Source organism: Phyllobates terribilis, unplaced genomic scaffold (genome assembly GCF_046119375.1).
Source record: "Phyllobates terribilis strain yellow unplaced genomic scaffold, ASM4611937v1 Scaffold_5__5_contigs__length_657084704, whole genome shotgun sequence".
In the NCBI taxonomy this organism is placed as follows: domain Eukaryota; kingdom Metazoa; phylum Chordata; class Amphibia; order Anura; family Dendrobatidae; genus Phyllobates; species Phyllobates terribilis.
The window spans coordinates 127,251,360-127,395,538 of NW_027362765.1; the positions used below are offsets into that span (position 1 = coordinate 127,251,360).

General features: G+C 44.6%; 1 protein-coding gene across 5 annotated transcripts; it reads right to left on the reverse strand.

The window, feature by feature from the left end:
• Nucleotides 1-27,457: 27,457 nt before the first annotated feature.
• Nucleotides 27,458-95,854, reverse strand: SLCO4A1 (solute carrier organic anion transporter family member 4A1). Of its 5 annotated transcripts, XM_073682969.1 has the most exons (14): nt 95,457-95,854; nt 86,509-86,589; nt 83,216-83,356; nt 78,997-79,881; nt 71,039-71,129; nt 67,359-67,480; nt 66,404-66,509; nt 64,051-64,205; nt 56,529-56,724; nt 54,809-54,974; nt 54,086-54,258; nt 48,400-48,464; nt 44,003-44,151; nt 27,458-34,232 (listed from the first exon to the last, which is right to left on the reverse strand). In XM_073682969.1, the coding sequence occupies exons 4-14, from the start codon at nt 79,790-79,792 to the stop codon at nt 34,080-34,082; spliced, it is 2,172 nt and encodes a 723-aa protein (XP_073539070.1). In that variant the 5' UTR covers nt 79,793-79,881; nt 83,216-83,356; nt 86,509-86,589; nt 95,457-95,854; the 3' UTR covers nt 27,458-34,079. The 5 variants fall into 5 exon arrangements, with proteins under 5 accessions (XP_073539070.1, XP_073539071.1, XP_073539069.1 ...); XM_073682970.1 differs by lacking the exon at nt 86,509-86,589; XM_073682968.1 differs by lacking the exons at nt 83,216-83,356; nt 86,509-86,589.
• Between the last annotated feature and the right edge of the window lie 48,325 nt (nt 95,855-144,179).

Below are 144,179 nucleotides of genomic sequence, written 5' to 3' on the forward strand. Positions count from 1 at the left end.
AGCCGGCGACTATAACTGAAGACGAGACTAGTCCAGCACTGCCCCTGGCCGGCGTGGCTATAAGTGATAGGTCTTTACAATAATGAGAGACCTGTTAATCATCTGGAGCGGCGCTAGGAACAGCCAGATGGGTGCTGCGCTAGACTAGTTTTGTATCCAGCCTTGGTCCTCGGCCAGATCTTTAAAGTATGTCTTCTCTGAAATGCTGTGCATGATTGTAGCAAGGCTCTCATTCATGCTGCCTGTTGGGCAACTAGAATCAGGTCCCAGGTTCCCTTTCAATTCCAAACTGAAATTACAACACGGATGAAATATTAAAAGGGTAAGATCACCATCTAGTGGACAAATGAGGAAATGAGTTTCTAGTAGCAGAAATTATCATTCAGGATTTTGCTTAACTGCATCCCCAACCATCCAGGTATACAATGGAAGCTGGTTACAGGAGAAAAAAAAATAGTTTTTGAACTCATACTGTTTTATAGTTTCACTAGGTGGTGGCCCGATTCTAACATATCGGGTATTCTAGAATATGTATGCGGCCGACCGGGCGCAATCAGCAAAGCGGTGTTTAAATTTGGCGCCAAAATTGCTGATTGGTCGCCGGCCGGCGGCCACGACCAATCAGCGAATCTTATTAGTGAGGACCGGGGAGCGGCACTGCCTGTGCGGGTCCTTCCGCTGCGAGCAGCCGGGAGATGACTGGCTGCTCGCAGCAGAAGTATCCCGACCGGCGGCACCGCTTCCCGGTCCTCCCTTCACACTTGCAGTCGGGAGATCAGCGGCCCTAGGCGCTGATCCCCCGACAGTAGCCGCATGGAGGTCAGCGGCGCCGCCGGTCGGGATCCTTCTGCTACTAGCAGCCGGGAGATGACCGGCGCTAGCCGGTCATCTCCCGGCTGCATCGCCGCTGACCTCCGTGCGGCAGATGAGCCGCTAACGACCGCCATCTTTTTCTGAAATCCCGCGTCGCTGATTGGCCACGGCCGGACCAATCAGCGACGTGGGATTTCCTGGACAGACCGACAGACAGACAGACGGCATAAGACGATTGTATATATTAGATCATGTCTCCATTTAAGAGGAAACTCTGCATTTTCAGTTGTACTTATACCTTAGACTTCCTAAAGGGCTAATTGTTAGATGTGCTGTCTGTTCTAAAATGTATTAGGCTATGTGCCCACGATGCAGAAATGCTCCGGATTTTTCCTGCACGTTTCAGCATCTACCTGGCAGAAAAAAAACGCATGCAGATTGTACATGCGGATAGTACATGCGGATTGTACATGTATTTTTTCTGCCAGGGACAAGCGTTTGTTAAGCGTTTTTAGCATGCGATTTTAGCTTCACTTGGAAAAGTGCTTGAAAGTTGGTCACACTATATAAATCCATGCAACCGGCATGGATTTATATTGTGTGACCAACATAATGTTAAAAAAAAATAATTAGAACTTAAAAACTAAAAAATAACCTTATACTTACCTTGTGATAGCCCCCGCTCTGCTCCCGGCGTCACTGCTGGCTCTGTGGCAGGTACCGGTAATGTAAAAGGACCTTCCATGACGTCAGCGGTCATGTGACAGGTCACGCGACCGCCAACATCAGCGGTCGTGTGACCTGTCACATGACTGCTGACGTCATGGAAGGTCCTTTTACATTACCGGTACCTGCCACGGAGCCAGCAGCAATGCTGGGAATTGTAAAAATAAAATAATAGAATGAAAACCTAAATTCCCAATCCTGTTAAGAAGCACTAAGGATAAAGCATGTTGGGGTCAGGATTAGTGTTGAGCATTCCGATACTGAAATATCGGGTATCGGCCGATATTCGCGGTATCGGAATTCCGATACTTAATTCCGATACTTTTGCAATATCGTATACCGGAATCGGAAGTTCCCATAATGCAATGAGCCATTTTCATTTTATTCAGCCAATGAGGATCCTAAGAAGTGTGGGCACATCCTGTTAGGCATGTAGGCATCTTAACTAATGGCATGGCTGTGATTGGCTGCTGAAATGATGTCATGATGCACTATAAAAGCCGCCGCCGCCATTTTGAGCTCACTCTGCTGTGAATTCAGTTAGGGATAGGACGCTGTTGTTCTGAGGGACAGTTTTAGCTACCTATTTGGTCTATTCTGCTTTACCCAAGCTACTTTATAAATCGCTGTGCCTTGCAGTGCTAGTGCACAGTTCTCTGTGCTGTTCACCGCTTTCTGCAAGGTCTCTGTGTGTGAGTGCAGCTCACCCTGTAGTGTGTGCTTCAACCACGTCTGGTTGTAGTGCACTCAGTGTGTGTCACTGCCTCATACATTGTCCTTTATTGCCAATTCATAATTTTTCCTGATATCTCCTATTAGTGTGGTGGTTCCATCCGTATTCAGCTAAATTGGTTCCAAACACACTATATAGGAGTAGTTAGAGGAGCCTTTCTGCAGCATTGGGCCCTGCAGCCCCAGCCAGATTAGTATTAGCCTATTTTTTGCAGCCTCATCTATTGCATTGTAGGTTACCTTCCTACATTGTAATAGCTACAAAAAGTTTGTGATACTATCGTTATTACATCTTTAGGCACATCCAGTGTCTTTTTGTGACAAAAAAACCTAAATAAAGTTCACCAAACACTCCACTTTACAGTTGTGTAGGCCACATTAGCTCATATTAAAGTCTAGTCCACACTTCATAAAATTAGTGTTTCTTATACCTGTTTAGCAGCTGTTCAGGAATAAGCACACTAAGCCCTTAGTACTTTTCTGCCTATCTTTATCAGTCTACCAAGATCAAGAAGGCAGGGAGTAAGGCATGTGGTCGTGGGCGTGGGCGTGGAGTTTCTGCAGGGAGAGGACGTGAGGATTCTGTGCCTGCAGGGAGAGGACGTGGGGATTCTGTGCCTGCTGCGGGCACCAGTGACTCAGCATCCCCCAGTTTTACCAGGGAACAGTCCTTTATGCGCAGCTTTGTAGGAGCTAGCCGTACCCCACTGCTGCGCGAGGACCAAATTGAAGCCGTTGTCGGATGGATGGCAGCTAATGCATCGACTTCAATTAGTTCCAGATCCTCTCAGGTCCTGAGCACTGAAGAGCACCCATCTGTCTCTTCACCACCTGCCAAATTGCCCAGGCAGTCAGAGAGCCCTGGACAGGAGCCATCTCTACTTCTGTTCTCTGAATCTCTTGGCTTGGAAAGAGGGGGCCAGCCAAGCAGAATTCGAGAATTTGAAGAAGAGGTAGTATGCAGTGATGCGCAACCGTTTTGTCTCTCTGAATCTGAAGAGGCGGGTGGGCCAGTGCCTATGGTCAGCAGCACACCTCAGTACGCATCTGATGATGAGACTCAGGTGCCACTTTCTGGTGCGTACTGTGCTGTCGAGACTACCCAGGAGAAGCAGTTGTTTGAAGAGGGTGGTGTAGATGATGAGGACCTTGACCCATCATGGCGTGAGGGACAGGAAGGTGGTGGGAGCAGCTCTGAGGAAGAGATTCCCCGAACGGCCCAAAAAGGAGGGAGAGGGAGGGGGCAGACTTGGTTGCCTGTAGCCTCCACTTCGGCACCCATTAGGAGCATGGCTCTTCCAAAATCCAAAGCGGGCGCTCCCAAGACTTGCAGTGCCTGGTCCTTTTTTGACACAGTTGCAGATGACATTTGCTTTGTCAAATGCAAGCTGTGTAATCAGAAGGTGAAAAGAGGGAAAAGTGTCAGCAACCTCAATCCCACAAATATGTGGAAACATGTGCAGACCAAGCACGTGGTGGAGTTACAAAAACACACTGAAGACCTAGGCCAACCTACAGCGCCACCTACCACCTCTTCAGCTTGTGTTGTAGCCTCTTCCTCCAGCTCACACACAGCTGGTTCGGCTTCCTCACAGGATCGCCATGGAAGAATCTCTGGCACTGTTGTACAGAGACACAGTGTAATTCCACCCACAGCACCACTTTCCCAGTCATCCTCACACTCCCAGGCCAGTCTACAGCCATCGTTAGCACAGGCATGGGAGAAAAGGCGCCCATACTCGGCAAACCACCCCCGAGCACAGGCTCTGAATGCTGGCATTGCTAAACTACTGGCCCTTGAAATGCTCTCATTCAGGCTGGTGGAGACTGACACATTCCGTAACTTTATGGCATTGGCAGTCCCACAATACAACGTGCCCAGCCGCTTTTATTTCAGCAGGCAAGCCGTCCCTGCCCTGCAACATCATGTGGAGGGAAAAATTAAACATGCGCTACAAAACGCCGTTAGTAGCAAGGTCCACCTGACCACCGATGCGTGGACCAGTAAGCATGGACAGGGACGATACCTTTCCCTCACTGCCCATTGGGTAAATGTTGTGGAGCCGGGTACAAATCTTGAGAGTGGCGCTGTACGTGTTCTGCCAACTCCAAGGATTGCAGGAATCCAGTCTGTACACATTGACTCCTCCTCATACTCCAGTTCCTCTGAATCAGCGCTGCAGGAGCCGTCACGGTCTACCTCCACATCGACCCGTGAACGGTTACCTGTTATGATGACCGATATGAGCACAGCCGTGGCCAAACGTCAACAGGCCGTATTAAAATTAATTTCTTTGGGAAATCGAAGCCACACAGCGCAGGAGCTCTGGAATGCCATCAAGCAGCAGAGCGACGTGTGGTTTGTGCCAGCGAATCTCCAGCCAGGCATGGTAGTGTGTGACAATGGCCGAAATCTGGTGGCAGCTCTGGGCCTAGGCAACCTCACTCACATCCCATGTCTGGCACATGTGCTCAACTTGGTCGTGCAGAGTTTTTTGAGGGACTATCCGGATCTTGATGCACTGCTTCACAAGGTCCGCATAGAGTGCGCTCACTTGCGGCGTTCCAGCAATGCAAGATCACGCATTGCAGCTCTGCAGCGCCGATTACGTCTTCCGGAACATCGCATCATATGTGACCTACCCACCAGGTGGAATTCAACGTTACATATGTTGGAGAGGTTGTGTGAGCAGCAGGCAGCAGTAATGGAGTACCAGCTGCAGCAGGCGCAAACAAGTCGCAGTGCGCGCCGTTCACACTTCACCACCACTGAGTGGGCCTCTATGAAGGACATTTGCCACGTTTTGCGTGCCTTCGATTATTCCACGCGGATGGCGAGTGCAGATGATGCACTAGTCAGCATGACTATCCCTCTTATCTGCCTGCTTGAAAAAACACTGCAAGCACTAAGGGACGAGGTTTTGGAAGAGGTGGAGGATGAGGAGTCACAAATGCCATCTGCTTCTCTACAGTCTGCGCAACGTGGTTCCTCACAAAGGCCTAGGCAGGGGACACTTTGTGAGGAGGATGAGGAGGAGTCAATGGATGAGGAAGACATCTGTCCAGAGGAGGGAGGTACACAATGCTCTAGTAGTCAGTATCTAGAGCGAGGGTGGGGTGATGCAGAGCAGGCAGAGATCACGCCTCAAGCAGGGGACAGTGTTTCTTGGCCAGTTGGCAGTCTGCAGCACATGGTTGATTTCATGCTGCAGTGCCTGAGAAACGACCGCCGCATCGCCCACATTCTCAACACGGCTGATTATTGGGTGTCCACCCTCCTAGATCCTCGCTACCGGGACAACTTACAAAGCCTCATAACACCGTTGAACCGGGAGCGTAAAATGCGGGAGTACCAAGACGCACTGGTGCATTCCATCATGTTCTCCATTCCAACCGAGAGCAGTGCTGCTAGTGCTTTACAAAGCAGCTCAGTGCGTCGAGGCAGTGGAGGAAGCTCTGCACAAAGAGGGAGCAGAAGCAGCGCCTCAGCACAAGGCAAGACCAGTATGGCCGAAATGTGGCAAAGTTTTGTGTCCCCGCCGCCACAAATGTCTACACCATCACAGACGGCTCCAGTCAGCAGGAGGCAACGTTTCCGTCAGATGGTGACAGACTACATGTCTTGCCCTCTTAGTGTACTCCCAGACGGCTCTTCTCCCTTCAAGTTTTGGGTCTGTAAGCTGGATACATGGCCAGAGCTTAGTCAGTATGCATTGGAGGTGCTAGCTTGCCCTGCTGCTAGTGTATTATCGGAACGCGTCTTTAGTGCCGCAGGTGGTGTACTAACAGACCGTCTCATGCGACTATCCTCCGATAACGTTGACCGGCTTACTTTTCTCAAAATGAACAAGGCCTGGATCTCTCATGAATTTGCCAGTCCTCTTCCAGAATAAATAATTGGTTGGCAACAGTATCCAGGTCTCCTGTTCTGTTCATGTTTCTACCACCTGAACTGTAATCCCTGAGCTCCAACACCGCCAGTTGGCGCTCGGAAGTGCCGTCTGCACAGTCAACACTTGCTGCCGTGTTATTGGGGTTCAGTAACGTCAGCTGTTCCCCTGCTGTGCGGACGGCAATTTCTCCTGCTCTGTCCACATTCTCACTACTACAGATTTGAAAGTTTCTCCAATTACACCTCTGGCTCCTCTGTTTTCAGTATTATCCCTGAGCTCCAACACCGCCAGTTGGCGCTCGGAAGTGCCGTCTGCACAGTCAACACTTGATGCCGTGTTATTGGGGTTCAGTAACGTCAGCTGTTCCCCTGCTGTGCGGACGGCAATTTCTCCTGCTCTGTCCACATTCTCACTACTACAGATTTGAAAGTTTCTCCAATTACACCTCTGGCTCCTCTGTTTTCAGTATTATCCCTGAGCTCCAACACCGCCAGTTGGTGCTCGGAAGTGCCGTCTGCACAGTCAACACTTGCTGCCGTGTTATTGGGGTTCAGTAACGTCAGCCGTTCCCCTGCTGTGCGGACGGCAATTTCTCCTGCTCTGTCCACATCCACTGTACTACGGATTTAAAACCTCCTCCAAATACACCTCTGGAACCTCCGTTTTTAGTATTTACCCTGGGCTCCAATACCGCTAGTTGCTGTTCAGAAGTGCCGTCTGCACAGTCAACGCTTGCTCCAGTGTTATTGGGGTTCAGTAACGTCAGCTGATCCCCAGCTGTGTGTCCGGCAAATTCTCCTGCTTTGTCCACATCCACTGTACTACGGATTTAAAACCTCCTCCAAATACACCTCTGGCTCCTCCGTTTTTAGTATTTACCCTGGGCTCCAACACCGCCAGTTGGCGCTCGGAAGTGCCGTCTGCACAGTCAACGCTTGCTCCAGTGTTATTGGGGTTCAGTAACGTCAGCTGATCCCCAGCTGTGTGTCCGGCAAATTCTCCTGCTTTGTCCACATCCACTGTACTACGGATTTAAAACCTCCTCCAAATACACCTCTGGCTCCTCTGTTTTCAGTATTATCCCTGAGCTCCAACACCGCCAGTTGGCGCTCGGAAGTGCCGTCTGCACAGTCAACACTTGCTGCCGTGTTATTGGGGTTCAGTAACGTCAGCTGTTCCCCAGCTGTGCGGACGGCAATTTCTCCTGCTCTGTCCACATCCACTGTACCACGGATTTAAAACCTCCTCCAAATACACCTCTGGCTCCTTCGTTTTTAGTATTTACCCTGGGCTCCAATACCGCTAGTTGCTGCTCAGAAGTGCCGTCTGCACAGTCAACGCTTGCTCCAGTGTTATTGGGGTTCAGTAACGTCAGCTGATCCCCAGCTGTGTGTCCGGCAAATTCTCCTGCTTTGTCCACATCCACTGTACTACGGATTTAAAACTTGCTCCAATTACACCTCTGGCTCCACTCTGTTTTTAGTATTTACCCTGGGTTCCAGCACCGCCAGCTGGTTCTCGGCAGTTCCATCGGCTCTTGTACCTTCTGCTACCCATCCGGGTTCCAGTACCGTCAGCTGGTTCTCGGCAGTGACTTTGGCACGGGTACTCCCTCCTGCCCAGCCTGGTTCCAGCACGCCAGCTGTTTCCGGGTAGTGTCAACGTCACTTTGCCTCCAATGCGTTGACTGCAACACGATAGGACGGGTTAGCCGACTCTATGGTGCCTGCAGTTTAGGTGACTCCTATGTGGGCTGCGGGATCTGGCAATGAAGGCTGGTTCCATAGTGCCAATAGGACAAGCACCCCCTGTAGGACTGTGGGTTTTGGTAACTGCGGCCGGCTCGCGGCCTTGAACTTTTTTTTACATGGGTAACTTCTGCTACCCATCCGGGTTCCAGTACCGTCAGCTGGTTCTCGGCAGTGCCTTTGGATTAGGTGCCTCCTTCTCGGTATCCAAGTTCCACCAACGTCTGCTGGTCCTTGGTAGTGCTTTCTGGCACAGGTACCTCCTGCTTAGTAACAGAGTTCCAGTACCGTCAGCTGGTCTTCGGCAGTTCCATTGGCTCTTGTACCTTCTGCTACCCATCCGGGTTCCAGTACCGTCAGCTGGTCCTCGGTAGTTCCTCAGCTTTCTTGTACCTTCTGCTACATTTCCAAGTTCAAGCTTTTTGAAATGGTTCTTGGTAATCACTCTAGATCTCCCTGACGAGGACCCTGAAGACGAGGACCTTGAAGACCAACCCTAAGAAGACGAGGACCCCGAAGACGACGACCCTGAAGACGAGGACCCTGAAGACCACCCTGAAGAAGACGAGGACCCTGAAGACCACCCTGAAGAAGACGAGGACCCTGAAGACCACCCCGAAGACGAGGACCCCGAAGACGAGGACCCAGAAGACCAACCCGAAGAAGACGAGGACCCCGAAGACGAGGACCCCCGAAGACGACGACCCTGAAGACCACCCCGAAGAAGACCAAGAAGATGACCCTGAAGAAGTTGACCAAGAGGACAAAGAAGAGAAGACAAGCACCAAGATACAGAAGAACAAGAGACAGAAAACCAAGAAGCAGAAATACAAGAAGCTGCAGAACAAAAAGCGGAAGAACATTAAGCATAAGACTAAAAATCAGAGCAAAAGATAATATCTAAATTATAAGTAGAAGATGACTAAGCAGTGTATGGGGGTTAGTCCGTTCCTCCTCGTGGTGCCCCTGGAAAAGACCTGCTGCTGCAGGCCAAACTGAACGCGGACAAATCCTGTTGTAAATCTTTTGTGACGGGCAGAACGAAAGGTGTAATGTCCAACCTTTTATAGATAACAACTACAGGAATGCCTGCCACAAATAAGAATATGATGAAGAAGAAGAAGATGAAGAAGTAGAATATGAAGAATGTAAAAAAAAAGAATAATACGAAGAAGGTGAAGAAGAAGAAGATGAAGAAGGTGAAGAAGAAGAGGATGAAAAAGATGCTGAGGATGATGAAGGAGAAAGTGTGGGAGAAGTAAAAAAGAAGGTGAAGAGCATGGAAGTAGTGAAACATAAATATCTGACAAAATCTAAAAATACTTAACATAGTCAATATTTCCGTAACTCAGAACGTCTTAAAAAAAATATTAATTCCTGCTATTCCATTTGATTGGGCTAAACCTCTATGCCTTTATTGTCTCCCCCACCTCCCCCAATACATTCTACATTATTCTTAGTTGTTTTCCTTCATGTAGAATAAACCTACAAGGAAAGAAAGGGTTTATTTTCATTCCGATATTTCTGTCCCATTGACTTGCATTGGTTTCCGGTATCGGAATCGGCGATATCCGATACTTTTTCGGTATCGGTCCGATCCAATCCGATCCGATATTTCCCGATATCGGAAGGTATCGCTCAACACTAGTCAGGATGTGTCAGGCTTATCGCAGCGGAAATTTCTGCATGATGTACGGACACAGCACATGCAGATTTGCATTGCAGTAAATGGCAGACCTATTACAAGCGATTTTATTGCGTTTTCGCAGCGAAAATCTGTCGCAAAACCGCATTAAAATCGCTTCATGTGCACATAGCATTACACAGTATTGTAGTAATGGTTCATTTGCGACTGAGCTGACACATAGAGCCAGCTTTCCCTTCTGTGAGCGATGGGAGTCACCTAACGTTTCTGAATGGCTCTCACTGGGGGTAAAATGACGGTGTTCAGCTTTTCGGTGTTCAGAGAAAAATACTTCCCCCCAGTCCTCTACAGTCCAATCCCTGCACTTAATGCAAAGTTATTTTCTCTAATGAAGCCTCCTTCATACTGTTTGGGGCATCTGGAAGAACAATTTTCTGGAGAAGAAGCGATCGCTGCCGTAAGTCCTTTGTCTGTGTCTGAGACCATTCATGTGTGGGGGCTTCTCATCCATGGAGGAGGCTATCTCACAGTTTTGCCTAAGAACACGGCCATGAATAAAGAATTGGATCTAACATTCTCCAAGAGCAACTTCTCCCAACAATTCAGGAGTAATTTGGTGATGAACAATGCTTTTTCCAGGATGATAGAGACCATGTCACAAGAAAAAAAAAGTCATAATTAAGTGGCTCGGTGAACAAAACTTTGAGATTTTGGGTCGCAGTTCTTACTTCCTCCTGATGTATCATCTGGCCGCAGGAGGAGATATTGAAGCGGCTGCTGATTAGCTGCAGGGATCTGATAATGGTGGAACGTTGCCGAAGGTGAGTATAGGTGTTACTATGTTCCTCCCTTATAAAATAATAATTGAGAAGAGGTTGTCCGAGTAGTGGACAATCCCTTTAATTACAGCAGATTTCCAGATTCTGTATGCAAATTGCCTTTTCTTTCAGAGAGGAAGAGGACTTCGAACTCTATAGCGCCACCTGTTGGAAGAAGAAATCTGCAAATTGAGATTCTGATTTGGCTTTTATCCTAAGTCATATTGCAAGGCTTGTTAAAGGGTTCATTGTGACTCGTAGGATTGCTACTTCCAACAGGTGGCCCTATAGAGTTCAAGTCCTCTCTCTCTCTGAAGAGGCAATTTGCATATTAAATTTCCCATAGGAGCATTGCACGGCAAATAAGCCTCCTTACCTTGACATGCCAGAGCGGTTCTCTCCATGGAGAAATGTTACCCCTTAGGCCAAGGCCCCACAATCAGTATTCGGTCAGTATTTTTTCTCAGGAGTGGGAGCCAAAACCAGGTGAGGAACAATCAGAGAAAAGGTATAATAAATGCAGAATTGGTGACTTGTTTCTATCACCCACTCCTGGTTTTGGCTCCCACTCCTGAGAAAAAATACTGACCAAATCCAGATAGTGGGCCGTGGCCTTAGACCACATTCTGTATTTATATATATATTTTTTACAGCAATAATCCCAAGGCCGTACACAGGAGAGTAAAGATCACGGTCACAGAACAATGTTTGGAACAATCTCCCTGCCAAGTTCCTTCAAAAACTGTACAAGTACAAGAAGAACGGATGCTGTTTTTTGAAGACAAAAGGGTGGACACACTAAATTTTGATTTGATTAAGAAATCCTCTTTGGTTCATTCACTTTGCATTTAGCTAGTTGATAACAATAAATTATTAACACGTCTATTTTTGAAAACATTATTACTTTGCATTTTTTTACATTTGAAAAAAACTACAAGAAGCAAAATGAACATAAACCCTGCTGTAAATAAATAAAAAGCAAGTGCATTTAAATAAATAGGGTTCTTAGTAATACTGTTTTTGATCAAAAATAGTATATAACCCATCCCACCATCGACAAGGTTAACCCGCTCGGGACGGTCCTACACTGTCTAATGTTAAAAACCTTACCATGTGTCAGAGTTGACCTCAATGTGTGAATAAGGGCAGACAAAGGACCGGGTCCCAAATTGTGAACACCAGCCTAGGGAAGCTTTAGATGTATTATCCAACTCTAGGAAGGGAGGCCACACAATACAGTGCCTACAAGTAGTATTCAACCCCCTGCAGATTTAGCTGGTTGACACATGCGGAATTAACTTGGCATTGTGACATTTGTACTGTAGATCAGCCTGGAAGTGGGAAATGCACTGCAGCAAATTTTGTTTTTGTTTTTTTTTTTTGCTTTTTTTAAAACGTTAAAAGTTAATTCAGAGTGTCATTTATTATTCAACCCCTCAAACCACAAGAATTCTGTTTGGTCCCCCTAAAGTATTAAGAAGTAGTTCAGGCACCAAGAATAATGAGCTTCACATGTGTGGATTAAAGATCTCTTTTGCCAGCCTTTTCTGACTATTTAAGACCCTCCCCAAACTTGTGAACAGCACTCAGACATAGTCAACATGGGAAAGACAAAGGAGCATTCCAAGGCCATCAGAGACAAGATCGTGGAGGGTCACAAGGCTGGCAAGGGGTACAAAACCCTTTCCAAGGAGTTGGGCCTACCTGTCTCCACTGTTGGGAGCATCATCCGTAAGTGGAAGGCTTATGGAACTACTGTTAGCCTTCCACGGCCTGGACAGCCTTTGAAAGTGTCCTCCCGTGCCGAGGCCAGGCTTGTCCGAAGAGTCAAGGCTAACCCAAGGACAACAAGGAAGGAGCTCCGGGAAGATCTCATGGCAGTGGGGACATTGGTTTCAGTCAATACCATAAGTAACGTACTCCACCGCAATGGTCTCCGTTCCAGACGAGCCTGTATGGTACCTTTACTTTCAAAGCGTCATGTCAAGGCTCGTCTACAGTTTGCTCATGATCACTTGGAGGACTCTGAGACAGACTGGTTCAAGGTTCTATGGTCTGATGAGACCAAGATCGAGATCTTTGGTGCCAACCACACACGTGACGTTTGGAGACTGGATGGCACTGCATACGACCCCAAGAATACCATCCCTACAGTCAAGCATGGTGGTGGCAGCATCATGCTGTGGGGCTGTTTCTCAGCCAAGGGGCCTGGCCATCTGGTCCGCATCCATGGGAAGATGGATAGCACGGCCTACCTGGAGATTTTGGCCAAGAACCTCCGCTCCTCCATCAAGGATCTTAAGATGGGTCGTAATTTCATCTTCCAACAAGACAACGACCCAAAGCACACAGCCAAGAAAACCAAGGCCTGGTTCAAGAGGGAAAAAGTCAAGGTGTTGGAGTGGCCTAGTCAGTCTCCTGACCTTAACCCAATTGAAAACTTGTGGAAGGAGCTCAAGAATAAAGTCCACATGAGACACCCAAAGAACCTAGATAACTTGGAGAAGATCTGCATGGAGTAGTGGGCCAAGATAACTCCACAGACCTGTGCCGGCCTGATCAAGTCTTATAAAAGACGATTATTAGCTGTAATTGCAAACAAGGGTTATTCCACAAAATATTAAACATAGGGGTTGTATAATAATTGACCCACACTTTTATGTTTAAAATTTAATAAAATTCAACTGAGCAACATAACTTTTTGGTTTGTAAGATTTATGCTTCTGTTCATAAAACCTACTGTCGTTTGCAGTTTGAAGGCTCTAACTTATTTGCATCTTATCAAACCAGCTAAATCTGCAGGGGGTTGAATACTACTTGTATGCACTGTATATATATATATAATCACCCAAAACGTAAAGTGCTCACCAGGGTGTGAGAAAGAGACAGGGGGGGAAAACTACGGGTGCTGTCATGGGTTCAGGAAAAACCGGCTACCGGTAAGTAACCTTGGTGTTTTCCCCTCACCCATGACAGCACACCTTGAGAGAATTTTGGAGAATATGAGCACCCTAGGGAGCGACCACCACCTGAAGTACCCTTCTCCCAAAGGTGAGGTCAGAGGAGGATAGATCCAACCTATAGTGCTTGTAGAAGGTGGATGGTGCAGACCAAGTAGCAGCTTTACATATCTGGTCAATTGAGACATCTGCTCTCTCTGCCTAGGAGGTCGCAACAGCTCTGGTGGAATGAGCTTTAATGCCGTCCGATGCCGGAACATCTGTAGATATGCAAGCTAGACAAATGGCCTCCCTAAGCCACCTAGAAATAGTTCCCTTTGACACACCGTGACCTTTCCTACTCCCCTGAAAGGCCAGAAACAAGGAGTGGTCCTTCCTCCACTGACTAGTCATGTCTATGTACTATAGTAAAGCCCTTCTAACATCTAGATTGTGGAATCTAACCTCCCCGGGGTTTTTTGGGTTACTGCAGAATGAAGGAAGCACAATCTCTTGATTACAGTGGAATCTGGAAACTACTTTCGGAAGGTATGCTGGATGTGTACGTAGGATGACCTGGTCATCATGAATTTGGGTGTATGGGGGATCAACAGAAAGGGCCTGCAGGTCAGTCACCCTATGGGCTGATGTTAAGGCCACTAGGAGAATGGTTTTGAGGGTGAGGATCTTTGGAGAGATAACCTGCAGGGGTTCAAGTGGGTCGCCAGAGAGTGCGTTTAAAACCAAATTCAGGTCCCAGGGAGGAACTCTGAGAGCCCGAACTGGCTCAGCTCTGGATTTAATGAATCTAGAGACCCACATGTTCCCCGCCAGGTTGCAATTATAGAGCGCCCCTAGGGCAGACACCTGAACTTTAAGAGTTCCCGTAGCTAACCCCAGGTCATGGCCCTTCTGTAAAAACTCTAGGACATCTTTAATTGGAGGTTTATCCGACAACAGGGAGTCTATAAAATCTAGGAATTTTCCCCAGATTCTGCTATAAATCTTAGTTGTTTTGGGCTTCCTACTACCCAATAGGGTGGAAACTAGGCCTGGTGAAAACCCCCTATTGCTCAGTAACAACCTCTCAAATTCCAAGCCGCCAGATGGAAACCTTTGGCTTGTGCATGGAACATCGGCCCCTGGATGAAAAGGTCCAGCAGGACCCAGGGATCCGAGACCGACATTAGGTGAAGAAGGGAGAACCAGGGTCTTTTTGGCCAAAAGCGGGCTATCAGAATTATCCTTGCCCCCTCCTCCTGAATTTTCCTCACAACTGCCAGGATCATTACTAATCGGTGGAAAAGCGTAGGCCCTCCTGAACTTCCAGGGTATCTGGAGAGCGTCTACAGCATAGGGATTCTCTGTTGGATCTAGTGAACAGAATCTCTCCACCTTCCTGTTTGCCCTGGTGGCGAACAAATCTATGTCCGGTGACACCCATACTTGGATAATCTGTTGGAAGACTATCGGGTTTAGAGCCCACTCTCCTTGTCTTAAAGTGTGGCAACTGAGGAAATCTGCCTTTGAATTTTCTACACCCCCGGATGTGAAGAGCACTGAGGGATGGGAGATGCTGTTCTGCTAGTTGCAGGATTCTGTTTGCCACTATAATAAGGGAGCGTGATCTTGTTCCTCCCTGGTGATTTATATAAGCTACTGTCGTCCGATTGTCGGACCTGATCTGGACATGGCGACCCTGTATGTGGGGAAAGAAGCCTATCAGGGATTTCTCCACTGCCAAAAGCTCTTTTAGGTTTGATGATGTCCCTATTTCGTGACGTAGCCAGAGCCCCTGAACCGAGAGATCTGCTAGATGACCCCCCCAGCCAGAGCCACTTGCATCTGTTGTAATTGTATGGTTGACTGGTCTGGACCACTGCAAGCCTGAGGTGAGATTTTCCCTGTTTGTCCACCATGAGATGGAGTCTACCGTCTCCAAGGAAAGAGACAGTCTTTTTTCTAAATGTCCATTGAAGGATTTTTGCCCTGACAGGACCTCTCACTGAAGAAGCCTCATATGACCTTGGGCCCATTTGACTGCCGGGAGACAGGAAGTCATGGAGCCCAGTAGGGACATTGCTCCTCTCAGGGACATCACTGGAGACTTTATGGCCCCTGAGACCAAGCTGATTATTTTGCAAACCTTGTCTTCCGGGAGGAAGCAGGATTGGAGTTGGGAATTTAGGGTCAAGCCCAAAAAGATCTGAGTCCTTGAGGGGGATAGTTTTGATTTTTGAATATTTAATCAACCATCCTAGCTGATGTAAGTCTGTCCTGACCTCTAAAAGTTGAGAGGAACAGTGGTCCTACGATTTCCCTATTACCAGAAAGTCGTCCAAGTAGGGAACAATCAACACGTTTTTGATTCGGAAAAAAGCTGTCGCCTCCGCTATAACATTTGTAAACACACTCGGTGCTATCGGGAGTCCAAAAGGTAGGGCAGTAAATTGGAAATGCCTCAATTCCCCTTGGATGAATAGGGCTACCCTTAGGTACTTCTGGTAGCCTGGATGGATTGGGACGTGATAATAGGCATCTTTTAGGTCGATAACTGCCATGAAACAATTGTGGTGTAGGAGTTTTACTGCCAAGTCTGGTTCTCTATCAGCTGATTTAGACTTTTGAGGTTGATAATGGTTCTTAAGGACCCATTTGTTTTTTTTTATCACAAATAGGGGGGAATAAAATCCCCTTCCCCATTGTGAATTCGGAACTTCGTGAAGGACCTGCTTGTTGACTAAATTTAGCACCTCCGACTCTAGGGCCATCTGCTCCTCCCTGGACTTCCTCCTGGAGGTGATCATGAAGGTTCGGTGAGGGAGTTGACTGAAGCGAATCTTTAGGCCATTCTTTATGATACTCAACACCCAGGGATTTGAAGTAATGGCTTCCCAAGCTGGGATAAAATGGGAAAGCCTTCCCCCGACCTCTAGCCCTGCGTCATTGGGGAGATTTTTTGGTACTGGAGGATGGCCCACCAAACATGTAACCAGAGTTTTTTTTAGATCGGGGTTCCCATCTTTAACTTTCTCCTGGAGGAAGACCCTGGTTAAATCTTTTCCTCCGAAAGTAGGACCTTTTTGTGTCCCCCGTGAACCTTAGGAAACCTCTTCCTGTCGCCAGCCTTCTCCAAAAGCTCATCCAGTTTTTGGCCAAACAAGAGTTTACCATCACAAGGAAGGGAACATAGTTTATGTTTAGACTGCAGGTCTCCTGGGCAACCCTTGAGCCACAGGGCTCGTCTGGCAGTGTTAGATAAGTTAGCAGACCTGGCAGCGAGTTTAACCGAATCTGCTGAGGAGTCGGCAAGGAAAGCGGACGCTGCTTGTAGTAAAGGTAGATTGGAGAGGATTTTATCTCTGGATAACTTTTTATCCTTGAGCTGGTCTTCTAACTGTTGAAGCCACACCATGAGTGACCTAGCGACAAAAGTGCCTGCTACCGCTGGTTTCAGGCCCCCTGCCGCCGCTTCCCAGGTGTGACGCAGGAAGGAATCTGCCTTCTTATCTAGATCATCCTTTAGACTGCCCGAATCTTCCATGGGTAGGCACGATTTTTTGGAAATTTTATCCCAGGACCCAGAGACACTATCCTCGAAGGGGTACCTTCTTTTAGAGGGCAACACTCCCGATTTCTCAGGCTGTGTCTATAAGGGTCTGAATTGTAAGATTCACTGGAAAGGAGCGTCTATTTTTTTTTCCTCCAGGCCTGCGAACATAATGTCTTCCAGGGACCTGGCTGCCTTCTCCTCCCTCAACCCCATGGTAGATCTGACCGCTCTGACCAACTTGTCAGTACCCTCAATAGGGAAACAGGGCCTACCACTGTCTGATGAAGAGGAGGATGACGAATCACTGAGGCATGGATCCTCTGACTGGGAGGATGAATCATAGTCGGAGGAGATATCCTTATGGGATCTCTTTTTCCCCTTAACCGGTTCCCGACCGCCCACTGTAGATAAACGTCCGCGCTGCCCGGGCTCTGTGCAGCGCCGACGTTTAAAAACGGTGGGTGGTCTCGCAGCGCTCAGGACCCCCAGGGTCCTGCAAGCGCTGCGATTCCGGTGCAGAGCATTAGCTCTGACAGGGGACATCATCGGGACCTGATTGGATCAGGTCCCAGTGATGTTAACCCTTTGCTATGTTCTGTATGCCGCGATCTATAGTGATCGCGGCATATAGAAGATAGAAGGAGGAGAGGGGGTCGTCTTACTTACCTCTCAGACGACCCCTGATAGCTTCCAGGACCTGGGGTTGCTATGGCAGCTGGAGGTCACATGACTGCCTCCAGCTCTGCCATATATGGTGTTCTGCCTGGCTCAGCATGCAGCTGAAGCCAGGCAGGAGACTGACTGTGAAACAGTCAGGGAAGATCTCATGTAATGTAATACATGTCTATTACATTACATGAGATCAGTGATCAGAAAAATAAAAATTTATGTCCCATACAGGGACTAAGTAAAAATGTAAAAAAAAGTAAAAAAAAAGTTTTTAAACTGTTAAAAAAAAAAAATCACAAAATAAAGAAAAATAAATAAATAAAATATTAAACCAATAAATCCGTATATTTTTACAAAACCAAAAAGAGTACACATATTTGGTATCGCCGCGTCTGAAACAACCCGAGCTATAAAACTGTCACACTAATTAACTCCTTCTGTGCACACCATAATAAAAATAAATAAAAAACGGAGCAAAAAAATATGCTTTTTCCTCATATCACCAAACAAAAAGTGGAAAAAAATGTGATCAAAAAACAAAATAGAAATAAAAATGGTACCGCTGAAAACGTCATCTTGTTCCGCAAAAAAAAAAGCCGCCATACAGCTCCATCAGCCGAAAAATAAAAAAGTTATAGCGCTCAGAATAAAGCAATGCAAAAAAAATGTTTCTATAAAATTGTTTTATTGTGTAAAAGCGCCAAAACATAAAAAAAAAATACAGTAAGTGTAGTATCGCTGTAAACGTACTGACCCGAAGAATAACGCTGCCTGATCACTTTTACCACACGCAGAACGGCATAAAAAAACCCTCAAAAAACAATTCCTGAATTGTTTGTTTTTGTTAATTTTACCTCCCAAAAAACAGAATAGAAAGCGATCAAAAAATGTCACGTACCCAAAAATGGTACCAATAAAAATGTCAACTCGTCCCGCAAAAAAGAAGCCATCACATGAATCTGTCGGCCGAAATATGGAAAAATTATAGCTCTCAAAATATGGTGATGCAAAAACTAGATTTTGCAAAAAAAAGCGTCTTAGTGTGTGACAGCTGTCAGTCATAAAAACCCGATATAAATCTGGTATCTCTGTAATCGCACCGACCCGAAGAATAAAGTAATCTAATCAGTTATATCACACTAGGAACGGCGTAAAAAATAAATAAAACCAATTCTTCACCTGCTACTGATTTATTATGTCTCCCAAAGATCGCAGTAAGGCTCTGCTCACATTTATCCTGCGCTCTGCGCTGAGCACTTACACCAGAGTTTCCGTGTAAATCTCTGAAATACGTGATTCAGACGGAACCCATGACCCATGATTGGAAATTTAGATGGAAACCCCGATGTAAGTGCTCAGCCTAGAGCGCCGGATAAATGTTACGTAAAATGTTCCCAATAAAAGCTTCAACTCAGTCCTCAAAAAAAGCTAGTCCCCACTCAGGTCCGTCATCTGTTAAAAATATAAGGGACTTCCAAGTTACTGGTAGCAGAAAGGCTCTGGAAAAGCGAAATGGCCCTTGCCCCCCAAAAGAAATTCAGAAAATGTTGTGCTCCCAAATCCAAATGCCTATTCTACAATAATTTGTTCTCCAATTGTCAAATAGCACTCCGTCCCCCCCAGATCTCGCCGTATGGCTGAGTGGTACGATACAGCCACATATGGGGTATTGCCACGTTTAGAAGAAATTGTGTGACACATTTCGGCACCATTTTTACTCATTGCCCTGTGTGAAAATGTAAAATCTGAGGGTAAAACATTTTTTTGTGGTAAAAATATAATTATGCTTTTTTCACTGCCCAATGGTATACATTTAAAAATTAAAAAATACTCACTACTTCCCTAGATGAATTCCTTGAGAGGTGTAGTTTACAAAATGGGGTCACTTGTGGGGGTTTCTGCTGTTTCGGCATGTCAGCGACTCTTCAAATGTGACATGGTGTCTGCTGCCTATCCCAGCCAACATAGCGCTCCTTTCTCTTCCGAACCCTGCCGTACACCAAAGCAGTGGTTTTCCCCCACATATGGGGTATCGGCGTACTCAGGAGAAATTGCACAACAAATTTCATGGTGCAATTTATCCTGTTACCCTTATGATAATACAAAATTAGGGAATCAAAAACATTTTTTGTGGGAAAAATGTGAAAATTTTATTTTTACGGCTCAATATTATAAACTTCTGTGAAGCAGCTGGGGGTGCAAGGTGCTCACCACACATCTAGATAAGTTCCCTAAGGGGTCTAGTTTCCAAAATGGTGGCACTTGTGGGGGGTTTCCACTGTTTAGGCACATTAGGGGCTCCCCAAATGCGACATGGCGTCTGCTAATTATTCAGACAAATTTTACATTCAAAAAGTCTAATGGCGCTCCTTCTCTTCCGAACCCTGCAGTGCGCCCAAACAGTGGTTTTCCCTCACATATGGGGTATCAACACGCTCAAGAGAAATTGCACAAAAAAATTTGGGGTCCATTTTTTCCTGTTACCCCTGTGAAAATAAAAAAAATTGGGTCTAAAGTAACATTTTTGTGAAAAAACAGTTAAATGTTCATTTTTTTCTTTCACATTCCAAAAAATTCCTGTGAAGCACCTGAAGGGTTAATAAAGTTCTTGAATGTGGTTTTGAGCACCTTGAGGGGTGCAGTTTTTAGAATGGTGTCACTTTTGGGTATTTTCTGTCATAAAGACCCCTCAAATTGACTTCAAATGTGATGTGGTCCCTAAAAAAATGTTTTTGTAAATTTTGTTGGAAAAATGAGAAATCGCTGGTCAACTTTTAACCCTTATAGCTCCCTAACAAAAAAAAATTTTGGTTCCAAAATTGTGCTGATGTTAAGTAGACATGTGGGAAATGTTATTTATTAACTATTTTGTGTGACATATCTCTCTGATTTAAGGGCATGAAAATTCAAAGTTTGAAAATTACAAAATTTTCAAAATTTTCGCCAAATTTCCAATTTTTTCACAAATAAACGCAAGTTATATCGAAGAAATTTTACACTATCATGAAGTACAATATGTCATGAAAAAACAAATCTCAGAATCAGGGGAATACGATGAAGCGTTCCAGAGTAATTACTTCATAAAGTGACAGTGGTCAGAATTGAAAAAATTGGCCCGGTCATGAAGGCAAAAACAGGCTCTGGTGCGAAGTGGTTAAGTAAGCCTTTCAGGGAATCTTTGTACAGATTACGGACCTCAAATTAGAAGCAAAATCCGGGGTGCTGTCCCCTATGGTTTGGTTAATACAGCTAGCACAAAGCTGTTTCTGCCAATCTATGGAAAGGGGGACTTGCCATAAGGCGCAAACCCTGTGCTTCTGTTTGGCGCTACTCTTCTTAGGCTCCTAAGGAATGAAGCACATAACTTTCCATTACTATTAAATGATATTCACGAAGATCACTCACCCCTGAAGTCACAAAAGGGTACCGGATTTGGAGGCTGTGGCGGGACATAAGATGAATCCCTTCTGGATGTCCCTGAAGTGTCCGACACCTTACTTCTCCTGCTGCCGCTACGGTTGCTGGAGCGGCTGTTCGTGTGAAAGGCGTCCGACTGCCTCTTCCGCTGGCGTTGTTGAGATGGAGGGGTCAGCTGCTGCTGCTCCTGGCTGTCCTGGTCTGCCATAGCTGCTATACCACAAGCACGAGTATAGGCAGCTTTTAACCAGGACAACCCCCCCACCTTAAATAGGGCACATCAGGAACCTCCTCCGGTTCAGGTGTCCTCCCCCCTCCTGACGCACGCCGGCCGAGGTTTGAAAAGCCGGCCGGCAAGCCCTTACAGAGCGCCTCCATGATGGATACAGGTGCTGCCCCCCGACGTCATCGGGCACGCCTCTCCCAGAGTGCACCGCGCCTGACGGCGCGTCGCACCCGGAAGACGCCGCTCCCAGCGTGCGGCCAGCCAGGAGCCTGCGGCAGGGAGAGGACAGCGCAGCGGTCTGCGGGGAGCCGAAGCCCTCCTCACCGCCTGCGCACGCTCGGACACTGCTCCAGGGAACCGTGAACGGCGCTTCTGGAACCTATTTTATTTAAATGCACTTGATTTTTATTTATTTACAGCAGGGTTTATGTTTATTTTGCTTCTTGTAGGTAAATGTAAAAAAATACAAAATTAGAGCTTGGTTAAGGTGGTATACATGCAGCACATAAATGCATGTTTCACAATGGCCATGAATCAGAAAAACCTACAAGAAGCAAAATGAACATAAACCCTGCTGTAAATAAATAAAAAGCAAGTGCATTTAAATAAAATAGGGTTATTTTCTGATTCTTGGCCATTGTGAAACATGCATTTATGTGCTGCATGTATACCACCTTAACCAAGCTCTAATTTTGTATTTTTTTACATTTACAAAAAAAAAAAAATCTATCTAACTTTTTTGCACATTAATGTATATATTCTTTATACATAAGCAGAGAGATCGATTTACGTATGATGCTGTTGATCCAAATAAAGAACCAAGCGGATATACTGTCACCTTGTGGTTACTTTTTATATTACCTTTATGCACAGGGGATCTACATTATTTTAATTTGTACAGTTATTGCTAATTAAGCATATGATGGATAGTCTCTGGCTATTTAATTGACCAGTCTTCTGTATCATTTGGCATGTTATTCCCTTTTGGAATACAGCCTCTTATTGCCGTCCCTTTCAAATGATATTTGGCTTTTATTTCGAATTGTCTCCCAATAAAGATATATTTTTTGTTGATATACATTTGGGTATATTGGTCTTTCATTTTTTCGTTGGTGATGCTAAGAGCGTTGAACCCTGGTACTAATTTTGCATTGGAAAATCAAGTTGCAATATGAAGAACATAACAATAATACAAGATGACTACAGCAAAGATTTGGGGTTAGAAAGGCCCATACTTTTAATTTAAAAAAATCTTTTAGACAGAACAAGAAACACATATATACAAAAAGTACAGAAAGAGAAACAGTCTGTGAAATGGTAGAAACAGCACAGCAAAGTCAAGTCATACACCATTACTGATATAGCGTCAACATATTGTGAAGTGCTGTACACAAATTGTATGCATCACACAATTCTCATGAGGTCTCACAGATATACTATCTAGTGAATATCTGCCATTTAACACTTTTTAATTTTTATGTCCGATAATCTGTTTTGGTTAATTTAATTTTATATCTACGTAGCGGTTGGAGCGGTTTTTCTGACACAGATCTATAATTTCCCTGCATAGGCATAAAGTTACATGATATAATTTTGTCAGCCTGCAGTCACCACTAGGGGGAGCTTAAGAGCTTATGTACACTGCTTTGCTATTAAGTTCAGTGCATACAATGTATACATTATGCTCCCTCTAGTGATAACTGCAGCAATTTTATCATTTGTCTCTTCATTTATACAGGGGATTTGGAGCTTTGAGTCATAAACTGGAGCTCCCATTGATATAAAGATGCCAAAAGGGAGAACCAGGTGATGGCGCTGTCTTTGCCACCAATTGAGATCACGGTGCAGGAACTTCAGGTTGCTCGTAAGTAAAAAAACATGTTTTATTATTCACACTAATATAAAACCTATATACACTCCTTTAGGAAATCTATTATCGTTCACTGCTATAAAGATATAACATGAAATTAACCAGCATAGAATATTGGAGATATTTAGATATTACATTTTAGGGGGTCTTTACACTGTAATAATATACTAACCATTAGGTAGGCACACCATTTTAATGGTCTCCCAGTGTATTAATCCCAGGAATGGTTTATGGCATGTCCTAGAGGTGCCTTAAAGAAGCACACCCATCAAATTTTTATCCTCTTAATACAGTGGCATGTAAAAGTTTGGGCACCCCTGGTCAAAATTACTGTTATTGTGAAGTCAATTTTCACTGCAAAAGGCCCTGGCAGGGGAGGAGCAGAGCAGTTGGGTCAGGAGTTGAAGAGGGGAATGATTTCTGCAGAAAAAAGAGACTTAGGCTGAGTTCACACGATGCGTATTTAATGAATTTCCGCGGCGTTTTTGCAGTTGCGGAAACGCATTAAAAACGCATGGTAGAAGGGCAGCAATGTTCCCCAATTGAAATCCGCATGAGCTGTGCCCATGATGCGGATTTTTCCGCAGCGTAAACGCTGCGCTCAAAATTAAGCAGCATGTCATTTAATTTTGCGTAAACGCGGCGTTTTCGCCGCCATTGACTTGCATTAGAACGCTCCAATTCCGCAAGACTGCATTTGTACTTGCGCTATTGGCGCGTTCTAATGTGCGGATGGTACCCGAGTGTGGAGGAGAGGAGAGTCTCATCCACACCCAGGTACCATTAAAAAAGCTGTAAAACAAGAATAAAATAAAAAATATATATATACTTACCATCTGTCGGCTCGCGCAGCGCTCCTGCTTGGTTCCCAGCACTTGCAGTGAGTTGAAGGACCTGCGCTGACGTCAGAGTCATGTGACGGGTCACGTGACGCTGACGTCGGCAGGTCTTTCAATTCAAAGTTGCCGGCGAGGGAGAACGGATTGAGCAGGACAGCGCGGGCCATCGGAGGTAAGTATATACACTCTCGGGTCACACTATATAAATCCATGCTGTTTGCATGGATTTATATAGTGTGACCTAGTTGTCAAGCACTTTCCAGGTGATGCTAAAATCGCCTGGAAAGCGCTTGTCAATCCACATGCGGAAACGCATGTGAATCCGCATGTATTCCGCAGGAAAAACGCATGCACAATCTGCATGTGTTTTTTTCTGCCAGGGAGATGCAGAAGTGATGCAGAAATTTTCTGCTTCATTTCTGCATCGTGTGCACATACCCTTACACAAGAGCAGAGAAAAGAGAAGAATTTACTGGTTAGAAGGGCAAAATGAGCAATTGTAAGCACATTGTGCTATAAAATATCATGATTGCAACATACAGTGGCATGTAAAAGTTTGGGCACCACTGGAGATTTGTGTGCTCCTGAGTTGCAGTGACTCAAGAGTCATGCAGTGAAAATTGACCTCCTGTTTCTACATAGAGCTTAGAAGGATTCAGCTAGTCAGTTTTTAATCACGTGATGTCATAGACCTAATGGAAAAGAGAAGAATTAGCTGAGTAGAAAGGCAAAATGAGCAATTGTAAGTACATAGTGCTATATAATATGATGACTTCAATATATTAAGAGGATAAAAACTTTAATGGAAGTGCTTCTTTATACATACGAACCATCCCTAAACAATTCCAGTACTACAAAGGATTTCCTTCGTCCTGCTGCCGACCCCACTGCTGCATGTTAACTTGTGAATATAGTAAATATACAGTATACAAATCTTCTGCGATTTTCTTATAACCCTTTGGTATATTGTGCACTATTGGCCTCACTGCTCCTGTATATGGGAACCATCTTATATACATATAAACTCAGAATTTTTTTTTTATAAGAATGATATAAAATTTTACAAAATGATAATAAATGAGAAAATCAAAAAGTAAAAAAAAATTGTGACTTACCATTCATCACCAACCTGCACAATATATAAATAACATCTACACTATTTAATCGCACAATTGGGTAATGCCAGGAGTTCATCAGCAATATAATAAATAAGCCAGCTCATCTCTGTACAGTGGATGTACATATAGATATAATGTATGCAAAATGGTGAATCACATTGCAAAAACCTTACATTACTCTTGTACTGACTCCAAGTACTCTACTCCAGAGCTGCGCTCACTATTCTGCTGGTGGAGTCACTCTATACATACATTACGTTACTTATCCTGTATTGATCCTGATTTACATCCTGTATTATACTCCAGAGCTGCACTCACTATTCTGCTAGTGGAGTCACTATGTACATACATTATTACTAATTGTACTAATCCTCCTAACACATCCTGTATTACACTCCAGAGCTGCACTCACTATTCTGCTGGTGCAGTCACTGTGTACATACATTACTTATCCAGTACTGATCGAGAGACACATCTGAATTCACTATTTTGTTGAAAAGGTCACTGTGTACAGACAAAAAGTTTGGACACACCTTCTCATTTAAAGATTTTTCTGTATTTTCATGACTTTGAAAATTGTACATTCACACTGAAGGCATCAAAACTATGAATTAACACATGTGGAATTATATACTTAACAAAAAAGTGTGAAAACTGAAAATATGTCTTATATTCTAGGTTCTTCAAAGTAGCCACCTTTTGCTTTGATGACTGCTTTGCACACTCTTGGCATTCTCTTGATGAGCTTCAAGAGGTAGTCACCGGAAATGGTCTTCCAACAATCTTGAAGGAGTTCCCAGAGATGCTTAGCACTTGTTGGCCCTTTTGCCTTCACTCTGCGGTCCAGCTCACCCCAAACCATCTCGTTTGGGTTCAGGTCTGGTGACCGTGGAGTTCAGGTCATCTGGCGTAGCACCCCATCACTCTCCTTCTTGGTCAAATAGCTATTACACAGCCTGGAGGTATGTTTGGGGTCATTGTCCTGTTGAAAAATAAATGATGGTCCAACTAAACGCAAACCGGATGGAATAGCATGCCGCTGCAAGATGCTGTGGTAGCCATGCTGGTTCATTATGCCTTAAATTTTGAATAAATCCCCAACAGTGTCACAACAGTGTATATACTTACCTCCGATGGCCCGCGCTGTCCTGCTCAATCCGTTCTCCCTCGCCGGCAACTTTGAATTGAAAGACCTGCCGACGTCAGCGTCACGTGACCCGTCACATGACTCTGACGTCAGCGCAGGTCCTTCAACTCACTGCAAGTGCTGGGAACCAAGCAGGAGCGCTGCGCGAGCCGACAGATGGTAAGTATATATATATTTTTTATTTTATGGCCATCATTACTTTAAAAAATGAAGGTCAGTCAGTCCGAAAAATTGGGCAAACTTTGAATGGGTCCCCAAGTGCAGTTGCAAAAACCATCAAGCGCTACAAAGAAACTGGCTCACATGAGGACCGCCCCAGGAAAGGAAGACCAAGAGTCACCTCTGCTTCTGAGGATAAGTTTATCCGAGTCACCAGCCTCAGAAATCGCAGGTTAACAGCAGCTCAGATTAGAGACCACGTCAATGCCACACAGAGTTCTAGCAGCAGACACATCTCTACAACAACTGTTAAGAGGAGACTTTGTGCAGCAGGCCTTCATGGTAAAATAGCTGCTAGGAAACCACTGCTAAGGACAGGCAACAAGCAGAAGAGACTTGTTTGGGCTAAAGAACACAAGGAATGGACATTAGACCAGTGGAAATCTGTGCTTTGGTCTGATGAGTCCAAATTTAAGATCTTTGGTTCCAACCACCGTGTCTTTGTGCAATGCAGAAAAGGTGAACGGATGGACTCTACATGCCTGGTTCCCACCGTGAAGCATGGAGAAGGAGGTGTGATGGGGTGGGGGTGCTTTGCTGGTGACACTGTTGGGGATTTATTCAAAATTTAAGGCATAATGAACCAGCATGGCTACCACAGCATCTTGCAGCGGCATGCTATTCCATCCGGTTTGCGTTTAGTTGGACCATCATTTATTTTTCAACAGGACAATGACCCCAAACATACCTCCAGGCTGTGTAATAGCTATTTGACCAAGAAGGAGAGTGATGGGGTGCTACGCCAGATGACCTGAACTCCACGGTCACCAGACCTGAACCCAAACGAGATGGTTTGGGGTGAGCTGGACCGCAGAGTGAAGGCAAAAGGGCCAACAAGTGCTAAGCATCTCTGGGAACTCCTTCAAGATTGTTGGAAGACCATTTCCGGTGACTACCTCTTGAAGCTCATCAAGAGAATGCCAAGAGTGTGCAAAGCAGTCATCAAAGCAAAAGGTGGCTACTTTGAAGAACCTAGAATATAAGACATATTTTCAGTTGTTTCACATTTTTTTGTTAAGTATATAATTCCACATGTGTTAATTCATAGTTTTGATGCCTTCAGTGTGAATGTACAATTTTCAAAGTCATGAAAATACAGAAAAATCTTTAAATGAGAAGGTGTGTCCAAACTTTTGGTCTGTACGTACATTACATTACTTAACATATTCTTTACAGATTCTTAGTTTGTCTGTATTACACGCTAAAGCTGCATTCACTGTTCTAGTGTTGGGGGTTACTATTTTGCATGCAATATTCTGTAATGTATATACAGGTAGTCCTCGACTTACGACGTTGATCCGTTCTTGCGCGGCGTCGTAAACCGAATTTCGACGTAAGTCGGATCATAGGTTCATACAGTACTGTACCATAATAATAGTACAGTACTGCAAACACTTAGCCTATCGAAACACCTATTCTAACAGTACCCTACATAATTATCAACATAGGTACAGTAAAATATTGTGCAGTACAGTACGTTTAATAATGAAATACTGTAGTGCAGTAACAGTAATAAACATTGTACAGTACTATAATAAACAAAGATAACCATTCCAAAGAGAGAACAGGCTTACTTATTGGGAAGAAGCAGCAGAAGGTGCTGGAGATACTGGGGCAGCTGAGGTAGAGGGTACAGTATCTGTTGCAGGCCTTTCTACCTTCTTGAAGTACTGCTGCAGGTTAGTTTGGAAGGAGACCATCTTCTTCTCCTCCAAGATCTCCTTGTAACACCTAGGAATGAGCGTCGTATAAAGCGTCGTAACCACGAAACGACGTAACTCGAGACCGTCGTAACCCGAGGACTACCTGTAGTGCCAATTGTAGCTAAGAATTTGTAAAGTATATGGTAAGTAATGTAATGTATGTACACAGTGAACCATTCAGCAGAATAGTGAGTGCAGCTCTGGAGTATAATACAGGATGTAAATCAGGATCAGTACAGGATAAGTAATGTAATGTATGTGCACAGTGACTGCACCAGCAGAATAGTGAGTGCAGCTCTGAGGTGCAATACAGAATGTAACTCAGGGTCAGTATAAGACAAGTAATGTAAAAGCGATTACATTTTTTTTGTACATTAATTCCATATATACACATGTATATTAAAACATGCTTTAAGTTTATAAAGGTAACCCAGCAGCAATAACCACTATACATATAGAAACATAATATACATATATATTTTGTTATGCATACATACATATATATACATTTCTCAACATTGAAATTGCAACACCAAGGATGGAAAGTTGTTGAATTATGGTAATCACCGGATGGACCGTCATGTTAATGATATGGAAATAATGAGGAAATAGAATTTTGTTTTTTCAAAACATCGTATTTTATTCAGTATGGAGTATGAGCGTCACGTGCAGTTTGGTTAACATATGTCAATCCTTTGAGGCATGGTGTAACCAGACCTATGTATCAAGAATAACACTCCCTCTACTCCAAGAGATCACCCCCCCCCCAACCCACCTCATCCACAGCTTTGGGACCTGCTATATTTCCTTGACCCCAGCAGTCATAAAAGTTCAGAGATTTTATGGTACTTTGTACGAAATTATCCATGTGAATGTCAGACTTACATTCTAACATTACTTTTTCCCTTACAGATAGTACCACTGGTTCCAAGATGAATCCATTCTGCACTGCAAATGTAATTAGACATCACATACCAAGTCTAAGATGTCAAACAGTGTCCGCACAAACCATCAGAAGGCATTTGAACGACATTGGGCTACAAGCCAGACGTCCAGCTACAGGTGCTCCATGGACCTCACGCCATTGGTCTCAAAGGCTGTCATGGTGCAGAGTAATATGGGAATGGAACCTGGAATGGAGGTCTATTCTCTTCAGCGATGAGTCAAGCAAAGATATCAACAGATTGGTCTGGGGACCACGTTGAGAACGGAGGCCTTTACGAGGGAACATCACAACAGTCATACCCCAGAGGTTATGGTGACATGTGGCATAATATACAACAGGTGGACCTCTCAACTCGTCATTCCAGATACAGTAACAGCTCAGTGTTACATTGATTTGGCCGTGGAACCAGTGGTACGGCCATTTCTCCAAAGTGTCCCAGGAGCCATTTTTCAATATCACAACAAAAGGATGCATGTTGCTGGTGGTACTATGAACAGTCTGCGTGGCCTAAACGTGCTACTATGGCCTGTAGCGTCTCCGGACTAGTCTCCCATCAAGCAAATCTGGGACATCATTGGTCATAAAATGCAAAGGAAACAGTCAGCAGTGGATCTTGATGATTTGCCCAAGTGCATTCAGCGCGGCAGAACATTCCTCAGACAACCATTAATAACCTCATTGACAGCAGCCAAGGCTGTAAGGGTGGGGATTTCTGGACATGGCGCTCACACTCAATACTGAATAAGTGGAGATGTTTTGAAAACTCTGTTTCCATTTTGTCATCATTTGCATGTCATTAAAATGTCTACCCATCCTGTGATTTCCATAATTCCACGACTTTTCCTTCTTAGTGTTACCGTTCACTGTTGAAGAGTATATATACAGTACTGTGCAAAACTTTTAAGTAGGTGTGAAAAAAATACTGCAGAAAAAGAATGATTTAAAAAATTGAAGTGTTAAAAGTTTATTTATCAATTAATAAAATGTAACACCTTAGAGAACTTCAACTTCTGTGGATGTCGATTGTGCAAATCCTTTTGTCTCTTCATGTAATCCCAAACAGACTGGATGATGTTGAGATCAGGGCTCTGTGGGGCCGTATCATCACTTCCTGGACTCCTTGTTCTTAATTTAGTTTCCCAGCTGCAGAATAAGGTTAAAGCACCACTAAAAGTGAACATAGTCCACGGCAATGTAAAAAATGACATTGCTATGCACATGTTCAGTCTTTTCTTACATCTTTTAACAGCTTGAGAGTTTGGAAAAGTAGTGTAGGGATTCACACAGTGAGGTCACTAGAGTTCACACAGGCTCCAGATTCTTGTGTCAAAACAAGGCAAGGTTAATTTCTCCGCACTCCAAAGGAAAATACTTTCTCCGGCATAAGAAAATAAAACATAACAGTTTTTCTTCAACCCAAAACATATAATAAATCAAACAGTCCTATTGTCAGGTTAGGCACAGTACATTAACACAGTTTTACTCACACCACAGCAAGGGCATTAGTTGTCACAGGCACAGTCTGTAAATCAACACAGTCACTCACCAGCTCCAACACACAAACTGCTCAGCTTCCCCAGCTGACTGACTAAAGTGAACACATGGCCTGTTATTAGCCATAGCTAGCCAGGTGCACATAACCAGGACCTCTAGTGCTAGGTTTTAACCTTGTCCTACATGTCTTTGCTACAGCGGTTAAGTAGGTTGTCCATTCCTCGGGCGGCTTCCACTAGGAAGATGCTCACTAGTTATAGTTGAGGCTATAGAAGAAAAAAATGGAGCCACCACAAAGTTGACAGTAAAACCATCATCCAAACTGCTTCAGGAAAAAGACTGACTACTTTTTCCTAAAGCTGCATCGCCAAGAAAAATCTTAGCTGGATTTGAAGCCAATCAGAGAGACCTTGCTGATGCAGTATCTTATGTCTTGTTGCAGTGTTCAGTCTTGCCATAGTATATTAATTGTTCCAATAAAAGAAAAACAAGGAGTCCTGGAAGTGATGATATGGCCCCACAGAGCCCTGATCTCACATCATCCAGTCTGTCTGGTATTACATGAAGAGACAGAAGGATTTGCACAAATTACATTCACAGAAGATCTGTGGTTAGTTCTCCAAGATGTTTAGAATAACTTCCCTGCTGACTTCCTTAAACTGTGCACAAGTGTTTTGAAGAAAAAGTGATGGCGGTTGATGTGATTTAGATTTCTTTTTTTCCATTCACTTTGCTTATTTTTATAAATTAACTATTAACACCTCTAGGTTTTAAAGCATTTTTACTTTTCAGCATGTTTTCTACACCTGTCTAAAAGTTTAGCATAATACTGAATATGTATAACTTTATTTTTACCATACGTATATTACATATTCTGAAAATACGGGGAATATAAAATTCTGCATAGATACATTTTGTTGCTTTATAAATAGGAATGGAGATAAAACAGATCCCAGATACTGCATTGTGCTTGTGGATGCATAGATCTCTGTGCTTCTGACTTGCCCTATGGCAGTCTACAATTATGATTATTTTAAAATTGGTTCAAATATTGCATTTATAAACTTAAATAAAAAAGAGAAATTTCATTAAATGTTTAATCAAATTTTTGGAACAATATAATGTGGCAGTAAGGGGCAAAGGAAAGCCTGGTTTGTGTATAACCAAGCCGCCAGGCAATTTCAATACCCTCAATGCAGTGTCAGCACTGCCTTAAAGGGAATGTGTCAATAGAAAATGATTATATTATTAATTTTATTGTGTATTATATGTTATGTACTTTTTATCTTTTTTTTTTTTTCAATTTTCCATATAGCGATAAAAAAAAAAAAATCAATTGCAATTTTCACTTTGGTCACTAGGTTTTGTACTGGACTCATACTTCCTGTTCAGAACTGATTACTTTTCAGCAGCCGCATTATCATCACAGACAGGAGTAAAATGAAAGACAATACCTATACACAGCTGATACCATAGGATCCATCATTCCGCAGTTCTTCTGCTGCCCCACTCTTCTTGATAACCATTTGCCTTGATGAAAACATGCTCATTAAATGCTTCAATACAATTCAGTGCAGTCTGAGTCAGACTATTGCTGCTAATGTTCATGTACCCAATATGCAGTAGGAGTGTAATACTAGATCTAGTAGCCAGTGCGAAAATTGAAGGTTTCTTTTAAGTTTTTTTAACTGATAATGTAATCGGTGTTTTTTTTCAAATCATTATCAGTTTTATTAAATTATCTTTTTCTTTTTTTTTTTTTTAACATAAAAAACAGGAAATTTTCTCATGATACATTCCCTTTAAAAAAAAGTAAAGATCTAAGGAATTTGAGACAGACTGATTTACGACATAACAGGCTAACAAGCCTGTATTAAAAACTGTAGTGTAGTTATAATAGGCAGACTGTTAGCATGGCACCAATCTAACACTGAGTTCAACAGTTGTCAGTAGGGAAGGGAACAGGCAGGTTGTCGGCATCTGAGCCATAGTATTCTTTATGTCAGGCTGCTTTATTAATCAGATTTTTTATTTAAAAATATAAGGAAGAAAAGTTAATATTTTTTGTTTTCTGACCTGAACTAGACTTTTGAAGGTTTGCACATTGATTTGAGCAAATCAAACAATTTCAACCAATGAACATTGATTTTAATAGATTCTGTGTAATGCTGGGTAAGGCCATGTTCACACTTTCAGTATCTGGCCAGTATTTTGCATCGGTATTTGTAAGCCAAAACCGGGAATGGGCGATAAATATAGAAGGGGTGACGTGTTTCTATTAGACTTTTCCTCTGATTGTTCCACTCCTGGTTTTGGCTTATAAATACTGATGTAAAATACTGACCAAATACTGAACGTGTCCAAAGTTGTTGATTTCCGGAGACCCCGAAAGATTGACCCTATGTGATCAGCTGTACACTAGGCACCAGCTCACATAAGAGGGGCGGGATAGTGGTGTCACTAGAGCTTAATAAATATCACAGCTACAAGCCTAGGGTCAGATTTACTGCTGGACCCTGTAACCATGCCAGTTTTGGCACCAAGTTCAATGAAAGAACCCAATCTTGGCATGTATAACTTGTCGGGAAAAGGGTGGCACACCAAGTATTTCTCCTTAGGAATAAACCTTAGGGGTGTCCGAATCTAACCACGTAGTTCCATCACTGAAATATTAATCGTCAGCCAATGAATTCTAGCAGATATGCTATAACAATTTATTAAAAGGGTTTTCAGCATTTATCTACTGCTCTATCATTGTGCAGTAAAACTGTCTTCCTAATATAATTTGTATTTCAATTCCTCACCTTGGTCAATATCTGCTTGTTTCCAGTGAATGACAAAAGTCGTGTTTACAGCCATAAACTGAAAACCTGTACAGATCTAATACAGCTCAGAGTTGGGAGTTTGTTACAACTTTTTTTTTCCACCATTCTATTTTTCAATCCAATATTATACTATAATACATGTACAGGGAATGGTTTTCCTATCTTGATACATTTATTATAATTTATCTGGCCACGAGAGGGAGCTCCCTGCATATGGATTCATACAATGGGTACTGACCTCCCTCTAGTGGCAACTGCAGGTACAGTTTATCAGCAGGTTGTCAGGTTGTCAACCTCTACTTGCTTTAGTAAATTGAAGCATTCAAGCACAGACCACAAAAATGGTGATTTGAAGCACAAAGTAAACTAGAAAATTGTAGAAATTTTCATATTACACAAAATGGGGAAAAAAAGAATTATGAGCCACATTTTATAAATTATGATCTCAATAAAATGTAATAAAATCTTAGCATAAATAATGTTTTAGTGCTTGTCCACATATTATTACAATGACTGTGTTCTAAGTGCTCAGACAAAGAAACAGGAGATTTCTGATCTGTATCTGCTAAAACACGTACTGTCCCATGTCCTGTGATGTCATCGCAGTGCTTGGATAGCCCTTTCATGCGGTCGGTAGTAAAACGTCACCTGTGACAGCACAGTCTTGATGACCGGAGGAAAGCCATGTGATGCATGAAGGCAGTGGAGGAAGCGTGGAGGGATTTAAGACTAGGGGGACTCAGGAAGGATTGCCCGATGAGGGCACCAACGTTTCTCCTTGAGAGTCCGTCACTGAATGACCATTGGCTGCCTTGTCCACACTACTTGCTGGGGAAACTGGGGGAGGTTTATATAGTAATAGGGCAAGTAGGAAGAACACCAACCCTATCAGCTGGAAAAGAGAGAAGAGTGTTATTCCTATACTGAATGAAGCTCAAAAATATATTAAGGAATTGCTCAAGCAGCAATTACTTCTCATCATGTATTTACTGGAATCGCTCCCTTTCACAGCAATTTCTCTCCAGATCTGCCATCAGACTAAATATATCCTGTAGCCTACATCACATAAGGAGAGTAAATTATAGTTGCACTCTGTAACGCTATAGCATGTAAACATGAAATATTTGAAATTTGAATTGCATTACTGCTCTAGAAAATAGAAAAAAAACTAAGATACTTAGCGCATAAATTGGCCAATCCATGCATGCCTAGCAGCCATGACAAGGTGATCTTCTTTGCTGGGAACCCAACCTAACCTAACCTCTCTTGGGCTGATAGTGAAGTTCAGCATTCTGATATTTGTATACATAGTGTCATGCCAGGTGTGGGGAAGACTAGTGCAACACAGAGGAAAAAGGAAAAGGAAGCCCAGACACTACGGAAGAGAGGGGGGTTGGGGGAGGGGGGGGGGGGGGGGGGAGTGGAGACCTTCTAGTCTGGTCTAGCGTCACCCTGTCTCAACTATCGTCCCTATATATTGCCTCCTCAGCAACTGCCGCACGTGTGCCTCGCCGTACTCTCCCTGGCGCATGGCTATGGTTAAGGATGGAAGGAGATGAGCACTAGTCAACCTCCACTAAACTCTATAGACAACACGGGTGGACAAAACAGGGGAAATGGCTTAGCTTTAGATGAACTCCAAATAAGCACACGGCCTCAAGCTCCAGAGAGGACGAAGTACTGTCTGTTCCTGCTAAGCTTCACACGTAGAAATGGATATAGCCAGTGACTCCCTCTCAGACACACCAGGTATATATACACCCAGGTCAGAGAGCTAATTAGTAAGAGAGAGGTAGCCGCTCGGTCCTAAAGACAGCCTCTTATCTAAGAAACTGTCTGCAATGCCAAACGTAGTGATCTCCTGCAACCCACTGCAGGGCAACTGTTTGTCACCTCTGACAGACCAGTGACAGTACCCCCACCTCTAAGAGTGGCTTCCAGACACTCAGAACCAGGTTTCTCAGGAAAAGAGGTGTGGAATGAGCGAACCAATCTGGGAGCGTTCACCTCTGATGCTGAAACCCACATCCTCTCCTCTGGGCCATAGCCTTTCCAGTGCACTAAGTATTGTAGAAAATGACGTTTGAGACGAGAATCTACAATCCTCGAAATCTGGAACTCCAGATTACCATCAATCATTACTGGGGGCGGTGGTAGACGCGAGGGCTCAAGAGGTTCCACATACCTTTTGAGTAAGGACCTGTGGAACATTGTGGACCTTAAGGGTCTGAGGAAGTTCAAGACGAAACTCTGCTGGGTTAATGAAGGCGGTTATTTTATAGGGACCAATAAACCTAGGTCCCAGCTTCCAAGAAGGAACTTTCAGTCTTATATTCCTGGTAGACAACCACACAAAGTTATTCACATTCAGGTCCAGACCTGGCAAGCGTTTTCTGTCAGACATACGTTTATACCTGTCTCCCATGGTCTTTAAAATTACACAGAACACCCTGCCATACCGAGGAGAGCAACAAAGCAAACCGTTCCTCCTCAGGAACTCCTGAAGCTCCTCCCCCACTGAAGGTACCAAACTGTGGATGATAACCGTATGCACCAAAGAACGGTGACCTGCCAGTGGATTCTTGACGATGATTATTGATGGCAAATACTGCCAGCGGTAAGTAGGATGCCTAATCCTCCTGATTTTCGGAGACGAAACACCTGAGGTATGTCTCCAAGTTCTGATTGACACGTTCGATCTGACCATTCGACTGAGGGTGGAAGACAGAGGAAAAGGACAGCTGCACCCCCAGTCGAGAACAGAATGCCTTCAAGAACTTGGAAACAAACTGGGTCCCCCGATCAGACACCACATCGGAGGGAACCCTGTGAAGCGTCACAATCTCATTTATGAACCCCTGAGCAAGTGTCTTGGCATTGGGAAGTGCAGGTAATGCGACGAAGTGAACCATTTTACTGAACCTATCTACTGCGACCAAAACCACCTTTTTGCCTGCAAAAACAGGTAGGTCAGTAATAAAATCCATGGACAAGTGTGTCCATGGCCTACTAGGGATAGGTAGCGGAAGAAGAGTACCAGATGGACGGGTATGCGAAACCTTAGAACACGCGCAAATACTACAAGCAGCTACATGTTCAATTATATCCAGATGCAACCCCCTGCCACCAAAAACGACGAGAGAGGAGGTCCTCGGTAGTCTTACCACCTGGATGCCCAGCAAGCACAGAGTTAGGACGATCTTTGATTACTTTCCGGCGCAGATCAGATGGTACAAATAACTTTCCTGAAGGGCAGGAGGCAGGGATGTCCCCCTGAGCCTCCAACACCTCACCCTCCAGTTCAGGATAAAGCGCCAAAATGATTCCCACCTGGGAATAACAGAGACATTGTTAGATGAAAGCTATGACTGGGCAGTTAACTTACAGGGTTACAGTCTGTTTAGAAGGGATCGAAGAAATCGGAAAGGGGGTGGAGTCTGTCTATATGTAAAGACGTGTCTAAAGCCTACAATACGAGAGGATGTATGGGAGGGAAATGAGGAGGTCGAGTCCTTATGGGTGGAGATACATGGGGCAAAAAACAATAATAAAATTATCATAGGAGTCTGTTATAAACCACCAAATATAGCAGAAGCCACGGAAAGTCTATTAATGAGACAAATAGACGAAGTAGCAAAAAATAACAAGGTGATTATTATGGGGGACTTCAACTACCCCGATATAGACTGGGAAACCGAAAGCTGTAGATCTCAGAAAGGAAACAGGTTTCTGTCAATTATCAAAGACAATTATTTGTCACAACTTGTGCAGGAGCCAACTAGAGGGACGGCCCTTTTAGACTTAATATTAACTAACAGGCCAGACAGAATAACTGAGGTGCAGGTCGGGGGGCACCTGGGAAATAGTGACCACAACATTATACAATTCCACATGTGCTTCAGTAGGGTGCCCAGCAAGGGAGTCACAAAAACACTGAACTTCAGGAGGGCAAAGTTTGATCAGCTAAGAGATGCCCTTCACCTTATAGACTGGGATAGTATCTTTAGTAATAGGAGCACGGATAGAAAATGGAAAATTTTCAAAACAGTCCTACATAGTCACTGTAGAAGGTACATACCTTATGGGAATAAAAGGGCTAGGAATAGGAGGAAGCCAATGTGGCTAAATAAGGAAGTCAAGAGGGCAATGAAAAACAAAAAAAGGGCTTTCGGTAAACTTAAACAAGAAGGCAGCGAGGAAGCGCTAATATCTTATAGGGAAAAAAACAAAATCTGTAAGAAACAAATAAGAATAGCAAAAGAGGAGACAGAGAGACTAATTGCCAAGGAAAGTAAAACGAATCCCAAACTGTTCTTTAACTATATAAACAGTAAAAGGATTAAAACTGATGGAGTTGGCCCATTGAAAAATAACCTGGGTAAAATCAGAGGGCGATGAGGGTAAAGCAAACCTACTCAATAGCTTCTTCTCCACTGTTTTCACAAAAGAAAACAATTTATCGGAGGAAATGCAGAGTGATAAAGTAAACCCTCCGCTAAATATCACCCACCTAACCCAGGAGGAAGTTCAGAAACGCCTAAATAATATCAAAATAGACAAGTCACCAGGCCCAGATGGCATACACCCCCGGGTACTAAAAGAATTAAGTAATGTGATAGACAGACCGCTGTATCTTATATTCAAGCACTCTTTATGGACAGGGACTGTCCCACTAGACTGGCGCCAAGCAAATGTGGTACCAATATTCAAAAAGGGGTCTAAAAGTGACCCTGGGAACTATAGACCAGTCAGCTTAACGTCTGTTGTGGGTAAATTGTTTGAAGGATTTCTTAGAGATGCTATTGTAGAATATCTTAATGATAATAACTGTCTAACTCCATATCAACATGGATTCATGAGGGATCGCTCCTGCCAAACAAACCTGATCGCCTTCTACGAGGAGGTGAGCTCACAGCTGGACCGGGGCGAGTCAGTGGATGTTGTATACCTTGACTTCTCCAAAGCGTTTGATACTGTGCCACACAAAAGGTTGGTATATAAAATGAGAATGCTTGGTCTGGGGGATAATGTGTGCAAGTGGGTAAATAGCTGGCTGAGTGATAGAAAGCAGAGGGTGGTTATCAATGGAGTAAGTTCAGGGTGTGTCAGGGTTACTAGCGGGGTGCCTCAAGGGTCTGTCTTGGGCCCTATATTATTTAATATATTTATTAATGATCTAGTGGAAGCATTACATAGTAAAATAGCAATATTTGCAGATGATACTAAACTTTGTAAAGTAGTTAATACAGATGAGGATAGGGCACAGCTACAGGAAGATTTAGATAAATTGGGGAGTTGGGCCAAAAAATGGCAAATGGGGTTCAATGCCGATAAATGTAAGGTCATGCACATGGGTAAGAAAAACAGCAGTCACCCATACATATTAAATGGGAAACCGTTGGGCAAATCTGACATGGAGAAGGACCTGGGCGTCTTGGTTAATAGCAAATTAAATTGGAGTGCCCAGTGTCAGGCAGCAGCTGCGAAGGCAAATAGAGTCATGGCATGCATCAGAAGAGGAATAGGGGCATATGATGAGAACATTGTTCTTCCTCTGTATAAAGCGCTGGTAAGGCCGCACTTAAAATATTGTGCACAGTTCTGGGCTCCGGTGCTCAGGAAAGACATATTGGTGCTAGAGAGGGTACAAAGGACGGCGACTAAGGTAATAAAGGGAATGGAGGGACTAGAATACCCAGAGAGGTTGTCAAAATTAGGCCTATTTACGTTGGAAAAGAGAAGGCTTAGGGGAGACCTCATAAACATGTATAAATACATCAGGGGGCAGTACAGAGATCTCTCCCATGACCTGTTTATACCAAGGATGGTGACAAAGACGAGGGGGCACACTATGCGTCTGGAGGAAAGGAGGTTCCTGCACCAGCATAGAAGGGGATTCTTTACGGTCAGAGCCGTGAGAATCTGGAACTCTCTGGGAGAGGAAGTGGTGATGTCCAACTCACTTAATGAGTTCAAGAGAGGCCTGGACGCCTTTCTTGAGAACAATAAAATTACATCTTATACTTAGTGATAGTTAATTAATCCAGGAATTTAATCTGACTGCCAGATTGGTGTCGGGAAGTGAATTTTTCATCAGTGATGTAAATTGGCCTATACCGCATGCGTTTTTTTTGCCTTCCCCTGGATCAACGCTGCGGAATAGCTGCAGTGCACAAGAAATAGGCTGAACTGGATGGACGCTTGTCTTTTTTCGGCCTTATAAACTATGTAACCCCTTTCTGTAATATCGGGGAAGGGTTCTCATGTTCACCACCACCAGGGAAGCTCCGAGAAAGCATCAGCCTTGACATTTTTGACCCCTGGATGAAAAGTGACAGGTGTCAAAAACAGGGACCATCTAGCTTGCCTAGGGTTGAGACGTTTAGCTGACTGGAGATATGACAGGTTCTTATGGCCAGTAATAACAGTAATAGGATGGACAGCCCCCTCCAACCAATGTCGCCATTCCTCGAATGCCAATTTGATCACCAAAAGTTCCCTATTACCACGTTATAATTTCTCTCAGCCGAAGACAATTTTTTAGAAAAGAAGGCGCATGGACGCCATTTACAAGGGAACGAACTCTGAGACAACACAGCCCCAACCCCGACATCCGAAGCATCGACCTCCACAATAAAGGGTTGAGAAACATCGGGTTGACTGAGTATAGGTGCAGTGGCAAAGTGTTTCTTTAAGGAAAAAAAGTCTGGAGGGAAGCATCCGACCATTTGGAAAAATCAGACCCCTTCTAATTCATGTCAGTAAGGGGTTTCACTATAACAGAGTAATCTTGGATGAATTTCCTGTAAAAATTAGTAAAGCACAGAAAATGTTGTAGAGCCTTCAGGTTCTCAGGACGTTCCCAGTCAAGAACTGCACGGATCTTCTCCAGATCCATCCGAAAATCTGAAGAGGACAACAAGTACCCCAAAAACTGCACCTCCTGAACAGCGAAAACACATTTTTCTAGTTTGGCATAAAGTTTGTTATCCTTTAATATCTGGAGCATCTGCTTAACATGCCCCTGATGAGTCACACCAAAATATTGTCCAGATAGACCACCACAATCCTCCCCACCAAATGATGGGAAATATAATTTATGAAATGCTGGAATATCGCAGGTACATTGTTGAAACCAAAAGGCATAACCAGACTCTCGAAATGTCCTTCCGGGGTATTGAACGCTGTCTTCCATTCGTCCCCTTCTCTGATTCTAACCAGGTTGTAGGCTCCCCTTAAATCCAACTTGGAGAATACCTTAGCTCCCACAACCTTGCTGAACAAATCAGGAATCAGAGGAAGAGGGTATGGATCACGGATAGTAATTTGATTTCATTACCGGAAATCTAAACAGGGACGTAAACCGCCATCTTTTTTCTTCACAAAGAAGAACCCTGCCACCACGGGTGAAGATGAGGGTCTGATAGGTCTCTTCTCCAGACTTCATGGCTTGTCTCTCAAGGCCAGAAAGATTATACAGTCTGGACTTCAGTAGTTTAGCTCCGGGGGTCAGGTTAATAGGACAGTCATAAGCACGATGAGGAGGCAAATCCTGACACCCCTTCTCAGAAAAAACGTCCTCAAAACCAGACAGAAAAGTAGGTAATATTTCCGTAGAGACAGTAGCATTGGAAATATCTAGACAGTTCTCATGGCAGTAATCTCCCCGGTTTGCCAATCCACCAATGGATTAATGTTTAACAAGACAATGTATACCCGAGACAATCGGAGTAGGCAGATTGTCCAGAACATAGCAAGGGATGTTTTCACAATGAACTGACCCCACCCTCAGTTTTACATTATGTACAATCTGAGTAAATGCTTTCTGTGCAAGTGGCGCCGAGTCAATGGCAAAGATGGGAATAGGTTCAGCTAAAGCACAGCAAGCAAGACCAAGAGTTTTCACAAATTTAGCATCAAACATGCTGACTCCGGTCCAGCTCCACTGTCAACAAACAAAGAATTTTTTTTCGGTTTTGCTCTCTAGCACCATCTCTGCTGTTAGGACAGAGCAGGAACTGCAGTTTGGCCACAAATGCACCCCTTGTTTATCTAATTCCAGACTACTGAGAGTTAATTGAGTCTCCTTTTGTTTAGGAATTGCAGAACAGGTCCAAACAAAGTGTCCCTTTTTCCCACAAAAAAAAAAAAAAACGCCTTTTTTCTTGCGAATCTCCGGGGAGATGTATGATATAGACACCCCCTAACTGCATGGGTTCCTCCACCTCCCCTAGTACTGGTTCACCCCCAGACCGCTCCCCTGGCAGAGGTACACAACCCCGGCAAGAAGGCCCCGAAGAAGGTGGTCGCAACCGTCTATACCGAAGGCATCTATCAAGACGTATGGCCAAAGATATGGCAGCCTTCAAGGACTGAGGAGTTTCATATACAGCCAAGGCATCTTTCAACCTTTCAGTAAGCCCCTCACAAAATTGTAGTCATTCTATTTGGAATCCGTTGCCCATCTATGGAATTCCAAACTATGTTTCCACTGACCAATTCCCCTGCTGAAGGCGACGTAGCCTAGACTCAGCCAAGGCGACTCGGTCAGGGTCATCATAGATGAAGGCCAGAGCCCGAAAAACCCCTCCACAGATTGTAGACAAACTCAGTCCTGCGGTAACGAAAACACCCATGACTGAGGATCGCCCTGCAATAGAGAGATCACAATACCAACCCGTTGCTCCTCATTACTGGAGGAGTAGGGACGAAGTTTAAAATACAATTTGCATGCCTCCTTAAACACAAAAAACTTGTCCCTACCTCCTGAAAGCCTGTCCAGAAAGGGCAACCTTGGGTTCAGGCTGGACAGGCCTACCTGCAAAGACCTGTAACCGCTGATGCTGCTGCTGAACCTCACAGCGGAGGTCATTCACTTCCAGAGACAGACAGCGGAACTGCTCTGTGAGCACTGCAACTGAACCCATACCAAAAGGAGAAAAAAAATAAATAAAAAGGTGCACACCCAAAAAAAAACCCCGAAATGTCAGTTTCCTTTTTTTTTCCCCCTTTTCAAAACGTGCTCGGCCGGCTATGTCATGCCAGGTGTGGGGAAGACTAGCGCAACAGAGGGAAAAGGGTAAGGGATCCCAGACACTAGGGAAAAGGGGATATTGTCTCCTCAGCAATCGCCGCACACATGCCTCGCCCTACTCTCCCTGGTGTACGGCTAGGGATGAAAGGAGATGAGCACTAGTCAACCTCCACTAAACTCTATAGACAACAAGGGTGGACAAAACAGGGGAAATGGCTTAGCTTTAGATGAACTCCAAATAAGCACATGGCCTCAAGCTCCAGGGAGGACAAAGTACTGCTCCTGCTAAGCTTCACAAGTAGAAATGGATATAGCCGGCGACTCCCTCTCAGACACACCAGGTATATATACACCCAGGCCAGAGAGCTAATTAGTAAGAGAGAGGTAGCCGCTCGGTCCTAAAGACAGCCTCTTATCTAAGAAAATGTCTGCAATGCCAAACGTAGAGATCTCCTGCAACCCACTGCAGGGTGACTGTCTGTCACCTCTGACACACCCGTGACACATAGGCTCTCTCAACGAACACTCCACCCATCAGCCTATGTTGGTTTTAATCACAGCAGGATCCTACCTACCCATATAAATGTAGGTTATCAGCCCAAGAAAGGAATCATATTAGGTTAGGTTCCCAGCAAAGAAGATCACCTTGTCATGGCTCCTAGGCAAGCATGGATTGGCCAATTTATGTGCTAAGTATCTTCATTTTTTCCTATTTTCTAGAGCAGTGATGCAATTCTAATTTCTTGTTTACATGCTATAGCACGAGTGCAACTTTATTTGTTAGTTATATATGGAGATGGCTACTCTTCGTATGCACCTGTTCACACCTGTTCGGTTTGAAGGGACATTCACTCTTTTGATATTTATAAGCAGAGTAAAGGCTACCGTTAACAGCAGTTTGCAGTCTGTTGATGCATTTGCAGGGAAGCTGAATTGGAAATTCTTCAAAAGACTTGCAGGACATTACAGCGCACCCAGAGATAAGTGAATAGGGCTAATAGGTCAGAGAAATTACTTTCTTCATAGAAAAATGCTTCACCTTTTTTTTTTTTTTTTTTTTTTTTTTTAGGACTTCTCCTATGTTATTCCTCCTGGAATTTTCTGGATAAATTGACTGTGGGTATTTACATAGAACTGATTGGATAGGCTAAGGGCGCAGTCAGACGATTGTATAAATCGGGGAGATTGGAAAGCAGTGCACGGACTGGCTGGCGGCTCTCCCGACCCGAGCGTGACAGATTCATGCATTTCTATGCAGCTGTCACACTCAGGTCGGGAAACTCTTGGCCATTCTGTGCACTGAGTTCCAATCTCGTTCTTATTTATACGGCCGCCTGGCTGCGCCCTTAGACTGTATAGTCACAAATCTTAAAACTATTTATCCAGGCCTTTTCAGGAGAATTAACAGAGGAATTACATAACACAGTGTTCTAAGAAAATATACTTTAGAATTGTTATTTTATAGGGAGCACAAAAATGGTAAAGTCTTTACATAACTCTGAAATATGTTTCAGGCCAGGGTTTCACGACTTTTGTGATGGCTTGCAATGGGATTACCCGTGAGTACAATGCAATTTTACATGCAGTTTTAAATCTATATGTAAGGAGTTCACATAAACCGCGCTCACCTTGTAAACGAGACCCGCTATGAGCATATAGTTGCTCATGGCTGAATTTTGGTACATGTAGCATGACCCTCTCTCTCCACTTTGGTTTTGCCAGAGCAGGCACGAAATGTCAATCATGGAGCCAAAGGCGATGGGTCCAGGGATTCCACCTGGGGAAGAAACAGAAGGTGGAAATCAAGTAATGATCCTAGACTGAGCAAGACACATAATGAGGAAATATCAGCAACGGGAGTCGTTTGTGTGATCCTATGTGATAGGTCAAGTTTTACTGTATAAGTCGAATTTGTGCTTTGTTATGATAAGTGCTTTGATGTGGGACTGTAGAAAATATTTGTTTATGTGGGTCCTTAAACAATAGTGTCTATATCAGTAAATTAGCTTGGAAAGAAAATCCCATTGAGGTTTTTAGTCAGGGAAAATCCTCCCAGATTACAGAGCTCCCTACGTCTTAATCACTGTTAGTGTCTCTGCCTCTCGTACAACAAGAGGCTGCAAGTGGCTATAGGAGAGACAAATTATAATTGGCCAAAAAAAAAATATAGGAGCACCTCAATCACTCTGAGAGTGACTAGCTACATGTAATAGTTAGAAAGAAGACACAACAGGGTCCAGAGAAGCAAAAATGAGAGCATTAGTGAACTCTCAGCCCTTCAGTGAGTCTCAACATTTTCTGGGGACTGAATCTGACCTTGCCTGCAGAAAAACCTATAAAGGGTTCTTGATGTATAGAGGAACAGCTCTGACTTAAAGCTCTGCTGCCTTATGACCTTTATACTTTCCATATAGACCAGCCAGCGAATGCCACAATCAAAGCTAAATCTGATTGTAGCAATTCACATCCCTGAAAAAAAGGTCATACTAACCAGAACCTGGTTACAACACCAATATACATCATAGAAATTTAAACGGTTAAAATATAAACTTTTAATAAATATAGAGTAAAACCAACACATATTACCAATACCAATACCAAAAAACAAGAAAAACCAACAAACAAACCAAAAAGGTCAGCCCACACAAAATAAATCGCAGTACAACTGACAATGGTACAGTTTACCCTTTCAACATCAGTATCGATATGCATTTTTATCTGGTCACAGTGGTCACATACACAACCTAAATCATGCAATAAATTCTAGGTCTGTAGAACGAAAAAATCAGAATGATCTCACCCATAATGCTATGTCCATGGAAAAAGGGAGATGATGAACACATCAGACAGTCTTGAACACACCAGTTCGTTCATAATCAGGTGGAGCAACAAGGAGACCCTAATAGACCCTGAGCATACTAGTATGGCCCTGATACCCCATCTAGATCCACAACTAGGAGACTGTGGTTGAGTTTTAGCACTAGCTCCATAGCGTGCACTTATCTTCCCTGAAGAACCCGATAGGGGGAAACGCACCAGGAGGCACACGGAGAATATTGTAGGGCTATCTACTGTAAGGGCCAGAAGTGGGCTGCCCTTGTCAGGGCGTGAGCTATGGGGTAACAGGGCTATATGAGTATGCTCAGGGTCTATTAGGGCCTCCTGGTTGCTCCACCTGACTACAAATAAACTATCGTGTTCAAGACTGATGTCAGATGTGTTGATCATTTTTGCAGATACAACATCAGTATCGGTATGCATTTTTAAGGGTGAACTGTACCATTGTCAGTTGCACCGTAATTTATTTTGTGAGAGCTGACCGTTTTGGCTGGTTGCTTTTCTTGTTTTTTTGGTATTATATTTGTACCTGTATTTGGGCTGCACAGTGGCACAGTGGTTAGCACTGGAGCCTTGCAGCGTTGGGGTCCTGGGTTCAAATCCCACCAAGGACAACATCTGCAAGGAGTTTGTATGTTCTCCCTGTGTTTGCGTGGGTTTCCTCCGGTTTCCTCCCACAAATCCAAAGACATACTGATAGGGAATCTAGATTGTGAGCCCCGATGGGGACAGCGACGATAATGTATGTAAAGCGCTACGGAATATGTTAGCACTATATAAAAATAAAGATTATTATTACCTTTTGGTATTGGTAATATGAGTTTATTTTACTTTATATTTATTAAAAGTTTTAGTTTAACATCCTCACTTATTGCTAGTAGGTTGGTACTGTGAAATAGGGAGTGATTTTTGGGCATTTCCCATGTAATCATTATCTAATTTCTATACAATTTGAACGGTTAGATTGCTCAGTCAATGGTGATAGAGGCATTTAAGCGGTTATATGGGGGCCCACTGTCATCCCATTGTAATGCCACTGTTCCCACCTCCCACAACATGATGACATATTGCTGATGGGTTATCATGGCAGCTGGGGGCCTAATAAAGCTTAGTGCTCTTATTAAAAGCACTAAAAAGACACAAGTATAGTGTATGTATGTATGTATGTGTTCAAGTCCGAAAGTGGGACCAAATAAAAGAAGAAATGACTGAAACCTATCACGGGACAGATCCACTTTAATATTTTTCTAAAATTTTGCAATTAGTTACTCATAATATATCAATTCTGGAACATCTTTTATTATAACTGCATTGTGCTGTTCTTCTGTTACTTCTACTAGAACTACAGAGGAACAGTGGAACACAGAGTTCTAAGCAGAGATGCTGCAGAATTTTTATTTCATTAGAATAAAAGTATCTGATAAATCAGACAAGTTAGGAGATAGCACACATCCTAAAAATGTAAATTACCGTTGTTTTCCAGCTTCGTTAAAAAAAAAAAAAAAACACCTCAATTGGTATTGCCGTATCAATAAAAATCTGAACTAATTTAATAATTATTCACAACATAAAAGCTCCCCAAAATGTAAGAATTCCAAAAATAAAAAAAAGGAATAAATGATGAAAATCTTGTTTGAATGGCAAAATGGTACCAATGAAAAGCACAGATTGCCCTGCAAAAATAAAGCCCACAAACAACTCCATCAGTGAATTAAGCACTGTCAAGAAAATAAAAAAGTTATAAAGCACTGTACAAACATTTTAGGCAGGTGTGGAAAAATGTGACAAAGTCAGAATTCTATCAATATAGAAGTGGTAATAATTTATTTTTCTCACAAAATGCAAAGTGAATGAACAAAAATCTAAATCAAAATTAGTATTTGGTGTGACCGCCCTTTACCTTCCCTTCAAAACACATCAAACCATCAATTCTTCTAGGTACACTTGATCACAGTTTGTGAAGGAAAAACAGATGTTCCAAACATCTTGAAGAACTAACCATAGATCTTCTGTGGATTTCGCTTGTGCAAATCCTTTAGTCTTTTCATGTAATCACAGACAGACTATAATGTTGAGATCGGCGCTCTTTGGAGACCATATCATCACTTTCAGGACTCCTTGTTCTTCTGCAACAGGACAACGACTGCAAACATACAGCCAATGTCATTAAGAACAATCCTCAGCATAAAAAGAACAAGGAGTCCTGGAAGTGGTGATATAGCCCCACAGAGCCCTGATCTCACATCATCCAGTTTGTCTGGGATTAAATGAAGAGACAGAAGGATTTGCACAAGCGACATCCACAGAAGATCTGTGGTTAGTTCCCCTTGATGTTTAGAACAACCTCCTGCTGAGTTCCTTCAAAAATTGTGTTTCAGTGTATCAAGAGGAATTCATGCAGTTTAGAAATGCGGTAACACCAAAATATTGATGAGATTTAGATTTCTCTTTTGTTCATTCACTTTGCATTTTGCTTATTGATAAAAAAAAAAATTAAACATTTCTATTTTTTTAAAGCATTCTTACTTTTCAGCATTTTTTCCAAACTTGCCTAAAACCTTTGCATTGTACTGTAGGTCTCAGTATATAGTACCTCAAATGAAGTTTTTAAGAAGTTTTTTAATTTGTAAACATACTAAAACAAAAACTATGGAGCTGATTCAACAGTTTGCACGAGAAATCTTGAGTAAAATGGTTTTAAAAACTTCAAATTTTTTTGCGCAATGAATAACTGTTCAAAAGCTCTACAACTTTTGACGTTTTTCCGGCAGCTCTGACAACTTTTTGAAGAGTGGAGCTTAGTAGGGTGAGCCATGGACAGGTGCGGGTAACAAATTCTTCATATTTACACCACAAAACAGTCAGAAATTAAAAACAGAAATGTACCCCAGTCCCTGATTAAAGTACTTTTCTTATGCTGGCGCACCCATCTTAATGAGTTTGTAGCATCTTCCTCCAGAGTACTCTTCATTTTGTACAGCTGAGGAAGAGTCAGTAAATCGTGCCCTTTACTAGTTTAGCTGAAGATGGTAATGGAGTATTAAAGTCACAGCTGATTACTTAGGGAAAGCACTTTGCTCTGAGTACAAGGCCGAGCAGATAAAAATCTGAGGCCGAGCAGATAGCAAATGCTGAGTTTATCAGTAGGGTTATTGAGTCCATTAGTGTAAGTGCTTCTATTCCATACCTAATGTCCGCACTAATATCCACTGGATCCCAAGTGCAAAGGAGCGCTGACTATCGGAGACACACCTAGAACACAAAAGAATCATGGGAAAATAAGCAGTTAACAAGTCACATGTCACGGATCAATAGGGTTGGTATTTGTGAGACGTGACTTAAAGGGAACCTTTCACGTCCAAAAAATATGTATTTTTTTACCTGATCTAAAAACTGCTGTTCTCCTGAATCCGGCATTGTTGTTCCCGCGCCTCTCTCATACGGAGATATGGCCATCTCTTCAATATATGGAAATATTGTCTTTTTATCCAAGTGGGCGTGGTCCTAAACTGTTCTCTTTGGGGGTCTATTTAAGGACATTGTCCACTTGGCTAAAAAAAAAAAAAGACTCAATTATATACAGGGAAGAGGGGGGCCATATCCCAGGAACAGAGAAGCGCAGGAACGAAAAAAGACGGATACAGAACAGCGTGATTGACATATTTATGCCAAGTGACAGTTCCCCTTTAAAGGGACTTTTCATTTTTATTTCACTGCATAATAAAGAGATGTGCCAGTTTCTAATATACTTAACATATCATTTCCTCACCATTTTCAATATCACGGTTTTCCATCACTCAATAGTAACGTTCTCGTTTTGCTAAAAAAAAAAAAATACTCAAACTTGAGTTTTTGTCATCATTGTATCCGGATTAGATACTCCGCAGCACAAATCTCTCTCCTGCTGTGATATTTTGCTACAGTGTATTAGTGCAGGTGAAGTGGAGGATTGTCTTCCCTAAACTTAGCCAAGTGCCTGTGCCTGTCATGTGGGGGACACTTGATTTTTACATCTAAGAAATCTCTTTAACTATAGGGATTTGGGCTCAGTATTAAACAATAAGACGTTTTCAGATTCAGCTTTGGTTCTCCTCTTTGCCATCTATAATGACAGCATGTCAGGCGACTAATGAGAACAAGTGCTGGTGGCAGTGGTAGCACATCAGATGGCTATGGCTGACAATCACTGACCTCAATGGTGACAATCCAGCCACCATACAGCTTTGAAAGGGTATTTCCATCTCAAATATCCTATCCCAATATGTAGTAGGTGTAATAATAATATTAGCAGATACCTATGTTGTGCCCCTGAGGGTTCAGTCGCCACAGAGGTACTGCATCTCACCCAGAGGTGTGGTATCCCACTCTCAGGTAAGGATGGAGTGCTGCCCGGGACCCTAACACCCGCATCCAACACATCCACTTCAGTAGGGCAGGGTGTGATTGCTCCTAAGGGAGAGCACAGTCACTGGTCCCTGGCTGGAGTGGAGGGGATCCAAGTGAGGGGGAACCCATGTAGTGGGTGTGGGTGGAGGAAGCAGATTAGAGGAGCACTTCTGAAGGAGCTGTATAAAAAGGGGAGCCATCTTGTAAAGACAAGCCAGTTGGAGGAGGAAAGTGAGGGGAGCAGGGGCTCTGCACGAGCTCTGCTCCAGAGTGGGCCTAGCAGAGAGGCCCAAGACTGAGGAGAGGAGCAGGAAGGAAGGCTCCAGGAGGAACGAGGGGATCCTAGGGGTACGGGCAGTGCTGGAGGCCACCCGTACGCCCGAATCTACCAGGTGTGGAAGGATCAAGCTGCAGAGGGGACTGGCCCCTAAACTAGTGGAGAACTACAAGGCTCAGCTAAAAACTGGAGGCTTCTGTACTTTTAGGGTGCAGTTGCCACAGCCACAATTACATCGCCGAAAAGGCTACCGGCTTGGGACACTGATTGTGAGGCGCAGGGCAGGAGGGTGAGAGCCAGCGCAGGAAGACGACTGAGAAAGGCACACAGAAAGGGGTCCCGCTAAGCGCTCTTGAATTACCTGAGGGATTACTGAACCCCTGCCTGGTGAACGCAGTGCGACGTGGGAGGCTGTAATCTGTACAGTGCAATCTGAGTAATTTAACAACTGTGAGTAAACTCTGAGGACTGCACCCCACTGTCTCTGTGAATTACTGCTGCGCCATCACCCCCTGCACTACACTACAACGCCCAGCAACATCTATATTTCCTGACAGAAGTTATGTCGCTTATCCATGTTAAGTAAATAAAAGCTTATAACCTGACGTTAAATTCATCCATTGGTTTTATAAATTACTCTTTTGAAAGCTGAAACCCTCCCAAATTTGGTTTAGGTTAAGAAAATAAATTGGCATCAATGCTGAAATATTGATCATTTAATGAACACAGAATGGTCAGATTTTGGTAAGAGAAAAGTTTTGTCGCCTGGTCATATAATGCACCCAATCCTAGTTTACATCCTTACCAGCATGGGCGTACCCAGGATCAAAACTAGGGGGGGGCAAGCCATGGTCACAGATACCGAAGAGAAATATATATATAGTACAATGCAAAGATTACATTACATGAGATATATCTATTGTAAATTCCACAATAGCTCCGAAACCGGCGAATCGCTCCACACAGTATACTGGCCCCCATAAAATGCTCCATACAGGATACTGGCCCCCATAAAATGCTCCATACAGGATACTGGTCTCCATATAACGCTCCATACCGAATACTGGCCCCCATATAACGCTCCATACAGAATACTGGCTCCCATATAACGCTCCATACAGGATACTGGCCCCCATATAACGCTCCATACAGAATACTGGCCCCCATATAACGCTCCATACAGAATACTGGCCCGCATATAACGCTCCATACAGAATACTGGCCCGCATATAACGCTCCATACAGAATACTGGCCCCCTTATAATGCTCCATACAGGATACTGGCCCCCATAAAATGCTCCATACAGGATACTGGTCTCCATATAACGCTCCATACCGAATACTGGCCCCCATATAACGCTCCATACAGAATACTGGCTCCCATATAACGCTCCATACAGGATACTGGCCCCCATATAACGCTCCATACAGAATACTGGCCCCCATATAACGCTCCATACAGAATACTGGCCCGCATATAACGCTCCATACAGAATACTGGCCCGCATATAACGCTCCATACAGAATACTGGCCCCCTTATAATGCTCCATACAGGATACTGGCCCCCATAAAATGCTCCATACAGGATACTGGTCTCCATATAACGCTCCATACCGAATACTGGCCCCCATATAACGCTCCATACAGAATACTGGCTCCCATATAACGCTCCATACAGGATACTGGCCCCCATATAACGCTCCATACAGAATACTGGCCCCCATATAACGCTCCATACAGAATACTGGCCCGCATATATCGCTCAATGGATGAATTTAACGGCAGGTTAAAAGCTTTTATTTACTGGCCCGCATATAACGCTCCATACAGAATACTGGCCCGCATATAACGCTCCATACAGAATACTGGCCCCCATAAAATGCTCCATACAGGATACTGGTCTCCATATAACGCTCCATACAGAATACTGGCTCCCATATAACGCTCCATACAGAATACTGGCCCCCATATAACGCTCCATACGGAATACTGGCCCCCATATAACGCTCCATACAGAATACTGGCCCCCATATAAAGCTCCATACAGAATACTGGCCCGCATATATCGCTCAATGGATGAATTTAACGGCAGGTTAAAAGCTTTTATTTACATAACATGGATAAGCGACATAACTTCTGTCAGGGAGTGTACAACATCTACACTGCCTGGAGCTAAGCTCTACCTGTGGAGAGCTAAACCAACTCCGCTGCATCAACATCAGCTCCAGAGGATCTGCACCGCAGCGGCGGCTCCACATAGCCGCATACCACAGGTGGCGTCACAAACTTTATATATAAACTATAAATCCCCTGTAAATAATCCCCTTTTGATTGACCGTCCTGGGTCACGGACCGGGTCACCGCCACCGTGACATCACCCCTAGCAACGACCGGCCCGGCACCGAGTACCCCACGGCCCAGGGGGCGCGTCACCTCCAATTAGAAATGTAGTATATATTCTTCTGATAAAGTATGTCACTTACCCCATGTGCAGGGCATTGCAGTAACTTATTATATGAGTGGTTGTAACCATGGATACCTGACAGTTAGCTAGTTGCTAGTGGTCGTAACCATGGACACCTAAGCTACTGCAATGCCCTGCACAAGGGGTAAGCAACATAGCGAATCAGAAGAACTATACTACATTTCTAATTGGAGGTATTTGCTAATATTATTATCATTTCACCTACTACATACTGGTATAGGATCTCAGAGATAGGAATACCCCTTTAAATGCAGCAAAGGAGTTTAAAGACCAACTCTGGCCTGAAACTGAACTCCCAGTGATCAGAGGATTAGTGATATGATGGCCAAGTCAGAACAAACACAGCAGTACCGTGTCTGGCCACTTATACCCAGCAATTACAGGGCAAGTCATCAGTAATTGCATATATCCACATTAGTCTTTCCAATATACACTCTATGGACAAAGCACTGGTTCACCTCCACGTTACACTTGTATGAGCTGTTCTGACCATTCTATATCCATAAGCATTAAAGAAGCCTCCCATGAACTTGTTTCCCCTGAATCTGTGTATGTAGTGTCAGTGTTCTAATATATCCCCCTGCTGCCATCTCCTCTGTTATCTAGTGCCATTTTCTCCTTTCCTCAGTGATGTCACCGTTCTGCAGATTATCTGGATCACTCTATTCTCTGTGTGTGACCTGAAAGTGGCTTCTGCAATGTACATCTATGAAGTGTCAGAACAAGGATCTCAACACACAGTACTGATGTTAGAAGGGTTGTCCGCTACTTAGTTATGTTGTAAAATAAAAAACACCTTGTACTCACTTCCAGCACTAGCGCCGGGTATCCCTGCACTCATGTGCCATTGTTATACCTTGTGAGCACTGCAGCCAGTCAATGGACGCTGATGGGCTGCTTCGCTCACTCTTCCATTGGACGTCCAAATTTAATCCAAGGGTAGTGTGAGTGAAGCAGCCCATCAACGACCGCTTATTATTAGGTCAGCCAACGTTACGCACAAGTTGGGAGAATCAGTGCCGGTGCGGGAGGGGAGTATAAGGTTATTTTATTTTACATGGGGAACTAGAGCATTTAAGAAGGGGCTGCCCATGTAATGAACAAAACGTTAAGGCCACAGGAGGTTTAGACTCTGTAGATATGGGGTCAGCAGAGCGTTGGTGACTTTTATGCCCTCTACTCCTCAGCACTTGGTGACACCGCTCTGTAACTTTAGGAGATCTCCAATTCATTGCTGAGTTGCTGCAGTTAATTTTACTTTCCCATAATACCAGTCACTGGTGATGGTGGAATATATAGGGAGGAATAAATGTCATGACCTGACTTATTACACTGGTAATGTCCTATTACAGGACCGTGCTGGTATCAGTGAGCTCTTTACAACGAGCTGTTTTGTCCCACGTTAGTAAAGTCAGGCATCGAGGGGCCGGATGTTATACAACAGGGGCAATGGAACTGACAGACAAATGAACTAAGTTGTGTGTCCAATACTTATCTCCATATAATGTATAATATATAGTGATCTTAGTTACTGAATCTGTCATTTCTAACGCAGGTTCATACAATCTGTCATTCTTACCCCCCATACATGCACTTTCCGCTCGTACCTCAGCCACCGCTTATTCTACAGGAACCATACTATCAGATAAGTCAATATTCAGCCATACTAACAGTCAGGCTTTCCCAATATACACCAGACACGGTTATATGGACGGTGAGGATACCTTAGTGTTGCGGTCAGTGCAGGAATACTGCAGAGGAATGTAAACAATATGACAGTGAATGTGAACACTAAAAGCAGAGACATCTTCTGGCAGGAAGACGTACATTTCCCCGAAACGGCCTGTGCACCAGCCATGGAGATATTTGATGCAATACAGCTACAGTTTTGGTAAACCTGGAACATAAAAGACAAGACAACCCTAAATTAGATGCCCAGTGCTCAAAAATATATTACAAACTGAAAACACAGATGCATCAATACAGTCCCCGCAAGGAGCTTAAAGGGGAAATCAGGGTGTCTAATAATGGTGATCAATTCTCAGAATAGGTCATCTATATCAGATCTGTGAGGGTCCGATAACTAACACCCCTACCGATCAGGTGCTACTAGTTCTGACAGTGGTCGGATATTAACACTAAACATGTAATGTGTGTAGCGACCTCTGCCGAGTGCTGTAGATCAACTCTACCACTCTTTTCATTGCTATCTATGTCAATCCCATAGACAGAGTACAGCACCAGTCCATCTACCTTAGTCCCATAGACATCAAATGGAATAATAGTGCACATGTGTGACCCAGCATTGGGGCCCCTGTGATCATACAGTTATCACCCATCATGTGGATAGAGCAAAATACATTTCATTGACCAAACCCTTTAACCTTAAACATGTCCCCATGTCCCAAGATCCCGGTCACTGATTTGGATGAGTAACTCCCACACACCTTTTTACCATTGTCACGCTCCATGTACATTCCTGAGCACCCTGCATAGCAGGCAGAGTAGTACATGATTCCATCCGCTCCACACACAGGACTGTAATGTTCCTGCGCACAGCCGCAGTCGGCATTACAGGCAGCAGACAGGTTCAGGCTGTTACCCCATAGGACACTGCAAAAAAAGAGCAAAAGGGATCAGGCTTTAGTTCTCCAACCCAATAGATGTAGAGCTGCACTATCGTACTCCTGTAAGAAAAACACGTGACACTACACTGGGCAGATTTACCATTCAGGAGACTGGAAAAGCTTGGTGGTAACCAGTGACATGGCTATAGGGCTTAAAGAGATTGACTAATCTGCCAAATTGAAGGACAGAAGTGATGCTTGGGGGTCAGCTACCCATTATTTTTCAGGGTCTCAAGAACTTCACTTCACGCCAGTGTGTTTTCAGGGTCTCAAGAACTTCACGCCAGTGTGGGTATTTTAAAGGGTTAATCCCATTTTAATAAATGGGTATTGTTGGATTGCGCTCGTAAATGCAAGCAATTTTGCAATCTACTGCTCATTAAAATTTTCAGCCATTCTTGATAGATTAACAATTTTTTTCCCTTTTGTTTACAGCCCGTTGGCTTGGAGACCGACCGCCGCTGCTATACAGCAGAACATGCGCACTGATTACAAGCTCTTTTCTACTGCGCTTGTAAGCACTTATTTGAATCTGACCAGGTTTACTGGCACGTGCTGTTACCTCCTAATCCCGGCCAGCTTCACCGCAGCGTGTACAAACTAAACAGCAGCGGTGGTTGGTTTCCTAAGAAACAAGGTGGACACTAACTAAAAAAGAAAACGTAATATTTCAAGAACGGCTGCAAATTCTAGTAAGCAGTAAATTGCAAAAGTGCTTGTTTTTACAAGCACTATCCAATAATATCCATCTAAGAAGATGGGAATAACCTCTTTAATGGAGGCAATATCGGTTGTCACCCTGCTTTCTACAGAAATAGAGAAGTAACTGCTGAAAAGAGCATATTAGTTTATTGAACAGACACTGCAACTAAAGGGCCCTGGATTTACAGACAGTTTTGGGGGGGGGTGTAGCAAACATGGCAATTGGCCGGGGTTCCCCATTTCAATCGACTGGAGAGCAATAAGAGTGGGGAATGTAAACTTTAACTCACTGAACTACTAAGAACTTGACTTTTAACCCATTCACTGACGTAGATTACCATGGACTTTACTATAAACTTTTTCACAGTGAAGACTTTGTAGGGCAGTATTATTTGGACACTGGTAGTTTTATTTGTGAATTGATGTGCTGCATTGTGCTGCCAATTAGTGGCATAACGTGAAGCTCGTGGACCCCAATGCAAAAGCTCCAACGGGGCCCGCAATTATTGCAAGTCTTTAATACTAATGGTCTTTTAATATGGGCCAAAGGGACCTTTTGGGCCCCTTGGCTCCAGGGCTCCGGTGTGATAACAACCTCTGCACTTATTATAGTTACGCCCCTGCAGCACATATATTGTATTATGTAATGTGGTGTGGTGGCAAAATTTAACTGCTGAACAGCAGTATTATGAGCACTGTATGGCAATATTTGGATAAAAAGTTCATATCTGTGTTTTAAGCGTCTTAAAGTGGTGAGTGGTGAGTTCCTACTGTATTTGATACTCAGGGCCTTAATTCCTATAATATCACCTCTACCTGGATTATGTAAAATCCATACCTGTCAGCGTAGGGTTCAGTCACTCCGGCCATAGGCATGTTGGGACAGCTGATTAGGAATATGAAAATTGACATCAGACTTAAGACAGTGCATAAGACACAGAATCGGATTACTCCTGAGCAATGAAGTTTCAGTTTATTGACTATAAACCCCCCAAGGAAGGTTCCTCCACCCCCGGCCGGGACCACCAGATACCCTGTGCAAATGAGAGGAACAAAGAACACAATTATGACCAGAAATATTATAAATGTCCATATTTAACTGTTGTTATTTCTATAGCACAAACATATAGTCTCTTAATGTACAAATAGTGCCCTAATGCAAGTCCCTGCCCCCAGGAGCTCACAATCTAACTTCCAATCATGCACACCTCTCTATGCACGCCTGGAGACAATATTTAACGCCTACAATCATGCGGATACCGTCCAAGTAATCTGGAGTGACTGATGATCCCCAGGAAGATGTACAGTAACACTGAGCTGCACCAAATAAAGAGCTGATTGTCCTTCCATGGAGCCGCTCACAGGATTGGGATACTCGGTCTGCTAAGTCCTTTGTGCTAAAAGCATCAGTCCAAGATTCACCTCAATGTCTTTCAGTTAAACTTTTTACCAAACATAATGAAACGGAAATACTACCCCTCAAAAACTCAGCCAACAACGAGTCCTACCCGGCGGTGAATAGAAAGCCATTGACAGAGGGAGTTTTGTCTTTGCGCATTATTACATGCTGTAGATTACAGCACCTTTAAGACTCCTTTAGTGAATGCAGTCTGGTAAAATAAGTGAATCTCTAACATCAAGACCTTTTTAAGGATAAAATTCTGTTCTAATTTTAAAAATATATTTCCGCCACTAGGAGGAGCTCAGGAGCTTACTGCAGACACAGTTAATATTGAGTTCAATGGATAAATATTTATACAGGAAGCTACAAAGCTCCCCCTAGTGGAGGCTGAGGGCAGCAAGAATTGTACATTTTAGTTTTATACCTATGCAAGGAATTTGGAGCTCTGCATCTAAAAAATATTTAGTATATAGGTTTGTGAATATATTATGGGATTTGGCATCCCTTCTGGCAGTGTCTGTGCTATTGCATCTGGCTACAAAGATGGGCGACCTGAAAGTAGGTCAAAAAGAGGCCGAAGTTTCGTATTTTAAACACAGTTTGCCTAATTGAAGTCAATGGCTCTGTTGGGACTATATCTACATCCTGTCTGGAGCCATGACCGTGTACGGCCAACCCGGGTTCCATAGTTCCGTAAGACCCCTCCCCATCTTACCGACCTCAAGTACCTTAACAAATAAAAACACTGCACCTGTAATTTCTTTGGATAAATTTGGCCACAGCGGCCATTTTATTAACAAACAACATTAACATATAAACATTATTATTCAAATAAATAAGAAGGGAGGGTTCTTGGAGTTAAAAATTAGATCTGGCATAACTAAACCGAAATCGAACCACCGTATTACCCTCAGCCGTCCATCACCAGCTCGAGGACACCAAACAGCTCCCAGGGTAAAACCCCGTCCAGAGCCCCAAAAACCAAATGCCAGATCACCCCGGTTAATCAAGCCACTGCCTGTAAATTTCCAATAACTTTCCCACCGACACTTCTGTGCCAACTCCAAGAACCCCACCCCCCGCCACAAACGAACAGCCCTGACCACCTCAGGCTCGTGAGCGCCCCAACACTGCCAAAGCCCTCTCAATCCCCTCCTGTATAGATAATGCCCATAAATCAATCCCAATATCGTTCAGGTGCACCCCATCCTTTGCCCAAAAATCACCAACCCCTGCCTCAAGATCAAGATGCCGAACACTTACACCCCCATTTCTACCAACAAAAGCTGCTATGGCTCTATTCAACTTTACTCGTGCCCTATTAATGCCCTTCACTGATCTGGCCTCCCACCAATTTTTTCTCGGCACAATGTCAGACCAAACCGTCAACACCCCAGGAAAAGATGTCCATAACCTTAAAAAATCAATTCGAATATCCCTCATCAATTCCCTAACTGGCCGAACCCCCAAATCATTCCCCCCCATATGCACCACCAAAATGTCCGGCGCCCGGTCCAAACGAGCCGCCTTATGGAATTCAGGCAGCACCCTTCTCCATACCATCCCTCTAAAACCCAGCCACCGGACCACCACTTGCTCTCTGCTAAAACCCAGTTGCCTACCGTTTGGCCTCATATCCGCCCGCAGCGCCCCCCAATGAACGAAAGAGTGTCCAAGAATCCAGACTAATAACGGGACGTCACCTGCAATAAGACAACCAAAAAGGGGGGGGTATTCACTTCTGGACAAAATAAAAACCACCATTCCGCATACCTAATGCCGTACATAGGACAGATAACGATCTGAACTCCACCTCCCGATGCGTTTTATCACATCCTTTCCTAAACCCAAACCGTCCGCTTCTGACGCCGCACCGATTCTGAAAGAATGCGACCCGTACACCTCAGGACTAAGGCCCAACTCCCAGATCCCTTTTTTAAATACTGCAATAAATTGAAAACGTGACAAAAACTCTCCGTTTTTATGACACAATAATGGGCCCTTACGTCCCGACCAAACCTGCCAGTAAGCCATTAAACATCTCCTAGGACAAATAAAAGATCCATTAACCTCACCCAATACCACTAGCTTGCCTCTGCCCAATTGATCCATCTTCGCCCTCCTAATCCAAAATTCGATGCCCCCTTTCCGACCGCTCACATCCTCAGCAAACAAACCCCCAACCTTATTCCTACTTGGTGCCACCAACTCACCTAATTTTAGTGCGCCAAAGAACGCCAATGAAAAAGCCAATCTAAACAGTGTGGCTTCAAAAACCGAACAACAGATCTTATCCAACACTAAACCCAACCGCTCTAAAATACTAAAAGTCACCGGTCTTCGTTTATCTAACACTTTACTTCCTCTCCTAAAGCCCCTAAGTGCTTGCTTCACTAAAAAGGATTTTGTAACATCTTTTAACCCCTGTAATCTAAAACCGAATGCCAATCCTGTAACAAATTTACCAACTTTTGACACAGACCATCCAATCTCTGCTGCCCTTCCCACAAGAAACAACACCGCCATCTCTCTATCTCCTTCACCTTCCACCACACCCCACTCCAGAATCCAACTTTGCCATACTCGCCACGATGCCTCGTATGATGCCCAGGTCTGCCTCGTAATGGACTCCCTTATTAACCGTCCGGCTCCTCCATAACCAGTTGCCACAAATGCGAAGGGCATTCTTGACCCACGTCCCCTGCCTCTGGTGCTAGCGCCCGAAAACGGTCCCACTGAAAACGAGATAAGGCATCTGCTATAGAATTTTGTACACCTGGAACATGTACCGCTGTAATCCAAGCGTTCAAATTGAGACAACAAAGAACTAGTTCCCTGAGCAGCCTAATAACCGGTGGGGACGAGGCCGACAAGCTGTTGATGACAGACACCACTCCCATGTTATCGCAATGAAACCGAATTCTCCTGTTGGCAAAACACTCCCCCCAAATAGTAACCGCAACAACAATAGGGAACAATTCCAAAAACGCCAGATTCCTCGTAAGTCCCCTCTCCGTCCACCCAATCGGCCATGCCCCAACACTCCACCGCCCTTTCCAGTAGGCCCCGTATCCAGCACCTCCCGCAGCATCTGTAAAAATCTCACAATCAAAACTGCTTACAAACTCCTGCTGGATTAATGACCTGCCATTATAGCTTTCCAAAAACAACTTCCAAACCCTCAGGTCCTCCTTGTGTTCCTTATTTAGGCGGATAAAATGATGAGCCCCACGCACTCCTGCTGTGGCGCCTGACAACCTGCGACAAAATATTCTGCCCATTGGCATAATTCTGCATGCAAAATTTAAGCGCCCCAACAGCGATTGTAGCTCCCTCAGGGTCACCTTGCGCAACCTCCCGACTATCGACCTCCTGCTTGAGCAGACACAATTTATCTTCAGGTAACCGGCACTCCATCCTTTCTGTATCAATAACAATGCCCAAAAAACTTAGGATTGTGCAAGGGCCTTCCGTCTTTTCTTTTGCCAATGGTACGCCAAAATGCTCCGCTACCCACACCATAGTACCTAACAAATTCCTACACAATAACGATTGCGGAGGGCCTATAAACAAAAAATCATCCAAATAATGAATGACTGAATTAACTGATGCCAGGTCCTTCACCACCCATTCCAAAAAGGTACTAAACGTTTCAAACAAAGAACACGAAATTGCACAACCCATTGGCAAACACCTATCCATGTAATATGCCCCATTCAAAAAACAACCTAACAACGGGATGCTATCCGGGTGAACTGGCAGCAACCGAAAAGCCGACTCGATATCCGTCTTGGCTAGCAACGATCCTGACCCATATCGCCGTACCCATCGCACCGCCGCATCAAATGATGTATATTCAACTGAACATAATTCCTGTGCAATGCCATCATTCACCGAGAGCCCCTTCGGGTACGACAAATGCTGAATCAAACGAAACTTATTCAGCTCTTTTTTGGGCACAACCCCCAGTGGCGAGATAATCACCCTGCTGCTAGGTAATACCCGAAACGGTCCCGCCATCCTGCCCAATTCCACCTCCTTAGCCAACTTCACGCTAACCACATCCGGATGAAGGGAAGCAGACGTCAAATTTTTTAGTGAAAAGGGGACCTCGTGCTCAGGAGGAGGGATTCTAAAACCTTCCAAAAACCCATCCGAAATGACCTTAGCCTTCGACTGATCCGGATACCTACTTAGAAAGGGGGCCATCGCGTGCACCCTCACCAGAGTCAACCCTTTGACCGGTACCCACTGTCGGCTTTCCCTTACCCTTCTTAAAGCATTTTGATGCTCCGTGTGAGCTTCCATTACAATGGGAGCACACGTGTTTGAATTTACAGGAGGTCCCGTACTTGCATTGGCCGTCATTAAATTGCCAGCAAGTTCCCACTTCCTTCTTAGTGCTTTGTGCCCCTTGGTTACCTCCCCCTTGTCCTGCTGATTGGTTACCACTACTGCTGCTCCCGTGAAAGGACTGCCCATACCTCACTGGGGCCATAACCTTCAGCCACAAACCAATGTCCTTTTGATCCCATCTGATCTCAGGGCGGACTGCCTTCCTCTGCCGAAATTGCTCGTCATATCGTAACCATGCCTGACCCCCGTAAGTCCTATGAGCCTCCCCAATAGCATCAAGGTAGCAAAACAAACCCGAACAATTATCAGGAGCTTTTTCTCCAATAATGCTAGCCATTATTGCAAATGCTTGCAACCAATTGACAAACGTCTGTGGAATCAACCTCCACCTACGCTTCTCTTCTTCCTCTTTTTTACTGTCTTCCTTTTTTCCCTTATCCAGGTTAAACTTTTCCAACGGAAGAAGGGAAAAAATTTCGACATACTCGTCCCGCCAAATTTTTTCTTTAACCTCTTTTTTTAAATGCGCCCCCAATGGCCCCTCAAAGCACACGTATACCTCCCCTTTCGCCCTATCATCCAGTTTTATACTATCCGCATTTTCCTTTTCTGTCTGCACACACACCGACACCCCAGAAGGTGTCCCAGCTGTACACCCCGCCGACCTGGCCGACTCGCTCCCCACCTGCAACAACGCCGGTTGACTAGGTAGCCAAGCCCCCGCCGGTGACAACCCCCTTTGAATGGCCCCCCCGCCGTCTATTCTCGCCAAAATGCGCGACATGCTAACCAACAAATCCCTAAACCCGCTTACATCTGACCCACTACCTCCCCTACCATTTTCCCTGCTGGGCCCAGACACCTGCCTATCACCTAACCCATCCGCTACAGACCCCGCGGGCGACAAACCATACATAGACGAATACTCACGAAGCTGCGCAGGTGCTGTGTCCCCGCCAGCCGTACTCCCCGAGTCCTGATGAGTCCTTGGTTCGTCTTGTTCTTCTCCATAATCCAGTCCGACCGACCCCTGCTGCTCAAGGCCCGCGCCCCTGGCCTCCTCGTCACCAGGGGGGACCCGAGCCCGTGCCGACCTCCCCGCCGTTCGTCCTCCAGTCCTCACCGCCGACAGTGCACCTCCGCGATTTTTAGACCCGGACTCACCAGCCCGATCCGTGTTGGTCCGTGGATAACTGCCAGGCAACTCCGTGCTGCTGCCCGCCGCTCCATCCCTCTGCCTGGAGAAACTTGAGCCAGGCAGCAGGTCCTGGAATTGTTGCTGCCTGCCCGTGTAGCTCCGCTGCTGTCTGCGCCCTCTGGTCTGTCTGGCAGGCACCCCGACAGGAACGTCGCCAGGTGTGCCTGCCGCGCTGGTGTTCCCTCCGTTCCCCGCTGCAGGATTGCCGCCCTTTTTTCTTTTGAATAACCGGCGTCTTGAATCGCCGCTGGATCTTGGAGCGGGGGGCGTGTCCCTGCGCCCGCCGCTCATTGGCTGTGCGTCCCTTTCGTCTGTCTCCGGGGCCGGAAGTGACGTAGTCCCCATTTCCGGTGAGGCCCCGCCCCCCGGATGACGCGTCTGCGGCCCGGGCCTTGCTTCCGGCGCGGCCTGGGCTCTAGTACTGCGGCGCGCCGACGGGGGAGGCCGCACCACGACGGACCGGGGAACTTCAGTCGCGGACCGCGACCCGATGCAGGGGGTGCCCGCAGACCGGCTGGGCGGATTCCTGCCACGGCGGGCACGCCGGCAGGGGATTCCGCCGGCATGCTCCCCGGACACAGGGTCCCCTGAGGGGCTCCGCAGCCTGCGCCTGCTGCCCGTACCAACCATCTCCAGGGAAAGCCTCTCGGGGGGCCGCGTCCTCCTGGCACTTCTTCCCAAACCCGACGGGGATTCTTCCTCTCCGGCATTCCCCAGAAGTCCGGCCAGCTGGGCCTCAAGCCACCCTCCTTGCCTGGATCTGGCAGTCTCCCTCAGCCTGGCGATAAGGGACTCCATAATAGCGAGAAGAGTGTCCAAGCAATTAGAAAGGTAAAAATATATATATATATTTTTTTTTTTTTTTGATCAGTGCTCCAGAACTTCTCTCAATGACTTCTTCCCTGGACTGCCCGTTTTCCCGCACTTTTCCCTATTATACCTCTTCCCCCCCTTTACCCCACCCCCATCCAAATGCCAGCCCCTCCAAGCCTATACCCAATCCCGACCATTGGGATTTAAAAATTGCACCCTCCTGGCCAATCCCGGTCATGTGGGGCTTCCTTCTAGGTTCCCATGCCTCCAGCCCCCTTCTTGAATAAGGCACAAAACTCGACCTTGGACGGTTGCGCATCTTTAATTGGACTGATATTAGGTAAAGAAACTCTGTACCTAGATCTGTTCTTCCGCTTTAAGTAACCTCTTTAGTAATATTTCCATCCGCAGGTTGGTTTCCCACGGCTGTATCTATTGTGTGGTTTCAGCTCTCAGTATCTGGGCTAAGAATCTGACGACTCCTTTTCAGAAGAAATAACTCAGCACAATGAACGTATAAGACCTCTAATTCATTCTCCATTCCAGGAATTCATATTAATGCACCGACTATAAGACGAGGGTCCGACTTACCAAAAAATGTAGCAGCTTCAGAAGCACTCAAACTAAACTGTGACTCTAGAAACTTTGGCCCAAATGTTGACACTCCTGTGATGAGAGTCGCTTCTGTCGCCCCCGCTAAGCACAGGAAAATAAATGTAGGGTTTCTGAGAAGCATCAATACTGACCTATGGGGTAAAACAGGAGTCCACATGAGAGGATACAGATCCGTATTGTGCCCCCCATACAGTAAGCAGTACTATTATCTAGCTGATGGATCAATCACATGCCCTAGGACTGCATGTTAAAAAACAGCTTCAAAGAACAGCAGCCAAACTTGTTTAGTTTATTTCCCACCTTACCCAACATAATCCCTTTAAAGGGGTGTCCCAATCCAATCAACAGTAGATCAATGCTTGATTACCTCTGGGACCCTACAAAACATTCCCAGAAATTAATAATTCATGTTACATTATTTTGCAATTTAAAGACCACCGCTTGGTGTCAGTGAATACAAACACTGCTTTCTTTTTGAGGCTGTATGCTTCGTTGCTCTCTTCGAAGAGGAAAAAAAAACAATGTCACTAGTATAACCTGTTGGCGGTAAAGCTTCTGTAAGTCATTGTTTGATCCTTTAACACCTATCTTTCGAGGCCAGTTTTAGTTTTTTCTTTCCTCTTTCTCCAACTGTTTTTATTTTTCAGACGTGTTTAGACGTGTATGGGCAACCTGGTGGTTTTATTGGCACCGCTTTGATCTTTTTATAGCATTTTTTCAGGTGGTTTGGCATTCGACAAACCATAAATCTTGAGCTTTTGGGTTTTTTTGGGGTGGGGGGGTGGGGATTTACCTCAAGGGTTAATTAATTTTACAATTATGATAGACTGGACTTTAGGTGATGCAGTAAAACCAGATACACTTATTTTTAATACTGGAAGAAGGGATCAAGTCAAATCTTTAGGTCTCTTCATTCTTATTTAACAGTTTTTTTTGTTTTTGAGTCCTTTTTCAGGAACATGCCTAAAATATATATATATATATCCCCTGGCAAAAATCACAGACATGGCACAAAACTAAAGTCATTTCAAATGGCAGCTTTAAGAAACACTAAAAGAAATAAAGATTAAAAATGTGGTACTCCGTAAGGGTAATTTTTTTCAGACCAAGCAGAGGAAAAAAATTATAGAATCACCCTGTAAATTTTCATTTCCAAAACTAACACCTGCATCAAATTAGATCTGCTCGTTAGTCTGCATCTAAAAAGGAGTGATCACACCTTGGAGAGCTGTTGCACCAAGTGGACTGACATGAATCATAGCTCCAACACGAGAGATGTCAATTGAAACAAAGGAGAGGATTATCAAACTCTTAAAAGAAGGTAAATCATCACACAATGTTGCAAAAGATGTTGGTTGTTCACGAAGGTGGCTGGAGCCAATGCACACAGGCAAAGGCAATTGCGCCGCTGTCAGTGTTTGACAGCGACATTTAAATGGTTAAATGGCAGTGATCAGAGCTAGGATACAGCTTTTATAGGCAGATGCCAGCTGTATAACACATGCAGTTTCTGCAGGGTAAAGTGCGGGCTTAACTCCTAGGCCTGCTCCATTCATCAGGTTCTGAATATGAAATAGAACATAATAGTATGTCCTACGTCAAGAAGGGGTTAACAAATCTTGCAACATGACTGGGAATATTAGCCAAGCCAGAAATGTGCAGATATCTGTTTCTAAGTTCTTGCCTCTCATCAGTGCAGAACAAGCATGCTGGCATGACTATTTTAATAACTCCCATAGAAGCGAACAGAGAGCCGAGCATTCACGGACACTTCTACATTTACAGCTGGCAAGACAAGGCCCCATTCTAGAGACAGGATTGGGTCCCAGAGATGGTGCCACCTATCGAATATACCAATCATATAAGTCACTGCCTGAGGCTGAAAAACTCTGGTAACGAGACACTCTTGGGTCAGTAACACTCTCCTATCAGGGGTCCAATCCAAGGAAGGGGAAACCATGAAAAGCTGTCACATGTGAGCAGCTCGTACAGAATCATTATGTTCGAATGAGGTCAAGACAAGTTTTTGGCCCCTAAAAGTAAACTCTTGAAATTTCCATTCACTGACAACAAGTGGAGATCTTGGCCATTGAGAAACATTTAAATTTGTTAGACCTTTTAGTCATGTAATGAATTTGGCTAACACCAGAAACCCTCCTGTACATTCACAGTGCACCCAAATCTAATAGACACAATTATATCAGGGAACAGCTAGATAAGCAATGGTCTATCTGTCATAAAAAGAAGCTTGGAAGATGGAGTCACAGTTAGAGCACTGTAGGAGGAAGTATTATTTGCAGGACTAGAATTATTTAACCAAATCTCTTACTTTGGCAGATCTTTAATAGTCTTCCCAAAATCAGGGTCTGGTTTGTGACGCTCATCTTTCACCTGATGAGCCTCAGACACTCTCATGACCACATAGCGCTGAGACCCTGAAAGAATACAATACAATGAGATCAATGGCGCATCCTGTAAGGGGGTCATTTTTATCAAAAATCCTCAAATGTATGTTCTCCTTTACTGAGGATTAAAGGGGAACTGCACCTTATAATCTTTGGTGGGATGACGGACCCTGCCATTATCCAGAATGAATGGTAAATGAGAACTATCGCTTTTTTGCCACAATTCTATCACCATCTTGTTTCTGGATCTGAGTCACAGGAACTTCCAATAATGTTGGATATGAAACTCTAACTTTATGAGTATGCACATTTTGCAATCTATATTCTTTATTGCTCCAGTGCATTTAAATAAGAAAAAAATGGGGCAACCTTGCAAACAGTCTTATTGAAAAATACCTTCTACTATTTTATGTACGCAGCTCCTATACAGAACTGTGTTTCTTTAGATTTACACATGACTATTGCATAAGTGTACATGGGTTCTCTCCAGATATCAGGAAGAACATACGCTGGTCTATGGCAACAGATGTGACTTACGGGGGTCATCTAGAGTAGACAGACGCTTTATATACACTCTACTAGAGAATAGGGTGGGATCCTAGAGTAATGACACAGAATCCACCACTCCCAGACATTCACCAGGCAAAATGACAGCTAGTCAGGATCCCCTTTAAAAGATTCTAGATTAGACTTGGTGGCCAGGCATAATTCTTTTATATGCAGTGACTATATATAGATGTATTGCACTCACTTCCTGTAATCAGCAGCATGATCCCTATATTTTATGTAACTAGGGAGGGGACGGAGAGATAAAGTCTGGTGAATCCACTGACTCAGACTGCACCTATCTTATCTATGGCCAGTGATAAGTAACTGTACCTGGCAGCTGCTGTGGATATCCCAGTATGGGGAAGGAGATGAGGAATGCAGCTGCCCCAGCACCCAGAAACCCGATCCACCAGGCCCCGACCCAAAGAGGATTCTCCGGTGTCAGACCGCTGCTGCAATAAAGAAATCAGGAGAGAAGAAATATATCAATGGACTGCAGTAACGGAATTAGACATGTAAAGGTATTGCATCAACATACTCTGTGGTGCAGTACAATAATGTATGAAAAAGGTTCTGTTTAGTGGAGATGGTTGGGGGACACTACAGCCACCCATGCATAGCAGCTACTAGAACATGTACTGCAAGAGGAGCAATGGTCTGGGACGGCGTGTCCAAAGAAGAGCAATGCTATATATCACAGAAAGACATTTCACCCAAATGTTATTTCCTACATTGTAATGCCCCTTCTGTCTGAGCACTGCACCCTTATACACAAAACGAGCTCCTATAAAAACAGGGTGGAAGCAAGTTGGGACAGAGAAACCCGATGGGCTGTACAGAGCTCTGACCTAAACCCCATCAAGCACAATTTCTGAGCACCAATATGAAGCCAGACTTTCTCGTAAATGCTCTTCTGTCTGACACTCTTAAATCTTCCCAAAAGATCGATCCCAACTCCATACTAACACCTATGGTTCTGGAATCTGATATAAGTCCAATGGTCGCGTGTCCACATACATTTGGTCATTTAAGGTTCATAAAAGATAAAAGGCCTCAATTCATCAATGCTCACATTTTTCATGCCTATTTGGATGAGGGGCGGAGTGGAGTGCGGGCACCTGATTCATTAAGAAGTTAACGCCTACTAATGAATTAGGCAAGGCGCAAAGTCCGGTACACCTCAGTTTGTGCCTCACCACAAATACTACTCCAATTAGTGACTGGAGTAAGATTTGTGGAGTAAAGAACGCCGCTGTTCGTCATGAATTTGATGAACGGGGGTCACGACGCCCCTTTACACAGAAAGTTTGTCAGAGCTGTTAAAATGTTATGAACACACCAAAAGTTGCAACATTTTTGTGCAGCATCATGTTGCGCAAACATTTTGTGACTTTAAGCTTTTTATGCCAGTTTTCTGGCGGAAAAACTTTGATGAATATGGGCCAAAGTTCATTTTCTAAAGACATACAACAATCAAAAATAACATTACAACCAGCTGCTTAATACTGTCAAGGTTCCCTCAAGTATCACCAAAAACTAGGACGGCTTCAGTCACACAGATCATTTCTTGAAGTTGTGAGGTTCGGTCTCCATGGATCGGATTTGTTTCCCAGCACAAGATGCTCAATCAAATTGAAATGTGGAGAATTTGGAGACCAGTTGTCACCTTGATCTAGGTCATGTTCCTCCCAAAAGCCCCGAACAGTTTTTGCATTGAGGCTGGGGAATTTTGGGTGGCTGGTGAAGCTGTAGTTCTCTTTATTTATTGGTGCCATATGATGTGGGTACTGATCTCTATATCTACACAGCAATCTGCCATGCTCTGTGTGATCTGACACCTTCCTATCTTCGTCAGCAGGACCTTCTTCAGCAATATAGTAGTTCTGTAGGATCGGACTAATCGACCTAGCCATCTCACCCACATGAATCAGTGAGTCTTGGTCACCCGTAACCCGGTTGCCTGGTTACTGGTTGTCCTTCCTTGGACTATTTTTGGTACTAACCCCTAAATATTAGGAACATTCCACAAGACCAGTCAGGTGGGATATGCTCTGCTACAGGGGGCACAGAGGGTGCTGTCGCCCCGGGCCCTGCTCTCTGAGGGGCCCACCCGGAGCTACGCTAGTTTTAAACTACATTAGCGTGCGCCAAAACAGTTAAACTCTGTGGCAAAGCAGAGAGACACAATCTCCCTGCACTGCCGCTATGGGGCCGGTGAGCTGGGGGCCCCCGCAAGTTCAACTATATAGGCATCTGCAGATACAGTTAAAAGCGATGGAGGAGGGAGCGTGAGATGACACTTCCTTCCTCATCATTCTTCCTCGGCGTCTGACGTTTCAGCTCGATAACGTCACTAAGTGGCGTCCTCTACGCTGAGATGTGCAATGCTTAGAACACAAGCTGCGGCAACCGGATCAGCTGGGAGCAAGGAGGAGAGGGGAGTATTGTATTTTATTATTTTTTTTTAGAACATTGTGGGGGCCATTAAACTGTATTGAGGGCTATGGGGTGCATTATACTGAATGGGGGTGTATTATACTGAATGGGGGTGCATTACACTGAATGGGCTATGGGGTGCATTATACTGAATGGCCTATGGGGTGCATTATACTGAATGGGCTATGGGGTGCATTATACTGAATGGGCTATGGGGTGCATTATACTATATGAGGGTGCATTATACTGTATGGGCTGTGGGAGGTGCATTATACTGTATGGGCCAGTTGGGTGCATTAAACTGTATGGGGATGCATTATACTGTATGGGCTATGGGGGTGCATTATACTATATGGGGATGCATTATGATGTATGGGCTGTGGGGTGCATTATGCGGTATGGACTATGGGGTTCATTATGCTCTATGGAGGACTATGTGGGGACCTTTAAACTATATGCAAGCAATTATACAGTGTGAAGGTTTGTGTGGGGTCCATCATGCTGTGTGTGGGGGCCATTATACAGTGTGGTGAGGTGTGGGGGCAATTATATTGTATGTAGGCCCATTATACTGCATGGAGGGCTGTGTGGGGTCACAGTTGGGGGATCATACTGCATTGGGGTCACCATACTTTTCTGGGGCAGCTGAGGGGTGGGGTACAGTAGGGCCATCATACTTTACGAATGCAATGAAAGGGGAATCTAGGAGGAAAATTAGAGGGCACACAGTACCACACAACATGTGCAGTAATATGGACACATGGCAGCAGCGGATCAGCATTGGGGTATCAGCAGGATAAGGAGTTTGTGCAGGTTGGAGATAAATGGAGACGGTGCCTAAAATGTGAGAAGTGATATGTCTTTGTTGTAATCTCTGGAGAAGTTGTCATGTCGGTCTGGGCCAGATGGAAAAGAAATGGAAAAGTGAATGATGCCACCAGAAAGAACATCAGCTGTAAGTTATCATCTATAACTGTACTGTAATCTCTTATATGTTCTGCAGGACAGGTATCTGCCACTATATGGTCACCATATAGCGGTAATATCAATGTTGATCTTTGTATAGAGATTATTTTTAGTAACAGCGCGGTCATCTGCTGAGGTTCTCCTACATGCTCTAGTAGGCTGCGCCACCATAGCTGTAATCAGGGTTACCTGGTTAGGGACCCACTCAGAAGTTTGCCCCCCCCCCCTCCCTGAACCCAACCCCTAGATATGTCTCTGGCTCGGACTCAGCCAACTAGACATCACAGTTTGGCCCTTCGATGCTTATGCACTTTATTTTTTTGGCCCCTAACACAACTAAGAACTGAACGTTCACTTGATGCCTATTATATCCCACCCCAGATAGGCGCCATCTTCACCAGATAATCAGTTGTATGTTATGGCTGCTCGGTGCGAGTTCTTGCTCTTACATAAGGAATTATTCTCATGTAAATGTTAATCATGTAAAATCTGTCACATGATGAAATTATTCAGGCCTCAATAATGTAAGAGACATCCCATTCTGCAAATCAGGGAAAAGCTTCAATGTGAAATGAAAAGTACAAATACAGAGACATTGAGTTACTTACGGACTGCTGAGTTCTGTGTAAATATTCAGGAAAAATCCTCCCAACAGGTAACCCACCGCTGGTCCCACTATGGCCGCCGTGTAAAATATACCTAAACGTGGAAGGGAAGTAACAGGATGGAATATAATAACATTCCAGACATGGTAAGATATTCACAATGCTAAAAAAGTACACAACATGGGCAAAAGTTTTTGCACCCCATTCTAACTAGTGGACCTGGCCATTTTAAAGAAACACTCCTCCCATCAAAGTTTTTATCCTCTTAATATATTGCAGTCATCATATCATATACCACTGTGTGCTTACAATTGCTCATTTTGCCTTTCTACTCAGCTAATTCTTCTCTTTTCCATTAGGTCTATGACATCACGTGATTAAAATCTGATTAGCTAAATCCTTCTAAACTCTATGTAGAAACAGGAGGTCAATTTCCTCTACACAAGTCATGAGTCACTGCAAAAGTCCCTGGCACGGGGGAGGAGGGAGCAGCTGCGTCAGGAGTTGAAGAGGGGAATGATAAATGCAAGGACTAGAGACTTCCTGTTTCTAGATAGAGCAGAGAAAAGAGAATAATAAGCTGGGTAGAAAGGCAAAATGAGCAATTGTAAGTACACAGTGCTATATGATAGGATGACTGCAATACAGTAATAGGATAAAAACTTTGATGGGAGGAGTGCTTCTTTAACTAGTGACATTGTAACAAACTATCAGGACAGGAGAGATTTGTGCTGCTGATGTTCATAGCTTACAGAGGATGGTTAGACCTGGATACAGCTGGAAACAAAACCTTCATCTGTGAGAAGTATTAGCTCAGCAAAAATGTTACCTTTCACTGGCAGCAAGCCGAGATTTTAAAACTAGTGAACATTTTAAACGCAAAAAAAGTGTATTTGAAAGCCGTATGTTTTACATTGTACGATAACCCTTTAGGAATATGGCCTTCTGCAGCGTGCACATATTTGCAGACGCCCCCCCTCATAAATGTTTGAAGCATTCACACAACGCATTGGTCTTGACAGCAATAGGTCTCAGATATAGATCTGTCATCCTCAGCCCGATCACATGTCATAGGAATAACCACTATGAATATGTTCCAGCGCTGGTATTTACTACATCTTTCCATTGCTTGCTGTGTATCACTTCTGGCAACGATGAGTCATATGTAAAGTTCTGTGGTTAAAAACCAGTTACAATACAATGGCTCAAAAGATGAAGAGAAACTGAAGCATGACAGAGACTCTGTACATGATTGCAATGGTTTTACATAATGTTTTATGCTTCACTCACATCCAGAGCTGCATGCCGACTTCTGCTGGTTTCCTGTTATATGACAGCAGTGCATTAGAGGTGTTCCTGATGACTGCTACGTAACTGCAGGGTGTATACAATATATAGTTTCTTTCCAACTTGCAGCTTTGGATGTGAGTGGAGAAAGAGATGTGGTATAAAAGATCAGAAATGATCACAAGTAAATGCAAACTGACAGTGAGTTTAAGCCATTTAAAGGGAATCTGTCACCAGGTTTTTGCTATGTAATATGAGAAAAGCATGATGTAGGGGTGGAGACCCTGATTCCAGCTATGTTTTACTTACTGGGCTGCAAATTATCATTTTGATACAATCACTGTTTTCTCTGCTGCTGATCTAGCAGTGCTCTAAATGCTGAGCTCTGTATAACCCCACCCACACCACTGATTGGCTACTTTCTTCCTATGCACAGTATACACAGAAAGCTGCCAATCAGTGGTGTGGGTGGGGTTATACAGAGCAGGTTACACCTAGGCCTGTAGTGATAATCTCCTGCTGATAAAACACTCATTTTATTGAAACAACACACAGCCCAGTAAGTGACACATGGCAGGAATCATGGTCTTTGTCCCTATATCATGCTGCTCTCAAATTACATATCAAAAACCTGCTGAGAGATTCCCTTTAACCCCTTTAAAGCCCAAGACGTACTAATACGTATCTGCGCCCTGGGCTTTAAGAGCCTGATACGTATTAGTACGGGTGTCAGCTGAGAATACCAGGTGTCAGTTGTGACAATGTGCAGGGAGCGGTCCCGCACCACTCCCAGCACATTAACCCCTGCAATGCTGTGATCGAAGTCGATCGCAGCATTGCGGAGGCAAGGTGAGGTGATCACAATACTCACCTCCTCTTCCGGCCTCCAGCGCTGTCTGCCGTGGCTTCCTGGATGTTGCCATGATGACCCGATGTCATCATGACAACATCCGGGTCACCAGACAGCAGGAAGATATTTTGGTCATGCGCAGTGCATGACCAAACTATCTTCTGCATCTGCAGCGCTGATAGCCTGCATAGCACAGGGATGATGCTCCATTCCTGTGCTATGCAGGCGATCAGAATAAAAAAATAGTAAGACAAAGTATAAAAGAAAAAAAAAAAAAAAAAAAAACAACTGTAAAAATATGAAAAAAAATAATAATAATAATAATAATAATCCACCAAAAATACAAATATAATGGACCCATCAATAAATATTATTATGAAAAAGAAAAAAAAAAAAAAAAAAGAAAAAGTACTCATATTTGGTATCGCCGTGTCTGGAACGACCTGTCCTATAAAATTGTCCCACTGATTAACCCCTTCAGTGAACACGGTAAAGAAAAAAAAACAATGCTTTATCATCATACCGCCAAACAAAAAATGGAATAACACGCAATCAAAAAGATGAATATAAAATAAAAATGGTACAGCGGAAAACGTCATCTCGTCACCCGCAAAAAACAAGCCGCCATACAGCTCCTTCAGCCGAAAAATAAAAAAGTTATAGCTCTCAGAATAAAGCGATGCAAAAAAATATTTTTTTCTATAAAATAGCATTTATTGTGTAAAAGCGCCAAAACATAGAAAAATGATATAAATGTGGTACCGCTGTAAAACGTACTGACCCGAAGAATAAAGCTACCTTATTAATTTTACCACACGCAGAACAGAATAACATTAAAAAAAAAAAAAAAAAAAAAAAAAAAAACAATTCCTGAATTGCTGGTTTTTGTTTATTCTGCCTCCCAAAAATCGGAATAGAAAGCGATCAAAAACTGTCACGTGCCTGAAAATGGCACCAATAAAAACGTCAACTCATCCTGCAAAAAACAAGCCGTCCCATAACTCTGTCGGACAAAATATGGAAAAATTATAGCTCTTAAAATATGGCGATGCAAAAACTAGATTTTACAAAAAAATGTGTCTTTTAGTGTGTGACAGCTGTCCATCATAAAAACCCGATATGATTCTGGTATCGCACCAACCCGAAGAATAAAGTTGTCTAATCACTTATACCGCACGAGGAACAGCGTAAAAAATAAACTCTCGGGTTAGGGTTGTGCTAGGGTTAGGGTTGTGGTTAGGGTTGGGGTTAGGGTTGTGCTAGGGTTAGCGTTGGGCTAGGATTGTGCTAGGGTTAGGGTTGGGGTTAGGGTTGTGCTAGGGTTAGGGTTGGGGTTAGGGTTGTGCTAGGGTTAGAGTTGGGGTTAGGGTTGGGCTAGGATTGTGCTAGGGTTAGGGTTGGGATTTTTTTCAAAAGAAGAAGATGACGATATGGCAACTAGTGTTGAGCGCAAGTGCTCGCTACTTGAGTTTGCATCGGGTACTCAGGTATGCACCATGTATCGCGGGTGCTCGAGTGACATGCTCGAGTCTCCGCCCCATATGCTTCGTGGCCAAAAAAACCTTGCGGGGATTGCCTGCCATGCATGAGCGATCTCCGCATGTTTTCTTTTTTGGGTGTCTAATAACCGTGAAACATGCGGGCAGGGACTCGAGCATGTCACTCGAGCACCCGTGATACATGGTGCATACCTGAGTACCCGATGCAAACTCAAGTAGCGAGCACTTGCGCTCAAGACTAATGACAACTTATTCAATATGATGACCTAATGTTATCAAATTCTGTGTCGTACCTCTGGGTTCAAAATGTTCACTATACCCCTTGATAAAATCCTTGAGGGGTGTAGTTTCCAAAATGAGGTCACTTGTTGGGGGTTTCCACTATTTAGGCACATCGGGGGCTCTCCAAACGCGACATGGCGTCCGCTCTCGATTCCAGCCAATTTTGCGTTCAAAAAGTCACACAGTGCTCCTTCCCTTCTGAACTCTGCCGTGCGCCCAAACACTGCATTTTCCCCACATATGGGGTATCTGCTTACTCAGGAGAAATTGCACAACAAACTGCATGGTGCAATTTCTCCTGTTACCCTTATGAAAAAGCAAAATTGGGGGCTGAAAAACATTTTTGTGGGAAAAATGTGAACATATTATTTTTATGCCTCAGTGTTATAAACTCCTGTGAAACACCTGGGGGTTCAAGGTGCTCACAACACATCTAGATAAGTTCCAAAATGGTGTCACTTGTGGGTGGTTTCCACTGTTTAGGCACATCAGGGGCTCCCCAAATGCAACATGGCGTCCGCTAATTATTTTTATTATTTTACATTCAAAAAGTCAAATGGCGCTCCTTCCCTCCCGAACCCTGCCGTGCGCCCAAACAGTGTTTTTTCCCCACATATGGGGTATCTGCGTGCCCTGGGGAAATTGCACAACAAATTTTGGGGTCCATTTTTCCCTGTTACTCCTCCGAAAAAAAAAAAAAAAAAGGGTCTAAAGTAACATTTTTGTGAAAAAACAGTTAAATGTTCATTTTTTTCTTTCACATTCCAAAAATTCCTGTGAAGCACCTGAAGGGTTAATAAACTTCTTGAATGTGGTTTTGAGCACTTTGAGGGATGTAGTTGTTAGAATGGTGTCACTTTAGGGTATTTTCTGTCATAAAGACCCCTCAAAGTGACTTCAAATGTGATGTGGTCCCCAAAACGAATGGTTTTGTAAATGTTGTTGGAAAAATGAGAAATCGCTGGTCAACTTTTAACCCTTATAACTCCCTACTAAAAAAAAAAATGTTGGTTCCAAAATTGTGATGTAAAGTAGACATGTGGGAAATGTTATTTATTAAATATTTTGTGTGACATATCTCTCTGATTAAGGGCATAAAAATTAAAATTTTGAAAATTGCAAAATTTTCGCCAAATTTCCGTTTTTTTCACAAATAAATGCAACTGATATCGAAGAAATGTTACCACCATCATGAAGTACAATATGTCACGAAAAAACAGTCTCAGAATCAGCGGGATCCGTTGAAGCGCTCCAGAGTAATTACCTCAAAGTGACAGGGGTCAGAATTGTAAAAATTGGCCCGGTCATTAATGTGCAAACCACCTTGGGTTGTAAAGGGGTTAACACCTTACTCTCTGAGGGTATGTGCACACTGAGTTTTGCAGATCGGAGCCTCTCAAAAAAATGCTTGCAAAAAAAAAAAAATAAAAATAATATCACTTAAAAACGCTTGAAAGACTTTTCCTATTCATTTCTATTATAAAATCATTTTGCGGTTTATCTGTTTAGTGTTTTCAAAAATTTTCAGCTTAAGGTTTTGAAAACTCCTAATGGAAAAAAAAGAAAAATAGCTTTCCTTATGGAATCCACTACAAACTGGGCACTGGCCAATCAAAAGGCTGCGAAGAAAAAAAAAAAAAAAAACAACAACTTCAAAAACTCTTCAAAATCACTTCAGGAAACAAAAGCTTGTTGAAGCCTGTTCCCCTAGTAAATTTGTTTTTAACCGCCCCAAAAAAACCTGTGTGTGCACATAGTCTTAAACAGTAGATGACGGTAAATGCAGTTTCAGTGAGTTGCCTTACCATTATGGCACAGAGGTGGAGCGGGCACAGAAGCGCCGCTCGCACCATCACTTGCAGGTGCAAAATAAAAAAAATCCAACATCCGGATCCTTGCTTGTATAAACATATTTTCATTATTACGTAATAATTAAAATTCTGAGATGCACACCATACAGAGAATTAAAATTATTAAACGCATTTCAGAGCAACCTTTTAATCATGGCCCTTGTAGCTGCACTTCTATTATACAGCTGATATTTCAATCCAATATATGAAATTTAGTTCAGACCTTGGCGGTTTAACCTCTTGGATGATGCTGACAATAGTGACCATAGCATCTATGCAGTTTGACAAGGTGGCTCCCTCTGTCGTGCTAATATTGGTCCTCAGATCTGCCCTGTAGAGAAATTCAGTATAAAAAATAATTGCCAAAAAGAGACCAAAAAGTTGTATGTACCCCAAAATAGTACCAGAAAAAGCTACCAGTTGTCTAGCAAAAAAAAAAAAAAAAAAGATTTTTTTTTTATAGTGCAAAAGTAAAAAAAAACAAACATAAAACTATTCATATATGGTATCATAAAATAATGTTACTATGTAATTCATATAACCCTTTTTTTTATCCCCTTCAGAGAATGATGTCACTATAAAATACATACCATCACACAAAATAAACAAACAGTAACAAGTACGGCTTCAAAGACAGAAAAATTAAAAAGCTTTGGCTTGAATATTACAGAGTTGGAGAAAAAAATGCTTCACTTACAAATTCCATCCTAGGCTGCATTGTTGAAGACGCACTCCTCCCATCAACATTTTTATTCTCTTAATATATTGCAATCATATTATAGCACTGTGTACTTACAATTGCTCATTTTGCCTTTTTACCCAGTAAATTACTCTTTTCTCTATATAGAAACAGGAAGTTTCTTGTTCCTACAAAAATCATTCCTCTCTTCAACTCCTGACCCGGCTGCTCCGCTCCTCCCCCTGCCATTGACTTTTGCAGTGACTTATGACTCATACAGGGAAAATTAACCCCCTGTTTCTACATAGAGCTTAGGAAGATTCAGCTACTTAGTTTTTAATCATGTGATGTCACAGGCCTAATGGAAAACAGAAGAATTAGCTGGGTAGAAGGGCAAAATGAGCAATTGTAAGTACACAGTGCTATATAATATGATGATTGCAATATATTAAGAGGATAAACATTTTAATGAGAGTGCTTCTTTAATGGTTTAAACAGTAATACGCACGCCTCTTTCTCCACAGTCAGTCCTTTCCCTTTGCTGGTCGTTCATTCTCAAAAACTGCTCAAATCTGTCTACCAATCTGTCTTCAGTGAGGGATCAAATTTCACCTGTTTATTAAATATATGAAAAGAGGAGGAAGACAGAGGCAGAGAGACACAAAAAAAACTGCTGAGGCTTCTAGTTACTAGAGTTTGCTATGGGGAAACTGCTAAATAATGCAAAGTAATGGCCAGAAATAGTTATTCCTCAAGTACAAACGTCAGGTGATTCTGAATAGTTAAGAAAGGACAGTTGCACGTTAAGGGCGTTGGTCAAAGTAGACAACCAGATAACAGCTAATCGGCAGGTGGGCATTGGACTCCAGTCTGATATATATGATCTATCCTACAGATTAGTACTGCACAATCCTTTATACACTCAATATACTACTCAATAACCAACTAATATAGCTCCAAGGCGGACTTCTTACATTGCAACCACTGCAGACTCTCCATTGCTGGTCTAGTCCATCACCATAAGCATGCAGGAGGGCAGCAATGTATGATCCCTATTTTGGAACTAGAGGGGATTGTCAGCTGGTCACCAACTGCATAGACTTTAAAATAAAGCACAAATGTCTCTCCTGTCCTGTTAGGTGTAGCCAACCCTCAGCTGTGACAAATAAGATTTGCCTAGGTATTCAGCCCCTGGATTTAAACAAGTAAAGATGTTAAAAATGGTAAAGAACTGAAACACAATGTATTACATAGTTGCAGAACTGATAAGGATTAAGCTTTACCAACAGAAAATTGTTCATTCGTAAAAAGTGAAGTTTTACTTCCTCGCTTGGAAACATTCCTTTAAGTTGGCCTCGGGTCATGCAACCTAATCTCCCGTGTGAGGAGTGTATACAACGTGTCTATGGCTCATGGCATAGTACTGACATAGATAAAATTCCAAAAGACGCAGCGCTGTAGGCACCGATGGACAAACATCTGCATCGTATAGATGTTACATGCGCCATACTCACCAATGTATACAGGGGAGTAGCTAGATTTCACATTCTCATCTAAGTAAGTGACCCCCAGTGTGTAAAGTGGTGTGGCGCCAATCCCATGAAGAAACTGTCCCAGCATGAAGACGTATCTGTAGTTGGACAGACTCGAGGCACTTTCTGAGACCTGGTAAGAGTGATTGGAGTAACATACCCCATTATCCTCCGCAAGGTTCACGACGTACACACTAGTGGTGAACTGTGGTAGTGCAAACACCAAAGAACCAATGCCCATAATTAATACTCCCCAGCCCAGCCACCGAGGTTTGTGACCGTTTCCCCCAAAGTAGCTGACAAATGTCAAACACAAGCAAGCTGCAATGTCATAGGAGCTCGCAATCAGTCCAGTATGGTAGCTGTGCAGGTCGAATCTCCGTTCTATGGAGGTGATGACTGTATTGATGAAACCGTTGACCACCATGCCTTGGAGAAAGGAGGCCGCGCACAGGAAGACGAGCACTCCTTTGGATGTGTTAAACACCTGTAAAAAGGACGGTTTGAGGGCTCCCCAGCCGCACAGGTTTTCATTCTCTGATGGGATAAACTTGATCTCACAGGGGTCATCATCGTACAACACTTTCTTTGTAGAGGTCTCCTTGTATAGCGGATCAATATAGGAGTCTGGGGCGGACTTTGACAACAGGGCGTCAACCTGGTCAGTGCTGTCGGGCGTGCCCAGGTCATAGTCACTGACAGTTCGTGAAGCTTCGGAGAAGCAGAGCAGTTCTTGCTTGGAATGGAAGGAACTTTCTGGAGATAGATGTTGGGGCATTTCACAATGAAGCAGCTAGGGAGAGACTTCTACTTTCACCACAGGAAGAACGGTCAGTAAACTTCCGAGAAGGAGAAGAAAAATGTCATCTGTAACAAATCAAATGACAGCAAATATTAAGATACCATAGATATATGCACTAGAAATGTCTGACCAAGACTCAGGTTACAGACTTGAAATGGGATTACCAGGGCTTAAAGGGCTTGACCAACAGATAAAGAATATTTTAGCAAGGGTTCAGACTGGTTAAAAAAATGATGAAAGCAATATGCACCCTCATTGATCTCTTGCAGCTCTTGTTCTGATACTTACTCCATCCCGCTTGTCTCTACTTCCTGCTGCCCTCTCAACCCTCCAGGAATGTCAGGAACTGCCCTCTCGGCCAATCATTGGCCACATCGGTGACCTGCCCCAGCCAGTGATTGGTTGATTCAGCATTTCTTGGGTGTTGAGATAGAAACGTAAAAAGAGACAAGTTGGACCTGGTAAGTATCAGAACGGGAGCGGCAAGGGATCGGTGAGTGTAAGTACAACTTCTCTAATTTTTTTATTTAACAAGCCTGAACCCTTCCAGTATTTGTGAGCCAAAATCAGGAGAGGAACAGTCAGAGGAAAAGTATAATAGAAACCCGTCACCACTTCTGTATTTATCACCCACTCCTGGTTTTGGCATATAAATACTGAGGTAAAATACTGACCAAATACTGAATGTGTGATCGTGGCCAAATTGTGGATATACATCTTTTGACAATATGTCATTGTAGGTCCAAAATAGCATGTTGATTACTTTACTATATCTATCTATTTTTATATTGTTTGGAGCTCATTTTCTCCAATACAGAGCTCCAAAACCCCAGGATAGAAAGATACATGAATAAAGTCTTTTTTTTGCAGCCACCACTAGAGGGAGCTCAGGAGGTTTCTGGATTTTGGTTTATTACTGAATTCAATTGGCAAGTGCTGGGATACCAAAACTGTGTTCAGTCGAAAATTGCATGTAAGCCGCTGTATTGGAAGAGCTATATCATTACACTTTTAAAGGAACATAGCTATATGCGGGCTTGTTTTTTTTGCGAAATGATTTATTAGGTTTAAATGCCACTGTTTAATTCACTATATACCGTAATCTACTTGAAAATGGGAAAAAAAAATTGTTGGGTGAAATGGAGAAAAAAAAAAAAACAAAAAAAAAAAACAAACACACACAATTCTGTCATTATTGCTCAATTTTTGTTTTTACAATATTCCCTGTAAAATAGACCTGGTAAATGTATTCTGCATGTCAGGATAATTCCAGGGAAAACTAATTTTCATAGCTTGCGCTGTCAGTGACGTGCATGAGGTGAGCTGAATTCATTGGACATGAACTCAGCTCATCTGGATGCCGTCACAGCCAGACACAGAGGAGCTTCTCAGTGTCTGCGGCATGGCAAGCTGGATGGCAGCGTTCTGCTACGGTCCAGCCTGTCATGTCAATGTAGCAGACCTGAAGCCATACTGGGAGCCATGGAAAGGTAAGGATGAGGTTGGTTTATTATTTTACTTTTATTGCAGGAGATCGTTGGCTTCAGCTGGAATGGGCGATACGGTAAGTAGAGTTTAATTTAGAACATTAAAGAATTGTGTCTTTATTTCAATTAAAGGACTTTATTCTGGGTGTTTATGTTTTTTTTAACATTCACTATGGGGTTAGTAATGGGGGTGTCTTATAGACGCCGCTCCATTACTAACCTGGGCTTGATGTCAGCTGGCATTATAAGCGGACATCAACCCCAGCCCTATTACCCCACTGCCACCGCTACAGGGCAGTGGGAAGAGCGAGGCTAAGTGCCAGAATTGGCGCATCCTATGGATGCGCTGTTTCTGGGGCGGCTGACGGCTGGTGTTTCTAGCCTGGGAGGGGGCCAATATTCATGGCACCCTTCCTGGGCTATTAATATCAGCCCCCAGCTGTCTGCCTAGCCTTTGCTAGCTATTAAATTAGGGGGGACCCCACGTTATTTTTTTGGGGGGGTTCCCCCATTTTAATAGCTAGTAAAGGCTAGGTATTCAGCTGGGGGCTGATATTAGTAGCCTGGGAAGCTCCGTGGGTATTACCCCCTTCCCAGGCTTCAAACATCTGCCCCAGCAGTCTGCTTAACCTCCGCTAGAGACTAAAATTACGGGGAACCCCACGCCAATTTTTTTTTAAATAAATCCTTTATTTTAACACTAAATGACAAGTACAGTAACCAACACTGTCACTGTACTTATTATATATGTGACTGAGATGTTTCTATCTATCTAATCTATGTGTGATTCTCTATTCTTTCTGTTCTAAATTGTCGGGTACCGATGTATGCCGCTGATGAATTGCCGGCTTTTCAGGTTTCACTGTGAGCACTGTTCCCATCGATTTGGGCAATCACTGTAATGCCACAACCACCAAGGCTGTGACATTACAGTGAGTGGCAGACAATCCCTGCATGATTGGTGCTCTAAATAGCGCCAAACATGCAGGAAGGGGACCCGAGCTCCCGCCCGAGTACCGTGCAAGTGCTCGCTCATCGAGTACCGTGCAAGTGCTCGCTCATCGAGTACCGTGCAAGTGCTCGCTCATAGAGTACCGAGCAAGTGCTCGCTCATAGAGTACCGAGCATGCTCGCTCATCACTACTCTCTAGCAGTGTCTTAGGTAATGAAATATCCCATATAATTATTTTGGATGTTGCTCAATGTTTGCTTGTCAGAAACGTGGGGAGTAAAGATGCACCTTATTCATCATTTTATGACACATTTTGAGGCAAAGGGGAAGAAATATTCGAATGCAGGATTTTGCCAATTTGCATTATGGTACTGGATCAGAACCTGTCCGTCCTTATATTGCTCCATCTACATAGCGGACAATGGACCGAATAAGCTTTACTTGCTAATGGATGTGTGAAACACGCCAGCATTGGATATAAATAGTCAGTGGTGTTACAGTTTTCTTAATTTTAGGGACTTGACTCGGCTGCACTGTTTCTATAGTGATCTCTGAGAAGATAGTGAGCAAAGCAGTAGAAATAGCTTTGGTAGCAGCTAGCAAGCGATAACATATCCAGCACAAGGCCGAGAGCCAAGATTCATAAAATGCTTCTTCACTGGTATTTTCCTGATCTGTCCCCCTGCAGACACTCTTAGGTACAAGAATATTTCTTTTTCTCAAGCAGAGGTACCACGAGCTTAGTGGTTACAGTCACTGTAAGGGGCACAATACACTTGGTGGTCTCTCTCACACTTGGCTGAACACACTTCAAAAGAAGAACATTGCAGGTATATACACAGTCTTTTCCTGGGGCCTGGAAGAATAGGCACCAAACTACTAGTGCTCCAGGAAGTTTTTCCTCATGATTATTTTCCAAATGCCATTATTGCTGTGGGACGAGGGAAGGCTAGCCCTTACCAATATATATCTGCCTTGGAGTTGTTCATGAGGTTGCACCAGCCCCTTGAATGGTGATGACCTGGCGCCTCTGGGTGTAATAGTGACAACTGGGCTGCTACTGTTTTTTCTGATTCTCTGCTGACCACGAGAACCTGTTGCCTAAACACAAGTAATTAAAAAGGTATTGTCAAGGTTGGAAGTTATCCCCAATCAGTGGGATAAAAGATAACTCTGGGTTTGACTGCTGCGACCCTGACCGATCCTGAAAACCAGGGCTCTTCAGAGTAAATGGAGTGGTGATTGATCATACACACAGACGTTCAATTTATTCGTAGGAGAGTGACGAAGACCAGTCGAGTTCAGTTCTCAGCTATGATCGACCATCACTCCATTCACACAGGGTTCTTCATTGTCCCAGTTCTCAGGATATGTAGGGGTCCCAACAGTAAAAGCCCCAGGGAAAGGGAAGTTATCCGTTATTCTATTTATAGGGTGATAAGGTTACGGCCCCCATTAGCAGTAACACAACTTTAAAGAGGACTTATCAGGTCAAAAGTCGACAGTTTTTGCTGTTAATTTATTCCCGCTGCTCCCCTGAGGGTTTCATTTTGTTCTTTTTTTTTTTTTTTTTTTTTTTATATAAAAAAGCTCATATCTCTAGAACTGTATGATGGATTTAAAAAAAAGGCAGCATACTCAGAAGAAGCAGGACTAAAACAAGAGCAAAAACTGTCCACTTTTGACCTGGTGACAGGTCCTCTTCAACATTTAGTAACAGCAGAAACAAACAACCTGTAAAGGAATTCCTATACATGACTCCATTGCTTTTGTCACTTGCACCACATTTTATGTGGTCACACTATCATCTGATCCCTATTACAATAGTCTCTGTATCTCTCTATTAATGCAGCCCCAATGTGGGTTTCCAGTTGCAGGACCTGTCTCTCACTCACCTTACCATCCTCACATAGTGCTGTGTTAGTTGTTGCTCCTCTTCAGATTTCACTCTCTCTCTGCCTTTTTTGTCAGCTCACAGGCATGCTCCTTAGTGGCCAACGGGGCTCAGAATATGACTTTCTCACCTTTGTAACTGCAAGAACTCTTACTGTCACTCCTATTCATTCTTGTCTGGATTACTGCAACTCTGTACTGATCAGTTTCCCTCTTACCAAACTTTTTTCTCTCCAATCTCTCCCGAATGCGACAGCCAGCATCATATTTCTGTTCAGTTGCTACACCAATAACTCCACTCTGTACCAGTCATTGCTCTGGTTACCCATCCACTACAGAGTACAATATAAACTTATTTCTCTCACTCACAAAACTCTCCTAGTTCTGCACCACCCTACATCTCCTCCCTCATCTCTGTCTACCCACGCTTTCCATTCTGCAACTGATCTAAAGACTAAAATTCTCCATAATCCGAACCTCAAACTTCCATCTCCAAGACTTCTCTCATGCTGTGCCAGTTTTCTGGAATGCACTACCCCGGATAACCCGATTAGTACCTAGCATGCTTTTGAAAAAAAAAAACAAAAACAAAAAAAAACACACACCTCTTTAGTGAAGTGGATAGGCTTGTCTAATCTAACTCTTCCCTGTTCTCACTTTATACATTTTCCTCAGAATCTGGTCCCTCTTATTCATCTGTCTCCACATCATTCATGCGCCCAATAGCACTTGGTAACTCTACTTAGATACTGGCTGATGACCAGACCATGCAGCTTTATCTGAAAACCCTGATTTATTATAATGATGGTTGGACCATACAAGACAAGCACGTTCTACCTATTGTATCCCCCCCCCCCCCCATTTCCCTATAGATTGTAAGCTTGCCAGCAGGGCCCTCACTCCTCCTGTAATCAGGGCTGTGGAGTCTGTAAGCCAAACATCCGACTCAGACTCCTCAATTTCGCTGACTCCGACTCCCGACTCCACAGCACTGCCTCACTACTGAGTATGTACATAAAGTGCGGCACAGATTCATCTCAACTAAAAGCCTAGATCCTTAGATCAGAAACAGAACAGACATTTATAGGACATTTCATAACTTTCACAAATTCTTAGGCTATGTGCCCACAATGCAGAAATGCTTCGGATTTTTCCTGAGCGTTTCTGCATCTCCCCTGGCAGAAAAAAAGCATGCGGATTGTACATGCGTTTTTCCTGCCAAGGGACATGCGGATGTTAAGCGTTCTTCACATCCGCATTTCAGCATGCGGGTTGACAAGCGCTTTCCAAGCGATTTTAGCATCACTTGGAAAGTGCTTGTCAACTTGGTCACACTATATAAATCCATGCAGCCGGCATGGACTTATATAGTGTGACCGTAAAGAATGTTTAAAAATAAAAAAATAAATCTATACTTACCTTCTGATGGCCCCCGGTGTCTTGCTTCCCTCCGTTCTCCCTTGCTGGCAGATCGCGGTACACTGAAGGCCCTGCCAACGTCAGCATCGCGTGACCCGTCACATGACTATGACATCAACGCAGGTCCTTCAGTCCATCGCGAGCTGCCGGCAAGTGAAGACAAGGAGAGCGGGGGCCATCAGAAGGTAAATATAACATTTATTTTTTATTTTATTCTTTTTTTTCACAGGTTCTCCTCTCCTCCACACCCGGGTACCATCCGCACATTGAACGCATGGAATGCGCATCTACATATGCAGTGATGCGGATTCCATGCATTCAAATGCAAGTCAATGGCGTCGAAAACGCCGCGCGTCCGCAAAATAATTGGTAGTGCTGCGTTTTTTTGCGCAATGATAATCCGCAGCGGAAATTTCCGCAGCATGTGCACAGCACATGCGGATTATCATTGGGGAACATGGCAGGCCTTCTACCATGCGTTTTTTAAGCGTAGCTGCAACATTTTTGCCGCTGCGAAAACGCTTAAAAAACGCATCGTGGGCACACAGCCTTATGAAAACATTTACAGCACATACTGCATTGAACTACTGTACCCAATTAATTATATATTTTAGGAGTCGGAGTCGGTCCATTTTATACTGACTCCAAATCCGACTCCACCAGAATGGACACCGACTCTACAGCTCTGCCTGTAACTGCTAAATTATGCATTATTCTGTAAAGTCTGATATGGTCTGTACATATCCCAGCTCAATTGTACAGTGCTGCGGAATACGTTGGTGCTATAGCAATAAAATTATTATTATAACGATGATACGGCACCACCAGGATGTACTATTGGAAGAAGACAAGCCGGCGGAGCCAGGATGATACTCTGGGCAACATTTTGCTCTGAAACCCTGAGTTCTGGCATTGATATGGATGTGACATGTACCACCTACCTTATCACTGTATAGCAGTATTCCCCAATATCAGTGGCCTCTTTCACCAGGATAATGCACTCCTCCTGCCACACTGCAAAACTTAATCAGGAATGTTATAAGGATAGCTAGGTCTTCAAATTCATATTCCCCAGTTCTCAATACAATAATATAATGTTTATAGAGGCAAGACCTCGCAACTTTTTAAGGGGTTTTCCCCATTTCCAAGATTCTATCCCAATATATAGTAGGTGTAATAATAATAGCAAATACCTCCAATTAGAAAGGTAGTATAGTTCTTCTAATTCGCTATGTCACTTCCACCATGTGCAGGGCATTGCAGTACCTTAGGTATCCATGGTTACGACCACTCATATAGTGACAGTTAGTTGTTAGTGATCGTAACCATGGATACCCAAGATGCTGCAATGGGGATGGAATCCGCCTGAGAAAGACGTCGTGTGTGTAGCACCCCGAGGGCTCGGCTGCTACATTGGTATTGCACCTCAAACCAGAGGTGTGATATTCCACTCCCGGGTAAGGATGGAGTGTGGACTAGGGCTCGGTAGGCTGCATGCATCACACACACCCCATTTCCGAGGGACAGCTCAACGGTGCTCCCACTAGACAGAAGTGCAGGCACGACAGCATCTGTCCCTGGCTGGAGTGGGGGGGGGGGGGGGGGGGGGGGAGTACACCCAGTGGTGTAGGAGCAGATAGGGGTGGGTCTCTGGGCATAGGTAGGAGCCCATTGGTTGCTAGTCACCTGGGCTCACACATAAGGGAGGTATATAAGGTGGGCACCATCTTAGTTCAGTCAGTGCAGTCTGAGGAGAAGTGACAGGGAGCAGAGCCCCTGCATGGGCTCTGCTCCGCAGGCAGGCCTTGTCAGGAGGCTGGAGCCTGAGACAGAGAGAAAGGAGAATGAACAGAAAGGACAGTAAGAAAGGAAGCAAGGAACAGGAACACAGAGAAAGGCCCAGAGACACAAGGACAGAAGGAACCCCATATGCCCAGGAGATACAGGGTAAAGGGTTGGCAGAGCAGGGTACCGGAACCCAAATTGGTGGAGGCGACTAATCCTCAGCCAAAACCGGAGGTTGTGACCACATCTTGGTGCGACCCCTCACTACATCCACCAGGAAAGCATACCACATAGGGTCAGGGAAACCGGAGAGAGGTTTCGCCAACAGAAGGCCCGAGGAAGCTGGACAAAGGTGGGTCACTGGTGGGGACGGCCAGAGAAAGGAAAGGAAGGGAGTCCTGTGCCACGCTCTGGAATTGCCTGGGAGTTGGTCGAGCCCCCTGCCTGGTGGACGCAGCACGGCTTGGGCAGTCACCGCCGGTACCGAGGTGACTAGGACCAGTAAAGAACTGTGGGTAAAGCATTGGAAACTGCAACCACACGTCTCTGTGTTTCATCGCCGCACCAGCACCATTAGTACTGGGACGCTCACACCATTACCACCATCATCCACATTAGCTGCCCTGAGGCAATACTTCTCCCGTGGGGAGTTATCCCATACAACACCAGCCTCAGCGGTCTGCAGCGCAGCGGCGGTCCCCACTGACTGCAATCCACGGGTGGCGTAGTCAGACATTGTTATTACCCAAGACCGCCACTGGTTTGACCGCCCTGGGCACGGACCGGGTCACCGCCACGGAGAACTACAACCCCCAGCGATCCGGCTCCGGGTATCCCCCTGCACAGCACAGGCCCAGGGGGCGCGTCATGTGCACAAGGTGGCCCTTTAGGCACCAAGATGCGACTGTTACCTTTACCCTCTAAGGCCACACATCATTGCCTAGGTGTACCTTTAAGGCATAGCCTCATCACACGCCATGGCTGCTTATTATGGGAATGCCACTTTAGGCCATTAACAGACAGATGAGGTTGGGGGTATGCGCTGACGTGTCGCACGACAGCATTTCTATGAAAACCAGCACAACAAAAATATTAGTGTAACTTGTTGTCAGGTGACTATTATAGAGCTGTGGTTTAGCAGTAAATAAAACAGACAAGTCACCCACAAGTTGTACGTCACGTGAGAGTTGTAATGAAGTCTATAGTAAGTGTTTCATGAAAATCCAACATATTTGGAAGCATTTGCGACTGTGTTACAGTATGTCGCAGCTGCAGAAAATCATTACCTCCGATGTTGCAATTTGATGCTGTGATCTCAGTGTCCCCGTGTAGACACAGCCTAAGGCCTCTTTCATGCGTCCTGATATTTCCGGTACTGGAAAAAACAGTACCAGAGATATCAGTGTCCGTGTGCACCAGTGTGGCATACGTGTGCCGCATCAGGAGCACACTGCGCTCACGGAGCATTGTCCTATCACTCAATGAGCTCAGCGCAGTTCCGGGGTCCGATCGCTGCAGGAGTCATTCTCCCCGGCTCCTCGGCATGAGCGGTTGCATGGATTACAGCGGGGGAACACGTAGAACAGGTGGGTATAAGGATTTTTTTATTTTATTCTTATTTTTACAATTGGACACTGTGGGAGCAGACTACTACTCTCAACACTGTCCCCTGCTGGTGCTGATCGCAGCGCCAGCAGGGAACAATGATGAGGGCAGCGTTCAGCACCCGGCGCTTGGGAACAGCGCTAACCGTACCGCTGATTCCCAGGCGCCGGTACGTGTCCCACTGATGACAAACACGTCATCAGTGTGGGACGTTTTGCGGCCCTCGCAGCGGATAAAAAAACGGACATGTCATTGTGCTTTGCCTATGGAAACACACTGACGTGTGCACAGACCCATTCATTTGAATGGGACTACGTGTGTATGTGTCTCCAGTACGTGTGGAAACGGACACCACACGTACCAGACACATTGACGTGTGAAAGAGCCCCCAGATTTACATTTTTTTTTTATATCTTAATGCAAAATTAGCAGCCAATCAGATTCTGGTAAGATCATTAGGAAATGTCTGTGATGTAGGACACAAGTTTTGTAGCAAACAGACCACTTCCTCTCCAGCAAGAGCAGAAATACCGTACATATGAAGGAAGGCTGCTACTTGTGGTTCTGTTATGTGTCACTAACAGGAATAACTAATGGGGGGGGAGGGTAAACGGACACAGCAGTAATGACTAAACACCTCGGCCCGTCCAAACACTGTTCTGTCATTACATTATTAGTACATGGAGATCACTGGGGACAAATTTGGTTTGCAAATGTATGGTAAATGATGACACCCAGACTGTGACTATAATAATACCACTTTCATGAACACAGGCGGGTGTGAGGAGACTTAGGGTTCGTTTACACTGTCCGTCCTGGTAAATGAAAGCTGATCGACTACATGAAGCCGATCAGTGGTCGTTTAACAACCTGTTTATACTGCCAGACCGCATTTCCACAAGCATAAAACAATCATTAATAGTGCTCACACGAGCGTATAACACAACCGAGTGCTATGCGATGTTTATCGGATAACACTCGGATCAGTGTTATTCTATGGGGCAGCTCAGATATGCGATTTTTTTTCTCATGCCGATTCGGAGCAAGCTGCGAGACTCGGATCACATGCACCCATACAAGTCTATGGGTGAATGTGAAACATCGGAGTGCACTCGGATGTCATCCAAGTGCAGAGAGATTACCCGGATACAGGCAATTGAGAAGATAGAAAAATTACTTTCTCTGTCTACTCTGTCCGCACCTGTACTCCGATTCTCTCATGCGAGACAATTGGATCCCACTCAAATCAAACTCTGACAGAGTTTAATCCGAAAGGATTTGCATAATTAGCCCTGATTCTCTGTGACCTGGGTCTTAAGATCAGTCTATGTGCATAGAATATCACTGTTCTTGGCAGCACATGTCCTGATCACATGAACAATGATTTTTTCAGGAAGACATTTTGCTCAGCCAAGGAGTTTTTTGTTCGTTCTTGTGGGTGATTGGCAGCTTGTTTACATTGCCCAATTATAGGGAAATGAGCGTTCCTAGGAAATCTCATTCCCAATACTTGGCCAATTTAAATGCACCCTAAGGACCCGATTCCACCAGAATTCTGTTGTAAAACTGTTTGAAATCTCGCAAAGTTTTGCAACTTTGGTGTTTTTATGCCAGTCGTGGACAACCCTAGACAGCTTCACAAGGAGGGACATGGTTGAGAGCATCCAGCAAATTCATCATAATTTACACAGCAAAAGTGGCGTAAATTATGACAGAAACATCCAGCCAGAACGGAAACACATGGCAGCCGAAAGGTGCGTAAAACTCATTAAGAGGCGCTTGTATTTTAAGGAATTTGGCACGTCTTACTGCAGTGCCCCCTTCATCAAAACTGGAGCACAAACGACAGGCTTAGATAGAAAGATTGAACAGCACAGTATCACATGATAGGTTTAGATACAGCAGCTTAGCCGCATAGTATCACAAAATAGGATTAGATACACAATTTAGTAGTACAGTATCACACAAGAAAGGATCAGATACAGCACCTCAGCAGCACAGTATCACAGACAGGATCAAACAGTATCAGAAGCGCAGTATGACACATGATAGGATTAGATACACAGTAGTAACAATATGTTTAGATAAAGTATTCAAGCAGCACTGTATCACAAATTAGAGGTTTAGATACAGCAGATAAGTATCACAAATGATAGGATTAGATATAGCAGCACAGTATCAACAAATTATGGGCTTAGATGCAGCAGAGGAATATCACACACAATATGAATTGCTGTAAACTATCCTAAGTATGTATCACACATGACAGGCTTTGATATAGCAGCTCAGCCACCCAGTATCACACATGATAGGCTTAGATATTTTATTATATTGGGCTTAGATGTAGCAGAGGAGTATCACTCATGATATGATATGATGTGCAGTATTGCACATAATGAGCTTATAGTTCAGCAACACAATATCACACATAAAATAAATTAGATACAGCAATTCAACAGTGCCGTAACATTACATATTAGGCCTAGCTACACAGCATCACACACATAGGCTTAGATACACTCACTTATCATGACATTTTCATTGAAGATTCTGTAAATCAGTAACATGATGGGGGATGTAGTGCTGTGTGGTTCTGTGATAGTCCCTATGATACTAACTACTGAGCTGTGCATATAGGTGTATCACATAGGCTTAGATACGCATCTCAGCAGCACACTGTCTGTTAGTCATTTTCAGGGTAAAAATTCTATTAGTGACTAATAATCAGATCTGCACCATATAACGCCAGCGATCGGCTCGTGGTTTTCCTTGACGCTTTTATTCTTTTATGACACATTTAACCTTTTACTAACTGTCATCGGTAACAATTCACTTCCTACCAGATCGTGACAGCAGAGGGATCACTCAGCGGCAGGTGCCTGACCGGCAGTAACCTCCAGCCGTCAGACTTCCGGTGTAGGCGGGCGCTGTCTGGCATCATCATACGATGCTCAACTGTCAGGGAGCAGCTAATCAGCGCGCCCAGCATCTCCTGGCGCAGCCCATCAGACCAGAAGATGATATTAATGCAGACAACAGCAGAAAACGATAAAGTCCCAGCTCTGGGCAACCTAGTGACGGGCCGAGCCTCAGCAATGCCATACAGTGTGCATATGACGGTCCGGCTACCCTGCCGCCCACCACAGAATAAACTCTTCCCATAAGGAATATAATGCCGAACACTCAGTAACAAAGATCATATATGTGTCCATAATAATGGCAATTATAGCCCCTATATAAATAACTGATGGAAGCCTCAGATCTGCTGTGCCGCCATATACTGCATAGTACAATCAGCACACACCCTGCTCTTGTGACCTACATTAGACTAGTACACATAGATCGGTCAGGATAATCAATAAGACAGCACTATGTGCCTGGCTCCAAGTCCATAAATCCGATTTAATCAGAAAGAAAGTGACCAGCGACATGCACTAAGAAATAATGAGAAAGCAATTCCATAATTGATAGGAAAACTGAGCAAAGAAAAAAAAAAAAAAAATCTACTGGGCTATCAAGGGTTAACTAGTAATGTTTAAAAGGGACAGTACGAGATCTGCTTATTGCTAGAGAACAAAGGGAGGGTTGTCCCTGCAGCTGGGACCTGTCCCTGAGGATGATGAGATTTCCTTGGCTTTCCCGACACTTCGCCTCAGAAGATGAGCGAGGTCGCCTCATAGGATGAGCGCATCTCACACATCACCCATCGCTCCGGATGGAGAATACTTCACGCGGAGCAGTAATTCCCTCTGGACCGGCTGCCATTATATGGACTGTCCCACAGGCAGCAGATTCCTCATATGCAGACCCATTCCTATTCAGCTTCCTTTTACCCATCATGAGGGGCAGGATTGGGGGAGTTGGGTGAAATGTGATGTTATACACAGAGGGGAGCAGCTCCTGAGCCAGCTTACTTGCCAGATTCAACACCTGGCCAAATGGGAGGCTCTTGTATATGGCACGTGCATGCTGCCACCAGAAATTGTACCCATAGTAGTGCCCTATTACAGACCATGCCCCTTCCATTACTGGTTTCCTGCCATCTGAATGTGATTGAATGCCGGGACTCCACTGACTGAGCATTCAAGCGTCATGCACAAGAAATATTTTGTCAGGAGGCTTTGGCGACACCTCTGCCACCTATTCCAGGAGTTCCCACTTTTCCAGCAGTCCCTCAGATGTTCAAGGATCAGAGCCTCCAGGAGGACGTTGTGACTGAGCGATCACTAGTGTGACCATCACCAGGTAGCAAATCCTGGGTGCACGAGGTGGAGTGCTGCCAACAACCATGACTGGATGACACGTGCTCCAGGGCCTCCATCACCCAACCTCCCTGATGGCCATGAAGTGGATCCTATCCAGCCAAGAAGGGGTAGACAAGGGTCATGCCTGCGTGCGGCTCAGGTGCTGCGCACATTCACATCTTCTCTCATACGTGCCCGTGATACAGAGTCCAAAGGTAGGATAGGGACCCTCGTCATCATAGAAAGGGTTTTCAGGAAAGAAGAAATGGCAGCCCTTCTTTTTGAAACAGTGCCACACCTGTCCATGGGTTGTGTCCGGTATTACAGCTAGGCTCCATTAGGCTGAGGCAACACAGCGATTATGCCTATGGCACAGATCGTGTGGCCAAAGATCACTCTATGCGGGTTAGTGCAATCGCGACAAATAAGCAAAAAAAAAAAATTAAAATAGTTCTGACTTTTTGCGACTTGCTTGTCGTAGTCTCGGTATTTTGCGAGCCGCAAGTTCCACAGGCAAAAATCATTGCGTAATCCCAGCTTTAAGGGGGTTCGCCTGTGAAAACAAGTGATGACCTATCCACAAGTGACAATTTACTGGTCTGTTGTGGTCCGACCACTGGGATCGGCACCAATCGGCAAAATGGGGAACTTCTATACCGGGTAGAATGAAGCGGAGGTGCCTGACCAACGCTCCATTCATTCCATATGGAGCTGTTGGAAAAAACGGGCGTAGCAATGAGCAGCCCCATAGTAATGAATGGAGCGGAGGTAAAGCATGTGCACTGCCGCTCCATTCTAAAAGGGTTAATAGTTCTTCATTCTGCCAATCGGTACCAGTCCCAGGGGTGGAACCCCCACCGAACAATAAAGGTGCTTTCACACTGCGTTTTGTCCTATGCTCGTTGGCCTTGTCGGGGCTTATATCTGAACCCCCAGCAAAACAGGATTTGGACGTATGCACCAATGGGACCATTGACTATAATGGTGCTAAAAGGAGTCACAGTGTGCTCTGTCGTGCATTATTTTCAGGCATATACGACTATTGGAGGCAGACACTCCGACGCAGTCTGCTATATCTGAGTGTCCAGCTTCAGTAGGTATATTTGCCTGAAAATGATGTACAACAGAGCACACGGTGACGCCTTTAGCACCATTATAGTCAATGGTCCCATTGGTGCATACGCCCAAATCCTGTTTTGCTGGGGGTTCAGACGTAAGACCCGACAGGACCATTGAATGTTGCGAAGACCGCAGTGTAAAAGGACTCTTTCACCCCTTTAAAGTGAATAGGGCTGAACTGCAATACCACTCACATCCTGTGGACAGGTGTGGCGCTTTTTTAAAAATAAAACAGCCACGTTTCTGCCTTCCCGGACCACCCCTTTAACTTGGCCCTGCACCTATCTATTGGGTGATCTGATCTGTCATCATCATTGGGTATCCTGCATAGTTATCCTTGTGGTCCTGAAATAGAAATTTATAGGGGTGATTGACCCTGACAGACAATCCCCACCATGAACTTCTCATTTTCCAGGACAACTTAGTACAATCTACCCCTATCTCTGAGATCACTAATATCCCTGCTCCTCTGATCTTTTTTGTCAGAACTGAAAGAGAAACTTCCGCCGGTGTTACATGCACATGGTCACATCGCAGGGAGTGAGTCACCGATCGAGTCACCGATCGGCTGAGTGCACTGTACCTATAAAGGGGCCGGGAGGACACCATTATATTAGATCATTCGCTGGTTTTAGTATCTAAGGCCACATTCACACGTTCAAATACTGATGTGAAATACTGAAAGTGTGAACATGGCCTAATTACGGATCTCATCATGTCAAGATCTCTGCTGCTGTCAGTGAAAGAGAACATTGAAGAGAAGGATATAGTACTTCTCACAGTGAAGGGAGTCTCATATTTTAGCACAAGCCCCTGTAGGACTGTCTACACCCATGGCTGGGAGATGTATTAGGAGGAGAAGGTTTCTTCCTTTTTTCCTGCAAGAACAGTTCTATTCTCTGACAGCAAGCAGAGATTGTGAAGATGAGAAGAAAAAGCACTGATGCGGGCCATGGCACTTGTCATAGGGGGCGCTGGCTGTGACTCTGGGGGGTGCATTTGTAGTGATGGAGAAAGACCATCCGTAAATATAAATTAAGGCAGCAGCCATGAGACACATGCTCCCAGTGCTGTGACATCATTGCTGCCGACAGACAAACGTACGCACGATGCACACAGACAGATAGGACATGTACCTGTGTTTGGCGATGGATGCTGGGGACGCCCCTGTAATGATGGATCGCCTGGTCCACCCCGCTCACCTCTGCTTCTCCTCTGTCTCGCACTCTGTTCCCATTCACACACCGCGCCCCTCCCTTCATCCCTGATCGACATCTCATTCAGCCAATCAGTCGCGCCGCTCCGGCGGCACCTGCAGTCTTTCAGCCAATGAGAATCTTGAACACGGCGAGCCCCTAACTGTTCAGTGACATTTGGCCGCTCGCCGACGTCGAATGCAGAGAGCGCTCCCAGCTAAAAAGCGTGACGTCACCACGCCCCACCTATCAGCTAGAAATAGATTGAGAAGAGCTGCGGCGAGGTGCGTGCAGGTGTGAGGTAGAGCGCGACATCACGTGATCCAGTCACGTGTCCAAGAGCCAGAGAGCGCGGAATCGAGTTGACGAAATGGCACGTAGGGTTTTCCTGAGGTAATTTCTCGACGACGACGCTGCTGATGTGGGAGATTTAGTTTCCCACTAGTTCAGTCATTTGTCTGACGCGTTTACATTATTATTTTTACTTTATTAACAGCTCCTTCTTTTGCATTTACTGAAAATTTTGAATTGATGTAGTACAAGAATTGATTAAGTACGAGTCTTAAAAAAGGGGGAAAAAATATTTTTATTAAACAAATTACTTTTTTCTCCAATACAAAAATAAATAAAAATTAGAATATTTGTAGCTCAACGTCCATAAAAATTTGATCTGTGAAAATGTAAAATTATTCGGCCGTAAAAAAAATGTAATTGATGTTTTTAGGTTGTCACTAGTGATGAGCGAGCATCACTCGTTGCTCGGGTCGAGCAAATCATAATGCTCGGTCCGAGCAACGAGCCCAATGTAAGTCTATGGGAAACTCGAGCATTTTTCCGGCGGCTCCCCCCGGCGGTCTGCAGAGGGCCTAAAAATTGCGCAAATCGATGGGAACAGCATGGGGAAGACCCGTGGAAGCATTTCTGACTCACAGGTCACTGCTGTCAGCAATGTTGTCAGTTATTATGCCACTTTTACAGACTCACAATAAAACACACCAAAACTAAACCAAAATGGATTTTCCTGGAAAAAACGTTAAGGGGCATCCTTTCCAGGGTAATGACTTTTATATAAGGCAAAATAAATAAACAAAAACAAAAATGCTCCTCCACACCTTGGGCTATGTTCACATGTAGCGTTTTTGCACTTTTACATTGCTTTCAATGGTGAAAAATACATTCAACGGTAAATGTAATTTTAACATTTTACTACCTTATCTGGTCATGTGGTGTGTAAGACATGATCAGACACATCCATACTGTACTGAAATTACATAGGAACAGCACGGGGAAGACCCCTGGAAGTATCTCTGGTCACTGCCTAAAACCGTGGTCATCATACCTGATCCTATATTACTGCGGTAATAATACTGACATTTTTGGCAACGTGACAAATATTAAACTCCATTTAAAATTGGCAAGGCGCGTGGCAAGGGACGGGGAAGTGGCCTTGATGGTGCACGCAGAGGCCGAGGCCATGGGCAAGATGAAACTGTGCTTGCTGAGTTAGCACAACAAGCACCCACATCATGTCGACCTAGCTTCCTGTCCTATTTTCTAGGGGGCCGCGGAATACCATTCTTGAAGCCAGACCAGTGTGAAAAGGTTATTGGTTGGATATCTGATAAATAAATAATGCTTCCAGTCAGTTTGCAACCACCACCACCCTGTCTTCCACACGGTCCAGTTTCAGTAGCCATGAGTCTGGACCACATTAATATTATTATTGTTTATTATTAGAGCGCCTTACATGTGAAAAAGGGGTATACATAGCAAAAACAATTACAATAATCTTGAATAAAAACATGACGGCGACTGGTACAGGAGGAGAGAGGACCCTGCCCGTGAGGGCTAAGAGTCTACAAGGGATGGGTGAGGATACAGTAGGTGAGGGTAGAGCTGGCCGGGCAGCGATGTGGTGGACCTATGGTTACTGCAGGTTGTAGGCTTGTCGGAAGAGGTAGGTGTTCAGGTTCCTTTGGAAGGTTTCCACCTAGGTGAGAGCCCGATATGTTGGGATAGAGAGTTCCAAAGTAGGGAGAATGCATGGGAGAAATCTTGTATGCGATTGTGGGAATAGGAGGTAAGAGGGGAGTAGAGAAGAAGATCGTGTGAGGATTGGAGGTTGTGTGCAGGTAAGTACCAGGAGACTAGGTCACAGATGCATGAAGGAGACAGGTTGTGGATGGCTTTGCATGCCAAGGTTAGGGTTTTGAACTGGAGTCTCTGGGCAATGGGGAGCTAGTGAAGGGATTGACAGAGAGTAGAGGCCAGGGAATAGCGGGGGGAACGACAGGTGGATTAGTCGGGCAGCAGAGTTTAGGATAGATTGGGGGTGCGAGAGTGTTAGAAGGGAGGCCACAGAGCAGGAAGTTGCAGTAGTCGAAGCGGGAGATGATGAGGGCATGCACTAGTGTTTTTTCAGATTCTTGTTTGAGGAATGTGTGGATCCGGGAGATTTTTTTTCTACTTGGAGTCAGCATATTCCTCACCCTGATCCTCCTTCCTCCCACCATGCCGAGTGCCTGGAGACAACTCATCCCACGCTTGGACGAGCTGTTCTGTTCATCTTTCCATTTATAGATTCTGGCCTCTGGCTCGGTCCGCTACAAGCGGGGCAACAGAAGATCACATGTAGCGATGCCCAAATATTTGAGCAGCCATGGTCACCCGAAGGTGATGGACAGAAAGTGCAATTACTGTCGCAAGAGGTGGATGATGATGAGACACAATGGACAGAAAGTCAGGAAGAAGACCAGGGTGCGGAAGTGTAAGACGAGGTGGTGGACGATGAAGTCGATGGGCCGAACGCCAGGGTCCAGAAACAGTGTCTGCTGGTGACATCACTGCCTCTTCCCCTGTTATACGTGCACGCCAAGCCTCCGTCCATGATACAGGCGAAGATTCCTCCCTCCCTGCACCTGTCGTTGCACACTTGCAACCATCACCATCACATCCTTGTCCCAGCGCAGTATTCAGTTGTCCCTACCCCAGTCCTTGGAATGCAAGCGCAAATACACAGCCACCCACAGGCCACAATACTAGACTGACACAATGCTCGACTACTTGCACTAGAAATTTTGCCTTTTAGGCTTGTGGAGGGAGAAACTTTCCGCAACTTCATGGCGGTGGCTGTCCCTCTGTTCTCGGTCCCCAGCTGCCACTATTTCTCCTGGTGTGGTGTCCCAACCTTACACACGTTCGTGTCCCAGAACATTTCCCGTGCCCTCACTAACGCAGTTACTGGGAAGGATCGGCTAACAATAAACACGTGGACAAGTGCTTGTGGCCAGGGACAGTACATCTCACGGACAGCACACTGGGTTAATATTGTGGAAACTGGGACCCAGTCGGACCCTGGGACGGAAGACGTCCTCCTGACGCTGAGGATTGTGTGCCCAGGGTCAATCAAGCTTCAACACAATGTTCACAAGGTAGACAGCAGCGGTGGTCGGTCTCGTAGACAACGAGCAAACTCCTTTATGATGATAGAGTCCACCATCTCCTTAGCTTGCTGGTTGTCACAAATAACTTGGAGATTCGCGGCAGCTCTGGTTATGCTGTAATTTAAATGTATTTCTTTTCCTTTTGGTCCAGCAAGGATTAATGTTAGTCTCTTGCTGGCAGCCTTTTGTTAGTGGTCAACTGATGTTGGTTGGTGCCACTCACCTGTCACGCCAGGTGTGGGAAAGACTTAGTGCCACACAAAGGGAAAGTGAACCCAGTCTCTAGGGAAAAGGGGAGGGGGATACCTCCTAGTCTGGTCTAGTGTCAAACTGTCTCAACTACAGTCCCTATATTGGATCTTCACCAATCGCTGCACGCGTGCCTCGCCCTGACTTTCCCTGGTGTATTGCTAAGGCTAGGGATGGGAGGAGATAAGCACTAGTCTATCTCCACTAAACTCTTTAGACAACAAGGGTAGACAAACAGGGCGGATTGCTTAGCTTTGGACAACTCCAGACAAATGCGCACACGACCTCATGCTCCAGAGAGGACGAAGTACTGCTCTTGCTAAAGTCTCACAAGTAGTAATGAATATCGCCGGCACCTCCCTCTCAGATGCACCAGGTCTTTATACACCCAGACCAGGGAGCTAATTAGCCAGAGGGAGGTAGCCCCTGGGTCCTAGAGACAGCCAGCCTCTAAGAAGTCTGTAATGCCGAACGTAGAGATCTCCTGCAACCAACTTCATGGCGACTAACTGTAACCTCTGACACACCCAAGACAGTACCCCCCCCATCTGTACGAGTGGCTTCCAGACACTCAGGACCGGGTTTCTCAGGTAAAGAGGCGTGAAATGAGCGAACCAATATGGGAGCGTTCACCTCTGACGCTGAAACCCACATCACATCCTCTCCTCTGGACCATAGCCATTCCAGTGCACCAAGTATTGTACAGTAGAGAACGACGTTGGAGATGAGAATCTACAATCCTCGAAATCTGGAACTCCAGATTACCATCAACCATTACTGGGGGCAGTGGTAGAGGTGAGGGCTCAAGAGGTTCCACATATTTTTTAAGTAAGGACCTATGGAGAACGTTGTGGACTTTAAGGGCCTGGGGAAGTTCAAGACGAAACGCTGCTGGGTTAATGACGGCGGTTATTTTATAGGGACCAATAAACCTAGGTCCCAGCTTCCAAGAAGGAACTTTCAGTCTTATATTCCTGGTAGACAACCACACAAAGTCATTGACATTCAGGTCCGAACCTGGCAAGCGTTTTCTGTCAGCCATACGTTTATACCTGTCTCCCATGATCTTTAAATTACTCAGCACACCCTGCCATACCGAGGATAGTGACGAAGCAAACCATTCCTCCTCAGGAACTCCAGAAGCTCCTCCCCCACTAAAGGTACAAAACTGTGCGTGATAACCGTATGCACCGAAGAACTGTGACCTGCCAGTGGATTCTTGACCATGATTATTAATTGCAAATTCTGCCAGCGGCAAGTAGGATGCCCAATCCACATGATTTTCGGAAACGAAATACCCGATGTAGGTCTCCAAATTCTGATTGGCACACTTGGTCTGTCCATTCGACTGAGGGTGGAAGGCAGAGGAAAGGACAGCTGCACCCCCAGTCGAGAACAGAATGCCTTCCAGAACTTGGAAACAAACTGGGTCCTCCGATCTGACACCATATCGGCGGGAACCCCGTGAAGCTTCACAATCTCATTTATGAACACCTGAGCAAGTGTCTTGGCATTTGGAAGCGCAGGCAATGCGACAAAAAGGTTCAGTAAAATGGTTCAATCTGCTACCACCAAACCCACCGTTTTGCCGACAGAAACCGGTAGGTCAGTAATAAAATCCATGGACAAGTGTGTCCATGGCCTACTTGGGATAGGTAGCCGAAGAAGAGTACCAGACAGACCGGTATGCGAAACCTTAGAACGCCGCAAATACTACAAGCAGCTACGTGTTCAATTACATCCCGATGCAACCCCGGCCACCAAAAATGACGAGAGAGGAGGTTCGCGGTTCCCTTACCACCTGGATGCCCAGCAAGCACAGAGTTATGATGTTCAAATAAGCTTCCTGAAGGGCAGGAGGCAGGGGCGTCCCCTATGCCTCCAATACCTCACCCTCCTGTTCAGGATAAAGTGCCAAAATGACTACCCCTTTGTGTAATATCGGGGCAGGGTTCTCATGGTCACCACAACCAGGGAAGCTCCGGGACAAAGCAAACCTTGACATTTTTCACCCCTGGACGAAAAGTGACAACAAAATTAATCCTAGTAAAAAAACAGGGACCATCTGGCTTACCTAGGGTTGAGATGTTTAGCTGACTGAAGATATGACAGGTTCTTATGGTCAGTAATAACAGTAATAGGACGGACAGCCCCCTCCAACCATTGTCGCCATTCCTCGAACGCCAATTTGATCGCCAAAAGTTCCCTATTACCCACGTCATAGTTTCTCTCAGCAGAAGACAATTTTTAGAAAAGGCGAATGGACGCCATTTACCAGTGAACGAACCCTGAGACAACACAGACATCCGACGCATCAACCTCCACAATAAAGGGTTGAGAAACATCGGGTTAACTGAGTATAGGTGCAGTGGCAAAATGATTCTTTAAGGAAGAAAAAGCCTGGAGGGAAGCATCCAACCATTTGGAAAAACCAGACCCCTTCTAAGTCATGTCAGTAAGGGGTTTCACTATAACAGAGTAATTTTGGATGAATTTCCGGTAAAAATTAGTAAAGCCCAGAAAACGTTGTAGAGCCTTCAGGTTCTCAGGATGTTCCCAGTCAAGGACTGCACAGATCTTCTCCGGATCCATCCGAAAACCGGAAGATGACAACAAGTACCCCAAAAACTGCCCCTCCTGAACAGCGAAAACACATTTTTCTAGTTTGGCATAAATTTTGTTATCTCTTAATATCAGGAGCACCTGCTTAACATGCCCCTGATGAGTCTCAAAATCAGGTGAGTAGACCAAAATATCGTCCAGATAGACCACCACAAACCTCCCCACCAAATGATGGAAAATGTAATTTATGAAATGCTGGAATACCACAGGTGCATTGGTCAAACCAAAAGGCATAACCAGACTCTCGAAATGTCCTTCCGGGCTATTGAACGCTGTTTTCCACTCATCCCCTTCTCTGATTCTAACCAGGTTTTAGGCTCCCCTTAAATCCAACTTGGAGAATACCTTAGCTTCCACAACCTCGCTGAACAAATCAGGAATCAAAGGAAGAGGGTATGGATCACGGATAGTAATTTGATTTAATTCCCGGAAATCTAAACAGGGACGTAGACCGCCATCTTTTTTCTTCACAAAGAAGAACCCTGCTGCCAATGGCGAAGATGAGGGTCTGAAATGTCCCTTCTCCAGACTTTCTGCAATGAAATCCTTCATGGCTTGTCTCTCAGGGCCAGAAAGATTATACAGTCTGGACTTCGGTAGTTTAGCTCCAGGGGTCTGGTTAATAGGACAGTCATAAGCACGATGAGGAGGCAAATCCTGACACCTCCTCTCAGGAAAAACGTCCTCAAAACTAGACAGAAAAGCCGGTAATATTTCCTTAGAGACAGTAGCAAGGGAAATATCTAACCGTTCTCATATCGGTAATCTCCCCATTCAATAATCCTTCCCGGTTTGTCAATCCATCAACAGATTATGTTTAACTAGCCAAGGGATACCCAAAACAATCGGCTTGGGAAGATTGTCCAGGAAATAGCAAGGGATTATTTCACAATGAACTGACCCCACCCTCCGTTTCACATTATGTACAATCTGAATAAATGCTTTCTGTTCAAGTGGCACCGAGTTGATGCCAACAATGGAAATAGGCTTATCTAAAGTATAGCAAGCGAGACCATGAGTTTTCACAAACTCAGCATCCACCATACTGACTCCGGCTCCACTGTCAACAAACACAGAAATTTTCTCGGTTTTGCTCTCTAGCACCACCTCTGTTGTCAGGAACTGCAGTTTGGCCACAAATGGCCAACTCCAGACTACCAAGAGTTAATAGAGTCTCCTTTTGTTTAGGAATTGAAGGACACGTCCCAACAAAATGTCCCTTTTTCCCACACAAAAAAATACGCCTTTTTTCTTGCGAATCTCCGGGGAGATGTATGATGCAGAGACACCCCCAACTGCATGGGTTCCTCCACTTCCCCCAGTACTGGTTCACCCCCAGACTGCTCCCCTGGCAGAGGTACACATCCCCGACAAGAAGGCCCCGGAGAAGGTGGTCTCACCCATCTATCCCAAAGGCGTCTATGAAGACATATGGCCAAAGACATGGCAGCCTCCAAGGACTGAGAGGTTTCATATACTGCCAAGGCATCTTTTAACCATTTAGTAAGCCCCTCACAAAATTGACTTCTAAGGACTGAGTCATTCCATTTGGAATCCATTGTCCATCTACGGAATTCCGAATTGTACATCTCCACTGACTGATTCCCCTGCTGAAGGCGACGTAGCCTAGACTCAGCCAAGGCGACTTGGTCAGGGTCATCATAGTTAAGGACCAGATCCCCGAAAAAACCCTCCATAGACTGGAGACAAACCGAGTCCTGCGGTAAAGAAGACGCTCAGGATTGAGGATCGCCCTGCAGTAGAGAGATCATAATTCCGATCCATTGCTCCTCATTTCCAGAGGAATAGGGACGAAGTTTAAAATACAGTTTGCGGGCCTCCTTGAATACGAAAAACTTGTCCCTACCTCCAGAAAACCTGTCCGGGAGGGCAACCTTGGGTTCAGGTTGGGCAGGCCTACCTTAAGAGACCCCCATATTGGCGACCTGAAGCCACTGATGCTGCTGCTGTACCTCACCGCGGAGGTCATTCACCTCCAGAGACAGCCTGTGCAGCCGCTCTGCAGCTGAATCCAAAAAAGGAGAAAGGAAAAAAAAGTTCCGTGCCCAAAAACACACAGAGGAAAAAAAAAAAAAGTCAGTTTTTCTTTTTCCTTTTCAAATCGTGCTCGGCCGGCGATAATGTCACGCCAGGTGTGGGAAAGACTTAGTGCCACACAAAGGGAAAGGGAGCCCAGACTCTATGGAAAGGGGGAAGGGGAGACCTCCTAATCTGGTCTAGTGTCATCCTGTCTCAACTACAGTCCCTATATTGGATCTTCACCAATCGCTGCACGCGTGCCTCGCCTTGACTTTCCCTGGTGTATTGCTAAGGCTAGGGATGGGAGGAGATGAGCACTAGTCGTTCTCCACTAAACTCTGTAAACAACAAGGGTAGACAAACAGGAAGGGGTTGCTTAGCTTTAGATGACTCCAGACAAGTGCGCACACGGCCTCAAGCTCCGGAGAGGATGAAGTACTGCTCTTGCTAAAGCCTCACAAGTAGTAATGAATATCACCAGCACCTCAGTCTCAGACACACCAGGTATTTATACACCCAGAACAGGAAGCTAATTAGCCAGAGGAAGATAGCAGCTGGGTCCTTGAGACAGCCAGCCTCTAAGAGAATGTCTGTAATGCCAAACGTAGAGATCTCCTGCAACCAACTGCAGGGCGACTGTCTGTCACCTCTGACACATCTGTGACATCACCACCTCCCTTTAAATATCCACATGATCCATCAGCTGAACCCCACTTATAGTTCATTCTATGCTGACCTCTTTGAAGGAGCTAGTCTCTGGAGAAGTTGGGGTGTTCATTGCTATTGCAGAGGTGATGTTTTTATTTTTGAGAGATAACAACATAAAATACACTTATCTTCCCATTGTTTGTCTTCCCTTCCTTGTATTGTCCTATTGTAGTGGTGAGACTAGTGTCTTGCTGGCCTGCGCACTAGCCAGGTTAAGTCCAGGACCAGCGAGGGCTTAGGCACGTGATCACGCATGGTGGGGAAGGACCCATCTAGGGACGTTAAGGGAGCTTAGGGACAGACACAGGTTGGTGTCATGAGGTGTCCCTTCCCTTGTTCCCTACTGTTAGGGCCCTCTATCTCCCGTTGCATCCGTGTGTTGTGCCGTCCGCCGGACATCTCCTTGTCGTTCTGCTGTGACACTGGTACTTTTCTGTGGGAATGAGCTTGTCTCCAACCAGCCAGGAATATTTCCAGTTAATTATGGCACACCATGATTTGGTATTAGCACCCAGTACCAGAAGAGAAGCCATCCACAATTTCCTTCTCAGGAATTTTATTTGGTAGACTGGCTGCCCAAACATTAGTTTCTCACAAAGGAGCTGAAGACACTGAGTTGCAGTAGGTGCAAGTTTCTCCAGCATGACCTCTTTGTTAGATATCAGAGTGAGAACAGAATTGGTATTGGCCAAGGAGCAGATTGCAGATATTAAGTCTTATAGATTGCTGGAGCCAATCCACAGTGAAAAAAACAGCCATAGTGTCTGGGAACCTTCACATAGACTTTTCTTAGCAAGGGCTGCTTCTCGGTGAGAGTTGTATTTCTAATAAAGACTGCAAGGATGCGCTGCAGTGCTACTCATATATATATATAAATGTTAGGCAAGTGGTCCTACCTGTCACCCGAAATAGCTGTGCACAGGAAAAACTGATGAGCCTTCCAAACTCTGCAGTGAATGCTCCAAACAGTGGGGGAGTGCAACTCAATGCTTGAGACGACCTGTCAGTGCACTGTCCACCTGGATAGCTGCTCAGGTCTGTGAGCATGCTGACAATACTGCCATGGATAGGAATAGCATTCAAGGTGCCGACAGGAGATCTGGATCTGTGGCTGCTCGATGTGTGGATGTCCAGGGCCGTGAAGCAGAATCTACTGTGTGCCGGTCAGGCTGATGTAACACTACAGTTCAGATTTTTGCTGCGTGCCGGTCAGGCTGGTGTAGCAGTAGATACCAGACAGTCAACGCATCACACAAAAGGCTCATGAGTGCGCTCGGCTATTGACAGACTTACTACCACCACGAAGAATGTTTGGACACATAAGACCCTTCTTGCTTGAGGACTGGCGAGTTAAAAAGTGGGAGTAATGTAAGTGGGTGGGGAGCCGAAGATTTGATTTATCAATGTTTTATGGCACTCGCGGCCAAATGTCACCATCTGCTGACTGACCCGAATAAGGTATAACTAGAGGATGGAGGAAACATTTCTGAGGGATGAACTTGAAATGGACACCAGGTCAGGTGGTGGCTGTGTCACAGTTATCAAATATAAAAGGCCAGAGTGATAAGTCGGGAAGACAGTTGGTGCCAATCAGTGAAACAGGGAGGACGTGTGAGCAGTGGAATGTAGAAGAGGCAGAGCAACCGGAGAGTGGCTGGAGACCGAGACAAGCGGGACATTGTGGGTCAAGCACCGAAGTCCAGTCTTCGCCAGTTAAGACCAGATATGCGGACACCGCAGGTCAAATGCCGAACGCTGATCGCCGTGAGTCTGCTTTGGTGACCAGGAGACGTGAGTGAAACGGGCCATTACTTCCAGTGTAGACGTATGGTACAGGTTGTGGGCCTGGTTTGTGCTGCAGAAGAGGCAGAGGCCGGCTTTTGTGAGGCGCACACAAAGGGTACTAAGTGACTCTCTACTAAGGACTTGCGGCCTAGCGCGAAATACCGATGACCCCCATTAGTGCCAGTATAATAACCGAAAATGCTTGAAGGAGAAGGACACATTGCAGTGATGGACCTATCATTGAAAGTGACGATCTTGGAAGTTAAAGCAGAAGGACATGAGAGCGCTGTTTTACACTAAGAGATAGATAGGACAGAGCATAGGATATTGAAACTGTAAGGCCACGTTCACATGTTCAGTATTTGGTCAGTATTTTACATCAGTATTTGTAAGCCAAAATCAGTGGTGCACGCGTTTCTATTATACTTTTTTTCTGATTGTTCCACTCCTGGTTTTGGTTTACAAAAGCAATGTAAAATACTGACCGTGGTCTTATATTGTTGTCACTATTACTGCTAATATTGTGTGACATGTTTTCCTGTATCCATGCAACTGACTGTTCCATTCCTGTTTTTGTCTCACAAATACGGATGTAAAATACTGACCAAAAACTGAACGTGTGAACGTGGCCTAAAGCAGGTTTTCCCCACAGATTACAGCTGATTTCTGCAATATGTGGAGAGTAGAGGGGTCCCAGTAGGGAGATACTGTGATTAGTTTATCTTGGGACCCTTTTAAATAGTAGTTTCAAAGCAGAGAATCTCTTTAAGGCTACATTCCTTATAAACGTCTATGTACTGACAGTTTTTTTTCTCGGACAGCACGCTGACCTGTAGAGTCTCATTGATCCACATAAACATCCTGTTAAAACCAGATATGTGTGTCTTGTTTGTGATACTCAGAGCTTGTCCTATTCTCATCCATTCTGTGGATCAGACTCTGCCATTAAAGTCTACGATGATCGTTATAAAATGGATGAAACACAGAAGACAGACTTTGTACTTTTGCGTCCCATTCGTGTATCTACTGTTTTTAACTGACACATTAAGAATCAATGGATAGATTAAAGCACAGTCTACCTGCTTCGTGGGCAAAATGGGCAAACCATGAGAACAAAACAACCTATATAGTGAAGAACAGGCATAAGGTGAGTCTACATAATGAGATCCTAGAACAAAAGGTTTGAGCAGCCCCTGCTACAGTGCATGTGAAGAGTTTATTTGTAGTATACATTCATAAAAATTGCGGTTTTGTAAAAACAATACTTTTTCAGAATGGTCTGTTTTTAGTGAAGGATGCACATGTTCAATAGCTTACCTGCTCTGCATAGTGATCTAACAGTGAAGAGTCCAATACTATGCGGTAATGAGAGTAAATGGATGGAAAAGGGGATAGATAGATGAGGGACTGTTTTCTCTTCAGGTGTGAAAACAAGGAATTTGCAAAAGCTGACTGCAATACATTCCAGGGAAATTTTGCAGCTTCCTGGTCACATCGGTAAAGGCTCGCTCACCACCATCTTGGTACTCCTGTCACTATCATTATATATTACAATACTACAGTATTGCAGTATATAGTATAAGTGATCAAGTAAGTTGATGTAGTTGCAGGTTAAGGTCCCCTAAAGGTAATAAGAATCAGAATATAAAATGAATCTCTATGGAAAATGTTGTAAAGAGAAAAAAAAATTTGAAACCCAAGAGTTGCAGTACCTATTAAAACAATGAAATAAAAATATCTTATCTACCCTAAAATGGTATCAATAAAACATCAGCTCACCATGCGAAAAAACAAGCCCTCACACAGGTCCATCAACCGAAAAATAAAAATAGTTATGGGTCTCAGAAAATGGTAACACAATAAAAAAAATCTTTTTTTTTTTTACAAGGCTGTAAATTTTTTTTCTCCCCACTAAAAAAAAATAAAAAAGTCATACCAGTTTCATATCGCCCTAATCATACTGATTTGGAGAATCAACTTATCTGATCATTTTTGCTTCACAATGAAAACAGTAAAAACAAAACCCAAAAAATCATGGCAGAACTGAATTTATTACTTTATTTTCACCATTTCACCCCCCCCCCATCCACCAAATTTTTTTTTCCTGTTTTCCGTTACATTATATGGTAAAATAAATGATGTTATTCAAAACTACAATTTGTACCGCCAAAAACAAGCCGTCGTGAAAAAAAGTTATGACTTTTGAAAGAGATGGAGTTAGGCTATGTGCCCACGATGCAGAAATGAAGCAGAAAATTTCTGCAGCATTTCTGCATCTCCCTGGCAGAAAAAACACATGCAGATTGTGCATGCGTTTTTCCTGCCAAATACATGTGGATTTGAAGCTTTATTCACATGCGTTTCCGCATGCGGATTGACAAGCGCTTTCCAGGCGATTTTAGCATCACTTGAAAGTGCTTGACAACTAGGTCACACTATATAAATCCATGCAAACAGCATGGATTTATATAGTGTGACCGTAAAAGAATGTTTAAAAATAAAAAAAATAAACCTATGCTTACCTTCTGATGGCCCGGCGTGTGTAGCTGCGCTCGTTCCTGGCTGCCAGCTGATCGCGGGACACTGCACTGAAGGGCCTGCGGTCACATGACTGTGACGTCACCGCAGGTCCTTCAGTCCTGCCCGCAAGCACAGGGAAGGAGACCGGGGGCCGTCGGAAGGTGAATATTATCTTTATTTTTTATTTTATTCTTTTTTTTTTACAGGTACAATGGTACCCAGGTCTGGATGAGAGTCTCCTCTCCTCCAGACTTGGGTACCATCCGCACATTTAAACGCATATAATCCGTGAGTACAAATGTACTGACACGGATTATATGCGTCTCAATGCAAGTCAATGGCGGCGATTACGCCGTGCTTCCGCAAAATTAATGGACATGCTGCGGATATTTGAGCGCAGCATAAACGCTGCAGAAAAATCCGCAGCATGGGCATTGACAGTGCGGCTTGTCATTGGGGACCATGGGGGGCGGATTACCATGCGTTTTTGAAGCGTTTACGCTGCGGAAATTCCGCAGCATAAACGCTTGAAAAACGCATCGTGGGCATACAGCCTTAAGCGCGAAAGCACAAAAACGATAATTGTTCGCCGCCAAAAGGGGTTAATATAGTAAGCAAAAATACATGAGCACAGAAACTATTTCATTTGTCTGCCATGCCATGATTTTTTCTTTATAATGGAAAATGAATGAGATTTTTATGTAAGGCTGCAGGCTGTTCAGCTGCTCAGCGCTGGCACCAAACAAACTGATAAGCTACAATTTCCTGCCCAACACACTGTGCCCTCTAGAAAAACTTTTGATTAAGTGATTTGGCTTAAGACCATTGATTCTGACAAGAGTAGAGGTCAGTTTGATTTTTTATTTTGCTCAAACATTCTAGTCTAGGTAATGGATTTTCTCATTTCTCGTCCCATATTTACATTGCATCACTTATACTAATGTAAAAAAATAACTGCATGCTTTGTAGGCAACAATTCTCACCTTTCAAAATTTCTGTAAGACTTTAGTGAAATCTACAACCCCTGGCAAAAAATATATGGAATCACCAGGCTCGGAGGATGTTCATTCAGTTGTTTAATGTTGTTGAAAAAAAGCAGATCACAGACATGGCACAAAACTAAAGTCATTTCAAATGGCAACTTTATGGCTTTAAGAAACACTAAATGAAATCAAGATAAAAAATGTGGTACTCAGTAAGGGTAATTGTTTTCAGACCAAGCTGAGGGAAAAAAATTATGGATTCACTCAATTCTGAGGAAAAAATTCTGAAATCATGAAAAACAAACACACAAAAGAACACTCCAATACATCACTAGTATTTTGTTGCACCACCTCTGGCTTTAATAACAGCTTGCAGTCTCTGAGGCATGGACTTAATGAGTGACAAACAGTACTCTTCATCAATCTGGCTCCAACTCTTTGATTGCTGTTGCCAGATCAGCTTTGCAGGTTGGAGCCTTGTCATGGACCATTTTCTTCAACTTTCACCAAAGATTTTCAATTGGATTGAGATCCGGACTATTTGCAGGCCATGACATTGACCTTATGTGTCTTCTTTCAAGGAATGTTTTTACAGTTTTTGCTCTATGGCAGGATGCATTATCATCTTGAAAAATGATGTCATCATCCCCAAACATCCTTTCAATTGATGGGATAAGAAAACTGTCCAAAATATCATTATAAACTTGGGCATTTATTGAAGATGCAATGACAGCCATCTCCCCAGTGCCTTTACCTGACATGCAGCCCCATATCATCAATGACTGTGGAAATTTGCATGTTCTCTTTATGCAGTCATCTTTATAAATCTCATTGGGACGACACCAAACAAAAGTTCCAGCATCATCACCTTGCCCAATGCAGATTCGCGATTCATCACTAAATATGACTTTCATCCAGTCATCCACAGTCCACGATTGCTTTTCCTTAGCCCATTGCAACCTTGTTTTTTTCTGTTTAGGTGTTAATGATGGCTTTTGTTTAGCTTTTCTGTATGTAAATCCCATTTCCTTTAGGCGGTTTCTCACAGTTCGGTCACAGACATCGACTCCAGTTTCCTCCCATTCGTTCCTCATTTGTTTTGTTGTGCATTTCCTGTTTTGGAGACATATTGCTTTAAGCTTCCGGTCTTGACGCTTTGATGTCTTCCTTGGTCTACCAGTATGTTTGCCTTTAACAACCTTCCCATGTTGTTTGTATTTGGTCCAGATTTTAGACACATCTGACTGTGAACAACCAACATCTTTTGCAACATTGCGTGATGATTTACCTTCTTTTAAGAGTTAGATAATCCTCTCCTTTGTTTCAATTGACATTCTCTCGTGTTGGAGCCATGATTCATGTCAGTCCACTTGGTGCAACAGCTCTCCAAGGTGTGATCACTCCTTTTTAGATGCAGACTAACGAGCAGATCTAATTTGATGCAGGTGTTAGTTTTGGAAATGAAAATTTACAGGGTGATTCCATAATTTTTTTCCTCAGAATTGAGGGATTCCATAATTTTTTCCCTCTGCTTGGTCTGAAAAAAATTACACTTACTGAGTACCACATTTTTTATCTTTTCTTTTAGTGATTCTTAAAGCCATAAAGTTGCCATTTGAAATGACTTTAGTTTTGTGCCATGTCTGTGATCTGCTTTTTTTCAACAACATTAAACAACTGAATGAACATCCTCCGAGCCCGGTGATTCCATAATTTTTGCCAGGGGTTGTAATTCTTCATAACTCCTAAAATAGGGTTGCATATAAAGTTGCAACAGAAAAACATAACTTGAAACGGTGTCCTAGGATCAGCAACTTCTTCTAGCCCGTTCTCCTTGAATGACAAATCTCACCTTATACACACATAAGAAGAGACTTGTCAGTCATGGGGAGCTGCCGCTTGGACTACATATTGTTTGGCTGACAAGTCAGCCCAACATTTTTGATTATCATGTGCAGGCAATGTTAACCCACTTTCAAATGGAAATAATTAGGTTGAATACAAACCATTTCTATTTGCCCTAAAGCATATAGACCATATAGAGGGGCTTCCACTAAGGGTATCTCTCATTATTCATGTTAATGTCTACTCTCTAGTATTGCAATACTAATACTTCCTGACAATATAATATTTGCCCAGCTAATCCTGAGAACTGGACCACAAAACTGGAGAATTTTGCATAAATGTGGACTTTTTGGGTGGCTTTCCTTGTCTGTCCGGGATGGGCTCTAATGTCTTGAATTTGTCATTTAAAAAAAACACTTTGGCTTACTAAACTGTCTGCCTCATGATAAAGGGGCTGAATAAAATGTAGTTTTAATTTTTTTTATTTCTTTCCTCCATTACTGAGTCTGTTGGCTTGTAAACTTTATGGTGCCTAATATGCTAATTTCCCTTTCAACAAGGGGGTGTTAGCAGAGATTCTTCTGGGGCGTTACTTTTTGCCCTGTATGATGCTGCTCAATCATAAGCAGCCAGTATCCTACAGGGGGGTGGGGATGCAATGTCCCAAGAGAAGCTTAGAATCCACTTTTTCAGTGTGATCTGGTGAGACTGGAGTATTGAGATCTTCTCACTCCTGGCACTTACTGACATTACAAGTGAATGGATATGAGCATAGCTTTGCTGTAACGTCATTGCGTTATAATGATGCCTTATACATAAATGCAGAGCGTTGTATGTGACATGCTGCTCACACACTACAGCTCTCCTCTGCTGGCTTTGTCTTGTAATTTATAATGTAATTAGATAAATCTGAGGGAGGAGAGCTGCGCCGTGTCACATACAACGCATTAATACATTTCTATAAGTCTGGAGTTACGCAGCGACTGCCTGTGACTAGTGATGAGCGAGTACTGTAATATTCGTAATCGCTATACTCGTAACTAGTTCTTTGTAATAATCGCGTATTCGTTCTGAATAGCGAGTACAATGTAAGTCAATGGGAAATGCAAGTAATTTTCTGCTGGACCCTATAAAGGGTTCTGGGGGCCTGAGGAAAAAGCTGAAATGGATGGGAAAGTGATGAAACAGAATGGGAAGAGCCTGGAGAATGTGCCTACATGCATTTCTGACTCGCATATGGTTTCTGGGAATAAGTTTGTCGCAGTATTATGACACTGCTACAGACACACAAGAACAACTACCAAACCTTACCTAAATTGCATTTAACAGGCTAAAAGGATTAAGAAACAGTTTTTCCTGCATAATCACTTGTATATAAGGCTAAATAAACCTGAGAAACCCAAAAAATATCCCTTTTAGCCTTTGTTCACACATACTGTTGTGGCTTTTTTACAATTGGGAGGGCCATGACTTATACATTTTGTAGGTCCCTCTGTCATACATAATTTTTAGTTCCCTATTCCCCAGCACTTTACAAGCACCAGTAGGTATATTGATCTTGACCTGAGAGACCTCAGGTGGCTCTGTAACATGCGTTTTGGAGGGACAGCTGTTACTTAGACATTTGGGCGGTCCCTCCACTCAGATAGTGGAATACATATTCCATAGCAGTTTCCAATGTGTCCATTGTAGCGTTGGGCTTGACCCTCCTCCTCCTTCACCACCATGGGATACTGTGGTCCTAAATTCAAATGTTCAGAGGGAGTGTAGTAGGCAGGAAAGCTGAGTTTTGTGAGAGCCCTTGTGTGGCCTTGTAACATACATTTTGAAGTGCCCTCCTCTAGAAATTTTGGAGGTGCCTCTTGTATACATTTGAGAGTGCCCTCACTATTATTTAACTCATTTAAGGGCAGAGACTACAGAGAAAATGGCTAAGAGACATGGAGTACTAGAAGGTAGCAGTGAGTGCAGTCTACGATCCTCAGGTATGGCCGAACTCTGTGAACCGGAAAAAATAAAGCTGCACTAGTCAACTGGATGATGAGCTCAAATATATCACTGGTGCAAGTCAATGGACAAAGGATATATGGTGCCCCCCCTCCAGGATGGGTTGGAGAAGCTTCTCCAAATGGCTTAGAGATTTTGATTGTCAATATTCCCCAGACTATACAGCAAGAGAAGACTTCTTGATACTGTACTACTTGGTCCAGTGCAGAATGTGCATCGTGTTTCCAAAAATTACTCCTGGGTCTGGGGGCTGTGTCATAGGTGCAGGAAGATTCCATGATAAGGGCCTCCCTTGACAAACATTATCTACGATGGAGTACTGTAGTAGTTGTGGCCCTCAATTCAAGTTTTCAGAGGGCCATCAGTCGGTCATCAACAGTCAGTGTAAATTTCTATTGAATATGTATCCCCTATCTCAGTCACAATGTGGCACAACCTGGGACAAGGGCCTCTAATGACAAATATTAGTTTGGTAGGACTACTATACATTCCAGATTTGTTCACTGCACAGGGTGCATAGGGTTGGTGGAAATTAATCCTATTAGCTGAGTCATGGTTGATGCAGGAAGCCGCTATCCCAAGGGCCTCCAATCACAATTAGTAGTTAGGCTGGGGTAGGAATACTGCCCTGGTTTGTCCACTGCACAATGTGCATAGGATTTGTAAAAATTAGCCCTATGGGCCGTGTCATGGTTGATTCACTATTTTGGCCGTGCCAGTGACAGCTAGCTTGGCTTGTGCCATCAACATCTGAAAATGTGTCAACAAAACCCAAAATGCCAAAAAAGCCTGTTGTTAAGGGATGTGGACGTGGTGTTGTCAAGTGGTGCGCGAGGAGGCACTCAGTCTGTGTCAGGTCAGAAGAAGCTTGATGCATCCACTATGTTCCTGGAAAAAGTTCCAGGTCTGGAACGTAAATGTGTGTGGAAGCCAGAAGAATGAGAGCAGATTCTGTCTTGGATAGCAGACAAGGCCTCTGCGCATTTGTCATACAGCAACAAATCTTCCACGACCACACAGTCTATCTGTGGATACACAGAAGGCTGGCTCTTCCAATTCTGAAGCTGGTTCTCCTTCCTCCCACCATTATCAGTCACAGGAGACATATGACCCCAAGCTTGGCCACTCAAAGGATCTGTTTGGTATGTATCCTTTGGTTGGCTCTGGCTTATCACCATGCAGCATTGAAGAGGGACAAGAGGAGGTGGCGTGCGTTGATGCTCAAGAATTTGAGGACCCACGGCCAAAAGAAAGCCACTTGGAGGAACGTCATTTACTGTCTCCAGAGGTGGAGGCTGATGATGATGAGACACAGTTGCCGTCAGGTCAGCCTACAATGTCAACTGGGAAGGAGGATGCGATAGAAGACGAAGTGGTCGATGATGAGTCCACTGATCCGACCTGGACCGTTGGCACGCATAGCCATGACAGCAACACAGAGGAAGATGGATATGTAGCACCAACACAGGCACCAAGGGGTTGTGGTTTGCCCAGAGTGAGAATTGGGTCAACTGTTCCCAAGAGCACCCCCGCTGTGCGCCAAGTCAGGGCTAGGGAGCGTTCAGCTGCTGTGTGGATTTTTTTTTTCTGAAAGTCCTTCAGAGAAAAACATTGTTGTCTGTAGCATCTACCATACCAAGTTGAGCAGAGGCCCGGGCAAAGGCAACCTGAGAACCACCAGTATGAGAAGTATGGCAGCCAAGCACCCCAGTAGGTGGGCGGAACACCAGGGTACCAAATCTGCATCTGCGGGTCAAACCAATAATAATAATACTCTTTATATAGCGCCAACCTATTCCGCAGCGCATTACAATTCAGAGGTTCATATTCAACAGTCATAAGTAACATAGCTAAAGATAATACAATAATTAAAGCAAAAATAATGATGACCCTGCTCGTAAGAGCTTACGATCTACAATGAGGTGGGGGTGACACAAAGGACAGGGGCTTATTTACAATGATGGTCCAGCCATCTTGAGGGGATGAGGGATAGATAAAGACTGCATGAGCTCATTACCAGCCAGTATCTGTAGTGCTTTTGGGTTCGGTGGAGACTTTTATGCCATGTCGCCTGGGCTATGTCCTTCACAATTTGCTATTCAAGAAGCAGGCGCTCATACTTCTTGCCCACAAGCTGCGGTTGCTCACACACAACAAACATCAACCACATCCACTTCCTTGTGCCAGCAAAGTATCCAATTGTCCGTGCCTGAGAGCTTGGAAAGAAAGCGTAAATACCCAGCCACGCACCCACAGGCTCAAATGCTAAACTCGCACTGTGCCAAATTGCTAGCTGGGGAGATGTTGCCATTTAGGCTTGTGGGAGCACAGTCTTCCGTGATCTCTAGGCTGTGGCTGCTCCACGATACAGTGTTCCCAGCCGCCACTATTTTGACCGGTGTGCCGTCCCTGCATTACACAAGCACGTGTTAAACAATCTGAACCGTGCTCTCACCAAAGCCATAACCCGGAAGGTCCACCTAACAGCAGACACCTGGACAAATTGTGTACAGGGACGATACATTTCTGTCATGGCACACTGGGGGAACTCGGAAGGTGGGACAAAGGCGCAAACTGGAACATCACTTATCCCACTGTAGGGATTTGTACTCACTGAGCCGCGTTGGAGGTAGGCACGGGTTCACACAGTGATGCAGTCCACGGGTTCAAATAAACTGGTGGTTTATTTAGTGTCCATACACCAGTTAAGAAACAAAAGTAACAGCCTTTTCCTGGCACAAAAAGGAATAACAGAACAAAACTCAAAATAACAAGTCCATGCAGCACGGCCTCAGCTGTTTAAACAAAGTGCTTTTCTCTGCCTCCTGCAGAGTCTAAGAAGCACCTGCAAGGTCTGCTCACCTTGCCCAACAAACACAGACAGACAGACAGGCGCAGCTGTCTTAAATTAGCCTTCCAAGACCTGAACTGGAGGTACAGTTCTTTCAGCTGCTCGTAAAACCCGGCCCTGTAATCCGGGCCCATTAAATTCCTCTCAGCACTATGTGTGCTGGAGCCTGCTTCTCCGGGTCCTACATCACTGAAGCTTGGCACTTCGGGGACACATACTTTTAGGAGGGCGGTTGCAGACAACTTTATTATAATGGAACGCTACCGACCCCGGGGTCCGTGATGCAGCCTGGAGGACTGCTGCCGAACACTTTTCGGGTGAAAAGGAAAGCAACCAACTTAAATGATAAACCCTTCCGTGTTACTGCACACAGGAACGGGTATAGCGGTTAACTCTATCTCCGTTAACAGCACGGGAGATGCGCGACCGGGAAAGTGGCTGTAGCCCTGTTAACTACACAGGGACTACACTGGCGGCGCTAGGATGCATGTGTGACTACGCCGACGGGTACACGTGCCTCCAGCCGGCGTGCTACCGGACTGAAGGGTATTACTCCATGTGGCAGACAGGCGATAGTCGTGGACAGGACGTCTGCAGGCTGCTCGGGGTGTTAGGCGACCCCTTTGGCAGAGCCAGACTGCAAGACGGAGCTACCTGCCTATTTCCACTAGCCTGCCTATGGAAACTACGTGGAACACAGTCGTCCACACAACAGCATCACTGCTCAATGATCAGAGTGCGCCGCCATGTTGTGGGCGGGCCTTTTAAAGACTGAGCCCTGCCCACCGACGCTCCATTGGTGACGCCACCCGTGGACCAATCAGGCGGTGCCAGGTCACCAGGTCAGGTGGGTGCCAAACCACCAATCACGATCCGCCAGGTCACGGGCATGCACAGTGCGGCGAATCCTGGACTTAGACTCCAAAAGCCCTGTCTCCCTCTGCAACCTATGCTTAACATTGCTAGGCACAAATACCCAGGAGACAATCTGTACATCTCGTGGACCAGCTAGGAGTTGGGGCTGATGATGATGCTGAGCAGCATCAGCCCTGGCTGGACCAAAATGGGAGACCACAGAAGGTTCTGGACCCATTTCAAATCCAGCAACAGACCGATGCCTAACACATACATCCTGTCCACGACCTGTCTGGCTTGGCACCTTCTGTCACCATACAATAAACCCTTGACAAGGCATCAACATTCCCATGTTGTTTATGTTGTTTATGTTGTTTCCCAGGCCTATGCTCTACGCGGAAACTAAAATCTTGTAGAGCCAGGAACCACCTAGTCACTCTGGCATTGTTCCCCTTCTTTTCTCGCATACACCTCACTGGGGCATGGTCTGACACTAACCTGAACCTTCTACCTAACAGGTTCTACCTCAGAGTGTCTAACGCCCACTTAATGGCCAAACATTCTTTTTCTACAATGGAATAGTTCTTCTCACAAGCGGACAGCTTCCGACAGTTATATTACAGGGTGTTCTTCTCCGTTAATCTCCTGGGACAAGACTGCTCCCAGCCCGACATCCGATGCAGCCGTCTGAACCACAAACTCCTTGGAGAAGTTGGGCGCCACCAAGACTGGTTGTTTACAGAGGACCAGTTTCAATTCCTGGAAGGCCGCTTCTGCTTCCGGGGACCACTTGGCCATAGCTGACTTCGTCCCTTTCAGAAGATCCGTCAGCGGGGCTGCTATCAGGGCAAAGTTAGGGACAAATCTTTGATAGTAGCCCACAATGCCTAGAAACGCCCTGACCTGTTTCTTCGAGAGGGGCTGTGGCCAGTTAAAGATCGCCTCGACCTTATTTATTTGTGGTTTTATTTCCCCTCTACCAACCACGTACCCTAGGTACTTGGCTTCCTCCATCCCCATGGCACATTTCTTCGGGTTGATAGTAAAGCCCGCCTTCCTTAGGGCATCAAGTATGGCTTGAACTTTGTCCAGATGACTTTCCAGGTCCTGGCTAAATATGACGATGTCATCTAGGTAGGCCGCTGCATACTTTTTGTGGGGTGCTAAGATCCGGTCCATGGCTCTCTGGAAGGTGGCCGGAGCTCCCTGCAACCCAAACGGCATCCTGACTTATTGATAACACCCGTCTGGCATCGAGAAGGCTGTCTTCTCCTTGGCCTCTTTGGACAGGGGAATTTGCCAATATCCTTTGGTGAGGTCCAGAGTGGTGATGTACCGAGCGGGTCCTAGCCTTTCGATAAGCTCATCTACCCTAGGCATTGGGTAGGCGTCGAACTTTGAGACCTCGTTCAGCTTCCTATAGTCGTTGCAAAACCGCCATTCCCCATCTGGTTTCGGCACTAAGACTATAGGACTGGACCATCCACTTTTGGACTCTTAAATGACTCCCAGGTTAAGCATCCTCCTCACTTCTTTTGAGATCACCTCTCTGCGGGCTTCGGGGATCCGGTATGGTTTTAGATTGACGTGAACATGAGGCTCTGTGAGAACCTCATGCTCTATGACCTGAGTGAGTCCTGGCAACTCCGAAAACAGGTCTTTATTTCTCTGTAACAACTCTTTGCACTGTTGCTTTTGGGCACGTGACAGTGACTCTGCCTGTTAGAACCCTTCTGTTAGTTTTTTCTATTTTGCTGGTCACATGACTTTTTGCCTATTTAATCCAGCTCCGCCCTCCTGGCCTTGCTGAACTTCAGTGTTACTTTTACTCTTAAGTTAGCCAGGTGCTTTGTACCTTACTCTGTAGTTTGCTTGGTCTTTTGACCACTAGTACTTCTGTTTGTTTGTTTGTCTTTGCTCTGCTACAATTTCTGCTAGGAGGTGTCCAACTATATCCCAGTCCTTAGTTCTTGTAGGGACCCCTCCCTTATATCTATAGGTCTGCGTTCACACTAGCCGAGGACTTAGGCGGGTCTGTTCACAAGGAACAGGTCCCCCGCTGCATTGTAGGGAATCAGCTTAGTCCTATTGTAAGGACAGTTTTCCTATCTTTCCTTATTGTTTGTAGCAGTTCATAACACTGCCATGTTGACCTCTTTCACATCGGCCTCAGCCTCAGAAACTAAACAGGGAGCTTCCGTGGGCTCTCTATCTTGCCATGGCTTAATCAAGTTAACATGGTAAATTTGGTAGGGCTTCCTCTTCCCTGGTTGGTGGATTTTATAGTTGACTTCCCCCACTTTCTCTACCACCTCATAGGGGCCCTGCCACTTGGCCATGAACTTTCTCTCCACTGTGGGCACTAGCACAAGCACTCGATCTCCTGGGTTGAACGATCTCACCCTGGCCGACCTATTATACACCCTGGACTGTGCCTCTTGTGCCTTGAGGAGGTGCTCCCTCACAATGGGCATCACGTGGGAAATCCTCTCTTGCATCTGGACAACGTGCTCCACCACGCTCCTGTAGGGAGTGGTCTCAGCTTCCCAGGACTCTTTCGCCACATCCAGGAGTCCTCGAGGGTGTCGTCCATAGAGTAGTTCAAACGGGGAGAAACCTGTGGAAACTTGGGGAACTTCCCTGATGGCGAACAACAGATAGGGAAGCAGATAATCCCAGTCTCGGCCATCCTTTTCCACTGCTTTCCTCAACAATACTTTCAGTCCGTCCATCTGGGGATGGTACACGGAGGTTCTCAGTTGTGCAATCTGCAGTTTCTTGCACAGTTCCCTCATGACCTTCGACATAAATGGAGTTCCTTGGTCTGTTAGGATCTCCTTAGGCAACCCCGTTCTTGAAAACATGTGGACTAACTCCCGGGCTATACACCTGGCGGAGGAGTTTCGTAGTGGTATGGCCTCCGGATACCGTGTAGCATAATCTAATACCACCAGGATATTCTGATGCCCTCGGGCAGACTTGACCAGAGGCCCCACTAGATCCATTGCTATGCGTTCGAATGGAACCTCGATGACGGGTAGGGGCACTAGGGGACTGCGGAATTGGGCCAGGTTATCTGGCATGTGGGACAGGAACGACTATCACTCTTTATTTCTCTATAGCAACCTGGCCAGTAGAATCTCTGGAGGATCCGTTCCTGTGTCTTGTCTGCACCCATGTGACCACCCAACACATGAGAATGAGCCATGTCTAACACCCTGCGTCTATAGGGCCCTGGCACCAGCAAATGTTCTATTACCTCACCCCTTGGCTTGGTTACTCTGTACAGAAAATCCCCATACACAGCAAAATGAGGGAACCGAGTGTCAGCCCCCGGTTCCTGAGGCACCCCATTTAACACAGTAACATTTTCTAAGGCCCCTTTCAGAGTTAAATCCCTGAGTTGGGCAGTTCCAAAGTTTCCCTCGGACACCTCCAGCTCAGGATATTGGCCTCAGGGGATGGTACTTCACCCTCATCGCCCACCAGCACACACATGGGAAACTCATCTACTATGTTCTGCGGGTAAGTTTCCTTAGGGGCGATCTGGCTGTCGTCCGAGCAACCAGGTGTCCCCGCTTTCCCCCACATTTCCCAGAATAATGCAAAGTCACGTACAATTATTATGGGATGCAATAGGTCCTTAACGACCGCCACTTCATGAGATGTGGTGCCACAGTCCGTGTTTACATCCACCTGGGCCACAGGATAGTTCTTAGCGTCCTCATGGATACACCGGACACCCACCACCTTCCCAGGAACCAGCCTATGAGGGAGTGTGGCCCTTATCAGGGTCACCAAACTTCCTGAGTCCAATAGTCCAGAGACTTGTGCCCCGTTTACTGACACTGAGCATGCCTGAGGGCCCTCGCCATGTTGAGGAACCGCTCTGCAGGTGGGGTAGACATAATAAGAGCAACGCCTGCCCATGTTGCAGTCCATTGGCTCAGAGTTAATGGGACACCGGGCGGCAATATGGCCAGGGGTATGACATCTCCAACACACTATATTATGGGGTGGGATCTTGGGCAGCAACTCAGACCCCTCCCAAACTCTAGGACGCCCCCCAGGTGTGGCGCTAGCTCCCTTCTTTTGGGTGTCCGCCGCCTTTTGGGAACCCCAGTATTGAGAGGCTACGACCCCTTGTTCTCCCAACGAACTCTCAACCGCCTGGTATCTTTCCACCAACCCCACCAAGTCATCGGCATTATGGGGATCTCCCTGGGCAACCCAGGATTTCACCGACTTCGGGAGAGAGTGTATAAACCTGTCTATAACGACCTTCTCCACCATCTGTGCTGGGGAGGAAGATTCAGGTTGCAACCACTTTTGGACCAGGTGTAGGAGGTCGAACATCTGGGACCGGGGAGGATTGTCACTGCAATAGGCCCAGTGGTGCACACGTTGCGCCCTGACAGTCAGAGTTACTCCCAAGCGCGCCAAAATCTCAGTTTTCAACTTAGCGTACTCTTTCGCGTCCTGCAAGGCCAAGTCATAATAGGCCTTCTGCGGCTCGCCTGTCAAATATGGCGCCAGTTCCTCCGCCCACTGCTCTGAAGGCAATTTCTCCCGCTCTGCCACCCTCTCAAAGACTGTCAGGAACGCCTCAACGTCATCACCCGGGGTCATCTTTTGTAATGCTCTTCTTACCGTCTTCCTGACGTGTGAGTCATCACCTGGACCTGAGTATGTGGCGGTCGTCCTGCCACAGATCTGCTCTGCCAAGATTTCCATTTGTCTTTGCTGCTGTTGGATCTGCTGCATCAGAAGTTTGTTTCCTGCTGCTGCTCCCATTGCTGCTGCAGCTGCTCCCGATGCTGCTGCTGGCTTGCTCTGCTGGCTCTGCAGGTACTGCTGCTGGAACTGCGCCGGCTGAGCCTGCTGTTGCTGAAGTTGCTGCTGGTGCTGCGCTTGTTGTGCCTGCTGTGCCTGCAACAGATGTTTAAGCAGGTCCTCCATTTTTTCCGGCGACACTTGCTGGCTTATGGCCGACTTCACCCAGGACATACACGTCTTCTTGTAGCAGTCACACTGTGCCCGTGCTTCTAGCACCAATTGTAGGGATTTGTACTCACTGAGCCGCAGTCCATGGGTTTAAATAAACTGGTGGTTTATTTAGTGTCCATACACCAGTTAAGAAACAAAAGTAACAGCCTTTTCCTGGCACAAAAAGAAATAACAGAACAAAGCTCAAAATAACAAGTCCATGCAGCACGGCCTCAGCTGTTTAAACGAGGTGCTTTTCTCTGCCTCCTGCAGAGTCTAAGAAGCACCTGCAAGGTCTGCTCACCTTGCCCAACAAACACCGACAGACAGACAGGCGCAGCTGTCTTAAATTAGCCTTCCAAGATCTGAACTAGAGGTAAGTGAGCACCTGTCCCCCCCCCCCCCCCCCCCCCCCAGCTCTTTCAGCTGCTCGTAAAACCCGGCCCTGTAATCCGGGCCCATTAAAATCCTCTCAGCACTATGTGTGCTGGAGCCTGCTTCTCCGGGTCCTACATCACCGAAGCTTGGCACTTCGGGGACACATACCTCCCGTCCACGACCTGTCCGGCAGCCACCTTACACCACCCACGCTAAGAATAGCGGGCCCAACTACAGTCAGGGTTTCCACCTCTTCATATTCCACTTCCTCTCTCCCCTTCTCCTGCTCCTCATCCTCTGCTGAATTACCCTCCCCATCACTGCCAAGCTGGGACCTGTGCCGCAGCGCATCGGCAAAGTGGCAAGACGCTCTGCTGAAGCTGATCTGTTTAGATCAGAAAGCACTCGCTGCAACAGAGCTGTGGCAAGCTTTAAAACCTCAGACAAATCAGTGGCTCTCCCCGCTGCACCCCCAACCCGGTCTGGTCGTCTGCGATAATGCGCGTAACCTGGTGGCGGCTTTAAAGATCGGCAAGCTGGTACACATGCCATGCATGGCTCACGTGCTGAACCTAGTTGTTTAGAAATTTCTGAAAACTTTCCGTGACTTGCCGTACCTACTTGAGATGGTGCACCGCATTAGTACCCATGTCCACCATTCCTCTATTGCTTTTGCTGCTTTTACAGCGCTGCAAAAGCGCTTGAATTTGCCAAGTCACCGACTCATTTGCTCAAAAAAGAAATCACCGCACTAATGTATAGGTGCACAAGTAGGTGACAAAATCAGTGTCACATATAGAAAATCTTTAGTTTACATGGGAGAAATGACTTCTATAGAGCGGAGACCTACCAGACTGTTTGGAGTCAGGTGTCTAGGGAGAGGATGGGCGAAGTGCCTCTGGGAATATGTATCAATATCTGTGAAAGCACGTGGATAACCTAATTAGGTGCAGTTCAGAAAAGACTAGACTGTCCAAAAGTAGTGCTGAAGCATACCTGTGTGCCATTAGTAGGGGTCTTAGCGTTAGAACGTGGTATCCACCGCTGGTTCAGTGTGATCCCAGTGTGTGACGTCTGTCTGCACTCTTTAAGTGCATAAGGGGGGGTGGGACTAGTAAATATGTGGGCCCCCAGGAAGTTGTATGGCTGTCATAGAAAAGTGTAGTGTCAGTGGGTTGTGCCGGCTGTGACGTCACAGGATGTGACGCGTGGCACGTGCATACCAGGAAGCCATAGAGGTTATCAGCGTGCGTTCCACTGTGCCGGATGTGACGTCATCGAATGTGACGCGCGGCATGTGCGTACCAGGAAGTCCTAGAGGTTGTCAGCGTGCGTTCCATTGTCCCGGAAGTGCGCTCTCTCTAATGGAAATATGCGTTCCACAGGTTATTGTTAGAACCCTCCTGTTAGTTTTTTCTATCTTGTGTTTTGCGGTCACGTAACCATCTGCCTATATATTCCAGCTCCGCCCTTCTGGCCTTGCTGGACTTCAGTGTTGTTTGACTGTCTCTCTAGCCAGGTGCTTCGGTGCCTATCTCTGTCTAGTTCGCTTGTTCCTCTGGGACCTCTAGTACTTTTTGTCAGTTTGTCTTTTGTGCTCTGCAACAACTTCTGTTTAGGAGGTGTCCCATTTTTGTCCCAGTCCTTAGTTCTTTTAGGGACCCCTCCTTTAATTCTATAGGTCTTCGTTCAGACTAGCCGAGGACTAAGGCGGGTTTGTAAACAAGGAACAGGCAGCCCGCTACATCGTAGGGATTCAGCTTAGTCTTACTGTAGGGACAGCTTTCCCCTATCTTTCCTTAGTTTATGTTGCAGATCATAACAGTAAGTCCAGCCAAAAAAAAAAAAACTAAAAGGAAAGAAATTCAGGGATCAGTATGGTTTCCGTCCAGGAGTTGGCTCAACGCCTGCAGGGATTGTCTCTGGAGGTAGCCGAGCTTCAGCAACACGTGAGTAGCTGTCCTGGAGCTCATTTTGTCGAACCCAAGGTAGGACTGCCTGATGTTTTTTATGGTAAACAGCAAGATTTTTTTTCCTTTAAAAATGCTTGTTTGTTATATTTTCGTTTGAGACCAAGATCCTCTGGGAATGAATCACAGCGCATTGGTTTTATTATGTCACTTTTGCGCAAAGAACCACAGGGTTGGGCCTTTTCTCTCCAACCTAATGATCCGTGTTTAACTTCTGTTGAAGAATTTTTTTCTGCTATAGGGCTATTATATGACGATCCTGATCGAATCTCATCTGCTGAATCAGAACTTAGACGTTTGAATCAGGGGTCTGATGATGTTGAAAATTATTGCACACACTTCAGGAGATGGGCCTCAGAAGTTAAATGGAATGATTCTGCGCTGAGATGTTTATTTCTTGCTGGTCTGAGTGAAAGGGTTAAGGATTTGCTAATTGCATTCCCTGCACCTGAGACTCTGCAGGAAGCTATGCAGTTCGTGTGGACAGGAGACTGAGGTCTAGGGTGAATGATGTAAAAACTCCTGTAACATCAGGTCCTAATTCCCAGAAAATCTGCTCTGACAGCGGAGAACCAATGGAGGTGGGGGCAATGTCACTCCGCTCTCAGGAAAGAGACCGGAGATTCGCCGAGGGTTTATGTCTTTATTGTGGTAAGGCTGATCATTTGATTAAGTATTGTGAGCGTCGTTTAAGTAAAGAAAAAAAAAGGTCAGTTACACCCGTATAGCTTGTTTCCGCTCTGCAGAAGTATTTCTTTCTGGGAGTACTACTCTGCAGGGAGATTAGATTGAATTTCAGGTATTTGTGGATTGTGGTTCAACACTTAATGTGATTGATAAAGGGTTTTTGGAAAATCTTAAATTGAAATCCAAACCTTTGTCATCACCTATTTCTGTGGTTGCAATTGATAACACTCCTTTGAAATGTATTACTCACAAAACTGCTGCATTTTCCCTCACTATCAGTGGAGTTCACCAAGAAATTTTGGACTTGGTTGTTTTGGATAATTTACCCTTTCCAGTTGTTCTAGGATTGCCTTGGTTAAAACTGCACAATCCTTTATTGGACTGGTTTACTAATGTGATTAAGTCTTGGAGTCCCAAGTGCTATGATAAATGTTGTAATGGTCGCATTGCGGCTGTGGAAAAAGGGGAATTACCTGTACCTATTCAAGATTTTTGGAGGGTTTTTTCGGAGGAGTCGCAAGTTTTACCTCCTCATAGGGATTATGATTGCGCCATTGAGTTTGTTCCTGGAGCTACTCTTCCCAAAAGTCGCTTGTTTAATCTGACTATCCCTGAAAGAAAGGCTTTGGAGGAGTACATAGAGACTAGCCTGGCTGCTGGTCACATTAGACCTTCTAAGTTGCCTGTGGCAGTTGGATTCTTCTTTGTTAAAAAAAAAGGACGGCGGTTTACGTCCATGTCTGGATTTTCGTGAAATTAATAAGATTACCGTACGCAATTCCTACACATTACCGTTAATTCCTGACTTGTTTAACCAGTTAGTGGGAGCCAAGTGGTTCTCCAAAATTGATCTCCGGGGGGCATACAATTTGTTACGTGTGAAGGAGGGTGCTGAATGGAAAACTGCTGTTAACACTCCGGTAGGTCATTTTGAGAATCTGGTGATGCCTTTTGGTCTTACCAATGCTCCTGTATTTTTTCAGAACCTTATTAATGACATCCTGAGACCTCTGATTGGTAAGAATGTGGTTGTGTATTTGGATGACATTTTGATTTTTTCACCAGATCTGGAGTCCCATTGGCAGAGTGTACGTGAAGTTTTGCAGTTATTGGGTGATAATTCACTCTTTGCTAAACTGGAGAAATGTGAGTTCGCTGTGCAGAAAATTTGTTTTTTGGGCTACATTGTCTCCAGCGAGGGCTTTGAGATGGACCCTGTGAAGGTTCAGGCTGTGCAGGAATGGCCTAGGCCTATTGGTTTGAAATCTATACAGTGATTTTTAGGTTTTGCCAATTATTACAGGAAATTCATTAAGAATTTTTCTGTAATTGTTAAACCTCTAACCGATCTCACCAGGAAAGGTGCGAATACGGCCCAGTGGACTACTGAGGCAATTGAAGCGTTTGAGTATCTCAAAGAGAGGTTCAGTTCTGCCCCTATCCTTATGCAGCCTGATGATACCAAGCCTTTTTTGGTCGAGGTTGATGCTTCATGTGTGGGGGTCGGAGCAGTTTTGTCTCAGGAAAACAAGGGTGGAGTACATCCTTGTGCCTTCTTTTCGAAAAAATTTTCGGAAACCGAACTGAATTATGATGTTGGAAATCGGGAGTTGCTGGCTATTAAACTTGCGTTTGAACATTGGCGTCATTTTTTGGAAGGCGCTAGATTTCCTATTCAGGTTTTCACAGATCATAAGAATTTGATCTATCTGGATGCTGCCAAGCGCTTGAATGCCCGTCAAGCTAGGTGGGCACTTTTTTTTTCTCGGTTTCATTTTTCTGTTACCTATATCCCTGATACTAAGAATGTTAAAGCCGATGCTTTATCTCGCAGCTTCTCTCCTACGGTCAGTGCCGAGGAGGAGGAGAGCATTTTACAGAAAGGAGTTGTGGTGGCGGCTTTGGACTCTGTTTTGGAGAATGGGATTCTGAAAGCTCAAGATGATGCTCCATCTAACACTCCCCATGGGAGGTTGTTCGTGCCTAGAGCCTTTAGGAGAGATTTGTTTGTGGAGTGTCATGAGTCTCTGTTGGCAGGTCATCCAAGAATTTTGGAGACTAAGAGACTGATCAGTCGCAGTTTTTGGTGGCCTGGATGGAAGAAGGAAGTCATCAAGTGGGTGCGTCAGTGTACTGTGTGCGCTAGGTCAAAGGCTTCACATACTCCTGCTGCGGAGTTGATTTGCCCTCTGGAGGTTCCTAGTGCGCCTTGGACGCATATCACTATGGATTTTATTACTGATCTTCCTGTGTCCGAGGGTTTTACTGTCATCTGGGTGGTCGTGGACCGTTTTAGTAAGATGTGTCATTTGGTTCCATTCATTAAGTTGCCCTGCACCAAGACACTCGCTAAGGCGTTTGTTAAGGAGACTGTCAAGCTCCATGGCGTTCCCACGGATATTGTTTCTGATAGAGGACCTCAGTTTGTGGCTCGCTTTTGGCGTGCTTTTTGTGACAGGTTGGGAGTCCATTTGTCATTTTCGTCTGGTTATCATCCTGAGTCTAATGGACCGACTGAAAGAAAGAACCAGGATGTTGAACAGTTTTTGCGTTGTTTTGTGGCGGACAATCAAGAGGTGTGGTCGGAGTTTCTGTCTCTCGCAGAATTTGCTCTTCACAATCATACATCCTCCTCTGCTGGGTGTTCTCCTTTTTTTTGTTGTACTGGGAGACATCCGTCTTTTCGTTCATTTTCCAAATTGGGGTCGGCGGTGCCGGAGGAGGAGAATTTTCCCGGTGATTTGGAGAGAGTTTGGACTAATGTATGTTGTAAACTTCAAGAGGCTAACAAAAAGTCCAAGAACTATTTTGACAGGAAACGTAAAGAGGTTTTGTTTACTGTGGGTGACATGGTTTGGTTGTCTTCGAAGAACCTGCCATTGAGGATTCCCTCTAAAAAACTGGGTCCTAAGTTTGTGGGTCCATTTAAAGTGCTTCAGGTTGTTAACCCATCTGCTGTTAGGTTGGATGTCCCTACTTCCTGGAAGATTAATCCTGTGTTTCATGTTTCCTTGTTGAAAAAGGCTGACGTATCTGATAGGGACGCCACTGTCACAGTTCCTCCTGTGGTGGAAGACGGCGAATATGAAATTTCGCGTATCTTGAATTCTAGATGGCATAGAGGGAGATTACAGTATCTTGTCTCCTGGAAGGGTTTCGGTCCCGAAGACAACTCCTGGGTAAGGACGGATGATGTCTCTGCTCCTAGGCTTGTTAAAGCTTTCCATAGGAGGTTTCCGGATAGGCCTGGGCCTGGAGGATCCGGAGGATCCTCATAAAAGAGGGTGTACTGTTAGAACCCTCCTGTTTGTTTTTTTCCATCTTGTGTTTTGCGGTCTCGTGACCATCTGCCTATATATTCCAGCTCCGCCCTTCTGGCCTTGCTGGACTTCAGTGTTGTTTGACTGTCTCTCTAGCCAGGTGCTTCGGTGCCTATCTCTGTCTAGTTCTCTTGGTCCTCTGGGACCTCTAGTACTTTTTGTCAGTTTGTCTTTTGTGCTCTGCAACAACTTCTGTTTAGGAGGTGTCCCATTTTTGTCCCAGTCCTTAGTTCTTTTAGGGACCCCTCCCTTAATTCTATAGGTCTTCGTTCAGACTAGCCGAGGACTAAGGCGGGTCTGTTCACAAGGAACAGGCAGCCCACTACATCGTAGGGATTCAGCTTAGTCTTACTGTAGGGACAGCTTTCCCCTATCTTTCCTTAGTTTATGTTGCAGATCATAACAGTTATAAGGGGCGGATTCTTATAGTGGTGGTCAGCATGCGTGCCACAGTCACGGAGGTGCATACTAGTGGATAGGATTGTGCTTTCCAAGGCTATCAGGTGGCAGAGTGATAGGTCCATAATCAATGTCCCACATTTCAAGGCACAATTAAACATGTCATCTGTAACACAAAATAAATAATTAGTACTAATCATATCCGTGGGGTGACGGCATAATACAACCTTGTCATAGCATAAATTGGCATACAATCAAAGTTCAAGGCTTTCTGCAAATAAACCCTAGATTTGGGCATTTGATATCATAATGACTAGAGGAATTAGTAACAATTAAATAAAGGAAATTAAATCGTAGTCCCTATTTAAACCCTTGGGGGCAAGGGACTGAAGTTCATGTATCCAGTACGCCTCCCTTCATTTCAGGAGGCGTACACGGTCGCCACCCCTCCGTTGCGTGAGTACCTGTTCCAAAACTTGAAATTTTAATTGTGAAACGTGGTGTCCTGCTGTGTCGAAGTGGAAGGGAATGGGCAATATTAAATTTTTGCATCGTATAGTGGATTTATGTTTGGAAATCCTATCCCTGATGGGTTGGATGGTCTCACCTACATAGATCAAGCCACAAGGGCATTTAATCAAGTAAACCACAAAAGATGTGTCACAGGTAAAAAAAAATTTAATTTGATATCTCTTCCCGGATTGTGGATGGTGGACCCAATCTCCTCGCAGGACATTATTGCATTGCCTGCACTGTAGGCAGGGAAATGTTCCTGTTTTGGGATTCTGTAGGAATCTGAGGACCTGAGTTTGTACTACCTATGACCTGTACATGGCACCTGCTTTCACAGGTATTGATACATATTCCCAGAGGCACTTCGCCCATCCTCTCCCTAGACACCTGACTCCAAACAGTCTGGTAGGTCTCCTCTCTATAGAAGTCATTTCTCCCATGTAAACTAAAGATTTTCTATATGTGACACTGATTTTAAATATAATATGTTTTACTTTCTGGATTTTGATTATGATTTTGTTCTTGGTTTATAGACCACACTGATGAAGGCCGTTTGTCAAGGCCGAAACGTCTGTTGTTACTTTGTTTGGACTGCATTAAATTCTACACTTACCGACTCATTTGCGACCTGCTCACGCGGTGGAACTCCACCTATCATATGTTGGCGAGGATTAGTGAACAGCAGAGGGCAGTAGCTGAATACCAGCTTCAGCATGCCGGTCAGACTAAGAGTCAGCTACCACACATAACAACTGTCAAGTACGTGTGGATCGCTGACATTTGTGAGGTTCTTGAGAACTTTGAGTACTGCACCAACCTTGTGAGCGGTGATCAGGCTATTATCATCGTAACCATCCCGCTGCTGTGTGTCTTGAAACAATCACTGCATAATCTCAAAGAGGAAGCTTTGAGTGCCCTGCATGTTGGTATGGAGCCAGATTTCCCAATGGGTGATACTATCCAGCAGAGCCTACTCCAGGTTTTTGTGGGCCCCGGGCGAAAGAGTCTCAGTGGGCCCCTTTAACACATACCACGATTCATGATGTACAGATACCGCAGAGAAATATATATATTGTACAATGCCGAAGATTTCACTTCTTACATTACATGAGTGAGTGAGTAAATTCTACAATAGCTAAGAAACCAGCGAATCGCTCCATACAGGATACTGGCCCCCATATAACGCTCCATACAGGATATTGGCTCCCATATAATGCTCCATACAGGATACTGGCCCCCATATAACGCTCCATACAGGATACTGGCCCCCATATAACGCTCCATACAGGATACTGGCCCCCATATAATGCTCCATACAGGATACTGGCCCCCATATAACGCTCCGTACAGAATACTGGCCCCCATATAACGCTCCATGCAGGCTGTCCCCCCCCCCACATAATGCCTCATGCAGGCTGTCCCCCCCCCCCCACATAATGCCTCATGCAGGCTGTTCCCCCCACATAATTCCCCATGCAGGCTGTCCCCCCCCCCTTATAATGCCCCATGCAGGATGTCACCCCCCTTATAATGCCCCATGCAGGATGTCACTCCCCTTATGCCCCATGCATGATGTCACCCCCTTATAATGCCCCATGCATTATGTCAACCCCCCTAATAATGCCCCATGGAGGATGTCACCCCCCCTTATAATGCCCCATGTGGGATGTCACCCCCCCATATAATGCCCCATGCAGGATGTCACTTCCCCCCCCTTTTAATGCCCCATGCAGGATGTCACACCCCCCCTCGCTTATAATGCCCCATGCAGGTTGTCACATCCCCCCCTCGCTTATAATGCCCCATGCAGGATGTCACCCCCCCTCCCTTAAAATGCCCCATGCAGGATGTCGCATCCCCCCTCGCTTATAATGCCCCATGCAGGATGTCACCCCCCCTCCCTTATAATGCCCCATGCAGGATGTCACATACCCCCCTCGCTTATATGCAGGATGTCACACCCCCCTCCCTTATAATGCCCCATGCAGGATATCACATCCCCCCTCACTTATAATGCCCCATGCAGGATGTCACACCCCCCTCCCTTATAATGCCCCATGCAGGATGTCACACCCCCCCTCCCTTATAATGCCCATGCAGGATGTCACACCCTCCCACTCCCTATATAATGCCCCATGCAGGATGTCACACCCTCCCACTCCCCATATAATGCTCCATGCCTCCATACAATAAAAAAAAAAATCAAATACCTCACTTCTCACCCGCTGCCGCTGCTCTGGGCTCCAGCGTCGCCGGCGTCTTCCCGCTCTGCATTGTGACGGCTCAGGAGAGAGCGCGGTGTAAAGATGTCACCGCGCCCTCTGACCTGAGACGTCACAGTGCAGCAGTCGCGGAAGAGACCGGAGCTGCTGCGAAGGCACGGGGAGAGTTAAGTATTGTGCTGGCTGCCGGGGCCCTGAGCAAGCGGGGGGAGCGGGCGCTGACACCGGCACCGCACCTCTCACGGATCCCATAGCGCGGTGGGGTGCCCGACGGCAAGTGGGCCCCCCGCCTGCTCAGGGCCCTGACACTTGCCCGGGTGTGCCGGGTGCTGACGCCGGCCCTGCTACCCAGCCTAGCCAATATTCTGAGGCAACATTGGGTGATGAAGAGGAAGATGAGGAGGGAGAGGACTTGTTTTTCTGTGCTACTGAGGGGACTCGTAATGCTACAGAGAGGACACCCAACCCAAGCATCATGTCTGTCCAGCCTGGATGTCCTGGAGAGGAGGAGGTGGAGGAGGAGGAGGCGAGTCAGCGTGAGGAGAGGATGGGTACTGTTTCTACTGTTGGGGACACAGAACATTTGCGTTTTTGCAGCTTGGCCCACATGGCACCGTTCATGTGTAAGTGTCTGTGGCAAGACCCTCGCGTGATACACATTTTATCCAACAGTAATAATAATAATAATAATTTTTATTTATATAGTGCCAACATATTCCGCAGCACTTTACAATTAAGCGGAGACACGTACATATAATAAATTCAGTTTAAACAGTTACATTAGGAGTGGGGTCCCTGCTCGCAAGCTTATATTCAACAAGGCAATGGGTGGACACAATAAGTGAAAAGTTCTTGTTATTTCAGGTCAAGCAATTATAATAAGTAGGGATTTTCATATAAGACTGCATGATCCGGTCATCAGCCAGTAAGTTTAAGTGCAATAATCAAGTATCGAGTGTAGTTATCGTGTGCATGGAGGGTGTGGAGACAGATGAATAGTAGGGTGCAGATTCAGAATAATATTTAGAAGGAGTGAACAGGGGAAAGTTAGTTTACTGAGTTGAGGTGGTAGGCTTGTTTAAAGAGATGGGTTTTTAAAGCACGCTTGAAGACGTGGTGGCTAGGCATCAGTCGGATTGTCTGGGGTAGTGTAATGACTGGCACAAGATGGAGGCACCGGTGAAGCGGCTTGACAGAAATACGATACTGGCTGCCGCATTCAGGACGGATTGAAGTGAAGAAAGTTTAGTAAGAGGGAGACCGATCAGAAGAGAGTTGCGGTAGTCCAGACGAGAGTGAATAAGACCGACAGTAAGAGTTTTAGCAGTTTCAAAGGTGAGAAAAGGTCGGATTCTGGAGATGTTTTTTAGGTGCAGGTGACCAGAGCAACCTATACTGGTTGGCCACCTTTCTCGATCCACAGTACAAGGAGAAATTTCCTTCTCTCCTTTTGGAGTCAACAAAGAGTTTTACAATTGAATTGTTCAAGAGGGCTGTTTTAGATCAGTTGCTGAAAACATCACTCTGAGACAATGCTGGTGGCAGAGGTACCAGCTCTTTTCAACACCAAGGGATAATGGGGAGAGACAAGAACACCAGCTCCAACAGAGGTGGGGGTAAAATGTGCACAAATTGGGTAATTTTCAATAGACCAGCACAACAGTAAAGGCTTTCTATGCCTGTAACAATGCCAAGGAGGGATAAGTTGCAGAACATGGTCAAGGGGTACTTAAGTGACCATACGTGCGTCCTTTCTGACGCTTCAGTTCCCTTTAATTATTGGGTGTCTAAGCTGAACACTTGGCCTGACCTCTCCTTATATGCCTTGGAGGTGCTGGCCTGCCCGGCTGCTAGTGTGGTGTCAGCGTGTTTTCAGTTCCGCTGGGGCAATCATCACTGATAGGCGCACACACATCTCCACAGAAAATGCCGACAGACTTACTCTGATTAAATTCAACAAAGACTGGATATCTCCACAGTTTGTAATCCCTCCAGATGAGAGCAAGCCAACCTAAATTCACCAAAAATGCAGATTCATTCTACTGCTGTTAACGTCACCCCCTTCCCATAAGAACCGTTTCTTTCCTGCGTCAACCATTACTCAGCCCATAGGGCTAATTTTTAGAAACCCTATGCACATTGTGCAGTGGACAAACTAGGACAGTATTCCTACTCCAGCCTAACTACTATTTGTGATTGGTGGCCCTTGGGATGGTGGCTTCCAAAATAGTGGTTAAAATGGCCTGGTGCTTGTTTGTAGCAGGCAGTAGGAAATGTTTGGACTACTGCTTTGTGCAGGGCAATCAAAGTTTTTTACGTAGACTAATACGGACAGAAGGCAGGCTCTGACCCCTAAAACAGCAGGGAAAATAGACCAGTGCTAAAAAAAAAAAAAAAAAAAAAAAAGGCAACACGCAATGCTAATTCTGTGTGTGCAGGAAAAATATTGCTTTCCCTCTGACAAGAGCTGTTTTAAGATGGACAGTGGAAGAATACTTTATCCTCTCCCTAGCTAATACATAAGCTCTCCCCTGTACTCTGACTTTGTTGTGAGTCTTCAGCTCTGAAAAGAGCTATTTTTTGGTGGTATTATGGAGCTACAGAGCGGCTCCTTTAAACACAGAACTAGCACACACTGCAGGTAGCCCTTACAAGGGCTTTTGTTTGATCAAGAGGCCTAAATACTCTCCCTAGCTGCTCAGCGATCTCTCCCTATGCTTATAGAATGCAGGCTCCAGACGCAATGTGCACAAAATACAAAATGGCGGCGGCAGGGCTTAAATAGACCCTATGATGCTGGGCGGCCAGTCAATCACAGTATTGCCACAATCAAGATGCCTGCGGCATTACTGTGATTGGTTATGAAGCCCAGCATGTTTAGTGGCTGCAAATGAGGCACTAAAACTGCACGGCGGGACATCCGAATATAGCGAGGCAAGTACACAAATACTCGCCGAATAAAGATTAATCCGAATACCGTACTATTCGTGCGAATAGTAACGAATACACTCGCTCATCACTACCTGTGACATCTGTAGCTTGACCAAAATTCGCTAGATGTTGCTGCTGCATTGCATCACAAGTGAACAGGGTCGCATTGCAACCCCCAGGATACTGCGAGTGTGTCAAGGAAATAAAGCAGAAAAAGAAGTATGCAAATGATTTGGGGTCACCATATAAAAAGATAATCTTTATTGTGAACAACAAAAAGGGGAGCAAGTAATACACATAAAAACATTTAAAAAACACCACTACCTAACCTTATCTACCTGATAGTATGGATTCATAAGGGTTTCCTAATAACAAAAATGCATAACCAAATAAAAATGAGAAATTGTAAGCTAATATAATGTCTCAAAAAATGTTCAAAATGATAATTATGCAATAAAATTCTATAGACACATCTACCGAAGGAGACAAAATTGTATGAATAAATGCCTGAAGCCACCTGATACTAGTCTTAAGGCTTGGTAAAAATATAAGAGAATGCAAGTGGCCCTGGCAATAATGGTAGAGAGTGGTAACCTAATAGAGAACCCACAGAGTGGATATAAAGGTGGGAATATGAGAGTGTAATGTTAAATAAGAAAACCTGTGAAGTCATGAAAAGGAATGGGATGAGGAAGAAACCCCATGTATATTGCCACCAATGTGTGGCTTCTTCAGGGGTGAGAGTCAGTGTGACAAAAAGTCTGACCTGGTGGGACTTCTTGTGACTTCTTGTGGGCACAGTGTCCACTGGGTCACAATGCAACCCCATTCACTGCGGTGAAGTAGTGATACCTAGCAAACATTGACCACGCTATAAGTGTTGTGGCCAAAGTTGCCCTAGCCTAAGGGTAAAATAAACAGACTAGTAAGCACTTTTTTTCTGCAGTAAAAATGGTTTTAATTGCGACTTTTATGTCTATTTATTTATTACTCGTGCCTTTTTAGTTAACTTTTGTGGCTTTTCAAAATATTGTAAATTTTTTTTGTGCAAATGTATTCTGATACTCAAGTACACTAGTGGAATAAATAATTTGTAAAACTTTATTTTTGCGCAGTTGAAAACGAATGTATCATATTTTAAAGAACTGTGCGACAATTTGCTTTTTTTTTTAAAAAAAAAAGCAAAGCATCTTTAAGTTTTTGCAAAAATTTACCATTTCGAAGAACTTGGTACAAAAACGGCAATGAATACCACACAGCAAAAATTAAATGTTGCTGAAAAATAACAGCAATTGATAAATCTGACACTTTCTTTCCCGCCATGCAATGCCTCTATAAAACATTGTCCTTAATTCATCAAAGCAATTTCCCCAAGCAATTTTGCTTTGAAAACCTGCAAAATTTTGGCACAACTCCGAGTTGCGCAAAATTATTGCAACTTTTGGCAAAGCTGCGGCAGGACAGGGTCGCGGCGGGAGCATGACACCGCAACTCGTCTAATTCATTAATCCTAAGCTGGGACTTTATGGTAGTTTTTCTTCAGTACTTGAGATTATGATCTGTATTTCACTGGATGTTTTTTTCTTAAGTGACTTTTCTTGTCTTGTTTTATGTCGTTGTTTCTTGCGCTAAAGTTTTCAAAATGTGGTTCATGAATTTTGCACAAAATCAAAAAAATGCTCATTTTACTACTTTGCCACTTTTTTGTGCAAAAAGTTCTAAAATGTTGTAAAATTATGAAAAACAGGCTAAAAACACCAATAACTAGACAAAAAAAAGTCACAAATGCAATGATGAATCTCTTGTATATGCACTAATTTTCTGCTAACCTTAGCAAAGTGAACAAGCAAAACTGCAGTGAAAAGCATTGGAGAGACAGGCAGCATACTCATTCCTGGTTAGAGAGGGTGTGAATTTAAGACACCCATTAAATATTATACTAATTTTTGATAATCGGCTGCGCTGTATTAGATACAATAAATGACCGGCGATCATCACTTAAAGCACTGACCGCCATACATTTTTGCACCAATTTGCATCAGTTTTGTGCAGACGTCTAACTTTCTTTCATTTTTGACAGTTTTCAGAGATAATGATGGAGAAGATTCCTGTGTAAGGTAAGAAGAACATTTCATTGATGTAATATGTAGTGCAATTCCCACTGTCTTCACTGTATGATACACAAAGGTTGTATGTTATGTATTATCAGTTTTGTATGTTGCCTGTCAGCATTGTACTATCAGTGCACGATAGAAGGACACAGGAAGCCGCAGATCAAAAGTGGGCCGGTAATTTTTTTTTTTCAAATCTGCCATACGGTTCCAGAGATGGGGTCTTTTCTATTTGGTGGCAATTTTTTATGCTCTTTACAATGGAGGCAGTGCTGACAGTGTATTTATGCAGAGCAAAACCTAGAATACCATCAATAAATAGACACCTTGCAGTAAAGAAATAAATAGCAGAAATACATGTAAAAAACATAGGGTAATTAGTTGACACTAGTTTGACCAAAAGTGCTTAACGCCTTAGTGACCACCAATACGTCTTTTTACTGACCTGCGATATAAGAGACTAGCATCGCCCGACAGGTGACAATCCTGTAGTTGTCAGCTGTACACTATAGCTGACAACTTGCAGCATCAGCCATGATTTACGGCTCTTTCACATGTCAATATCTCCGGTACGAGTGGTGACCGTTTCCATACGTACCGGAGACACTGACACACGCAGACCCATTTAAAATCTATGGGTGTTCACATGTCAGTGTGTTTCCACAAACCGTGTGTCCGTGTGCTCCACATGCTGATATGTCCGTTTCTTTGCGGATGCACGGTCTGCAAAAGTGTCTCACGCTGGCATCCGGGGAGAATGAGCGGCTCCGGAGCTGCAGCTCATTCTCCCCGGCTCCTCTGTGTCAGTGTGTCAGCGGATTATAAGGATTTTATTATTTTATTCTTATTTCTACACAGGGACACTGCTGGAGCAGACTATCGCTGCCCTCATCATTGTCCCTGCTGGTGCTGATGGCAGCGCTGGCAGAGAACCATGATGAGGGCAGTGTTCAGCACCGGCGCTTGGGAACAGTGCTAACTGTAGCGCTGATTCCCAGGCGCTGGTCCGTGTGATCCTGATGCGGCACACGGTTGCCACACGTGAGACACACTCGGACACATGGGACATGGAAATATCCGGATGTGTGAAACCGGCCTTAGAGTCTACTGACTATAGTGACCTGTTTAGAAGTTATCAAGATTTAGGTAGTAAAAATACACTTTTTCATTCCTGTCATGGCACTTTGCATTAATTCCTGAAGAGCACCTGATGGGTTAATAAAATACCTGAAAGAAATTTTGAACGCGTTGAGAAGTGTGGTTTTAAAATGGTATTACTTTTGGGGTTTTTCCAATATATAGCACCCCCAAAATCACTTCAAAACTGAACAGGACCCCAAATAAATGAGTTTTATAAATCGCCTTGAAAAAATAAAAAATTACTGCTACATTTTTAAACCTTCTAAATTGCTAACAAAAAAAAACATAATTTTACAAATGGTGCTGATGTAAGGCAGACATGATGAAAATGTTTTTTATTAATGTTTTTGTACTCCATGACTGTCTGGATTAAAAGGGACAACCATTGAAAGTTTGAAAATTGCAATTTTCAAGGCCCATATCTCTGAAAACGTATGGAATATTTATAAAAAGAAAAATGCTTGAAAACTCAGGAGAGCTACAGGAATAAAATAACAATGAAAACTGGCCATTTTTGACCAGGCAAAAGACCTTCTTTACATATACCAGGATGCATGGCCCAGTAGAAGATGGTTATCCGTATAGGGAGGGTGCAGGCAGACAATAACTGAGACAGTGCCTTACTCAGAGACATACTTTGGTTATACTGTTGCATACAGCTATATACAATATTTCAACTTGGATAAATAATATTCAGCATCTGCGGCCTCCATTACCCACTCAGCTTCTTGGAGAAATGCTCACTTCCTTTTCTCCCAAAGCACACTTTGAACACTTTCTACTTTCACACCACTCCTCTGCTGGAGTTTCACTTCATCAGGATTCACTTCCACCTGGCTGTCTTCCTCTCAGTCTCACTTCTGGCAGGGAGAATGGGCTGTCGTCTGGCTCATATGTTCTTTTCTCAGCCTCAGGGCGCAGTCAGACTGCCGTATAACATGGTCGGTAATCACATCGCAGTGCACGGACTGACCGGCAGCTCTTCTGACCTACACGTGATAGATGCATAGACATACATGCTGTCACACTCGGGTCAGGAGAGCCGCCGGCCAGTCCAAGCATTGCGATTCGATAATTTTCCGTGTTAAACGGCCATCTGACTGCGCCCTCAGTGACACTGTTCGCCTCATTCAGATGTCCATGATTTTTCAGGTATTTGAAAAACAGTTTGAGTTTCACCAGTGTTTTGCATCTGATTGTCCTCAGTGTTTGGCAGTAATTTAGTTTTTACCATCAGTGTTTCATCTGTGATTTCTCACAAGTGAAAAAATTAAAAATAAACTGAAAAATGTCTCCAATCCATTGGACAACACACAGATTGAACATGGATGCCACCTGGTGATTTTATCTGACCCGTAGACTTGTATTGGTAATTTTGATCAGTCACTACATAGATTAGTCAGCTACATAGATTATATGGAGTGTGTTTTCTGTCTGAAAATCACAGAGAGAACACATACATTATTCATGGAGGTGTTAATAAAGCCATATAATTGGCCTTAGCAGGCTCTGCAGTGGTGTACACATCAGTCGCTGGCTCACACTTATTTCTAGACCCCTCTGGTGGTGACTATTTGCCTCTTGCTCACAGGCACTTGACATCTTCAGTTGCAGTTAATAATACATAGTTTAGTGTCGTTTATGTATGTTGTTCATAGACACTTCAGTACTAGTGGTGACTGTGGATAATGCTGTGGTAGAATCATCATAGTGCCCAAAAGATACCTAATTTCATACCATAAGACATGCATACATAGCCACAGTTTTTTCTTCCACAGCTCATGCAGATAAGCATTATTCATATCCAGATGTATAAACATGCCAACAGGTTTCAGGGTGTATTTAAATTACCTCATGGCATTAAATGACCACTGATCATGTTTAGACAGGCCAACCACACATGCATGCACACAGAAGAGTAACAATTGCTTTGCGCAGATATAATACCATTGTTATCTGTTGTACTTTGAGGTTTATACAGCAAGCTTAAAAATTATTTCACCCGACAAACAAGCATATTGATCATTACATTGTGTGATTGGCAGCCTGTTTAGTTGACAATCAGAAAATGAGCATTCCTAGAAACACTTGTTCCCAGTAATCAGGTAAATAATAATAATAATCTTTTTATTTATATAGTGCCAACATATTCCGCAGCGCTTTACAATACAGGCAATGTCGGCACTGTCCCCATTTGTGCTCACAATCTAAATTCCCTATCAGTATGTCTTTGGAGTGTGGGAGGAAACCCATGCAAACACAGGGAGAACATACAAACTCCTTGCAGATGTTGTCCTTGGTGGGATTTGAACCAAGGACCCCAGTGCTGCAAGGCTGCAGTGCTAACCACTGAGCCACAGCTAGTATTAACGCACTCTTGAGAGGATTGTGTTGTCAGAAAATGACTAATTTTCTTAAATCAGGTTTTTTTGTGTTTTTATTTTTTTTTTTAAATGGCAATGTTTTTATTTTTTATATCACCATCTTTAGTAAAAAAAAAACCTAAATTAATAATCTTGCAATTTTCAAACTGGCCACTGAGGGTATGTTACACTGATATATATATATATATTTTTTTTTTTCAGAAATAATTTTTCAGCGGGACCGGAGAGTTTCTATGAGTTATAACCCCGGCCAGTGAGCGCGGCCTCGCTCTCCATAAACTTGTACTGAGCAAGACCGTGTCCTCTAGTCGGACACGCCCACTGGCCGTCCGCGTTACTAGACAGGGTGTGGCCTCGCTCTATACAAGTGTATGGAGTACGGCCGTGTCCACTGGCTTGGAGTACGTATAACTTATACATACCCTCCGGTCCCGGGTCTGAAACGGGTGCTATAATGCTGATATGGTCATCCTGGTCCGGCACCTCCCTTCTTCTTGCGATGCTGTCCTCCTTCTTGCTTTGTGTGGATGACACATCCCTATGTCATTCACACAGTCTTCCCGGCACTGCGCTCTTGTGCAGGAGTACTTCTCTGCCCTGAAGAGGGCAGAGCAAAGTACTGCAGTCCGCAGGCGCTGGGAAAGGTCAAAGAGCCACGGCGCCTATGCACTGCAGTACTTTGCTCTTCCCTCGTCAGGGCAGAGAAGTATGCCTACGCAGGAGGCTGATGTCGGGGACCCTGTGTGGATGACGTAGGGATGCGTCATCCATACAAAGCAAGAAGGAGGGAGGCATCAAAAGAAGAAGGGAGGCACCGGACCAGGACGAGCGACACCCATCAGACTGGACAGCCCCGCAGGTGAGTATAGTAAAAGCTCTTTTTCTTCTTTTGCAGGTCGGATCAGGCTCTTATGTACAGCATTATAGAATGCTGTGTATCAGACCTGCAAGATAGTGGCCGTATCTCATATTGGCCAAACCTAGTTTCAGGTTCGCTTGAAGACCCCTACACGCATTAGACTAAATTTGGCCAAACCCGCTGATTTCAAAAGTTTCCGCTGACAGTCCAATGTATATGGGTGGCTCTGACTGTAAGGGGGATAAGATTCCAGCATGTCTGATAGCTGACTGTAGATCCTTTTGTTCTCTAAGTGATAAGCTGCTGCCAGAGGTGTCTAATAGCAGCTCTCATAGAGAACACAGGAACGCTCGGCACAGTGAGCGATATTGTATATTTGAAAGCGTGGTGAGATAGCTGCCGGCCAAACGATCGGACCGCTGTCTATAGTGTATGGGGGCTTTAGTCAATTTCTTGTTCAGCTAACAGATGTTCAAACAGTTGTATTTTTAGTGCAGCACATGGACCTTATAATGTTTTAGTATCAAGTCTTATACATTAAAGATTACAACATTTACACTACAACATCACCAGAACCACCGTCAGTACAATAAAACAACACCAGAACCATTGTCAATACAGTAATACATCACTACAACCACAGTCAGTACAGTAATAGTGATGTGAAAGTGTTTGGCCCTTCCTGATTTTATTTTTTTGCATGATTGTCACACTGTTTCAGATCACAAAACAAATTCAAATATTAGATAAATACAACACAAATAAACACAAAGTGCAGTTTTTAAATGAAGGTCTTTATTCAGGGAAAAAGAAATCGAAACCTACAGGGCCATGTGTGAAAAAGTGATTTTTACTCACACCCCATCCCCCTTAAAACATAAATTAACTGTGGTTTATCACATCTTTGGGAAGCTGAGTTCAATTTCCCTAGCACACACAGACCTGACTACTGCCACATCTGTTCTCAATCAAGAAATCACTTAAAAAGGACCTGCTTGACAAAGTGAAGTAGACCAAAAGATCATCAAAAGCTAGACATCATGCTGCAATCCAAAGAAATTCAGGAACACATGAGAAACAAAGTAATTGAGATCTATCAGTCTGGACAGGTTATAAAGCCATTTCTAAAGCTTTGAGACTCCAGCGAACCACAGTGAAAGCCATTATCCACATCCTTAGTGTCACCTTCTGGCCTGTCCAGCCCACATGGAGTTTCAACTTGGTTTCTCTGTTGCCATGCCTTGATAGATAGTTGCACGAAAGGATTTTGGAAGGGAGAGGTGGTAGCGGTTAACTGGCAGGTGGGACAGGACTTGCAATATTTTAGGATTTCACTGTGACATTTGGGCCAATAGTACCTCTGCATGACCTGTTGTTTACTTTTTTCCTCCCCCAGATTGCCACCCAAAACATCTAAATGGGCCCTGTCCAACACCCATTGTCTATAGGGTCCTGGTACCAATAATTGCTCCACTATCTCCTCCCTTACCTTCTTAACCCAGTACAGTAAGTCTCCACTCAACATGAAATAGGGAAACCTGGTGTCGGCTCCCGTCTCCTGTGTTTTGCCGTTTATAACTGTTACCTTATTGAATGCCTCTTTTAGAGTTAGCTCCCTATGTTAGGGGTGACCAGAGAAGATTTTGGGTTCACCCATCTCAGGAATGTCTGCCTCAGGAGATACTATCTTCTCTTCTTCACCCATTACACAGAAGGGAAACTCACCAGACTCTGGGGTTGGTGAGAATATTTTAGGGCCAACCCGTTTCTTACCCGAGCAATTGAATTCTCCGCCACTCCCCCACAAGTCCCAAAACAACACAAAGTCCCAACCTATGATAATTGGGTGCAAAAAATTCTGGACCACACCGACCTCATGTACCTCGGGCCATCTCAATGACCACTCTGGCCACTGGAGAGTCTTTTAGCATCCCCGTGAATGAAGCATACGCCCACCTTCCCAGGGATCAATTGGAGAGGGAGTGTGGCCCTCACTGGGTTCACCAAACTTCCTGGGTCTAGTAGTCCAGTCATTTGCAGGCCATTCACTTTTACAGGACAAGCTTGGGGCCTAGTGATGAGCACGCGACAGCCTCAACACATGAGGATTCCCTAACAAACAGGCAATTCCTGCATGTATTGAGGCTGTCTTACAGCTGTAAATCATACAGACACAGGGACTCTAACATAATATACGAGCATGCCAAAGCTACTCGGTAAGCACCAGAGCATGCTCGGTGAAAGGGTTAAGCGAGCATGCTCGCTCTTCACTAATGGGACCCCTTGCAGTCCACACTACAAGCTGGATATGCGTAGAAGGAACACCAGCGTCCCATGCTACAGTCCATTTGCTCGGTGGTCAGGGGACAATGCGCTGCTATATGACCTGGGCCATGACATCTCCAGCCAATTACATCCCCTGATGAGGGCCTTGGCATGACCTCTGCTGCCCCCTTGGACTTCAGATGCCCCACCCCCTTTTTAACCTCCGCCCCCTCTCCATCACCCTCCTCAAGAAAGTAATGGGTTGTCTCCCCATGGACCCGTCGACCCCCTGATACCTTTCAACCAGTCCGACCAAGTTATCGGCGTTCTGGGGATCTCCCTGGGCAACCCTGGTCCATTACAACTCGCTTCACCATCTGTGCTGGAGTAGAGGACTCCGGCTGTAACCACTTTTGGATGAGGTGCAGCAGATCAAACATTTGGGAAAGGGGTGGGGGGTTTGTCATGGTGATAAGCTCAGCTGTGGACCCGTTGTGCCCTGACAGACATTGTTACCCCCAACCATGCTAAAATTTCTGTTTTCAATTTTTCATATTCTTTGGCGTCCTGTAAATCATAGTAGGCCTTTT

Excerpts from the sequence above, each read along its gene's own strand:
- SLCO4A1 (XM_073682968.1), bottom strand. The coding sequence starts at position 79,792 with ATGCCCCAACATCTATCTCCAGAAAGTTCCTTCCATTCCAAGCAAGAA. Across the intron at positions 64,206-66,403 it reads ACTATTAAAGATCTGCCAAA|GTCAGTATTGATGCTTCTCA; the intron begins GTAAGAGATTTG and ends TTTACCCCATAG. Across the intron at positions 44,152-48,399 it reads GATATTAGTGCGGACATTAG|GTGGAATCCCTGGACCCATC; the intron begins GTATGGAATAGA and ends TTTCTTCCCCAG.